Source organism: Nesoenas mayeri, assembly GCF_963082525.1.
Source record: "Nesoenas mayeri genome assembly, chromosome: 16".
NCBI classification, from domain to species: Eukaryota; Metazoa; Chordata; class Aves; order Columbiformes; family Columbidae; genus Nesoenas; species Nesoenas mayeri.
This window is the reverse complement of record NC_137562.1, coordinates 1666731-1810209: the sequence shown is the minus strand read 5'-3', so window position 1 is coordinate 1810209 and position 143479 is coordinate 1666731. Positions and strand designations below refer to the sequence as shown.

Below are 143479 nucleotides of genomic sequence, written 5' to 3'. Positions count from 1 at the left end.
TTCTGCAGTTAACACTTCATCAGAACGCTGTCACAGGGCTTTGAAAGCTTAGCTCTAGAGCTCTGCTCGTAAGAGAAATCCTTCTGAATGCTGGAGTAAGGATATGAAGCCTGGCAGGCTGAAACAGCCCCTCTGGTCATTATTCATTGGGCAAAATCAGTGCAACTCCTCAACAGAGTTATGAGGAATTACCTGGTAAAGGGAAACACAGCTGGTACAGATTGCAACATACAGCCAAGCTTTGTGGCTGGTATTTTGGGATTGTTATTGGAGTAATAAAACTTCTGTGACAGCAAGAGCTAATATATCCTCTTGGTCTGACAGTGAGTTGGGACGGTGGCATATTCTTAACGATGGGGTAGGTTAGGTCCAGTTTCAACTACCACAGAAATAATACAATAAAATCCTTGCCAGTGGCATTAGTGTTATTTTGGGATTGCTCTGTAGGATTTAGAAAAGCACAGACTGAAGGAGAGGGGTTTGGATTCATGGAAACTGGACATGGTTCCAATGTGCAAGTGCTGTGTGTGTGGTTTATTACCTGTGGTTTGCTGTGTTCACAGGATCCCAGGATGTCAGGGGTTGAAGGGACCTGGAAAGCTCATCCAGTGCAATCCCCCCATGGAGCAGGAACACCCAGATGAGGTTACACAGGAAGGTGTCCAGGCGGGTTGGAATGTCTGCAGACAAGGAGACTCCACAACCCCCCTGGGCAGCCTGGGCCAGGCTCTGCCACCCTCACCGGGAACAAGTTTCTTCTCATCTTTAAGTGGAACCTCCTGTGTTCCAGTTTGCACCCATTGCCCCTTGTCCTGTCACTGGTTGTCACCGAGAAGAGCCTGGCTCCATCCTCCTGACACTCACCGTTTCCATATCAATAAACACATATTCACATATTCATTGCTAAAATTAATTTCTTGCCATTTTAGGCCGTTTTAGAGCACTGTGCTAAACATTACTTAAAGAGAGTTATCACGTAACTCACAGACTGCTCAGGTGAATTGTGCTTTGTGTTTCAATTTAACATCTGTTCCTGGCCTGGAGAAGGGCTTTTGGTCACAAAAGCTTGTTATTTCCAGCTAGTTCAATAAAAGATATCACCCAATCTGCAAATCTTTGAGCTATGTGGAGGTTGAAAAAGTAGGGAGAGGAGCGATGGGCTCTGTCGGTGTTGCCCAATAACGCTCCATGGGACCCGCAGTCCATGTGCTGAGACCGAGCTGCCCAGGGGCTGTGCCCGAGGGGGAATGCTGCTATAGTGGGTTATCACAGTTTTGCTTGTAAAGTATTATCCGGAGTAATTGCATTACTGGGGTTTAACAGAGAACTAATTGTGTTGTGCTCTGTGGGTGCTCTTAGAGCTCCCCACCAGTCAGCTAAAACTCATTAGCTTAAATTGATGTGGAGGAGGCTCAAAAGATAATCTACATTTTGTTTCCATGATGGTGGCTTAAACTAATATGATATTCTTTACAGTTGGTTTTGGCACCTGTTAGTATTACAGCTCACCTGACTAATACTGTCTTAATGACATTCTTAAGGTATGACTACGCTTCTTCAGAACATTTTAAATCTCTTTGGAGGGTTTATTTAGAATTCATGGCTGTGATGTTGCAATACTGGGCATGGGGGTAGGTAAACATATCTGCCATTTCCCAAAAGTATAAGGCAATGAAGCTTGGAGAGGGAGGGAAAAAAAAAGTAGTATTGGAGTGAATAATCAATCCAGAACTAACTAGGGCACTCATTCTGTTTCTCAGATTACTGCATCAGCAGTGTCTTTAAACTAAATTCTGCTTAAAGGTTAATATGGAAGAAATGTGCTGTAATGTTGCAGGAAGGAAATACTAAAACCAGGTAAAGGCATTTGATAATTTCTCTCAGCTGCCTTTAGAGAAGGCGTTATCAGCCTTGCTGTGGGTCAGGGCGGCTGTCCTGACACTCGCTGGCTGCGAAGGGCCTTGCGTTGGGAACGTCCTTCTCTGGACAGCACTCCCTGACTTCTGGGAGTTATGGCTGCTCAGAGCTGTTGGAAAGAGTCTTTGATTTAGCCTCAAGAGACACGAAACTAGATGCCATGGGTGAGGTTGCCTTACTAGTTTTTCTGCGGGACAAAGCCTGAGGATAAATAACCTTGTGTGTTCGGAAAGAACAACGGCGTTTCAGTGCACTGGGGAAGAAGCTTCTACAGGACCTGAGAGGGGCCGCTGCTCATCTGAAGCGTGTGTGTTGTGTGAGCAGAGGAGGTAGCGCTGGGTGCTGTTCTTTTGCTGTTTCTTTGGTGTTCACTCTTGAGCTATATCAGACCAGGTCTTGCGCTACACAGATCCCATGCAGTTCTTCATGTGTTCTTATTCCAGAAAGTACATTTTTCAGAGGCAGGGCTCAATTTAATATTAAACGTGTTATTTTGACATACTAACATTTGCCCTGAAAAATCTACCAGGAGATTAATTTCTGCTCCATCTACAACTTTAATGTGAAGTATCTGACTTCTTGATTCCTTATTCATTATTAAATGGGTTTAGAAAGGGAATTTTTAACTAGGCCTGATGTGTGGCTGTAACAATCACTACTTTTGAATTTTCATTTTTCTTTTTATTCTGGTCTGTGATATTTTCAGGTTAAAAATCTCATTGTTTGTGCATCTGTCTTCCATTTAGAGCAAGGGGAGTACCCACTGGATAAAAGGAAACCCTTTTTGTGATGGGAATGGTGTGCAGTGCTGGAATCTACATCCCTGGAGATCTTCAGATCTGTAGGGCCCTGAGCAACTGGATCCAGCCTGGAGTGGGAGGTTGTGCTAAATGACCCCCAGAGATCAACCCAGCCTGTGTTGTTCTGTGATTGCATTCAGGCCCTGTAAACAGAAACCTTGGAATGTCTCGGCCATGCCATCTTCACCTGCAGAAAAGGCTGTGAACAGGCTTCTGAGAACATTTCTCTTAGTACTTCTTACTTGAGGAGTTAATTTTAGACTTGGTGTAGTCAGCTTTATCCTTCACTGTCGCCTTGGTGTGGTGTGTCCTCCTTATCTTGTCCTGGTTCCTAGGGAATGAAATCAGGAATTAATCTGTTGTAACCAAGGCTTTCTAAACGTGGAGGGGTTAAATGTGACATCTGTGTGATGGTTCAGCTTCATTCAGAACTAGAGTATTGAAACTCAGTCATTTGTGTCGAGATCTTCAGCTACTTCTGAAAGTAAAATCTTTGTGTTTTAACATCTTCAGGGCTTTGTTTACAATACCTGCACCTCCTAGTCAGTGTGTCTGTAGTACCATGGATTTCCACTCTACGATACATGATGTGAAACTCTCTTAAAGCTTGTGAAGGTTCTTCTGTGTCCCAAGTATATGAAACCAAATTTCACTTTATAGGAATCACCTTACTTAGACTATTTAGTTTCTATTTCTTAATGGAAGACTAATTGGAAACTGAACTCCTAGTTGGTCTACATCATGGACTTTGGTTTAGAGAAGTTTGCGTGAGGGAAAAAAGAAAAGATGACTTTTACCTGCGATTGCAGTGAAAGCATGCAGACTCAACCTACCTTTGTAACACCTGTTATTTTCTTGGTATAAGTCGTTTACCTGGTCCAGTTCACTCACTATGTAGCTTCAGCTTCTAACTTTGACCACACAAATTCTAACATCAGTCAGTGTGGGGATGAATGAGGAAAGGGAGTGGAAGAAGGGTGGAGAGAACCCTCAACTGATATCCAGACTCTCCTCAACTGATATCCAAACCTCTATTTTATGTTGTTGGACTGTTAACTAATTGTATAAACCCTGTTTCTGGTCACTTTATTGGCTGCACTTTTCCAGCCAGAATAAAGTCTGTTTTGGAACTTATTGTCTGCCTAAAGCTGACTTTGGGGTGCCTCTGTGACATACTCTGTAGCTGATGTCCTGCTTGTGACACATTTGAGTAATACAGTTCATGGGTAAACAAGTAACACAAACTAGCAGTTTGATCATCCTTTGCCAAGAGACCATTTGAATTCTTTCTTTTAGTTTCCTATTTGCATTGGGTTTGCTGTGGTTTATGGGGTTTCCTGTTTCGCTCATCTGGACGAAGCTGCCACTTCTTTTAAATTCCAGCCGTTTCCGGGGCAGCCTCCTTCAGCTTCCTACGAGTCCTGCAGGGCTGGTATAGGAGGTGGCTCTGTCTCTGTGCCTGCACAGTGGCATGCGGGTCACCTGCGCTTCCCATACAGCATTTTTAGCAGTCTCGTGTCCTTGCAAGATTCCTTAGTTTTGTTGCTTTTTCTATTTGACAAGTTGCCTTTATATATATATATATATCTATCTATCTATCTATCTATCCTTTTCTTGAAATAGAGTGTCCATGAGCCAGATTTAGTGGCTTTCTGTCACACTACAGCATTCACCCTGATTGTCTTGTGCTTTCTATTGAAAAGCAGGTCTTCGGCTAGTATCCTTCAAAGAACCATTCCAGTGTAACATGTTCTACAGGATGATGCTTCCTAGAAGTGGAACTGTAATGGGCTGTGCTTCAGTTCGCTTCTGAGAAGCAGGTCCCTGGGGCCCTGGTGTGCCCAGCGTCACCCAAGGAAGGGCCAGGATCCAACCCAAGCGTGTCCCGGTGCTGCCTGTGGAGCTGACGTCCGAGTGGTCTTGATTTACTGCTGAAGCAGTTGGCAATTTCCATCCTTTCTCTGTTGTGTTCATGCAGGAGTTTACAAACTTCTCCTGTGCCTCATAAGGGAGGGTGCTCGACGTGGTGCAATCCTGCATCCCATCTCTGCTCCCACCCTCTCTGAAATAAGACATTGTTACCTGTTTTATGAAAAGGCTTCTGTCTATTTTGGAAACTTACAACATGAATGCCCATGCTGATGAGTTAATGATGATGTTAATTTATAGCCCTGGTTACTTGTATCCAGGGAGAACCATGAAGACTGTAGGGAGTTAACTACTTCGTTTGTATATTTGCCTACGCTGTATGTTGTATGTGATCTGCAACTTACACTGCAGGATTAGAAGCTGACTCCAGAGCTCGTTAGATGAACTGGTCCTGATGTTCTTGTGATTGTCTGATAGGCTCATTCGGTTCACTAGAACAGCAGAAAGCCGGCCTGGCAAAAAGTCAGCATTAAATCTGCTCACGTTGCAGGCTGGCGTGCCAGACAGCGCCTAGGGCAGGGCTGCAGGGCCGCGGAGGAGCAGAGAGCTGCAGGGCTGGTGTTCCTTTAGAGGGGCTGTGAGGTGAAACCTGAGCGCCTCTGTATCCTGAAATAACACCCTACAACAGGGCAACTCAGATTAGCAAGCTGGATTCTGTTTTACGTTCTGTTTATGCTTTATCTCAATTAGATTTAGCGTATTGTGAAGCTAAGTGCAGGCCCCTGCGAATCATCTGTCGTCGTCGCGAGCATGTGCTGTATCCACTCAACTGAAGAGCTAACACTGCCCAAATAATCCTGATTTATTACAACCACATCTCAAAGAAAGGTCTTTATACCTGACCGATTTAGAAAAAAAGGTGGTACACAAGGAGCTGAAAGAGCCTTTTCATCAGTCAGCTCACTGACCCAAGTGAAAACTCAGTCCTGGAAAAAGCAGCGGAGGAGGCAGTGAACAGATCTGACCTGTGGCAAGGGCAGGAGGGGAGGGGATTTCTGGCTGGCACAGGGAGGGAGGAAGGACAGGAACATCCCTTTTGGCAGCAACCCACAGTTATATTAAATGAATAATGAAATTACATCCTGAATTGATTCTGAGTGGCTCTATATCCATTACTGGTTTTAACTGTGTTAATTTGAGTTGCCTCTCCTGTGTTGGCCAGCTGCCTGAGGAGGGGAGTGAAACTCAGCCTGACACACAACAGGGTGTTTTCTGCTTGGAAGGCAGTTCCCAGGCTGGAAGCGATGACAGGGACAGCAGAGCAGCAGTTGGGATGGCTGTGCGGTAAGGACACTGACGCTTGAGCAGAGGTTGTCCTTCAGATGGTGCAGGGTGAGTAGTAAGCCAAACTGAAAGAGCCTGTTCTGGGAAGCTCCCAGGACCAGTGCTAAGTGGGTAAGGGAAAGATGCATTTAATTGATGAGGAAGAAGGGAGGAAAAGCATATAATAAAAATATAATTTTAGTAATATATGTATTTTCTTAAAATTTATGTCAGGTGAATGCACCTATTGCAGCAGTCTGCAATTAGTGCAGGTTAAAATAATAAAACTGCATCCTGAGAGTTAAATGTTGTCTGTATACATCTGTATTTTAATATTCAATAGACGTAATTATTTAATACTACACAATATATATTTGCTGTGGTAAAACAAAATGTCTCTCCCCTGTCTTGTGGATAACTTGGATTTGCTGCTGTTGAAACCTTTTGCAGGAAAGTATACTATTTTCTGATAGCCAAAATCCATTTATTCAAATTTGAATGAAGTAAGAAGGGAAGTTTGGTTTTGCTCTGCAAAGACATGAGTAGAAGCGATTTACATGTATATCCATATACAGCACAATGAAAGGGTTTCACTTACCTGAACGAGCTGATACCAGAAGCCCTTGTGTTGTCTTAGCTGCTGAGGAGCAGAATATATTAGTTCTCCATGAGCTTTGCACACATCTGCGATGGTTTCTGGACCCACATTGAGGTGGGTTTATCCAGGCTGCACTACTTACACTGCACATGCCAAGAGATTGTCGCCAAAACTACTTGGTGCGATTCCTTCACTGCTGGATATATGTTATTACATCAGGTTGGGTTGTATAATGTATGTGTATGAGTGAACACAGGAAGTGTAAGGTGGCTTTAGTTTTAAAAGATGACTCTGCAAACTTTCCTTATGCATTTGAGCTGAATGTTTCTCTTCCAGGCCAATAACATTTCCCACAAATGAGTTTAAAAAGATCAATCCCAATTGCATTACAAAATACGAAAACTGAGGTATGACTACATGTTGCTTTAGCTATACCATAACTTGCATAGTCAATCCTCCCACCCAGCAAGAGGGCTCAGCTGGGTATAAGGTTATATTAGTGCCATTTAATGTCTGGTAGCCAGCGAAAATGCAACTTTTACAATAATATAAATAAAATGCAAAATCAGCATTAAATTTCAGTAAATTGAAATGTGCTACATGATAATAAAAATCATTGTTAAAACCCATTTAAACAAATTTCCGATCTGTCTTGCTCTGATACACTTAATTTTGCTCAATAGGATACATATTCACATCTGATTAATTTTTTTCACTTAAAATGGGAAAAATGCACTGTCAATTAGTAGGAAGCATAGTTGAAACAAGGCAGAAACAAACTGGAAAATACAGCTGCAGGGGAGCTGAAGGATGTGGTAGAAAGCAGTCAGATTTCATTATAAGCTGCTTAAGAGGAAGCTTCTGCTGAAGAGGCTGGTTTCCCATGCACCCCACGCACAGTCGAGGTGTGATGGACTCTGGAGATCAACTGCGGTGCTGCCGCTGCACGGGTGAGAGCCCGAGGGTCTTGTCATGGGCCGGAGAGGGGAGATGGCGTGGGGAATGTCGTGGAAACACCCCAAAAAACCATTTAGGCAGTGATAAACTTCAAACAGACTCTATTCTAACCAGAACTGTTTAGCAGAGTACCAACCAAAGTGCAGTTTACCCAGAATTATTCAGCACTCTGATGACATTGTAAAACACAGATTGAGACACCAGTTAGGAGCTCATGCAGCTGATTCAGATGCAAGGGATCCCAAAACTCTTAGAATTATGATTCGAAATGCACATCTTGCCACTCATGCCAAGTGGGGGCTCTGAAGAGTACCCAGAAGATCACTTACCAGGTCGACGAGGTGTCTCAGGGCTTGAGGAGGTTTCCCCGGGTGTCCTGGTCTAAGGCGGAGAGTCCTGAACTGCAGACCCACTGCTCCAGGAGACCGACTCAAAGGAGGTCTCCTGTGGGGTCCATTTATACCCTAGTTGAATCTAAGCTTGCAGCCATTATGACAGTGCTCCAGAAACTTAACCAAAGTGCTTAATTGTCAAGGGCTCTGTTGACCAAGCGGCATGTACGTGACTATGCTGGTCCATCAGCCTAGAAGTTTCTGGTGGTTTTGGTGGGGAAGGGAGGAAGGTGCATCTGCCGTGGGGCGAAGCTGTGCTGGACGCAGTGTTGGTGGACAGTGCTGATGAAGAGCTATGAATGTTTTTGTTGGGGCAAATGGCCAAGTGAAGCCTTTAAAAGCCCTCACCCATGCCTGGGTGCCATGTCCTGAACTGCAGGGCAGGTGTGAGCAGGTGGCTCACTAGAGGGGAAGGCATCTTGAAACAGATCTGTTTGAACATGCCCTTCACCAGAAAGCTGGTAAAAATGGGTCTGTGTTTTGGTTTGAGCTGTGTGAGCTGGTGATGCTGGATAATGCAGGTATTGCCTTTGAGTGGTGCCACCAGGCAAGGGAGGGACTGGAAAAATCATGTGAATAACATAACTGATAATAAGAGCCACTGCTTATTTCATTTGCAGTGGGGAGAAGAGCTTATTAAATGAATGGCTGCAAAGCTGTTTGAAAGAGATACCATGACCAAAAAAGTCTCTTCTGGAGACAATAATTTGCATCATTTTCACATGAGAAATTTCTCATTCTGGTTTTTATTCTGAGTACTCCTACGCTAAAACTTCTTGGACTGTACTGTACAGGGCAGCTCACCGTGGTTCAGTGATCCAGGTAACCCAAAACGATTTGAAGACATTTACATTTTTCTTGCATTATTGCTTAATCAGCCCTGTAGCTGGTGGCTGTTAATTGCCATGGTGACTGAGGATGGTGTCCTGCCAGCTGCCCTTGTTTACACACATGGAGTGTGACAGTCCTTGTCATCAGCACTGGACTCCTTCAAAATTAATGCAAAGCTGGGCACAGACCTCTTCCTTACAAAACCATTGTTAAATGTAGGTCTTGTTTAAACTCCTTAGAAAGTATATTTAGCAGCTGGCATTTCTGTGCTGGGTGTAGCCCAGATTTAAAAGCAGTAAAACACGCTGCCTTACGGAGCTGCTGTGGCCGGGTCAGAGGCTGGCACTTTGCTGGTTAAACGGAACGTAATTCCTCTCTGCAGGCGCACAGTTTGTCGTCAAGGTGGAACACCGTGTGGCACCTTCCCAAAAATATGCGAGCTGGAACACAAAGCGAGTTACCTAGGAAAATATTTTGCAAGTGAATTTGGACCTTTTGCTTGTTTTGCTGGAAGCTCACCATGTCAGCCAGCGTTTTTGTGTCAAAAATAGAGGATCCTATGGCGGTGGTTTGGAAGCACATGAAGGACTGAAGAGCAACACAACAGTAATGTCTCAAAGACCATAAATGAAACTTATTTAAGATGTGCATGCCAAGGCTGCAGTCTGCCCAAGCAGCCTGAGGTGTGTGTGACGCGAAGGACTCACGGGAAGCTGGGATCCCCTCACGTAGAGAGGAAAAAGCTGTCGTGAAAAGCTGCACAACACACGGCTGAATAAATACCTGCCTTGGTTCTTGCCCTGACTACGATCTCTGGGTTTGCTCCCGTCTTCCTTTGTGCTCCTGGAGCAGTATTTTTTCTTCCTGTCTCGTAGGAAGCGGGTGGCTGTGTCAGGGCAGTTCTGGGGAACCTGCCCCAGGTTGTGGGGGCTCTCAGGGCGGTCAGCCCCCCACAGGAAGCTTCTGCAGCTGGGGAACGTGTATTTAGGTACATTCAGTGCCGTGTTTTGAAGCATAGCTTGGTAACTGCTGTGTGTAATTTTGCCTCAGTGTGGTTAACATACAAAGCAGGAGAATAACGGGCTATAGAGTCAGCAAATTAGAAGCTGTAGTCGAGGTGAATGAACAAGAACTTTCAGCCTCTGAATACAAGATTATGCTGCACTGAGCTCCTAAATGGCATGGAGAGATTGCACCTCCATAATAAAACAGAATATTGAAGGAGGTGCCCAGAGAGTTGGATCTTTAATCCAGCTCTTGCAGCTTGTAAGCCAGTGGGGAGCAGTTCTGCTGGAGCTTCGCCGGCTGGAAACCGGAGCTGAGGGCCCCCCGGGCCGTGGTTCCGCTGCTGGCTCCGAGCGTGCGGGTCTGGAGCACTCCTGCCCTGCACTTACTGTAACACAGCTTCTTCTGTTGTACATTGAAATGCTGTAAATTGGAGTGCACTCTTGGAGTGAGGATGACAGCACATTTCAGATCTTATTTATAGGTAGGTGGTTTCCTTCTGAGCCTCACCTGCCTTGGATTTTTGCAGCTTTCTGTGTCCTACCCTGATTTCTCATCTCTGTGCTAAGGATTCACCAAATGTCTTTCCTTGATTCTTGTCTTGTTGGGAAGCCTTTGGAAAGGGATGGATGGTTTAAATTGGAGTATTTGAGTGTATTTATAGTCGTATATAGATGGAGGCAAGAGGAATACTTGCAAAGCAGGTGGTATTGGACATTTATAGAAAATTGTATGGTTTGTACACAGATCATTCCAGGCAAACCTTTTGCTTTGCCTGTAGCCTGTCTTCTGCAGAGCTTTGCTGTGTCCTATGAATATTTATGCTGCTTTGTTGTGGTATTTTAAACTTGCTTTCAGCTTATGAAATGACATGTTTGTTTCTTTAAATAACAGGAGTGGAGGGAGATAATTTTTTGTTTCCTGGGCAGACTTGTCTGCAGATCTGTCACAAGAAGCCTAACATGGCTGGAGCAGAGGACAGCCCAGCTCACCAATAACTCGCCTCTGCATCTGGAGATGTGCTTTAGCAGGTCTCTCTGCTACAAAGCATTCTGTTTTGAGCAATTTTGGGGGCCTTTTTTTGGGCAGATGTGTCCCTTTGCCATGTTTCAAACCAAGAACCATGTTGCTGTTAGCATAGGGTGCTCTGGTAAAGCTGTTGTGAATAATTACGTATCTCGTGCTGTAGTAACTATTTACCCAGAGTTGGTCCAGGGCAATCACATTCAGCTTGGTAAGACCTTGGGAAGAGAAAAGCGTGTCCATCTGCCTGCAGAATATCATCTGAACAGATTGAAGTGAAGTCCTGAGGCTGTGACAGCCGTTTTCTGGAGAATTCACAGTGAGTGGGTTGGGAAGAGCTGATTCAGCAATCTAAAAAGTACCACTTGCAAGTAGTGATGGGGACCCCCTGTACCTTTTCCTTCAAAAACCTTCAAGTTTCTAGGAGGGCAGAAAAAACTCAGATTGGCTGGATGAGCAGATGAGAATCAAAAGGTTTGTGAATGAAATCCACCATCTGGCCATTTGTGGCTATGCAGTTTTAATCTTTCTGTCTGATTTTGCTCTCGGTTCAGCAGTTTTCAGTGGCTCCTGGCTCAGCTCAGCATTCGGTCCCCTCTTCGAAGGTGTAACATAGCAGCTTGTTCCCTAGCCCCTAGAGACCCCCCTTCCCCTGAAACAGTATGGGGAGCAATAGTGGACCAGGAGGATAAGCACTGGATTGATTCCAGAGTGACCTTGTTGATTTTGTGCACTGTAGTTGCATCTAGAGACCGACTACAAAATTGAGGTTGATGAGATAAAAGCATTTGATAATCCCTGCTCTGAACACCTACTTAGTTTTTAATTGTTCTCATAGAACAAATGATGAACATAGTAGGGGTTTCTGTCCCCATGCAGGATACGTGCCAGGGCTCTCCAGGAGTTGTTGCTTTTGTGTAGTTTGGGGAAAATGGGGAGGAATATCTGCAAAGCTTTTGCAAAAACACCTTGGAGCAGTCGAACACAGAGCAGTTGGTGCTCTGAGTTGGTCTTTGCTTGGTGGAAGCTCGGCAGAGATTATTAGATGCCCTGCTGCACTGTAGACTACTATGGTTTAGGCAAAAAAGCAAAATGTGAGCCTAAGACTCATGAACCACAAAACAGGCGTGGTGTGGTGTGTGCAGTTTGTTAATCCCTTTGGGTGGAGTGGACAATTCCTTGGTCTCCTGGGTGACCCCAAGAACCAGCATCACGTTCCCACCCACTGGCAGCTCCAGCGGCAGCTTCTCAAAGAGCCTCAGAAAGAAGCAGCTCTGTGATGGGCAGGTGCTGGTTCTCATACTGTGCCACCTGCTGCAGATAAGCTTTGTGGGGCACGTTTGAAATTCTTTTGTTGTCTGTGACCTTGTGGGATGCTCTTTTGGACAGGACCTGGTAGGTGTTGAGGTCTTGATCAGTCTCAGTGTATATACAGAAGCTGTAATTCCTTAGTAGAAAATATTTTTGGATCTCTATAAAGCCTTATCAGAACTGCAGTAACTAGCTCTTCCTCTGGGGCTTACAGTGCATTATATCCACGTCTCTTACTGCTCTTCTCAATCAAAATTCATTCTGAGGTAAAGGGAACGTTACCTGTAAATTAAGTGGTTTCTTGGAACTCTAACAACTGATGTGTTTTACAGAAAAAAAAAATCTGAAAGAGTAATTTCAAGTTTCCCAAAGCAAAGGAGCTAAGGGAGGAGAGTTGCTATGGCTGATTTTCGAAGGGAAAAGGGATTATGGTTTGTTTTGTGTCAGACATCAGGCACACCAGTGTGTCCGGGCACAAAGGGGGATGTTGAGAATGTGCAGCTTTCACAGTATTTGGGGTGAGGGGTCGTCCTCCCTCCTGGGGCAGCACGTTTGTGTGGAATTAAGGTGGCTGGAGAAGCACAGCTGCAGTATTTGTTTTCCACGTTTTTTTTTTTTTCCATGGTTAGCAGCAATGTATTATCTTGGACAAAGAATTTGATTTGTGTCAGCATCTGAGAGTCTTTTTCTAGCCCAGGAGCCCACCACATGCCTATTCCTGTCCCTGCATGTGTCCATGAATTCTTGTATTTCACCTACAATAACATGTACAGTTTTCCTGAACAACCAAATAATCTGCACCATCAGGCATGACCATCTCCTGTTGCCAGAGCCCTCCTCATATCACTGGATCTACCTGCTCCAGAAGTTATCCTGGCTAGAAACGCAGGTAGAGCCTCTAGAATAAAAATAAAATCCCTGGTAAACTGCCATATTTTTCCACCATCCTTTTTGCTGTGTTTATACGGGAAGATTTCTCTCTGACTCTGCGGCAGCAGTGATTTCCCATACACGGATGGCAACCTCACGCACTGTTGATGACTGCTGGAGGACGATTGTTTGTGCTGCACAGCTGACAGCGCTGCCTGGCACACGTTCCACCAGACCAGCACTATCTGGGGGCCATTTTTACATGCCACCTCATAGAACAAGGGCTGCCTTGGGTTCTGAGCTGTCTCACATTCTGCCAACAATGTACCTGCATCTCTGCATCTCCATCTGTGTGCAAACGTGGTGCTGGCCGCACGTCTCGTGGGTTGCGGGCACAGCCTGATTTTAGCAGCTGGCTGCTGCGGTGGAGCCGTGTCAGGCACTGGGATGTCAGCGTTTCCGCACATTGAACAGTTTTTCACTCTGCTGATCCACTCATTTCCAGTTCATTTCCAAGCACACTGTGGCTGCAGGACCAGCAGTGCCTGGAGGTGGATCCAGACTTTCTCAGTAGAAAGGCCTGAGCGTTCAGGGCCAGCTCTCCATTGGCAGGGCCGAGTGCAGGGTGAGGAGCGACAGAACCGACACACTCAGTGCGAGCGGCTCTTTGCTTTCTGAGGTTACAGGTGCTTTGTGTTGCACCCAGAACCAGCTGCTTTCAGATTTTCAGGCTTCAGTTTGAGCATATACAAGTCTAACAGAAGATCTTAAAGCTTTCTGTGGCTAGCATCTCTTGTAATACTGTTTCTAATGATGTGTCTTTATTTCAGAATCACCCATTTGCTGCTCTGAGGATTAATTGGCTCCACTTACAGCACCATGGACGAACTGCAGGATGTTCAGCTGACGGAGATCAAACCGCTCCTGAATGATAAGGTAATGCTGGCTGCTCCTTGGCTCTCGTGTACTTGGGTTGACTTTGTGTCTGGCAAGGAGCCCTGATTGCCAGAACCTGTTTACAGTGTGAAGTACCTTAAGTACTGAAAACCAGTAAATGCTTCCCCACTCTGATAAACCACCAGCACATACTCTTCCAAAGTCTCAGGGAAAGACAGACTGCCACAGTTCAGGTATCCTTGGGGTCCCGGCCAACCTATATGTTGTGCCTCTACTGAGGATTTACAAAGGCAGGACAGAATTTGGAAAGGTGATACCATTCCTGACCTGGCAGAGCTGTAGAACCTCTCATACGCTCCTGCTTGTTAGGGGAACTTCGGATTGTATCCAATTTTCTTTTCTTTTACTTTTTTGTTTTAAATTACCCTTTCATGTTTTGACTCCCAGAACAACCCTGTCTCCCTTGTTTTAGTAATGAAGAGCCATTTCTATTGAATATTTGCAGAGCCTAGCTAGAGCATCCAGATTCATATAATACTGAATCTTTGGAAAATCATTGTATTGCAGCAGCTGTTTAAGGATCTCATTGTCTTCTGTAGGCTGGAGATGAGCCATCCGGGCTTTGGGAAAGCCCTCGCCTCACTGGGTTCTGCCACAAACTGTTGCTCTGAGTGCCTGAGTCATTATGGGCCATCCCAACAAGATCTAGAGTCTTAAATCTGCAGATTGTGATGATGAGCTTCCCAGAGCTCGCAGCCCGTGCCATGGTTTGCGCAGCAGTTCCTAGGGCTTTGCTGTTTAACTGCTGACATCAAGAACTAGTTTGTGCCAAAGGCATATGATAGTTTGTCCACTCGCTGTGTGCTTGCAGAAGACTGTGCAGACTCCCACCCAAAATGGGTGAAAACTCTGAAATTCTGTGATGTTTTAGTCTATGCTGCTTGGTTTTTGCTTTAGTGTGCTAACATACTTATTTAGTATCTGTGAAATGTAAAAAGTCAGCTAAAATCTGCAGTCCAGCTGCCTATTCTTAGTCTAGTGCTGACTACTAGACTTCTACCATAGTTTAAACATAATTTCTTTAAATGTTTCCAGGGAGGATAAATCCTGGAAGAACAAAATCGGTGTATACCAGCAGATAAAAATACAGAAAGGCCTTGAAAACAGTTATGGTTTCAAAATAAAAGATAAAAGTATACAAAGACAGGCTTCCGAAATGCAGCGTCGCAGCTCTTGCTGATGATTCTCCTAGGGAAGAAACGTGTGCTGGGGCTCTCTTTTTCCACGTTAGCAAAGAAGTGCCTCAGGGAGCTGCCATCTCTGAGGTCTGGCCCTTATTAATGCTTTCAGGCTTGAAATCATACACATGGGCTTTTTAGACAGAGTTTATGGAGCATATGGGTGTGGTGCCGTAACAAGCTGTTCTGTGCAGCGTATCAGAGCGCAAAAAGTATTGAGCTGGCACTTCACTGAGGGTTTTACTGACCAACCCACTTCAGATGCAGCAGTTTGAGCCAGCGTGGATTAATGGCCAGAAATAGTACAGTAAAACTCTTAAGGTGCTAATGGGTGAGTGCTCATGAACACTTCAGATACAAAGGCTTCTATAAGGAGAAAAGGAGCTCTGGTGTCTTTAATACTCTGAAACGAGTGGAATTGCCTGGGAAATGGAAATGGGTCATATCTCGTTTACCTGTCTGAGATACAGGAAATGCCACTGGGGACTACAGAGTCCTGGCTTTGTTTTGTCTCAAATCCAAGTCATCCAACAATTACAAGGCTGACTTTTAAAGAATACAAACATTCTTATGTTTCTGTGTAATTTAAAACTAACAGGGAGTGCAGGGAAGTAAAATACATTCAACTATATATGTTCATCTCATTCAGGCTCACTAAAATGCAGTAACTTTATGCTGGGAAAGAAAATCAAATGTTTACATTTACTTGAAAGAGAGAAGAAGAGAGTACTGCCAGTAGCTTGATCAGAAAACTTATCCCAGTGGCACTTTATTATTCTATCTGGTCCATATTCTGGCACCTTTAACTTGTATTAATGCAACCTCAGTGAATAATTACTGGAATGCACTGGCTCAGTGCAGGAGGTGGGACGCACACAGCCTTGCGTCTTTCCACGTAGCTCTTTGCCTTTGAGATGCAGCCACCATACCTTCAGAGGCCAAAAAACTCACCTTCATCTGAAACTTTTTCCAGTTAAGACAATGAACATATTGTTTAAAGTCAGATTTCAGTGTGTTAAAATCAAGCATCCCAGAGTCAGGACATGGCAGCACTAACGCTGCGCCCTGCCAACAAGCAACACGCAGACTTTCATCCTCTGCTTTGTGTCGTTTCCTCCCCTCTCCCCGCTCAGGGAATCGCGCTCTTTTCTCAGTACAAATTCAGATGAGCCTTTTCTTAGGCAGGCACCATCCAAGCCCAGTGCCGGATACAGAGGTTTCTCATTTTTCCATAGGCTTTGTTACACTCCTTAATTGCTGTGGCACTGAATGACTGAACTGACCTTCTTTACAACCTGGTAGATGAGAAGGCTCTACTGTCTGCATCTAACAGAGCAGGGAAGACGCACAGACAGCACTGTCAGAAATCTAATCTAACTTCAGGATCTCACACTCAAAAAAGAGGAGACTGCTTTTATTTTCTTTTCCCCCATCCTGAGAGTTTGGTGCTTTGTGCCACATCACATTCAAAACATTGACACAGTTCATTACCTAACACGGGGGGGAATTCCTAAAACAGATTTGCAGGTATCTTGACTTAGATGTCTCAGACTGAAGAACAGAGGTAAAACCTGTGATCTTGCTAATGTGGCAAATTTTTTGAGAGAGGAAAATGGCCATTTGCTTACACAGGGATAGGAGTTAGGGTGCTCAGCCAGAAGCAACGTTTGGGGTGCTTCTGTTGTGCATATGTGGTCATAGTTGCAATTTAGCACTAAGGTGCTATGCCTAGAACACAGAAGCTGGTACGCTGTCTCAAATTATCTGCTCAGCCTTTTGCAGCATTGACAGCACTGAGTAGCCTTTGGTCAGAGTCTTACGAAGCATGTGTTCATACAGACGTTACTGCAGCCCTTCAAACCTGCAGCACGCCGAGGGCAGCTGTACCACCTGCGCTCGCCTGTGTGCTTGGTGTCACCGCTGTGGATTGCTGAGCCCTGTCCCGTGCGCTCTGCTTTCAGCAGCTTGCAGGTCACTGCATTCACCGTGGAACGACACCGTGCACAGGGCAGTTCTGCAGAGTAGCTGACTGCATGGCTTGTTTTCTTGAGCTCCTTACATGAGATCCTAGTGGCAGTCAAGAGTTTTGCATTCATATTGCTAGTGGACACCAGGATGAGACAAAAACCAACCTCATAACCAGCTTGACTTTGCTCAGGGTCCTTCCTGTTGCATCTGTACCTGCAGGAGTGCTGTGTCCACAGATGCTCTCTTTAGCTGACAGCCTTGGGACAGCCCCCAGCCACTGTAGTGGCTGTAGTAACGGGCAGAATTTGCATGGAGTTTTCTCGTGTGGGTCTCACATTTCCCTGCTGTCCTGACTGCCGTCAAGCTCTAGGCTGTGCTAAAGCAGAGGTCTGTGAGGGCAACTTTAATGATGTTTGGGAGTGTTCTGGGGTACTGTACTGAACTCTTTTTTGTCTTTTTTTCTGTTTTTTGTTAACAGAATGCAGCTCGCAACTTCCAGGACTTCGACTGTCAGGTAAGACACATGCAGGAGACAAGGATCTGTGGGCAGACTCCCCGTGGCACATCAGTAATGCTGAGAGAGAGCGCTCTGTATCTTAATTTTAGCTCCTGTTAAGGTTTAATCAATAGGAACGTGAATATGCCCGGTTGGCAGAAATGGCCCTTGACCCTTCCATGCAGAGCACAGTGTTCTGAGCTCTGAGGTGCAGACCTGGACTGCCCTGCCACGGCTCCATGACATCTTGCAGGATGGCTGCTCTCCTGAAAAGCAGTTTCTTGGAAACATGCAGTATGCTGCAGAACTGCAGCTCTGTCACATCCCATCTGGTGCACTGACTGGGGAAGGAGGAGCTAGCATGTTGAGAGGAGATAGAAGTCACCAAGCTGCCCTAGGTACAGCACCCCAGCTTTGCTGGGCCTGGGTTGTGACAAAGCCACGATCCTTTTCAGGGAGGTTGTGCAGAGATGAGCCTGATCTCTCTGAGTGCTATAGGAACAATCCTTTTAGAGGAGTAGATGCACCACGAGCATCCAAGACAGAGGACACACTCTTTGTTAGGCAGAGCGCAACTCTGACATTACATGGTGTGTTGTGCGGAGCGCAGGCTGTTTCCCAGCCCAGATTACCTTGCTGACTTCCCACTCAGCGTGTTGATACGCAGCCAGCAGCTTCTCTTTCTCTTCAGCTGTAGGAGGTAGCTGTGTCTGTGGCGTTCTGCGTCGTGCAGGACGGGCTCTCGCTGCTGTGTTACAGCAGTGGTGCGGATCAGGGGTAGCTATCAACATCTCGTCTGTTGCTGTAGGTAATTCCAGAAAACCTTCTGCAAGCCTGTGTGGAACAGGAATGTAATAAATACAGTCCTAAGAAGATAGTTTGTATTTTTTCCATCTCTTGATGTCAGACACTGAAAATACAGCCTATCTGAGCAGGCACGTCACTGTACTGCTTTAGTCTGATTCATGGTGAGTTTTAGTGTTACCTTAAAGCCTGTAAGTATAAAAATTACTAATCTTAGCACATTATAACTTGGGTGTGTAGTCTTAGAAGCAGCAACAGAGTTAGGCAATGATTTTTCTGTTTAAATAAAGGTAGGTAGCGGGTTTAAAACACTTCCTGTCTTATCTCCATCTGTCTTTCTGCATCTTCTCCATCTCTTCTGGAGGTACAGTCTACTCCCGTGTCGGAAGGGTAGTGGGTAAAAGCAGATGCAATGGTTTTGAGTAAGAGTGTTAGGTAGTACAGGCTCTGCCTACTGAGGCCTCTCTGCCATGATTGGAAAGGAAATAAATACAGTGCCTGAGCATCTGAGCACATTGGCCTTCACTGCAAGTTCTCTGCTGACCTGACTGTGGGGTTGCCCGAGCCCTGCCCATGAGTGAGCAGCATGGTGTGGGGAGGTGAAGGAGCCCTGTACCAGAGCTGTGCATTGCGCTCTACGCTTTCCCTCAACAAGTAAAGCCTCTTTGTGCCCTTCATTGAAATCGCCTCGAATCTGAAGAAACATGTTGCTGCAGCCACCAACTCGTCCCGGTGCCACTGGTTTCTCGGCTCCGTGCCCGCCCCAGGGCCAAGCTGCGGGAAAAGCAGCCAGGCGGGCAGGGACTCTGGGCAGTGCTGGACGTGCTTGTCGCTCCTCTGTGCTTTGATTTAGATCAGCAGTGAGCTGGTGGCCATGGCAACAGTTGGGCAGGAGACAAGATGTTCCTTCTGGGGGCCCTCTTGGTAATTCATTTAGAATATTTTTTTTAGCAAGAAGTTAACACAGTGTCTAATGAGACTGTAAATGTTGTCCCAGCCTCACCTTTCTCCGGTGTCTCTCCCTACAAGCTGTGGTTTCAGGGCACACCTGGTTTGGCCTCCTCCTACCTGGAACGTACCCCCAAGGGCTGGATTAAATCTTCACTTGAAATCTGTCAGAGAGGGTAGATGGTGCGTTGCATCCTTGGATTTTCTGCTTCAGTTGCTAATACCAGGAACAGTGCTTAAACTTGGAGGTTGAGCTCTTGTGTTGTCCTGTGAAAAATTACTGCTGCTTTTCAATCTGGCAAAGCAAGTCCGGCTGCCACATTCAGGCCCCTGCGAAATGGGTGTGACTTGACTGAGGGGTGTTTGAGAAGGGGGAATTCCAAGTGAAGAAGTTTGCTTTCATAGGAAGGGAGATCCTGTTGTGTAAGAAACTTAAAAGCACTTGGGCTGAGCCAGGGTTTGATTTATCCAGAGTTTGCCAGGGAGGAAGAGCCTTGGGGAGGATCACAATTTTATAACAACAGGCACAAGCTGGCCACAAATTTGTGGAGGCTGTAACTGGAAGATGGTTTCCAGTTACAGTGCAGTGAAGTTCTCGATCAGCTCCCAATAGCAGTAACATCTGCAAGGGACATGGTGGGTTTTAAGACAAAATTTAGGGGGGTTGTGGGATGGACTATGTTATCTTACATGGTGTAGAGTTTGCAGTGTGAGAGCATGGGCGTCAGCGATGCAAGACTTGCATGTCAGACCTTTCTATTTTTGTAATAGTCCAGGAAAAGCTGTGTTAAATAGAGACAAAGCTGTGGCTTTGCACAGGGCTGACCACATCCTGGCTGTGTTTGCAAGGCTGCAGCCAGCCGGGAGGGCCAGGGTGCAGCCCCGGTGACAGTGCAGTCCAGTTTGAGCTCCCAGTACAAGACACTGCCATGCTGAAGTGAGCCCTGTATTATTTCAGCGTATGTGCCCTCGGCCATGAGGTGATGTGCTGTAATTCCATCCCAGCTCCTCCCGGGGCTGACCAGTGGCCCTGCGGAGCTCTGCTTGCACAGCCGCAGCAGCAACAGCCGCAGCAGCAACAACCACCCTCAGCGTTCATTCATTTATCCTGTGGTGCATCCAGACCTTTCGGGCTGGAAGCTGGAGTTCCAGAATATTTTCTGTGGTCTATCCATGCTTGTGACTGGGAGAAGCGTTGAGTTTAACCCCAGCTCCCGAGCACGTCGGTAGCGCTGTCAGTGCCTCTGTGAGTTTTGCAGTGCCACACGTACAGGTTAGGCGCGCTGTTTTCTGTAAAATTTTGGCATGTGTTACTTTTCAAGGTAATGTGTATATTTAAGGTCTGTAAGATCTTTCCTTTGGAGAAGATGGGTGATGCTGTTGTGAATTTCTTTCAGGTTCCCTGTGTGTTTGGTTTTAGTTTTTAATAACTTGCCAGGGTCAGATCTGGGCAAAGACAACAACGCAACCATCCTCCTTCTGAAATCTGTTACTCTGGGTTAATATGGTGTGAAGAAGCTTTTAGCTTTTCTGATACAGCTGACTTCCAGATACAGGTGCTCTGGTTTTCTTAAACTGTTTATTACAAGCAACCGCAGTTAACCCTGATGAGTAACAGATTGCCTGGGCATCAGTTAAAACAGACCCCACATAATCTGATAACTATTTGCAATGGGGATAGAGAGCTAGCATGCTGGCTTAGTGGTCTTTACCAATATGAATCTAGGTCGTTCTCAGAAATAAAATGTATTAACCTAAATCTGAGGCCTACATTTTACTTGAAAGCTATATGAACCCTAATGAAATCTAGGCTTGGCTTCTTCTAATGTTCGTGGGCAGATGGTGGATTAAATGGTCAGGGTTGCTGATGGACAGATGGCGTGACCTGCACAGTTAATAGAGCTGTGCTCAGGCTTTTGTTATTATCTGCAGACCCTCTTCAGCTGCTTTGAGAAGTAGGTGTTCTGGGTGAGCCTTATTCTCTCCCCTTTGTCCAGGTGATTTGCTTTAAATAGCAGCAAAGGAATATGCTGATACACTTGTAAAGCTATGCAAATAAACCTACCTGCGTCTGGTTCCGATATAAGCACGTCTGTAGCCAGAACCTCCCTCTGCTGCCTCCCCACACTGATTGCATTTTGGAGAAGTTCTTCCACAGGTACATTAGTTTGAAGCTTTTTAATCTGCATTTTTTCAAGTTTCCTTATCCTTGCACAATGTCTTATTTTTGCCTGCTGTGCACTGGGAGATGCTTTTCTGCTATTGAGAGGTTATTGAACTATCCCATCATGCGCCTTTGCTGATGTCATAGACCTTGAGTCAAAACGTCATTTTTTAATGAAATCATTGGAGCCAGCTTGTGATTGCTGCACTGTGGCACTGAATACAAGATGTTTTAAAGCATCTTCTCTTTATTGTAATAAAATAAAAGGAAATGTTAGCACTTTGAGGAAAGGTTTTCTTTCTCTGTGTGAATAACAAGGGAACTGTTATCCCCAGCATTGAAATGTTTCATCTAGGATATTGAGGACCGCTGTTCTTCTGATTTGTACGATGAGTTCTTTTGTTCTCTTGTTCAAAGTGCTGGAATCAGATTCATTACAACACAGAACATGGTTTGATCTAGTAAACAGGTTTTTTTAATGCTAGCTAAATTAGAAGCTGCCTCTAATCTTATTAAAACTAGTGTCACCACTAAAGTACTGGTTTTGACTTCTGCTGACATCACAACAAATACTGTAAAGCTAAAAATGATTAAGATGGAATTGTATTTTGGACCTTTTTTCCATTATTCTTATTTCTTGGGAAGCTGATTCTTCCCATCACTGCATTTCCATCTAAAAACTCTGTTTTCTGTAAAACCGCAGTGTTGAGTTCAGGAGAGCTTTTGTTAGCTGGACTTGGACTGAAACATGGTTTTCATTTTTAAATGTATCCGCACAATCCTTCCATGGGAGTTACTTAAACATTACTTTTGCTTTCTGTATGCTTGTGACAGCAGTGTGCTAACGAGGCTGGTTATGCAGATGTGGTATTTGAAGTTCCTATGCTATTTTTGTTCTTGTCAGTGAGCTCTTACAGCAGAGCAGATGCGTGCACTTTAGGTTGAGAAGGGGATTTTTCTCCTTCCTGCCTTCAGAAAAATGAATGGTGCCTTTCCACTCACCGTGACTGATCTGTTTCCATCTGTTGTACAACAGCCATTAGTGGTATTTCAGGGCAGCTAATGAGTAATTGCAATACTAGTTATAACTCAATGCAGTTAGCTCTAGTTCCCAGGGACACTGAAGGTTTGGAGATACAGAACATGACCTTGCTTTCTCTTCTTCAGGAGATTTTACTATGTTCATCTTCAGCAAGATACCGAAATGTAGCTGGGCAGATCTGTCAGCAGGTGGACTGGTGTGGCTGGGAACGTGGCCCCTTTACAGGTTGCCTTTAGGGGTTAAGACAGTCTGGGGTCTAACAGTCACACAAATATTTTTAGTTTTGCCTGTGTATTGGTACATCCAGGTGTTCCTTGTGTAGGATCCAGGTTTCCAAGGCTGTGTGTCTGCAGGCTGTGGTGCCTTGAGCACACTGCCGGGGGGATGGAACAGCACTGGAGGGATCGACCCGCTCTGTTTGCAGCCCCTGGGGAGGGCGGCAACCTTGATACTCCGCTGACTCAAAACCGTGGTGCAGAGCGCTGGAAAACCACAACCCGCTGCCAGACTGGGGCAGATGAGACCTGGTCGGCAAGTGGCTTAGTTCACCCAAACTGTTATGGATCCAGGCAGGTCCAGTTTCCTGCATTAGCTGGGGAAGGGAGGAAGATGATAAGATGATGATATGACATGACAAGGGGCAATGGGTATAAACTGGAACACAGGAGGTTCCATTTAAATTTGAGAAGAAACATCATCACGGTGAGCGTGCCAGAGCCTGGCCCAGGCTGCCCAGGGGGGTTGTGGAGTCTCCTTCTCTGCAGACATTCCAACCCGCCTGGACACCTTCCTGTGTAACCTCATCTGGGTGTTCCTGCTCCGGGGGGGGATTGGTCTGGATGAGCTTTCCGGGTCCCTTCAACCCCTGACACTCTGGGATTCTGTGTGATTTACCCTGAGCAGGAGTAAGAAGCAGCACATATTCCTAAATACGTGCTGGGTGCCTTGCTCATGACCTTGAATACCTGACCGGAGCGCACAAAAGTTGTGACTTTAGCTGCTTCTTGTAACTCACGGGCAGGGCAGGAGATAGAGAAGTGCATCTAGCATTCCTCCCCATGAGGTGTGAGCTCTGGACCCCCAGCCCTGAGTGTCCAGGGCCGGGCTGGATGGGCTCTGAGCAAACTGGGGTGCTGGAAGGTGTCCCTGCACATGGAGGGGGGTGGAGCTAGATGAGCTCTGCTGTTCCTTCCAACACAAACCCTTCCGTGATTCTGTGATCTCCAACATGTAAGTGTTGTCATTAACTGCTTCTTAGTCTCAGTACTATGTGGCTGTAGGAGTTCATGGTCTCTGGTCTGGGAGCAAAGCCTCAAGCTGTCAGCCGTACTCCTGTTGTAGGTCACTTCGATTCGTTTGGCTGCAGAGCCACTGTCTGTTCTCAGGCAGAACCTGCATTTGGAGGTGACTTGCCGTTTCTCTGGCTGAAACAGAGCATTAGGAAGATCTGTCCTTCAGCATCGTGTGCCTTTGGAACAGGAACACACAAATGCTCATTTGTACATACAACAATAGGTTGGGGAAAGCCCAGCAGCACCTTTGGCTCCTGATGCTTTTGTGTTCGTGTAACCAGATTACGTATCTCCTTCTGCCACTCTTGATTCTCACCCAGCGTTTCTCTGATTTAAGACATAATCCAATTACACAACGTACTAGAAACCATTGCCTGCTTGCATAGATCATATTGTGTTTTCTATTAATAAATCCTGCTCTGTATGGGAATGAATAATTTAGTTCAAGATGTTGCTTTAAGCCTGATTTAGTCTTGCTTCCCACGCTGCCGTCTCCTTCAGCTCTACTGTTTCCAAAATAGTTTTGCACAGAGAGGAGGTGGTAAGCGCTTACCTCCCAACTGCATTAAGGTTGGTGGTCTTGTCATGGTAAGAGTTACCAGCTGGTGATGTTTTACAGTCTTACAATATTTTTTCTTAACTTATAGGCATAGTCTGTGGTGGCGTTTTAGATACGTGTAGAAATTTGAGGGCAGCTGTCGCAAAGAGCAAGATAATGGAATCTCTGCTTTAATCTCTCCATGGTTAGGAGCTGTGATAAGGTGCTCGAGGAGCATGTGGCAGTTGTTTTCCACCTTTGCCAAGGCTGGCAAAGATGACATAAAGTAAATAATAGCTGTAAGTACAGTATCACTGAAAAAGGGCAACACCTGACCTGAGTAATCTGTATCTCTTCACCTCAGAGCAAAGCAGCAGTGGCAATTTTCTGTGCCTTAGGTGAACTAGGACCTGGTGTCCTTAAGCTGAAAGTTTTTTGGGGATGTTTCTAGCCCTCTACTAGTACAGACATTCGACAAGCTTGAGCAGAATGTGAGCAACAGACACCTTCCCGCCATGTGCTCTGCCGGCTTGGAATATTTAAAAAAAAAAATCAATTGAAGGGATTTCGCAAATGTATTCTCTATTGTTGGTCTCCAAATTAAATCAATTCTCACTTTTTCTAGGGAATTAATTTTGAACTTTGAGCAGCTTCACATCGGGAGTAAAACTCATCTGGTCATGCCAAAAAAAGAAGCTTAATGAATTAGTCATGAAAAGCACCAGTAACATGAATTCTCATCTGTAATCATTCCTACTGTCAAACAAATGGTTTGCTTCAGACTTCAATAACTTTTAAAACTGAAGCACTGGATCGCACTCTGAGCTGGAGCTGAGGGACGGAGCTGGGACGCTGCAGTCCTGCACCAGGTACACGTTTGCTGCCTCGGAGTCTCTGGAGCTCAGGGCATTAGCACCTCTGGAGCTGCTGCTGGGTGCTCATTCCTTCACTCAGAAATGTTTTTTCTTCACATGGGAAATGTTCTGTGTGTCAGTGGCTCTGTCATTGCTTCTCATTTCCCTTCCTGGCCAAAGGCAGAGGGTGGCAGTCAGGGATGAGTCCCCAATATGAACATTTGGCCACCTGGCCCCACTTCTTCCCGTGATCAGTCCCGCGGTAAATGTAGACCTTGGCGCTCGTAGTTGTGTTTGTGTTTTCCTCTGCAGTTTAAGAATAATTCAAAGATGTGAAGGCCAAATAGGATAATGCCCCAGTCTCATGTGCTGCAAATCCCCACAAGGAAGACCTCCCGGCAGTTCCTGCTTGAGGTTAATCTCAAATGTTTAAAAGCTGTTGTTAGGTTGTGTCATGTCACCTTCAGCTGCTGAGTGTTTATGGCTCACACACATTCCCTTTTCTAAAGTGTAGGGCTCTTTGACTAAGACCAGTGATTCTCAGTAGCTGGGATCATAAAGTGTTTAGGAATAATCATTTTGCTTGGTAGCACTGGTGGCCTTTCTCTGGCTACTGCCTGTTCTTCTGCCCAACCCCTACCTGGCAGTGTATCTTACAGGAGAGGTCGGTGCCACTGCTACCATATGCACTCGCAGTGCTCGGCTTCTGTCCGAATGAGAGATCCCGTGGCCACAGGGTCGGTTGCTTTGGTTTCCCAATGTAGTGGGATACAAACCCAGCCCTGCTCTCCCACTGCCAAGACATGGGCTCTCTCACTGGGCATGGGCAGAGCAGAGGGACGAGAGAAACACTTTTTTTGATAGCACTTCATCATCAACTTAGCCAATCTGTAAGAAGTTGCACCCAAAATTTCTGTTTTCTTTTATTTCTGTATTCTTGTCCGAGGTCACAGAAGAGAGTTGAGGTCCCTCGTGGAGAACAGTGACAGTGGACACCAATACCTGGATACAGTGCACAGGAAGGAGAGGGTGGATGCAGGATGTTAAAGGAAGCTTGTTGGTCTGATTTGGCTCTAACCAGTGTCACTGAATAACTTGGGTTCCCCTTAGACTGAAATCTCAGGCCTAAATAAGAAACGCAGGTTTTGTCTGTAATTGTGTGAGTGCCCAAGATGGTGATCAGAGAAGCCACAAGGCTGGACAGCAGGACCAGGGCAGGAAAAGGAAACTTCAGCTGCGCCGTGTCAGACAGATGTGGCTGTGGGACACGACACCAATACTCAGTTTTAGCCACAAACGTCTCTGGAGCAGCAGGTTAGGGAGCCCCAGGGAGGAGCAGCCATCATCGGTGTGGTTCTGAGAAGGACAGAGAAACATGTTCAAAACAGCGTCTCCAAAGAGCTGCTCCAGATCAACATTCTCAGTAAAAAACAAAACAAAACCAACCACAACTTCATTGGGTTTGCACTCAGAATTCAAAACAAGGACTGCACAGAAATGGAGCTTATTGAAAATAAGCTAAGCAGAGAGCAAATGCCCACCATCTATCACAGCGGACATGAGAAATGGTGCAGGGAAGCCAGCATGACTAAACAGAAGGGCATGGAGGCTATTGCAGGCAAAAAAGCGTTTTTCAAAAAGCTGGAGAAAATGGAAAAGGTTATAAACCCTAGCAGATTAAATACACAAACAGAGCAAAGCAGGCAAAAGAGATTACTTGCAAAGGGAAAAAAAAGAACAGTCATGTTTCAGACCTATCAGAAATGGAACCACGTGAGAGTTTGGAGAGTGCTGCTGACTGCTCAGGCTCCAAAAGGAGGGCTCAGGGAAGGTGTTTTTTGCTGCACGCAGGCTTGCCAAAGAGCACCTCACGGGGGTTACCCTGCTGGAATGTTCTTTGTGAGGAGTCAGCAGAGATCTTCCCTTAAACCGCAATGCCTATTGCAGTGGCTGTAAAAAAGATAAAATATATACTTTCATAGCAAGTTGCTGAGACTGGATGTATCCACCCAGGAGTTTTAAATGAATTTAAAAATGGAATAGTTGAGTTGTTAAGTGAAAGGTTATGCTCCTCTGTTGCAGCTGCCATGGTGCCCGAGGACTGCGGTGCTTCCCCTGTAAGACAATTTTACAAACTGATCGCAGAGGCGTTCTGGGAATTCGCTGACCTGCTGTACCAGACACTGATAAAACTAGCAAGAGTACATTGGATGAATTACATGGATTAATACTGGGAAAGGGTCAACGTGTTTTCTGTAAAGGGAAGGAGTCCTGCTCTGCAGAACTATTCGAATTCTTTGAAGGAGTCAGTAACCATATAAAAAAAAGGTCAGTTCAGTTGACGCAGCCTACTTGGATTTCCAAAAGACAGGACCCCTTACCTAAAGGGTCCTAGGATGTATGTCTTAAGGGACTTAGGTGGCTGTGCAGTCGGAGAGGAGTTCCTTTCATGGATGAAATATTGGTTAAAAAAGGGAAAAAAAAGGCAGCATTATTTTCCACTGTTGTTTGGGGTCACTAGAGGAGCACCTTGGAGATCTGCGTTGGGACTTGTGCTGCTTCAATTTACTATTAAATTATCTGGAAAAAGTGATGGAAAGTGCAATGGCAAACTTTGTCTGCCTTTGGGTGAACATAAGGTGTGATGCACTATGGTGAGTAAAAGCATCCTATGGTGGAATGTAAAAGGGCGGGCTCAGGGCTGGTGATAAATAACCCAGAGGCACAAGACCTTAACATTGGGAAAGATGAGGGAAAATGTCAACTCGCAGCTCATGGCTTTCAACAACACAAATCAATTCTTTGTAATCAGGAACAGAGAACAAAGCAACCTCATTGTGCTACCTTGTAAATCCACAGCACGCCCACGTGTGTTTGACGAGCTGCCAGCCCCCTCGTCTCAGAAAGGACGGAGCACAGCGGGACAGTTCTGGAGAACAACAGTATGGTCGGGGAAAAAGCTGTTGTACCAGGACCGGCCAGATCAGAGCACATCGGCCCAGCAAGGGCACGTGAAGGGGAATTGCAGCAAGCTCTTAGGTCATCACTGCTGTGGGCTGTGGAAGCAGGATCAGTTGTTCTCCATCTTCCAAACCAAGGACTGGGGGATCTCATGCAGAACCAGCAGATAGAAGGTGTGGTGTTTTTTCACCCTGCACATTGTTAAGCTTTGGCTTTTCTGGTCGCAGGGTGAGGCAGATGCCAAAGGAGGAGGAAGCAGGGGGTGACTGCCCAGTTCTCAGAACAGTCCAAGTGAAGACCACGCCTTCCATTCAGGAATTCTGTGTTGACCTACAGATTGTTGGAGGCTGGGAAGATGAAGGGCAACTATTACAAGATGCAGGTGTTTGAGGAAGTATCACCACATGCTTGCTCTATGTTATTTTTCCACAAGCACACTCTTTGGAAGTCAGACTAGGAGGCAAGCTGGACCTTTGGTCTGACCAACTGCATCTGGTCTCCATACCTCCTCCTCCATCACTGCTCTTCTCATCTGTGTCCTGAGGGAACTGCTGTTTTTTGAAGTGATGGTTCCCAGCTTATTTGCTCTAATCGATAGCAGCTGCCTGCACAGGACTTGGCCCCGGCTCTGTGCCCCCAGCAGCACTCGTCTGCGTTATGAGCTCAGTGCCCATGGCCAGCGAGGGTGCCTGTGCTCCCAAGTCCCCATTTACAGCAAATCGTCTGCAGCTGCAGTTTGTTTTTCACCTACTGTACAAGTAAGGGCAGAAGATAAAATCTCTTCAGAGAAACCTCTGATAAAGTTTCCAGTCCCAAAGCAAAAATTAAAGTTGATCAAGCATTTCAAAACACAGCTGCAGATCATCATCTTCTCTTGCATTCATCTCCCTCATTTTGCAGAATGCCCAGTTTTTAAAATCTGGCTGTCTCCTGGCCACATCTTTCCCACCTGCCTTCACCCATCACCGCTTCCCTGCACTACGGACCCGGTCAGTGTTCAGACATAGCTGGGGCTGGACACCTGCAAGGCGACAGTCCCTCAATCCCCGTTCAAGCTGCACTGCTGCAACATGTCTGACCCAGCCCAAGCAGAGATGGGAACAAAGCAGGCCAGTGTCTGAGAAGGTGGCACATCTCTGATACTTTCCGGCACTACATTTCTACATGAGCAGTGGGCAAATACCAGGAGAGAATATGCAGAATTGCAGGCGGGTAGGGTAGTGGTTTTGAAGGCAGTGTGACATAGGCAGGACATCTTGCTGGGTGGCCGGCTGGGAAGGCATATCTGCAAGAAAGATGTGAAGAAAGCACGGTTGGCAAGGGCAGAGGGTGCAGCCTGCAGAGCTGCTGTTCTCTCGCAACATACCCTGGTACCCATTGCACGTGGGTTATTCTCCTTCGTGTTTGGAATAGACATGAACCAGTAATGATGTAATGAAGTATTAACTTTTTTTTGCCGATTCAAGGTAGCAGTTGTATCTTGTAAATATAGAGACTTTTGTTGCCGTCTTAAGTATGTGTGCTGGTTTTCTTTAAAACAAACCAGTTCTCTTTCAGTGAATTTTTCCTTCAGTTCTTCTAAGTAACTACACTTTTCTGAATTTGGCTGCATGTTTTTCAGACACTGTTGGCTCCAGAGCTGATAATGGTAGCAATGATATGCAGAAGACCCCCAGGTTTAGACTTATTGCTATGGCAGCCAAGGTTACTGATAAATTTTGCATGTCACATAAGTGAGAGGGGTGTATTTGCAAGGAGGGGTGGACAGAGCAGGTGACTAAAACTGGCCAAGTATTCCATCCCATACACGTCATTCACCCTATAAAAGTGGGAGATCATGAGGGCCTCACTCTCTTTGACCATGACCGGCATCTGAAGAGGAGCCTGCCAGTTCTGCCTGCAATCCCAGGCCTGGTTCCAGACCCTGCATCCCTGAATCCAGTTCCAGTTTCCTGCCGGATCCAGCCCAGGACTTCTGGGTACCTGCCCTGCAGCCGCTGCTCCACCCCGGGAAATTCAAGATTGGTTTTGAATCCCAGAATGTCAGGGACTGGAAGGGCCCTGGAAAGCTCATCCAGTGCAATCCCCCCATGGAGCAGGAACACCCAGATGAGGTTACACAGGAAGGTGTCCAGGCGGGTTGCAATGTCTGCACAGAAGGAGACTCCACAACCCCCCTGGGCAGCCTGGGCCAGGCTCTGCCACCCTCACCAGGAACAAGTTGCTTCTCAAATTTCAGTGGAACCTCTTGTGTTCCAGTTTGCACCCATTGCCCCTTGTCCTGTCACTGGTTGTCACCAGCAGAGCCTGGCTCCATCCTCCTGACACTGCCCCTTTCCATATTGATCCCCAGGAATGAGTCCCCCCTCAGTGTCCTCTTGTCCAGCTCCAGAGCCCCAGCTCCCTCAGCCTTTCCTCACACGGGAGATGCTCCACTCCCTGCAGCATCTTGGTGGCTGCGCTGGACTCTCTGCAGCAGTTCCCTGTCCTGCTGGAACTGAGGGGCCACAACTGGACACTATTCCAGGTGTATACTTTGTATTATTTTCACTATTTATTAGTAGCATTAGTGAAGCATTTTTAAGTTTCCAATTTGTAAGTCTCCCTTTTCCTCCTGTTACCTTTCCTTAGGGAGGGGGACAGGGGGTTAACAGAGAGCATCTGCCACAGTTTATTGCCGCCCTGCAGTAACCGGTCGTACCTCAGCGCTGCCTTCAGCATCCGCCTCGAGCTGTCCTTTGGCTTTGGTATGTGGGAGGGAGCTGTTTTGGAGAAAAGCGGTGACAGGGAAGTCATGTGTGCTGTAATTGTGTGATGTCTGAAAATGTTTTTGTCCTTTGCAATCATAGGTCAAGATAAAAGCCCTAAGGCTACAGGGCAAAGTTGCAGATAAAATAAAGTTCACTGGAAAAATGGACTTAGAACCTGTAGGGAAGCTAGGGGTAAAACTCAGTCTCATCTCTCTAGGTAATCTTGACAAGGAGATCTGCCTCATCTTGCAATGTGTAGCTGAAAAAGTGAATGTAGAAACACTTATCTCTAAGGTAGTGTCTGATACTTGCTTTGTAGAGCTTGGAAAAAAGCCTTAAAAACGTAACAGGCTTTAGCCAGAGGAAGCAGAGGAAAGCAGCTGCCTCCCAGGAGGAGGATTTCCACGTTGCTGAAACCAGCAAGATAACAAAGAAATAACCTCAAGCACTCCCAGTCTAAGGCTTTGCCACTGTACAAGGGCAGAGGAAGAAATTTGCAGATTTAGCATTTTAAATTTTTTGAAGTGCTGCTCGCTGAGATTTGTTAAAGATGGGATTTCTCAAGTTGCTTCCCTCTACAGTGTATGTTCCCTGTGTTTGAATCACTAATGCGGCTGAAGGAGTAGCGAGGTGAGTGCCCTTCAGATTGGGCTGGTGCCCAGTGGTGACATAAGAAAAATCTTACTGACAAACTATCTCATTTCCCCAACTCACAGTTTACAAAATCTGCAAAGTCAAAGTAAGAAGTAGAGCAAGGATTGATTTTTAGCTCAAGGAAACTTGTTTCCTTCCCTACTAGAGAGCCAAGACACAAGCTCAACTTCAGAAAACAAAATGCAGGGTGTTGCAGTATGAAGTATGTTGAGGTGCTTGAACAACAGCTCTGAAGAGAGATGAGTGTTGCTGTTTCTAGTACCTTGTCCACTATTCTGCCTAGTGGAAGAATGTGTGACCTTACCAGTAAATTTGAACGTAAATCTGGAAGAGACAGTTTTTAAAAATCATTAGGTTGTTTATTGATTTCTGTGCTTTTCTCACTGTTGGCTCAGTTTGGTTTTGTGTTTTTCTGATAGCTGACCTTTTGCTGCAGCTTACAAACCCTCCCTGCTCCTCTGGAGATGCAGCTTCACGAGCCATGACTCAGTTTGACTGGCCTCGTGCTCAGGGCAGGGTTATTTCTTCTTCCACCCGGTGCGCTCCCCTCGGGCTCTGAGCCAGAAGCAGCATTTGCCAGACCTTGCAGTGAGCTCCTTAACTCACTGACCTGGCAGAGATCTCACCAAGTAAGATTAGAAAAAAAAAAAACAACACAATAAAAGGCAGCTGGATAGTTTCCTGCCAGGTCAGTGAATTAAAGCTGCTTATAGAAGAGACCCAACAACTGCCAGAGCTGGCAGAGAGACCTGCTTCTCATGCCGTTCAGCCGCTCGGTTTGCTCGGACGCATGGGGACGCACAGCCAGGGGTTGCAGGCTCTGGCGCTGGGCCCTGCCATGAGTTGGCTGCATGTCACCGTGCGCTGCCAGTTGCCACCTCGGCCTCGTCCAAAAGATGCCACTTTTGATAAAGGACTCCTTAACACCTGGAGACTTGGAGAGCACTAAAATGGCAGCTGCTGCTCTGGCCGCACAAGGTGTCCAGCTGGAGTGTGAACCAGGACTGTGCCCAGCTCAGCAGAGCAGCCTGGAAAGCCGGGGCAGAGCCCGGTGGTTTCCGAAGGCTCAGGAGAGGAGGCTGTGCCCTGGGCTGCCCTGTGCACCCTGCAGCAGGAACGGCAGCGCTGCTGCCCGCACCCCGTGCTGCTGCCCGCACCCAGCGCTGCTGCCCTCACTCTGTGCTGCTGCCTGCATGCACCAGTGCTGCCTGCACCCTGTGCTGCTGGCGCAGCCTGTGCTGCTGCCTGCACCCAGCACTGCTGCCCGCACCCAGGCTCACCTGGCACCCAGCCTGGTCCTTTCCTACCTGCGCACAGTGCCTGGACCCACAGCCTGAGGAGAAGGGAGCCAGGGGAGCATCGGGCGATAGAGCCTCACCTGCCGTGTTCTCTCGCCTGCCCCCCAGGTCTCTGCTGCTTTGTGGGTGCTCCAGCTTCTCACGTGCACAATGCAACAGCTGTGTGCAAGTAAAACCCAGCTCCTTTCTGAGGACAAGGGCAAAGTCAGAGATGCCATTTTATCCGTCAAAGCCAAGCTGGAGAAGGCTTCAGGCCACCTCAGGTGACTTGGCCGTGGCAGTTTGCTCCCGTTGCTGCACTCCTGGGGGAAGCCAACAGGTTTCGAGGGCCCTGAAAAGAAGTACAGCTAGGGGGAGGAGGATCTGCCACTGCAAGAACTAAATCAGTCTGGCCCACATCCAGCCCTTGGGAGTGCCCAGAAAGGAGGTGCAAGGTGAATTTCTGATGTGCTACAAGCCAGGTATTCTCACCTGCCTGAATGTGGTCTAATCACTTTCAGGTTGTTGGAAATTACTGTTTTTTAAAAAAAAAGAAAAGAAAAGAAGAACACATGCTTTGAGTAAAGCAGTAAAAAATAGTTTTGAGATTTTAATGTTCTGTCTTCAGGCTGAACCATGAGGGTATTCCCGAAGCAGATATTTTTTTTCATATCAAGAAAATAGTTGGTACTTTTTACACTGTAAGTCAGAGCATGTCTTTGTTTTCTGTAGCTGAGAGAAAGGACTTATAGATGACTCTGTGTACCCAGCCTGACTGCCATCTCCGCAGCTTTTCCAGAGTCCGTAGTTATCCCAGATCAGTCTTTGTCTGAATGTGTTTGCAGCTCTTTTAGTGAAACCCAGACAACTTTGTGAGCACTTCTGTGTTCATGATTGTGAGCTTGTGGCTTCTGTTTTGGTACTGGAGAGGTCCCCAGAGGCCTCATGGTCCTCTTGCGCAGTGCAAAAAAGCCTCAATATTCAGCTTGGGGAAAGCAATGTAGTTTTGGAGGCAAATAATCATGAAACAGGTCATGAAGCGGCTCCACTGATACCCAGCTGGCAGCCAGGATAACCTCCCTTGTCTGTGCCAGCTGCTGGAGGAGCGTACGGGTGTTTTACTGTTACATCATCACACCTAGCAGCAGGGAACAAAGGTGTTTGCTTAAGGTACAGAGCTCAGCTGTCCCTGGGGTGACGAGTCAGCGGACGTTAGTGCGGCAGCGTGGTCAAGATCTGATGGGCTCTTGGCCAAATGGCCAATGTGGGGCTGCAGTAGACAGGCAGCCTGGAACAACAGGTACATGTGGATCTGTATCTTTCATTTTTAATGCTGTAGAAAGGAAAAGCTGCCACCGGCTCCCCTGTGGATGGGCACAACCTGCCAGGCAGCCAGTGCCTGGATCTGCGGAGCCTGGGTCTCTGCTGTCCCAGCCACCTGCCTGCTCTGTGTTGTCATGCTGTTTCCAAAATGCTCTGGTCCATGTTCCACAGGGGCTGGAGATGCTGCCAGCCTCCTGGACGTTGCTGTGTCCCCTGGCACCAGCTGGCCCGCAGGCAGGACGCTCCCAGAACGCTGAGAAGAGACCTGTGGGCTGGAGGGGAGAGAGGGATGGCAGCGGGGAAGCGAGGGCTTGGCTGTGGGAATGGAGCTGCATTCGTGGTGCCGTGAACCCCTAAAGACACATGGACACGACATCCGGCTTCTGCTGCAGTGAAGCAACGTCACTAAAGGACACTGAAATGAGATCGTGGTAACAGGAAGACTCAGCCCCAAAGCCTTCACAAATCTGTACAAAAGCAACCTGCTTATGGCAGTCGTTGGAGAGGGAGATTTGACCAGGTCGCAGGTTTCAAGAGCCACTGAGCCACCAGCTGTGGATAAGAGAGAGATGTTAGAGTGTGGGGGAGGCCCTTGCTGCTGGCCCTCCGTTAGGGTTCCCTGTAGCACACGTAACACTGAGGCTCCTTCTTCTCTCTCTGCAGGAACATGACATTGAGACAGCCTTTGGAGTGGTCCATGTCACCATGAGGGGCACACCCAAGGGGAAGAGACCTGTCATCCTCACATACCATGATATTGGCCTCAACCGTAAGCTCTTGCACTCCCAGGACCCTGAAAAAGTGGTTGTTCATGGTATTTCGTTTTGAGTGTGGGGACCAGTGGGACTGGCCTGGAACTGAGATGGGACAGGTCATTCGGGGTAAAAAGATAAAGGTCTGCAGGAGAGAGAGCATGCAGCACAGCCCTGTCCATTCCAGCAGCCCTTGAAAGGTAGGGCCAAAGCAGAAAGGTGGAAATACATCCAGCCACCACCCGGTAGTGCTCTAGCTGACTTGTTGCACTGTGTGACAGAGCTGCCACAAGGCATCCATTCCTTGGATGCTGGGCAGGTGGGCAAGTCCCTCCTGCAAGGCTGCAGAAGCAGTGTAATGTTTGTGGGCTCAGTTGCTCTTCCCATGTCTTCCCAGTCAACATGTGCTGGTATGTTCACCCGGGTGCTCCTCAGTGTGTGCTGTGAGTACCTGAGTGCTGCAAGGCCCTGTTTTCCTGGGCATGCCTGCTGGGCTGTCATTTGTCTGCGCCCCTGGCACAGTGGTTACGTTGCTGGGCCTCGCCACTGCCTTGGGGGCACAGCAGCGTGTGTCACCCAGCATCTGCTGCCCCGCAGACTCAGCCATGGGGCTGGGCTCAGGCATGTGTTTCTCATGGTGTTTGGAGGGTGGATTGCAATAAAACTTCAGGAAATGTCTCATTTCTTCTTCTTGTTGTTGTAGACAAATCCTGTTTTAATGCATTCTTTAACTTTGAAGACATGCAAGAGATCACTCAGCATTTTGCTGTGTGCCACGTGGATGCACCAGGCCAGCAGGAAGGAGCTCCCCCTTTCCCGTCGGGGTAAGAGCTCTGCAGACACCCTTCTCGTTCCAGGTGTGGGCTGGACTGGGGAAGCACCCAGTTTAAGCCATGCCAAGTGTAGTGGGAGGCAGATTTCATGAGCTGAAGAAACAGGAAGAAGAGGAGGTTTCCTGAAAGACATTCAGGGAACTCTTCTCTTACTGAGGCATGGGTAAAGAGCCCACACTAGTACTGAGTGTTAGTACCAGCTTTCTGACTTGAGCATGGGCCCAGCACACTCCAGTCTAGCTGGCGTTCCTTGCTCTGTCTGTCCATCCATCCTCCCACACAAGTCTGGCTACCTAAAACACCACAGCTCTATGTTAGTTTTGCTCTGAGGGATGGGATCCATGCAGTTGGCTGGAATATACATGTATCACTGCAAAATATTCACCTATGCACATGCCTGTCAGATGTACCTTGTCTCTCATTGTCGCTCGTGAGTGAGCAGCTATCGTGATTGTATTGCTAGCTTGGGTTAAACCACAACACTTAGCTAGGACTGGAAGGTAACCTCTGTTGAGCTCTATTTGGAGATGTTTTGATTTCAGTCTCTCTTGCTTTTCAGGTACCAGTATCCCAGTATGGATGAACTGGCTGAAATGCTGCCTGCTGTTCTGACACACCTGAAGTAAGTCTCTGAAAGGAAACGGGGTGAGCCAGGGGGATACAGCCATTCCAGCACCTGCCTCTGTCTCTGCTTGCAGCATCTGATATGCTCACTGAGTTGTCCCAAGAGGCCTGAGCATCTCCTAACCTGTGTAACTCTGTCTGGTTCTTACGCTGGGAGCATTGTCTGCCACATGAGACAATTTATAACTGCTGCATCATTGCTGGATCATTTTGAAAATGAGCCATAAGTGAACAGCTGGATGTAGAGAGGGGAAAGACTTTGCCTCTAGGGATGCTTCGGCTGTGAGCTTCGGTTAGCCTTACTGATTGCTGAATGCCTATATTTCAGCCTGAAAAGCTTCATTGGGATTGGACTGGGAGCTGGCGCTTACATCCTCAGCAAGTGTGCAGTAAGTATGTCTTCATTTCCTTGAGATTGATAGGAACTGCGCTCTTCCACTGATCAAACAGACCATTTGTGGGGCACAGGCAAAGTAGCAGTAATTACAGTTAGGCCTGCAGGGAGCCATGTGAGAGCTTCTTCACGTCCAGATGGTTAAATTGGAGCAGCCGAGGTTACTCTGAAGCTATGCCAGGCGCGGAAAGATTGTCGTGTGATGTCTTTGAGTCAGCAGAGCCCGTCCCGGCTGTTAGGAATATCCAGCCTTGTGTCTTCACAAAGACTGGATGCTTTACTGTTTCCAGTGTTTGTGCCGGTGATGTGCTGTAAACCAACGCGGATGAGGAATGTGCTTTTTCACTGGAAGGAGCTAGATTTTGCACTCCACCATTTGACAAGAGAGTGCTAACTTTATCTTGATACTTGCTTCTACATTTTTCCTAGTGGCCTGTTTATAAGCATGTGAAATCAGAGGACATAGTTTAGCACCCCAGGAATTTGCCTTAGTCTCTCCGAGATAGTGTTAAAAAAAAATTCAGAAATGCGACATTCTTGGTAAAGTCTGCTTCAGGTTGTTGAGTGCAGACCTGCTGATGATTTAGGCCATTGTTGCTTCTTAAAGCCACTTCAGCATGCAGCTTCCCCTCCTACAAAAAGTTCTCCGCTTCCCATTTCCTCCAGTCAGTGCTGAGTCTGGGCCAGTGTGAGGCACTGGGCTTTGCTCTGTTCCTTGCCTTTTGTATCCTGTGTAGTTTTCTGTCTTGCTAGAGAGATCATCATGCAAATAACCCTTTGTCCTCAGCTCAGTGAAGTGCCAGAAGCCCTTGCCATGCTACCTGGACTGGAGACAGTCTCCTGCTGAGGACAGAGCTGTTTCCTTCTGCTTCACCGGTGCTAATCTGTACAACAGAGCAGGAGAGCTGACGTAACATTTCAGCCTCGGAGTGAGCCTAGAGCTCAGAGTTCTCTGCTTGCGTTAGATTGCTTGGTTTGTGTTTGCAAGCAGTTCTCAAAGTATTTTGTACCTGTGCTCCCCACGCGCTCCCCAGAGTAAACTGCAGGGTGCTGGGTGTGCCAGGCTGGAGCAGTGGCTGGGGTGTCTGCAGGCTGGGGGATCCAGGGGTTGCCATTTGACAAATCTTGCATTTTGCTGCTAGGAGATGGCCTTTTCCTTGAGGAGTGGCCAGAGATGCTCTCTGGGCACAAGAGTTTGTCCAGGTCCTTCCTGGAGGTGCCAGGCTGGAGCAGAGTCGCTCCTCACAGCCCTGTGATACACAGGAGCCTGAGCAGGACCTGCGGCTGCTCCAGAACACGCTGCTGAGAGCTGCTCCAGCTGCAGGCCAGCCCCTCAGTGCCAACAGCTGAATTGAGCCAGGTCTGGCTGGGACCAGCTTTGGGCCAGCCTCTGAAAAGGCCACTGGCTGCCCAGCACAGAAGGAGCTCCCCACTTAGTCATCATTTTACTCTGTCTTCCTTTGCAAGAACGTTTCCAGCTGCTGCACCCACTGTTGACCAGTGTGTGGGCTGAATCATCCTTCTGAGTGTGCCTGTGCTCTCTCCCCACAGCTCAACCACCCCAACCTGGTGGAGGGACTTGTTCTTATTAATGTTGATCCATGTGCAAAGGGCTGGATTGACTGGGCAGCATCCAAGGTGAGATTCGTTCCCCTGCACATCTCCTCTCCACAGTGCTTAATGAATAGTGTGTAGAGTAAGAAGAAAAAGGACAGAGTACAGGAATTTGTCAGTTTATGGCAAAAACTGGAAGATGTCCTTTCTGTCCCTGCTGCATTCTCAGTCTGGGTGTAGTACAGCCTCTGCAGGGCTGTGCGTGATCACCTGTGAATGAGAAATGCTGGTAACCTGCGTGGAGATGAGTGGCTGTTGACCAACAGCACTCAGCTTTCCTCTGATTTAGTACTCGTGGTTGCAGGCTTCATTTGGCTGAGCTTGAATGGATCTTTTAATTATTCTGTTATTCAGGGTTCCATGTTTCTGTAGAGCTGTGTGTTGTGCGTGCACAGGCTTCTTTGGAGCCTTGCACACCCTTCCCAAGCTTCAGGCGTTTGTTTCTGACATCGCTTGAGTAGTTTGGTTGTAATTTTCTTTACTGTAAGGAGCTGCTTTGAAATTTGCAATGAAACTGCATTTTTCAGTGACTCTCCCTCCTCCTCACTCATGGTCACTCTTCAGTTTTCAGGTTGGACAACCAACATAGTGGATATTGTCTTGGCGCATCACTTTGGCCACGTAAGTACCCTGCAGGTGTTAATGTTGCCCATGCAACTGCACATGGAGCTGTAACTTGCATATGTACCTGCTCTGAAATAGCTCTGCTCCATCAAATAAGGGTTGCCACAGTCAGTCCTATCTTCTCTGCGTGTCAAGCTTGCATCAGGGCTTTGCACTCTGTGGGGAGCTAGCACGTCCTTGCACTTGCCCCGTCTTCAGACATGTTAGGGCAGCAGCATCCCATGCACTAGTGCTAGAGCACCTGTCTTTGTGCTGCCCAGGTGACTGCAGAAACAAGGGGCAGACGGTTCTCTGTAGCCAGTGCGGAAGCATTTGGGCTGTGGGTAGAGCAGGGATCAGCTGGGAGTTGACAGTGGGATATTGTGTGTGTCCATATGCTGAACTGCTGCATTCTGCCCTTCACCTCACCTTCAGTTTCAGCAGAGGCAAACCAGCCCCTCCTAAAAACTCTGGATGCAGCAATGCTTTCTGTTCGGGATTTGCTGGCTCACAACCAGCATGTTCACTGGGCAGCTGAGGGGATCTGGCCTCATGCACACTCCAGCTGACACACAGCAGATGGGTCCCTGACCCACAGCAGTACTGAAGGAGTCACGGAGCTTCTTCCTGCTTAGAACACATGCTGTTGTCTCCTCACTTTCAGGCCCCTTCATTATATATAGTGCTTCCTTGCATTCCCTTCTCTCTCTGTCTGTCTCTAGCTCTCATTGGAATGCAGTTTCTTTGCAGAGCTGGGTGTTGGGATTGAATTTTCCTTTGGTCTTGGGGCTTATCTATAAAGCTTTGGAAGACCTTCCTAAAACAGTGATTTGTATAAGCACTACTGAGGCTCAAAAGCTAACTTACCCCATCTCGAGATACCTTTGTATTCCTGCAGCAGCATGTGCACTGCTATTTGTAAAAGTGTAGTCAAATTACTGAAATACGGCACGTAACAGTTACGTCCCAGAGACATTTCATGTAGCCTTGATACTAATGTATGGAGCCAGTTTAATGCTTCGGTATTTATAGGAGTATCATTTCTTGTGAAAAATATAGTGTTCCCTGGCTTTCAATTCTTCTGCTTTTCTACAGGAGGAACTACAGGCAAATCTAGATTTGATCCAAACATACAGGCTTCATATTGCGCAGGACATTAACCAAGATAACCTTCAGCTGTTCCTCACCTCATACAACAGGTACAGGCTACCTTTTGGCTTGCTGGATTGCTCCCATAGTTTCCCTGCTCTGTAGATTTGTTTCCATTGGTATTATTATTATTCTGTTGGATATTATGTCATATAAACCTTTGTCCTTAGCCTAGTCTTCAGCCATTATCCTGAGCCAAGCTCAGCCCTCATGCCTGGGTGACCTTTTCACACCCTGGTGACCATCTCTCCAGGCACACAGCAACCTTGCCATGGGAGTGTGGATCCTGTTTGCTGGTGGCTGCTGAGGCTCCTGCTCCTGGCATGACACTGGGAGCAATAACCTGTTTCCTGAGTGCCGGAGCCAGCACTCCTGGTTGGATTTTGTATGCTCCCATGATAGCTGCTTTCCTCTGCTGATCTGATGGAGAATTGTTCTGGTTTGCCTTTCAGTCGTAGAGACCTGGAAATTGAAAGACCAGTTCTTGGCATCAATGAAAATACTGCAAAAACACTCAAGTAAGTTGCCCCGAATCAGCCTGTCTCAGTTACTGTGCAGTCCCTTCAGCAAAAAACCTGTTGCTGCTTCTCAGCAAGAACCCCACAAACCCCAGTGCTGGGGAGCCTGTTCAGACAGCCCCGGGCTGTGGTACAGTGCTCTCAGCTGGAATGGGGCACAGGTGTCTGGAAGCCCTTGCATTAAGAGCACACTGAGATTCTCCAAGGTCGGAGGAATAAGTTTATCTACCCAGCAGTCACTGTATTGCTGAGCTGTTTGTTTGGTTGTTTGGCATGAAGAATCAGGGAGGCAGTTTTTGTTGCCATTGACTGCCTTCGCCCACCTTGCCGAAAGTAGTGATAGTTACCTGCAGAGTTGTCCCAGAGACAGCAGCGGTTCTGAATGCAGAGTGCAGTGGGGTTTTCCCACCTTGGCAGTGACTTCATCTGGCAGGGGCTGGTCTGTGCAGAGCACAGCTGAGGACAGACAGACACCAGAGAACTAGTGATAGTCAGCTCAGGGGAAGTGTGAGTAAATTTTCAGATTCCAAACAAGAAAGCAAAAAGGGAAAATTATCTCCAACAGGTAGAGCACGTGAAGACTGTGAATTGCAGTGCTAAAGCAGGATGCCTGGGCTGGGCTAGAGACTGCTGCCCAGGCTCTGCTCTTCGCTCCTTGGAAATTGTACGGGCTTCTACTCCTGTCAGTCCCAGGGATGTCTGAGGCGTCTGCAGCCACACACTGGGGATCTTGGCTAACCTAGAAGAGGTGGATTTCCCTGCTTGGCCTCCAGGGAAAGCCATGGGAGCTGCTCTCTGTCATGCAGGCACTACAAGCCACAGAGCACTGTCTGTCCAAGTGACTCACAGGCATCCACAGACTCTTAAAATATTGTGTGTGGAAATGTAGATCTCTGTACCAGTAAACTTGCATGTGGATCCTGTCTCCTTAGAGGTGGTGCTCCACTGGTTCTGAGGTCTGTGGCTCACAGCCTCTCTGGTCCAATTTTTGTCATCTAGTCCCCACACAAAAGTGGGGCCTCTAACCAACCCTTTTTTACCTTGATCTGTTAATGAATAGTGTAAATTCACAGCCACTCTGTCAATGACCTGCTGTGTGTGTTTTACACATTGAATATTATTTGTTCTTGTAGAATTACAATACATATAAAAATTTTGTGCAAAACAACACCCTGGTATGGTGGCAGGCAGCGATTTTGTTGTTAACCATTCATGAGGATGTTGCTTCACAGAGCTCAACCTTCCCAGAAACCCCTCAGATGCACTGTGACGTCTCTGTTTCGGTTTTGACCAGGTGCCCTGTGTTGCTCGTGGTTGGTGACAACTCTCCTGCTGTGGAAGCAGTGGTACGTATATGTGAACTCTTTCATGACATTAGCCCCGCAAGTCACATAGCAAACCTGCGTCACCCACAGTGCTCTCACCTTGCCCAGAACTGGTCACAGAAAGTGGCTCTTTGTCCCAAGCTCTTTTCTAGTCCTGCAGCTATTGAGACCTGTCAGCCACCAGTGAGAGAGCTGAGGGTCCAGAGGCTTTACAGCCCTGCAGGTGAGAGTGGCAGGGTCTGAATGCATCAAGCATCTTGCTTGACAAGTGACGCAGAAAACCCCTTTCAGGAACGTGAGTCTTTCCCCAGGCTCTGCCAGGCTGCTGCCCGCAGTTTGGTTCAAGTCCTGAATTACTGTTCTCTTGCTGTTGTACTGAGGCTGCCTGGGGTTTAAAAATGAGCAGTGTGACGCCAGTTCCTGCGCTGGGTAGTCCCAGACAGCTCTGCAGAAGCACTGCATCATAGGGAAGGCAACACTTAGAAACATCTCCTTCCTGTTGTTCTCTGCGGACACCTATAACCCACTTCCCTCCCAGTGCAGTTATAAAAGGCACATGACACAGCGCAGTGTGGTTGTGGTGGATGTTGCTCCTCCGCTTCAGCCAGTGATTGTGAGGAGACCGGGGGTTTGTGAACAAAAGCAGCTGCCTTAAGAAGCTGTGGAAGAGTGTAGGAGTCTCCTAAAGCAGTAGCCTGGACCTAGGAGCTGTGCCTGGAGAATGGCTGCAAGGCCTTTTCTGGTCATGGCCTGTTGCATTTCGTCAGTCTGTTTGGTCTTGAAGTCCAAGACATTCTCCAAGTTTTGACTTTGCTAGGATACTATCCCTGAGGCTTCTCATTGCTTCCCAGCCACAGCTGGGGATGGGATAGGGCCTTCTGAAACTTGGCTTGTCTGTCTGGCTGCCCAGCTTCCCAGGTTTCATAATGCATCCCCAAAACCAGGGGATGATTTCCCTTGAAGTCACAGCTTCATCTCAAAACAGTGACATTCGTCACAACAAGGTCCTGTCGGATGGGAACACCTGCCTTTCCTCCCTGCATCTTTCATTCATTGTTCTCTTCCTATATGCTCTCTGCTTTCTCGCTCAGCCCTTGGCCCCAGAGAAGCTCGCATCGCTGAAGACAGCCACTGCCTCTGGTGCAGCTGCTGTGCATTTTGCGTCTGACCCTTCAAGTTTTCTGTGTGTATCACATCCCTCTTTCCTCCTTTTATTTTAGGTTGAATGCAATTCACGTCTTGACCCAACCAAAACTACACTTCTGAAGGTGAGTGCCACTCTGGAATCATTCCAGCCTGCTCAAAGACATTATTTTTGCTAATGCCAGCTCACCGTAGGTTTTTGCGTTCCATACATTCAGCTTTAAGAATTTTTTGACATTCATTCAGGGCTGTGTTCTCTCCTGTGTGGAGCCAGACTTGGGAGAGAAGAGTTTGTCAGGGGGTCCCTGAATCCCTGATTTCTGGTCACTTCAACTGGCAGGGAAGACCTGCTGACAGTCAGTAGAGGTGTTCTGCCTCCGGCCTGCTCTCTGCCAGCAACAACATCACTTTTTTTAGCTTTATACCAGTCCTTCCCACCCTCACCCCTGGCTCAACAGTGTCAGACAGCTACTGGAGAGACGTGCAATGTGACGGGTTTGGGAAGAGTGGCAAGAGGAGCTGGGATGGATGTTGGGAGTGACTCCTGGGCTTCTAGAGCGTGGCCTGAGATGGCTTGGTGATGTGGCCTCCAAGGTGCTGGGTTCCTTCAGCAAGAGGCTTCCAAAAGACTTCTCTCCAGGCTTTGCTTTGGCTTTAGAGACAGCCCGGTGGGATGAGCATGCTGGTGTGGCTCTGGGGTGGGAAGGACGGCTCACCCTCCCCCATGTTTCCCGTTGCAGATGGCCGACTGCGGGGGCCTGCCCCAGGTGGTCCAGGTGAGAAATGCCTCCCGACTCTCCCGCGCCGCCGGGGCTGCTCAGAGCCCCATGCTCCGCTCGCACTAAAGCCGCCCTTTCTGTTTCCACAGCCCGGCAAACTGACCGAAGCCTTCAAGTACTTTGTGCAGGGAATGGGCTACAGTAAGTGGCAAACAGAGTTTTCTGGTTTGGAACAGGGTGATTGTGAGGGGAACTCAGCCTGTCTGGTCCATCTAAGCCCACTGGCATCTGTGTCCCCACCCATGAGTTAGTGCGGTTGGCGGGAGATCCATCCACGCTGGAAGATGAACCTGTGTGCTAACAAGCCTTAGCAAGCCAGTGTCGTTCCCTGACATGTTTAATCCACACTGCAGCTGCAGTGGTAACCCCATTTTGGTTGCTGGTGTTGGTAAAACCTTGTAAGTCTGTCTGTGCCAGTCTGGAAAAGTGTGCTCCCAAGAATGGTAACTCTTCTGCAGTGTTCTGTGCGTACCTTCAGCCTCACAGTTGTGATGGGTACAGGAGAGCTCTTTCCTTTCTCCTCAGACGTACCGATTTCTTTCAGACTCTCAGCAGGGGTAAGCGGTATCTCAGAATGGCAGAACAGAGCTGGGGAACTTCTGAGCCATGTGGGGGAGCCCACAGGGAGCCGCGTTTGATCCAGTGCGCGCCCTGCCCTATGGCTTCCTCCACGTGCTCGGAGGCAGAAGACGTTGTCTCCTGAGTGTGTTGGGCTGACAGCAGTTCTGCTCCCTGCCCTCGGTCCTCGCGAGCGCAGGGGCTGCAGGAGAAGGGCTTCGCATGCACTGAAGCAGCTCAGACTCCCTTGCAGGCACCTTGCATGGCTCTCTCTTGCCTGCCAGGAGCCAGGGCTGGGAGTTCCCTTCCATCGATGATGCACCTTCAAAAGCTGGAGTTACAGGGTGGGGTATTGGTTCATGTGGCTGCTTAACCACTAAGCATGGCCACCGTGCCAGGTCTGACGCTCTCAATGCTCTCTACATGGCCAGAAGTTCTGTGCCAGCTCCTGGGCATCAGCTCCGAAGCAGCTGTCCTTTTCCTGAGAGCTGAGTGCGGCTGACGTGAACGCAGTAGGTGTTCTCCAAGGCTGGTCAGAAGGGCTGCTCCTGCCCGGGAGGGCACCACGCGAGACGGCTCCCTCAGCTCCCTGAGAGCATTTCCATGCTCACGTCTTCTGTGTTCCTGGTGTTTGGAGAGTCAGCAAGTGCTGCCCATCAGAGCAAGGACATCAGCAGTGCTTTTGGGCTCAAATCTCTTGCAAATAGGATCCACAGCACTGGGGGTCATTTTCTACTTCCAGAATTAGTAGCTAGTCCCAGAATGGTTTTCCTGACTTTGGAGGACTGTGTTGGCATTGCTGAGCTTGGCCAGCGAGGCCTCCTCAAGGACAGGGAGAAGCAAATCAGCAGGTTACCGTTTCTGGAACCTCACAAGCCAGCTCCTCACAGCTCTTCTGTGCCTTCTGCACACTGGCTGACCCAGCTGGACGTGGCTGTGCTGACGCTGCGGGTGGAAGGCAATGCTTTGCAGGAGGCCTGTAGCAGAAGTCCGATGCTGTCAGCTCAAGGAAAGACACACATTTGTGTTCTGTATCTGAAGGTACGGAGTACACCCCAGTTGTGGTGTGTATGGGGGAGGTAGGGTCACCAGGTGTGTTGCAGTTTCCAGCTAAAGGCATTGAAGAGATCTGGCCCTGATGGATTTTTGAGTCAGCTTGGCATCTCTAAGCTGCTCATGAGCAGCTGTTTTCACAACTCCTGGGAGCTTTCAGCGCAGCGTGTGAGCTGGGCATGGAAGGGAAGGTAGCTGGGGATCCCAGGAGCAGCACGGCTGCTGGTCACACACCGCGACTAATCGGCTCTTTCCTGTATTCATCCCTTCCTCTGTCTCGTGTTGTCTCCAGTCCCTTACGTGCAGCTCAGCCACCTAAGCACTGAGTCAGGTACCTTCAACTGCGCATCCATCTCGGCCCAAGCCCGTGCTCTGAGTTGAATGATTCTTCGGGTGCATTGCTGTGTCTCGGCATGTCCTGCTGGCCTGCTGCGGGCTGGGCTGATCCGTTGTACGCCGTGTAACGCTATGGTTTCTCACCTTTCATTTGTATTTTGTTGATTGTTGCATGACTTCAGCTCTGTGGTTTTCTAGAGTGATGAGACTGACTTTCAAAAGGTCATCTGTACAGCAGTTGCCTTGGTTTGCACAGACTCTCGCTGTGACTGCACTTGCAAATGATCAGTTACACTTCTGGCATTTGCTCACCTTGGACCTTTTGAAATTGGGCCTTAAGCATCTTGCTTTAGACGTGCAAAGACTTAATTTGGCAGTGAAGAGTGAGTTTTCTTCCTGAGGGTATAGCTCTTTTTGTGCTTACCCGGCGACACGTACCTGAGTGACTGTGACACCTGCCCTAGGAACTTCCTTCATTTCTAAGTCGGCGCTTGTTCTCTCTCGCAGTGCCAGCAGCCAGCATGACCAGGCTGATCCGCTCCCGTACTCACTCCTCCTCCAGCGTGGGCTCTGGCGACAGCGTCCGCAGCCGCTCTCACACCAGCAACCATGGTGATGGAAGTGCTGGAACCCCAGAAGCAATTGACCTCCAGGATGCACCTCAAACCATGGAAGTGTCCTGTTAGGCAGGAGCCCATCTTCTGGATTCAGACAACTCCACTTGCCCCCACTGAACCCACTCAGAATTTAGCATTTCATCCAACATGGCATTAACTGTTCTCTCTAACTTGTGCATGCCCATGTGAGCTGCCACCCCCTTGGTAGTCTGTACTTGGCATTACTTTGGTTCTTTCTGTATGCCCTTGGCATCGGAGCCTCTTTAAAACTTGTTAACATTCCGCAGTCTTAGTAAGTCCCGTTACTGTACATGTTGATACCATCTCCTGTCTGTGCTGTATATCAATCCAGATGACAGCCGTTGTCTCCCCTGTTCATTTAAATATAATTTCTGTGGCTTTGTGAGGTTTAGAATTGCTTTCTAGTTGTGCTTCTGCTAAAGGACCCTTGTGGTGCAGTTGGAATGGCATCTGTGGGCTGTGGGAAAGCAAGACGGTGCTGATGTGAGCCCCAGGTGCTGGCACGGGCGATGCTCCTTGGCAGAGCTGTGCCAGGAGCGCAGAACCCACCAGAAGGTCTTTGTGTTCCCAGGACTCTCGGCACGCCAGGCAGCCGCGGGGAAAACAAACGGTCAGAAATACTGTCTTGGTCTCATCTCTGTACGTGTGTTAAGGAGCAGATTTCTTACCTGAGCCTCCTGAAAGGGTGAAGCAATTAACTAGTAAACTTACAGTACCCGAGATGCACTATTAACCAAGTACAAGGGATTAAACTCAGCAGCCCTGGCTTCCAGCCCACCTCTCCGGCCCTCCGCCTCTCCTGCAGAAGGGCCAGATGCACTTCGCACTGCTCACTGCTCCGCCCTGGCACAGGTGGGTCTGTGACATGGAGCAGGTTGTGGAACAGGCAGCAGTGTCCCTCGCCAGATGGACACCCCAAAATCTGCACTGCCAGCACTGCTCCCCACCGCTGCCACCCGGGCAGGGACTGACTGGGGCTCGGGCAGTACCAGTGAATGTCAGTGGCGGCCAGCAGGTGCAGAGTGTGAGTCTGGTCAGCAGTGCGAGCAGTGAACTGTGCAGGTACTATTTAATGCCTTTGTGGAATTCACAATTCTGCTGCCTTTGTCCATCTGGCCGGGTCACAGAGGGCAGGAGGCAGATGCCTGCTGAGCGCCAGGGTCTCGCTGTTAACGGGAGAAAAGGGATGAGTGGTCAGGCTGCCACAGGTCTCGATAGATGAGCAAAATGTTCTTTCTTAACTGTTGAGCCGTCCTGACTCGCTGGGAGCCAGCTCCTCCGAGGGTCACGCTCACATTCTGCTCCATTTCAGGTAGGGAATGGGACTGGGAGGCTCTGCCTGAGGGGGACTTTGTACCAGTTATTAAATAAAGCTATAACTGAGTTTCATTGTTACCCTGTGTGCTTGTGGCGTTTCTCTTTGCGTGACCCCACACACCTGCCTGTTGTGTCAGCGTTGGTGTTGCTGGCTGTGAGAGGCGAACCCTTCCCGGGCAGCCCGCGCTGCCCCCGCGTCCCCTGGCCGGGCCGTCCGAGGGCGCTGGGGCGCTGGCGCTGCCAAAATGCAGAAGAAACTTCCAGCTTTGACAGAGCAGACACTAAACAACAGGTTTGCTGCCAAACAGGAGCGCCACCAAGAACTGCCTTCGAGTCCAGGCGAGCACTAGGAGCAGCCTTCCCTGTGAACAGGGCTCTGCGGTGGCGTTTTACACATTGTGCCGGTTTGACTGAAAATGGGTTAATTTTCTTCATGCAGTTAGAAACCTTTCTTTTCCATAGCTCATTATTTGCACTTAGTTTGAGAACAAGCAGGTAACACCCAGCACAGAGTTAATGCTTTTAATTGCTCTGGTCCGAGAGCCAAGGACGCTCAGAGCTCTGCCCACAGGTGTGAGGCAGTGAGGGAGGGGATGGATGGATGGATGGACGGACGGACAGAGCTGGACTGACACCCACACTGAGCAATCAGAGTGTTCCAGCCCATTGGCGTCGGGCTTTGTATTTAAGGAGTCGGGATCTTCTGCTCTTTCTCGCCTTGTTCTTCGTTCTGTCTGTGGGAGCCAGGGGGTTCTGTTTGGGACATTTAGTTTGGCCTTTTGCCATCTTGCAGAGGCCTTGAGGCCCTTCTGCTTTTTTTCCTATTTTCTCTCTATGGAATTGGCTCTTCGGGACCAGGTGCTGCTGCCTGGGACTGGTGCTCGGTGTGGACAGAGCTCATGAGGAATTGCCTTGAGTATCTTTTATGTCTATTTTATATGTATATTTATTAGTAGTGTACTAGTGTTTTGTCATTTATTAACCTCTCTTTATCTCAATTTGAGTTTCTCCCCTTGCAGTTCTCTCCCTGTTGGGGTATGAGCACGTCACACTAGCCTGGCTTAACCCCCGGCACTCCTGGAACACAGAGCTGCCCTGTGACCACCCTGGGAAGGTGGTTGTGGCGGCTGTGACAGCAGCGTGGGGCTGTTGTCACGTCCACCCATGCGTTGCAGCTGCAGCTGGAGCAGCGGCCGCTCGGTTGACACAACTGTTCCCTCAGCTTCTGCTTTTCCGCTGCAGCTTTTGCTCTCACGTTTCAGGTGCCCGTCACCTTAACTTTCTGTACAGCAAGCGGGGCCTGACCCGGGCCAGGCCGTTGGGCACAGGTTAGTCCTGGCCTTGCTGTCGTGCCCACTCCTGCAGCCTCATGCTTTGACTTCCTGAAGAGTTTGGGAAGGTAGGTGAGGAAGTGAGACAAAGTGTTCTCATGAGTCACAAACTGCATGAAATGGGAAAGATTGGGCAGTTGCATTAATGAGCAAGTAGTGAACTGACAATGTGATTAAATGAACAAAAAAAAAAAAGTAAGTAAGTTTGAGTCCATAGAAGACAGGAGACAATCAAAGAAACCAGGGCACCCGAGAGCACGCGAAGTTCATTGCTGCTAAATGTAAGTGCTGGACACAAAGCAACATGCACATCAGGAGCTGATGTATGTGCAGAGCTGTGATTTAATGCCAGCAAGCTACACTGAGAAATGATTCTTGCTCAAGTTCCCTTATGAAAATACAGCAACAAACCAAAAGAAAGGCAAAGCCAGTATTAAAATAATAATGAAATGGGTTAGAGGAAACAAGCCCACAGCAGGGCATGGTGCTGCTCACGTGCAGCAGGAGAGCGCAGAGCTACCCACTGTGGACAAGGAACCCAGGAGGGTAAAGACATGAGGCTTTTAGCAATTTCGAAGGGGGTTATGAAGAGAGTTTTGTTGCCGTGGTGTTTCATAGACAGGATGTGCACTGAGGGTTGGAATATATTTTATTACCCCAAAGGTAACTGGAAGAAGTAAACTTGTTTTCACATAAGCAAGTGCTTTTCCTGGTAAAAAAATATAAATATCGAAGCTAAAAGTGCAGGTTGAGAAATGATTTTAATAAAGGACAAACTGTTTGGTTGGTTGGCAAGAGCCGCGCCAGCCAGAGCCAGGCGCAGCGCTGGAGCTCGGATGGGCTTCCCGGGGCGGGGGCAGCTCCTGTGGCCACAGACACCCCCGGCTGCACTTTTGCCAGCCCTGCGAGCCACCTTCCCACCCGTGCGTGACGATCAGGCCCCTTTGCCCAGCCCCACTGTCCAGGTTTGGGAGGGGGTGACTGGCAGTCCTATTTTATTCCCCAGCACTAACCCAGAGCGTGCTGAGCAGCCCAGAGCTGGGCTCAGGGGAGCTGGGCTGCGCTTGGGACAGGTCATGGCACAGCAAGGGTTGTCCCCATGTCCCTGGGGACACCGTCGGGGATTCACCACCAGTTCCAGAAGCAAATGAATCGTCTCCCAAAAGCAATCAGCTCTGTTTTGCAGCAGTGTCCCCGCTCAGCGCAGGCTGGGGCAGGGAGGGGGGGCTGAACCCCAACAGCTGCGTGGCGGGCGGCTACTTGTGCAAAAGCGTTTTTCCGTGTGCATTTCACACCGTCACGGTGGTTTATGATTGACCAGAAGCTTTGAAGGGCACAGCATGAACAGCTGCAGGATGTTCAGCCGCAGCAGCGGGGCTGGGGCAGGAAGGGGGGGGACAGAGCACTGAACCCCAGCAGAGTGTGGCCGATGGCTGCACAGACACTGCCCGGAGCAAATCCCAAGGACGTTCCTCGATGTGGATGGGATTGGGGTGCATCAGAGGGCCCGGACCTCCTGTGGGTGGTGCTGGCTGAGCCAAAGGGTGTTTGCTTTGAAAACCATGCAGACACATTCAGGAGAAGTTCCCGTGCTGGAGTGGCTGCTGCTGGCACGTGGCTGGATGGAGGTTGACAGTGGATGGGGATTGGGATGAGGAAGGGGTGTAGGGATGGGGCTGGAGGCGGGGGGGTGAGGCTGGGACAGAGATGAAGCTGTGGCCACATCTGGCCGGGCAGTGCTGGCTGGGGAGCAGCACTGTGCCAAGGGCACGTGGCAGTGCAGCACCCGCCACAGCACAGCCGGCACCGCACACCGGCCCCGGGGCAGCTCGAGGCCCCGGTGCTGTGGGGGATCAGCCCATGCCAAGGAGGCACCTGAGGACCCCTCCAGTTTGTCCTGGCTCAGGGTGGCACTTACAGCCCAGTCCTGGCGTCAGCTTTGCTCCCACCCTCCTGCGCTGCCCATCCCTGCCTCTCACCCCCCCAAATCCTGTACAATGTCCACAGTGCCTTGAGCACTCACAGGGACACTCGTGTGCCCCATAACAAGATCCCCAGCTGAGCAACCTGTTGGCTGAGTGAAAAAGAAAACCCAGCTCTGGTGCGCACACGTCACAGGAAACTGCGGCAGCCCGTGGCTCCGGCACCTCGCACCCCTCGCACGCCTCGCCAGCACTGCCGGGAGCAGCCTGAAAACACCCAGCAAAGGTGAACCCAACGGGTGTTGTGAGGACAGGGGTTGCCCTGCACAAGGGAGACCCACCACACCAAAGGGACCCTCTGCGCCCTCGCTGCCCTGAGGACCCCCTGCGCTGGAGCAGCACCCAGGGGCAGCACCCAGCCCTGATGGCTCCTGCACGATGGTGACAGCGGCACAGGGCAGGTGAGTGGGGTCATGTCCTGCTGAGGGCAGCGGGGAGTCTGGAGGCAGGGACGGACTGAGCAAAGGGCACATCTGGGTCACACGCATCTTGTGCTGCATCTCTCCCGGGCTGAGGAACCGAAACAGGCGGAGAGGTGTCCCCATAGTCCCTGAGCTCCCCATGGGGACCGGCGGCTTGGGGTGTTGGGACAGGGTGCCCCACAGCCCGGGGACACTGGGCTGGGCTGGCAGCACTCAGAGGGTGAGTGTGGCCTGGCGCTGCCTCCATGGGGCTGTGGATGCCCCGTCCTGGGGAGGGCCCCCAGCTCACCCCAGCTGTGGCCACAAGTCCCCAGATGCCCACGGAGGTTTGCGGGGGCAGGGATGGGGGTGGTTTCCTCAAAAGGCGCCCTGGGGGCTGCTCCCCAGCCCCCGCCCAGAGGTCTCCCCAGCCTTTCTCTGCCATGCAACACCCACAGCCCCACACGGCCGTGCCGCAGGGCTGGTGCTGCCACAGAGGTCACCCCCCCCAGCACAGGGCCCGAGCCTCCCCTTCCCCCCCAAGGCAGCAGCGGGGGCCGAGTGCCGAACCACAGGATGGGGATCCTGCCCAGCCGGGAGAAGCCGCTCAATGTCCCGCCGGCGGCTGCTGACACCGCGGAGCCCCCACTGCCCACACAGGCAGGTAGGAGTGCGGCAGCTGCCAGCCTGTCCAGCATCCCCACTGTGCCCCGTTCTCCAGCACAGCGGGGGCTGGTGGTGCTGGGGGAGCCCTGAACCCCCTCACCTCCCCACAGCCCCCAGCGGCTTCCTGGCCGTGGCGCTCTGTGACTTCCCCTCCGGGGCTGGGGCAGCCGCTGTCCTGAGAATGGGGGAGCAGCTCCGTGTCCTCTCTGAGTAAGTCCCCACACTGAGCACTCCTGACCAGTGTGCGGCCTGTGGGGCCATAGCTGGGGGGGTCCCCTCCCTGCACCCAGCAGCCTCAGTCCCTCAGGATGGCTCATCCCCCTTCCTGCAGGGATGGGGACTGGTGGCTGGTGGCGTCCGAGGTGTCGGGCAGGGAGTGCCACATCCCCAGCAGCTGCGTGGCCAAGGTCAGGCACAGGTAAATGCTGGGGAGGGTCCATCCTAGGGCGGGCCACAGGGGACATGGCCCCACCGCAGCCTGGCCAACACCAAGGCCAAACCCCGGCCACCATACCGGGATGTGGTGCCCTGTTTTTGTCCACGGAGCAGCGCTGGGGCTCGGGAGGCAGCCTGGCCTGCCGGGGTGTCCCAGGATGTGCTCACGTGCGCTGCTACACCCCGAGCTGTCCCCTCTGCCCGCCAGGGCAGGACGGGCCTGGGGCGCTGGGTGTCCCTGCACGGGCAGCAGAGGCCGTGCCAGCGCCTCGCTCTGTGCAGGTGGCTGTACGAGGGCGTCAGCCGGCAGAAGGCGGAGGAGCTGCTGCTCCAGCCAGGCAACCGCAGCGGATCCTTCCTGATACGGGAGAGCCAGACCAGGCGAGGTGAGCCCCGTGTTCTGTACCCGCTCCCAGCCATCTGAGGCCCCCATGGGGCTCCTACATCGCTTGCACCTGGTGGCAACAGCCCCACGCAGCGGTTTCCTGGCTCTGCTGCTCCCTGTGTGGTGCTGAGCCTCTGCCGCGGGGCCTCAAAAGGAAAAGCCACCAGCAGGCTTCATGCAGCTTTTGGTTGAGCAGATAAGGCTCAGCCTGTGAAATGAAACAGGGCCCCATCATGACGAGGTGCTGAGGGGATGCCGCAAGGAGATCCTGCCGGTTGGCCCAGTGAAGGTGGCTGATGCACGGGCACGGTGCTGCGCGGCCCCACGGCTGCCTGGGCACTGAGGGGGCTGGGGATGTCCCATCCCTGCACAGCACCCAAAAGTGGAGACTCGGGCATGGGGGACAGGGCAGGCAGCTGCCCAAGGTCACCCCACGTCCCAGCACCGCCCCCTGCCCTGGTTTGGAGGTCCTCATGGTGTGGGGCTGGCACAGGGACGCAGATCCATGGGGCGAAGGGCTGCCAGCCACCCCCGTGGGGTAATAAGCTCCCCGATGTGGGAGTGCAGGGCAGCGGGGCTGGGTGGGTGGGTGCCCACGGCAGCCCCTGCCCCGCCAGGCTGCTACTCGCTGTCGGTGCGGCGCAGCGAGCGCGCGGGCTGGGACGCGGTGACGCATTACCGCATCCACCGCCTGGACAACGGCTGGCTCTACATCGCGCCCCGGCTCACCTTCCCCGGCCTGCATGACCTGGTGGATCACTACTCCGGTAACGCCCCGACAGCCCCCCCGGCAAACCCAGCCTGAGGGGATCCCCTGCGCCCTGCAGGGATGGGGGGGAAAGGTGGTGGGTGGTCCCACACCTGCCTGGGTGCTCCCAGGGTTGGGATGCAGGTGGGGGTACCTACTGATGCTGCCGCTCCCTGCCCAGAGTTTGGAGAGGGGCTGTGCTGCTCCCTCGGCGAGCCCTGCTCCACGCAAGGGCCGAGGCCGGCCCCGGTCCCGGCCATGCCAGCTGTGGTGAAGAAGCCATCACTCAACTGGGACCAGATTGACAGGTGGGGACAGGCAGGGAAGGGGCTGGGGCTCCGGTCACCGCCCGTGCCCGGCGCTCGGGGGTCGGGACTGCCCACCCACCCCCGTCTGCCCTCGCACAGCTCCCTCCTGTTCTCGGAGGCCGCGTCCCCACCGGATGACTCTCCCATCAGCCTGGGCCTGCGGGAAGCCATCAGCTCCTACCTCCTCCTGACAGAGACGGACACCCCGGAGCAGGGCCCTGCAGGAACACCGGCCAAGAGCAGCTGAGGGCTGGGCCCCACCTGGCCCACTATCACCCATTGATGCGGTGGGAGCCACGTGCCCAGGGACATTGGCCTGGACACGGGACAGCTGAGACCAAGGGGGAGACGGGCAGGCGCTGCTGGAGGAAGGGGCTGCCAGAGGGTCCATCCTCCCCCCAAGCCAGGTGTTTTGGGATGTGACATTTGAGCACATCAAGCATCATGCAGCACCCATGGGAGGAGAAGGCAGAGGCTGCACAGGAAGCCCTGCCTGCCCACGGGCTGCGACGAGGCGGCGCTGCATCCGTGCGCCCACGGCAGCGGGAAAGCAAACACCCAATGAGCCAAAACCCGGCCCAGACCCCTCAGCTACACGCGCAGAGTTTTTTGGGGTAGGGGGTCGGTGCAGGACAGGGCCTGTGAGCAGGAGCCATGGGCCCTTGTGCTCCCACCCACCCATAACTCACCCTCTGCGTGCTGGGACCCACAGCGCAGCAGCTGGGAGAAAAACAGCCTCTTACTGCACCCAAAATATTTTGAGAACTTTTAACACACGTATTGTACTGGGTTTACAGCCCATAAAACAGGATCCCGTTGGCCATGCAGCAGTAACGATTTATAATATCGTAATTAAAGGGTATCTCCTTCACAATTGAGGCTCTGTGAATAAATCATAAACTACTGGCTGCTCCGCAGGGCAGGTTTGAACCCACGGCAGCCGGGGGATTTTGCTCCTGCTGCCACCCCTGGCCCCGCCACCAGCTTTGCCCTCCCTGGGGTGACACAGTGGCCCCAGCTCAGGTCTGGTCCTCAGCCAGGGCAAAACATTTAACATCACAACTGCTGTTCTAGGAGCAAGGGGGGAAGAAATGTGTCCATGCCAGGACGGGATGATCCAAAAGGCAGAACGCAAACACCCGTGTCTGAACCCAACCGAAGCGACACCTCTGGGCCAGAGGGACCTTTGAATCTGCAAAAAGGCCTCAGAACGGCAACGCACCTGAGCCTTCACTTTCAACAGCCCCTTCACAACAAAGTCTGGCCTGGGGAAAGCGCCAGAAGCTTCTCTGTGGTGAGAACCGGTGCAGAAGCAATTTCGCTGTTCAGCACCATCCCTTCTGTCCTTTCTCTGTGCCAGGGCTGGTGCAGCAGCCCCCTGAGCTGCCGGTTTCCTGCCCCTGACATGCCCCGATCTCCTCCGCGTTTTCACGTCTGACAAGCTCGCTCCTGCGAGCCCACCAGCGCTTTCTCATTCCCTCCCACATGGCGGGCCAGAGCTTTACACACCCCTCAGCCCAGGTGTCCTCAGCACAGGACACAGCTCGGGTTTGTCCCCCAGCAGCTGAGCTGTCACCCATGGGGCACCCGGGGCAGCTCAGAGGGTTTTGGTTCCTTTATTTTTGCCATGAACCCACAGTGTGTGAACAAAGGCCAGCTCCTGGGCCCCCTCCCGCGGCACCCTGGATCCAGGCTGAGGATTGCTCTTACACCACAGTGACGGTTCTACCGGAGCCTGCAGGCAGCAGCCACAGTCACAAAACTGCTCCTCTAATACATGTATCCTGGTGATTGATAAGATGCAGAACACCTGGTTGGAAAACTCATTTGCATCCTTCCCCAACCCTTCTGAGTCCTCTCCCTCCTCCCTCCCAGCCCCACAACCTCTTACTTCTGGGCCCACTTGTTCTGGGAACCATTGTGACAGGTCCCCAGAACAGGGGACAGAGCTGCGGGGGGGTCCCGGGGTGCCCAGCCCTGGGTGCTGCACCCCCGCTCCCCACCTCCCAGTGTCAAACGCTGCAGCCCCAGCTGACACCAGAAGCACCAAGGCAGGTGCCAAACCCGGTTTTGAACAGCTGGAAGATGCAGAGCAGCTCCCGCCCCAGGCAGCGAGGGCAGAGCCAGGAGCTGCTGTTCTGGGCGGCGCAGGACAAGGATGCTGAATGTGCTGAAAGGGCAGAATAAGCCCCGAAGAGCCCCAGCAGCACCAGGGCAGCAGGCGACCTGCCAGCTGCCTCAGCCACACACAGGTGGGCGGCCATGGAGACCCCTGAGGGACAGGAGCTGCCACCTGTGCGCACCAGAGCTGCTCCGAGTGCCCAAGACGCTGCTCAGATGCTTCTCTGCTATGTCAGGGCACGCAGAGCTGTGGCCACTTGGGCCACACCAGCCAGGCTGTGGCCAGCACTGACCTCCTCTGAGAGACCAGCTTCCTAAGTGACAAGTACTCCCCCCTCCACAGGTAACACTAAATTCTCAACAGGCCAGACAAATGCGCCGTTTCTTCCCCCGCTGGAGGTTCTGGCAATGTGCAAGTGTGAGTGCTGGGGGAGCCCTCCCCAAGGTCAAGGTCATACCTGTGTCTCTGTCCCCGCTGCCTGACTCCATTGCCACGCGGGCAGCCGGACGGAATCACAGGATGTCAGGGATTGGAAGGGCCCTGGAAAGCTCACCCAGTGCAATCCCCCCACGGAGCAGGAACACCCAGATGAGGTTACACAGGAAGGTGTCCAGGTGGGTTGCAATGTCTGCAGAGAAGGAGACTCCACAGCCCCCCTGGGCAGCCTGGGCCAGGCTCTGCCACCCTCACCAGGAACAAGTTTCTTCTCATCTTTAAGTGGAACCTCCTGTGTTCCAGTTTGCACCCATTGCCCCTTGTCCTGTCACTGGTTGTCACCAGAAGAGCCTGGCTCCATCCTTCTGACACTCCCCCTTTCCATACTGATCCCCAGGAATGAGGCAGAGATGGAACCAGAAACACCCATGCAGCACAGGGACACCTGTCCCACACCTGGGCACACCCTGTGCGGGCACTTTCCTTCCAGCATTTCCAGCTTCTCCCTGTCCCGCGCCTGCGTGTCTCCTCTGTATGGATTGCTCAAACACGTCAAAAGCTCCTTCCCCTGTAGAGATGCTGCAGCCGCGCTCCCTTCCACAGCGCACACCCTGATCTGCGCCCAGCTCCGTGCTGGCTCTCGGGAGAGCGTCCCTGCGCAGCACCCACGGCGGGTCCCTCCCAAACCCGCCTGGAATTCAAATGCTGCTCCACGGACAAAACACATTTCCACCTGAAAACTGTACCGAAATGATGTATTTTCCTCTCTGCTGACAGCCCTGTCCCAGCCAGTGCTCTCGCCCATCTCAGACGCTCCGGTGCTGCCAGAGCAGCTCAGCGTCGCGGCTCCAGCGCTTAGCAGCTCCTCGCCCATCGGCACTGCAAGGGGCCAGCAGCAGCCCCAGCACCTTATTTGTTGAAATAGAAACAGAAATTAGTGTCAGATTACATATGCAGGGTCCTAACAGATTACACATATTGGTGGATTGGACTAGATGACCCTTCAAGGTCTCTTCCAATTCCCGACCTTCTGTGATTCTGTAATCTGGGAATAAAACGTACCAGCTCCTCGCTAAAACAATATTCCAAACAAACCAAAACATAGGAGACAGGTCTAGAAAACAATTTCTATACTTTAGGAGCAGTCAAGACCTATATTCCTGTCCAACTACTGCACCTGCATTTCAATACCATGTAAAGAAAAAAAATCCAAAGATATTTTATTGAACAATAATTAATTGAAACAAAGACTTTACTAAGACTTAACCAACAAAAACCTATTTATTTATTCCAAACACCAAGATACAGAAGTTTTCAAGTTTTGCAAATATTGCTCCAAAGCAAAATTCTATATACAGCACCCTCAGGTCTAATAGTGCATAAACAACGACAAATATACTTATGTACCCACAGTGCAATGTTTGCTCATCTCATCAAGGCTCCACGTCGCATTCACTTACCAGTGATTCAAAGAAATTAAAAGTGATCTGCCAGACCCAACAGCTGGTCCAGACTATGAAATAACCATAACTTGCAAAAACAGGGACAAAAATGAAGCCAGGTAGAGCACAACAATGAAACTTTGCTGACCATGAGAAATGCTAGTCTATTTTAAATAAATAGTTTCAGTCTTCATCTGCAGGGGCTCCTCGAGCTCTGTTAGAGGAAAACAAGTGTCCCGGATTTGCCATTGGAATCAGAACCACCTTTTATTCCAAATGGTAAGGGGAGTTGGGGTTGTCCGCGGGGATGAGAGGTGGCACAATCTCTCACCTTCAGAAAGCAAAGTGATCCTTAAACTTCACAGCAGCTTTATTCCAATTGTGCTACAGAAAAATCTGTGTATTCTTCTGCTGTACGTATGTTGTAGTCACTACATGCCAACTAGTACTATAGAACTGGGAGGCAAATCATCCCTGAAATGAGTGTTGGCAGAAAAGCCTTAGTTACTATCTAGAGCAGCCAAATCATTTTGTTTTCTGAAGGAAAGAAAATATTCACCGTTTAGACACCGCTAACTTCTACAATAGTATTTGGCGTTTCAAATTTGGATTATTCTTTGCAGTACAAAACATTACAGATTCACATCCAAAATTAATAACTTGTACAGTTACGGGCCTTTCAATTACAACTGTGCTTAAATTTGACTCTTTGGTGGTACCATCACATGCACTAAAATCACGGTAACAAAGGCAGCTAAGGACACCCGCTCACTGCCCATCAGCCCAGCGGCTGCCACGGGAACTCACGTCGGCAACGTCTGGGAAGGAAAAGTGAAGTCACAGCCCTTACGTACGGAGCTGGGACCTGCAGCTGAAAGACTTTCACCCTCTCAAATAACTTACACCACACTGCCCTCTCAAAGGGAACTGTGTAACGGGAGCTGAACACAAGCAGCATTTTCACAAAGTAATACAAACCAGAAAAGTAAAACTTAAGGTATAAAAAGGGACTTTGTGAACGTACATCGTTTAATACAATAACCCACTCACTGTCTGCAAGGACAGGACCTCATGCATAGATCTCCAGGCTTTATTTACACAAATAGAAAATAAACTGATTCCCAAAACCACACATTCATAGCGATAAGTCTTTACAATGAACACGTTCCGAGTGTCGAAAAAGGTCTACGTTTCAAATGAGAACCGGAATGGCAATTATTAACAAAAGGGTAGAACACGAGGCAGCCCCCGCGCGCAGAACCGTCACCGCCCCCAGTACCGACAGCGGGAACATGGAAACTATCGTGTGCCCCGAACGTAAGTGCAACCCACCTGTGACCTCCTGCTACTTCATTTAACGCAATACCAGTGGGGTTTAGGCCACTGTCACTTGCCAACCTCCACGTAACAGTTTATAGTTAAGAGCTGGACATTCATACTTACTAAGTCTGAAAACTGTTATAACGTTTCCTAATGATTAAATACTGTGTGCTATTATGCATAAACCAGAAGGAATAAAACATGACACAAGCCACTTAAACTATGCAAAGTTATTTACAACCTCTGTCAACTAAACATTTTTGGCTCTTAGAACTCGATTCTTCGGTGGCACAATTTTTAGACAATTTAATTAGGAAAAGTCTACCGTTTCAATGAGTAACTTGGAAGGAGTGAAAATTTACAAACAATTTATCAGCCGACACACAACCTCTGAAGACAACAGTATGAGCTCTTCCATGTTGTTTAAATTGCCTAATAAACCCGAAATGATGTGATAAAATAACCTGTTTGCTGTTCGCTCTGAACAGCACTTCTTCCCAAATCCCTGAAGCCACTCTGCGCCACATGCAGCCAGCATGCTAATGTCATTGACACCGACAGAGCTGTTCGCGTCCAACGCTTCGACTCCGCACTCCGACAGTCTCCAATAAGTTCTAGTCTCACGTTGAGCAGCAAAGCGCAATCTGTTGCACTTTGCCCAGGTCCGTTATGAGCTGCTTTATACAATGTTTGAGTTGTGGGAGTCGAGCTAGCGGTTCTGGTGGCTCCAGCTCTCCCGTATAATCCAGCCAACTCTCCAAAACTGCAAAGAACAAACAAAACTGTCACCTTAAGCCACAAAAGAGGAATTCTTTAAAACTTCTGTGAATCTTCAGAGAGCGGTGGGCAATATTTTTAATGTGAAATCAGACAACCAGACTCCCCCCACCAATCTTTGCAGAGCAAAAGCAGTTGCTCCTAGAAGCAAGCAGAGAAGGAAAGCACAGGACTAGATATTTGTGTGCTAAACTTCCTCCGACCTGCACCAATTCCAGAGCAAGGACACTGCGGTACAGCAAGTTTGTACCATTGGAATTCCTTTGAGATCAGCATTAGATGCAACTACACAGTGTTTTCATTGAAGATCCTAAAAGGACAGGACTATGCTAGGGAAAGAAGTTTGTCATCAATATGGAGTGCAGCCGGCCGAGACAGAAGGAGCTGGGTAACGGGAGATGGGATGAAACCCAAAAGCACGAACAGTAGACAGAGAAACTGAATTCCTGCTCTAAAGCTCCTCAGCAGGAAACAAGAACCAGACACATCCTACTGGCCAAAGTCAATGCAATGCACCCATGAGAAAGGTGGTGACAGCAAACTGCGAGTTCAGGGGACAGGACACTATCACCTTAGAGACAACACATCTGCCAAGAGAAACAGCCCTGGCCACTGCCACTAACTACATCAACAGATCAGTTTAATCTACGGGCAGTATCTGCTGAAGAACCTGTGGCATTACCAGCCTTGAAATAAGAACATTCCTGCTCAGAGCAGCCCTCCAGCAGCTCCAAAAGGCCTGACTTGTGTGAACTAGAGCTTCTTCATTTCTTAAACAGGCATTACAATTACAGGCTAAATTGATCTCCTTAATACCAAACACTCACAGAATCCCACAGAATCCCAGGATGTCAGGCGTTGGAAGGGACCTGGAAAGCTCATCCAGTGCAATCCCCCCATGGAGCAGGAACACCCAGATGAGGTTACACAGGAAGGTGTCCAGGCGGGTTGCAATGTCTGCACAGAAGGAGACTCCACAACCTCCCTGGGCAGCCTGGGCCAGGCTCTGACACCCTCACAGGGTACAAGTTTCTTCTCAAATTTAAGTGGAACCTCCTGTGTTCCAGTTTGCACCCATTGCCCCTTGTCCTGTCACTGGTTGTCACCAGCAGAGCCTGGCTCCATCCTCCTGACACTGCCCCTTTCCATATTGATCCCCATGAATGAGTCCCCCCTCAGTGTCCTCTTGTCCAGCTCCAGAGCCCCAGCTCCCTCAGCCTTTCCTCACACGGGAGATGCTCCACTCCCTGCAGCATCTTGGTGGCTGCGCTGGACTCTCTCCAGCAGTTCCCTGTCCTGCTGGAACTGAGGGGCCACAACTGGACACTATTCCAGGTGTGGTCTCCCCAGGGCAGAGTAGAGGGGCAGGAGAACCTCTCTGACCTACTGACCACCCCCTTCTAACCCACCCCAGGTACCATTGGCTTCCTGGCCACAAGGGCCCAATGCTGGCTCATGGTCACCCTGCTGTCCCCAGGACCCCCAGGTCCCTTTCCCCTACGCTGCTCTCTAATAGGTCTATTAGGTCACTCTCTCAGTTGCTCAACTTGTCAGTACCTTACAGAACTACCAAGGACTCTCACTTTGGCAAAGGGCCCCTGCGAGAACAGCCGCTGCTGTAACCACTGACCAATGGTCAGAATTAAAGATTCTAAGAAAAAGGACTATCCTGGATTGTTTAATGCAACACATAAAGGGTTTAGAAGTTTTCCATTACTAGAAAAACAAATTTCAAGAGACATTTAAGTAAAGACTTTGGGAGACAGGAGAAGACAAGAGCCTTGTGCAGCGCAGAATGGGCTGGAACAGCCAGCAAGGCCCTGGAGAAGCAGGGAGCTCAGATACACAGCAGAGCTCTAGACAACTGCAAACACCTGAAAGCAGCGACATGGGAGATATTCCACTATATCTGCTGATGTAAATATTTAGAGGTGAACTAACTAGAACCTTTTCTAAGTAATTCTGCTCATTTTTAACTTGATCTTTGGCTTAAAATCCACCCCCCAACACAAGCAGCGTGTCTATTTTCCTTTACTAATGCAGTAAATCTGACAAAGCAACACTCTTCTATTTGTACGTCTGCAGAAGTAAAATTCAAATTCACATGTTTTAAAGAGGTAGTTAAATTAAATACAGTTAATTTTTAAAACAGTAAAGTGTTACCCACCATCTAGCTCCTTCTCAATGAAATCCATCCTGTGTATGACTTCATCCTGCAGAGATTCCACGTGAGCTAAAAGATTAAGCTGCCACTGCAGCTGCGAGTTCACAACTCCTTCTTTGTCTTTTTCCAGCAATTTCATTTCAATAGCTTCCTCTGGAGAGACTTTCTTAGAGACAGGCTCTTTTACCTACCAGAAATACAGACATTAGTATTAGTTACAGTGACAAAGAACTGGTGAGCCAGACTGCCTGGCTAATTGTTACCCAAGCTAATTGCTCAACCAATCTTAGGGTAATGGAGGATAGAGACACAAATATTAAGGCAGTTTGGGGAAGATAATCTAAATACAGACATACTTTTATAGGTATTTTTCCAAGACCTATTTCTCTGCACTTTCACAAGACAACACACACACAGCTGGGCTCCCCGTTGTCATCTGTATGTCCTGGGGAACACTAAAGCCATTTTTAACATGACAATAATGAAGTAAAGAGTCAATGATTTTGCAGTGAGAAGGGATTCTTCCTGAAGGAATCTAAACTCTATTCTACTAAAGCTTTCATCGAAGCATCTAGAAACACACATTACCACCACTTACGAAACCTGAGTACACTGTCAGCAGCATTGCTGGTACTCCCCTACTCCTCCATCACCCTGCTGCAATCTGACAGGATTGAAAAAAACGTTCCTAAAAGGCTGAAGAACTGAAATATATGCCTTTCTGGGAAACATAAAGCAAACTCAATTGATGTGATAGAGAAGTTAAAAAGAACAAAAATTACAGCTTACATATGCACAAAATAAAATCAGAAGGTTGTTTAGCTTTTTAAAAGGGAGGCTGGTGTTTCCCAGAGGCTTTTTCACATTTGTCAGGCCACACTTCATATGACTTGGCACTAACAAATTAAAACAAAATTTTTGCGTTGGGGTGTAGAAAGGCCTCTGACAGACCTGATAGAGCAGTCAGGCAGAAAGGGACCTGGGGGTACTAACTGACAGGAAGCTCAGCATGAGCCAACAGTGTGCCCAGGTGGCCAAGAAGGCCAATGGTGTCCTGTCCTGTATCCAAACCAGTGTGGTCAGCAGGCCAAGGGCAGTGATCCTTCCCCTGTGCTCTGCACTGGGGAGGCCACACCTGGAGTGTTGTGTTCAGTTCTGGGCCCCTCAGCTCAGGAAAGAGATTGAAGTGCTGGAGGGTCCAGAGAAGAGCAACAAGACTGGGGAAGGGACTTGAACACAAGCCCTATGGGGAGAGGCTGAGGGAGCTGGGCTTGTTCAGTCTGGAGAAGAGGAGGCTTAGAGCTGAGCTCAGCACTCTCTAGAACTACCTGAAGGGCAGTTCTAGCCAGGTGGGGCTTGGGCTCTTCTCCCAGGCATCAGCAATAGGACAAGGGGCCATGGGCTTCAACTCTGCCAGGGGAAATTGAGGCTGGAGATTAGAAAGCAATTCTGTGCAGAGAGTGGTCAGGCATTGGAATGGCTGCCCAGGGAGGTGCTGGACTCACCGGCCCTGGAGGTTTTGAAACTGAGATTGGACATGACACTTAGTGCCATGATCTAGTGAATGGACTGGAGTTGGACCAAGGGTTGGACTGGATGAGCTCTGAGGTCTTTTCCAACCCAGTCCATTCTGTGATTCTTTGTGACCTGACAGAGCTGCAAACAAGAACCTAGAGTTAAAAAGATAAAACTAGACTGCTCCAACAGCGAGAAGGTACAGGACTATCCAGTGGTGATCTTTCTTAAAAAACAGCTCAGCCTACAACCTTATCTTTTAATCCCACAACCAAATGCTGCCTGAAAAACCTGGAATCAATTTAGTTAATGTAAATATTAAAATAAACATGGGAACAAACTGGAAATAAGTGAAAGTCGGAACACCAGCGTATTTGGTAGTATCACATGTGCACGCCCTGTTTTCTATTTTCTTGCTCGTGTTTGTTTTCACATTGAACACACACAAAAGTAACAAGTACTGAACTGCCAGTGGACCGTAATGCGTTCCACAGACTGCTGATGACCTAAGGCACCAAAGTCCTCTTCAACCTAGACTTTTTAATTATTTGAAATGGAGGAGTCGATCATTTTAATTCATATTGGCATCTTAAATTTAACAGTACAGGAAAAAACTAAACGCTATTAAAAAGGGCTGAGTTTTGCACTTTGACAGGCAAACGCATCCTCTATGCAGAGAGTGTGATTTCAATACAAATACCTTCGAGTAATTGTGTTTGGATTCGTTTTCCATCTTGCAGATTTCTCGGTCCAGATTCCAGCCGAATCTCTCTGACAGGGCATCGTCCCCGTTCTCCCTTATTCTGTTCACTCCATCGTCCATGGCTGAACCTCTTGTTTCCACAACCAGCCTCTGCTCGATGGCGGGGTAATAGGCACGAGGCTTCTGGTAACAGTGCTCGCTCGTAATGTACGATTCCTCCACAGAAGGAACGGTCGAGGGTTTCTCAACTGTCCCATTCCAAGTTCTATAACTCGCCGTCTCCTCTTTGCAACAGTTTTCCTCGATGTGAATGATGTGTTTGGTGTGCACGTTCTCATCCACTGCAATGTGCTTCCACGGGTGGCACCAGAGCTTCAGGTCAGGATGGTCTCGATTTCTGTTCGAACATTAAAAACGTGAAACACCCGCCGAGCGTAAACTTCAAAGTGACTGAACAAACTATCAGGTAAAGAAATTAAGTAAGAATATTTGAACTACTACATGCTTTAGTCATCATAAGCAGTAAAAAGCCCCCAAATATTTGGGAATAATATAATTTCACTGACCTCAACTGTGTATCTTCCTACAATATTTTGTAAGGTTCACTATTTTCATTTCTATGACATGGTATATAAGCCAAGTGTTGGCATGAAGAAAAAAACTGAAGAATAAGCTTCAAATAGATATATACACGTTCTCACCAACATTCCTTCCTTCAAGGAGCATTTTGCTTCAACATTTGCACTTTTTAATGACAAACTCATTTTTACTGGGATAAGTTTGCAATATTTTAAACAATTAAGCCAAGGACACTGGAGCTAAACTAACATTTTAAAGATTTTGAACACCAGTAAAACAAAAAGCCTCCCTCAAAGCACTCAGTATCCAACTTTAGCCTGTAGCTCCCCCAAAAGACACTTCAAAATTCAATCCACTGATCTTTTACATTTTACAACCTTCTATTAAAAACAATAACTGGGGAATTTGGTGTGAGGGTGTAGAACTTTCCTTTAAAATCTTAACTTCTGTTTAAATCCCAAGCTGCTGAGCAAACTCTGCTGCCCGGCACACCAACGTGGCACAGCCACCTGCTCCTTATAGAAATCCTTATTGTACTTGTTTCCAAATTGACTACTGCATTCTTTATTCCAGCAGCAGAAACAACTACAGGTATCAGATTCTCCAATATAACTAACAAACAAAAATTCAGAGTGTTGTAAATGATACTGTTCTTCTGTATGTATCAGGCAACAGAATAGCAGTAAAAAGGAGAGCAAAGCAGAACCCTGTGCTGCTGTGCAGGGCTCAGGCAGCTCGGCCGCCGCAGGAACCAGGAAACCCGGCCTTGCACACAGGGGCTCTGCCCCAAAACCACCTGTGGCACAAGGAATTACTCCATTTGGCTGATCCAGCTTTTCCAGCTCTTAGCCAAACCACTCAACAAAATGTGAGCATTTTACTTGAAAACTAATGGCCTCCTGATGCGTTCTACACCAGCTCAGGTTTCCTTGGTGTCTGTCAAAGGAACCAGAGGCAGGAGAGGTACCCAGGACCTGCTCAAGCACCTCCAGGGACCTCTAGGCCATGGGAAGCAGCACTGAAGCCACAAGGGAACCGACAGCCACGAGGTGGCCAAGCATCACAGAACCCCACGGAATCCCAGGATGGCAGAGGTTGGAAGGGACCTGGAAAGCTCACCCAGTGCAATCCCCCCATGGAGCAGGAACACCCAGATGAGGTTACACAGGAAGGTGTCCAGGCGGGTTGGAATGTCTGCACAGAAGGAGACTCCACAACCCCCCTGGGCAGCCTGACAGCTTCGATGCAACTATTAGTTACTAGTTACATCTACCAGAGCTTTCTGTTTCACTTCCACAGATATTCTACACCTGAAGGCACTACCCTGCTCAGCAAAGAGCAAGGGATGAGTTTACAGCAGACAGAAAACTGAAAGGTGATGCACCAGCCACATAAGGATGAAAATGAGAATGAACCTTTTCAAGCACTGCACTCTGCAGGCTGGCTATCCCTGCCACTGCATCGAAGCTGTCAGGCTGCCCAGGGAGGTTGTGGAGTCTCCTTCTGTGCAGACATTCCAACCCGCCTGGACACCTTCCTGTGTAACCTCATCTGGGTGTTCCTGCTCCATGGGGGGATTGCACTGGATGAGCTTTCCAGGGCCCTTCCAACCCCTGACGTTCTGGGATTCCGTGGGGTTCTGTGATGCTTGGCCACCTCCTTGCAATACCAAGCAACACTCTTCTAACTATTTCAGGCAGCTGTGAAGTCCTCTTCCCTCCCCTAGAAGGCAGATCTGCATCAACAACAATCTTTCCTCTAATTCAGTGATTTTCAAAATCTTTTCTGATTTATGTCATGAGAAAGAAAACAGGGGCTATAGCTTTGAACAAGATGACCCAATCAGGACCACACCTCATCTTTTATTAAATCGGGTTATCACACCACCAGGATGGCAGGGAAAAGGAACAAAGTCTGTAAGGGGCATCCCAGGGCTCCAGACCTCAGTGTTCCGCAAATCCCAACCTACTCTACAACTGGGAAGTCACAATCTCAGGTCTTGCTATTTACGAAAAACCCTAAGGAGTGGTCTTAAAATATTTATGTTTCACCCTCTCTAAAGAGGAAAGATATTATTACAGATCTGACTAAAGGATACCACAATGGAAAAGCAAAGCTTTATGTTAAAATTGCTACTCTTTTGCTCTTAAGCATTATTCCACTGTTTAAGCATTTCAGTGGCCCCACTGCATCATCACATACTAAATTGAAGGGAAGAGGTTCTAAAGAACATTAGAAACACTAAAAGCTTTGCTTTCCAAATAGCTGCTGCTGTGCAATTTACCAACTAAGAAATTATAATAACCGAATTCAATCACTTTAAAACTGCTGGATTTGAGTTAGAAGAGGATTTTTTTCAGTCATCAGAACCCAGGGATGACTTTGAATGGGAAAGGATGAAGAAAACTGGATTTCTACAGTGATTACAGAATGTTATTTTTTTCACATACACCTGTAATAATCTTTGCATAGAAATGAACTGCTACAGGTTGCTGAAGGTGCAACTGCTCTCTCAGTACCACAGAGCAGCACATTACATCAAACAAAAAGATGTGATTTCTGCTGGAACTGCTATGATTTAGAACCACTGGAATGGAGAAGGCAAGCGTTAAAAATGCTGCCAGAAGTTACAGGCCCATTCTCTTCTTGCTACTTCAATCTATTTAGGTGCTTTAAGAGAAGCTGTTATTAGTTTTCTCCTTCCTTCATACTTTCCCAGCCCTTCTATATACAATCAATTTATACTCCTCAATGCACTTACATAGTTTTTAGCCAGCCAAGTCCTTTTCCAAGATCATGTTAGCAATTCAAACTCTATCGTGACATATCCACAAAGCAGCACAAAAATACGCCTGAATTCCTGGTTATTTCTCTACTATTTGAAATGTAATTCCCATGGAGAACATGCCGACCGATACTGAAATACTGCTTACTGCAATATGCTCATCTTCAGCTGCAGCCCGTGCAGAACCTCGATCACCCTCTGCACATCGCCCAGAAGCTGGTGAGTGGCCACAATCTTCTTGGCGTTCTGGTGGGAATAGTTGTCTTCCACGAACGCTAGGCCATGCATGTGACCGTTGCTTAACCACTCCTTCTCATACCAGTACTTTAAGCTGGACCTCTGACCTAAAGCAACAGTAATGAGCATGTTAAAATGAAGCATTAACTATGGCACGTTAACATTACCAGTGGTAACTTGCATTATCTTAAGCCTTGCAACAGTTTATGTATCAAAAGTACCAGTAAAGATCCTGCCAGAGCAGACAAAACCCTGAAGTTTGAACGTGGGAAGCCAAAAACCTCTGCCCAGCTGCAAAAGCATCCAGACCCTAAATCCCATCACGGCACATCCGCAACAGGTAACTGCTGCTGATTCACAGAGAAAAGTGTATTTTCAGCTGGGTATCACACTGTCTAGTAACCACAGCTCTAACTAAAGTCACAGTTTGGATACAGCTCTCTGCAGATAAAAAAATGCAGTGAAAGGCAGTGAACCTCCCTCTTCCAGGGGTCTTGGTTTTAAGAATCATACGTGTATTAGTACAGTCATTCAGCAGAATGTTTTAAAGGAATCAATGATGAGGTTCTGGTGGAGAAATTGCCCAAGTCAGGCTATTAATAAAGCCCATTCTAGTTTAAGAGGCTGGAATAGGAACAACAGCTGAAATGAAATTATGTGAAATGTTATAAGTGCATTGGTAAAGGTAACTTAAGCAGCCGACCAAAAGTTATTAGCAGGAAAGACTGGAACCTGAGATGCTTGGTAAATTGCAAAAAAACCACCAAAAAATCCAAGCCAAAAACCCAGCAAAAGTCCCCACACATCCTGTAAAATGTATTGGTACAACAGATGTTCTCAGAGGCCAGCTCAGCACCCTGAGAACCAGCACCTCATTCACTGGCCCACATGCAGCCCAGTCAGCAAACCCAACGAATCAGAGAGAATATTGGAGCACAGACTCGGAATCATATTCACAAAAACATCTCCAATGTAAGCAGGTTAATACTGACTAGAAGTTTCAGCAGTTAAGGAAAAGTTAAAAATAATAATAGTTACTAGGCAGCAGAGCAAGAACAAGGGATTGCAGCACATGCAGATGAAGCAGCATCGCTGCCCATGCTATTAACTTTGGTACAAAGCAAAACTCTTTGCAAGCTGTATGGAGAAATGAGCAGAACTTGGCCACAGGTATTCATATGTTTTTTGGATGGTAGTTATGGAATAGCAGCAAAATGATTTCCCTATCATGCCCTGTGTGAACATTGGTAGACACAAAGGACACTTTCAAACTCCAGTTCAGTATTAACACCGTGTATTGGTCAAGGGGTAAAAGCAAATGAGCGCACTTGTGAGCACACTCAGGCACTGCGCTGCAGGGAACAGCACTCGGTGTTTTGAGACAAGACCTCCAAAAACTCAAACCGAAAGCAGCACAGGGCAGAACAGATTTTCAAGCCTCTAAGAGCTCGAGTGTTGGGGCAGATATGCTGTATCGCGCAAGAGATGTGCTTGGCACAGCCAGAACCACTTTGGAGATGCTCCCGACACACTGTGTGAACCCCTGAGCCGTTATTTGTGTGTCAGAAAAGCTCTGACAAAGTGTAGTTCAGTCTGCAAGAATAAAATTGTGAATTTTAGAACTTAACATCTTAACACCACCAAGATTACCCAGCTGAAGGCCACTGTTTCCTTGGCAAAAAATGCTCTTTGTAGATGTAGAAGCCTAAGAGAAGACAACATCCAACGATGAACGCTCCCTATGGCTTGCATGAATCAGTCACATCACAAGCATCTTGATAATGTTAACGGCTCTCTTAAAAATCCCACTTGACCTAGAAAAACACTGTCTGAAATGACAGCTGGTACAGTTTCCAGGCATAATTACAGTCAACTTGCTTTTATTTCCAACAATATGAATGGTGCTCCTAAATAAACCAGTCATGCTCAGTTTTAAAAGCAACTTCTTTGCAGATTAACAGTTGATTTAGCTCATTGCAGGTCGACAGCTGAGCCGCTGTGATTGAGAAGCTGCTTTCGCAGTCAGAAAGCTGGGTATGTGTTCCAAGACAGCGGTAAAAATTAAGCCCAAATAAAGCAATTAAGTTTTGGGATCTTCAAAGCAGTAGTTAATGAAGCAGTTGAACTAGTTAAGAAAATCAAGCGTTATTTGTAATCAGTTTTTACCAGAAAGCATTCTGCTGAAGTGTCTTACTAAATAAAAATAGTACAAGTGTGGTGGTACAACTTTGTTTGCACATGCATATTAGATTTAAAATTAACTTAGACTGACACAAATCAAAGCAAAGTATCTTGAAAATAGAAGGTTAAAATCCCGGATGCAAGATACTGAAAACAAAAAACCCAAAACCACCAAACACACACAACTACAAAAATACACTTAAATTTTAAACTATTTTGTTACTTAGATAACTGAATGTAAGAATAGGCTGTCTTCTTGCTATAAGTACAATCAACATTGGTATAAAACTATAGGAACCAATGAGTTCAGCTACCAAAGACTTGGTAGTTTTATACAACAAAAAATAAAAAAGCAGAGATCAAAATTCAAATATGCATGTTAACCAAAAATCTTATGATGAGGCCGAGATTTCCTGACAATTTATGAACATGGGCTCAAGTCTGAGCCTCATCTGTTTCCACACTCAGCCAGGCTTTGGAATTCATAGAGCAGGAACTCAGAAGAGATCCACGTAAGTTTAGTTTTACTTGCTGCATAAGATGGACTAAGAGACTTTGAAATACATATTTAGGAGTAGAGAACACACTGCTTCATCAACCAAGATAATGTGTATTTGTATTTATATATATATAGGGATTGCAAGTGTCTTTCTGTAATAAGGACTAACACATGAGAAGCAGCGAGCCTCTTGCAGACTGATTTTAAAGAATCTTTAAGCCTGGTGGTGGTGAAGAAAACCTCAAGATGAGCCCATGGGGAGTCTCTGCTTAAGGTTCCCAAGTGCTTCTGAATTCATTTTCCACAGGCAGACAGTACATCCTTACTACTGGGAAATACATGACAGGTGATCATGGCAGTGAAAAACATTCATTTCCATTCCTGTCCAGCTGTAATTCCACAGTACTGACTCATGTACATTCACATACATTAAACTTTCTGTATCTACAACTGAACTTAATTAACTACAATGACAGACACAGCTAGGGGAACAAAACAAGTAGTTTAATCTTTGCAATATATGTGTGTATATATATATATATATATATATGAAAACTAATAAAGTTACTACATACATAAGAAGGCTCTGTAACCTTAAATTTCTGTACCTGGAGGATCTTGGCAAATATAGCAGGTATATTTCTCAGGTACATTATCTTCCAGTAAACCCATACAGACTCCATGCTGCCAGCACAGACACTCTTCACACTGTTCAAAGTCAAGAAGTGCACATCAACAGAAATGACACCTACAGGAGCTCAATAAGATCACCTCAATTAAGAGACACATCATCTACATATTTTAAGATAAAAAGGTGCATTAATACCCACCCCTCTCTTGGAGCTACAAGCAAATACATTAAAGAATCAAACAATAAAATCCGAACCCCTTCCACACATTTTTCACATGGATTTCTGGAGAATGACAATTGTGAAGTGGAAACAGGTGCTGAAAGGTACAAAAACGTTCCCTTTGGAGATGAAAATCTTTCCCAAGATTCAAGCGCACGCAATCAGGACAGAAAACAGTTTGCAATCAAGATTTCTTTAGCAAAATACATCAGGTTTTCTGAATAAAAAGGTTTCCCACCGAACAATAGATCATATTCAAGTATAAAATCCAAAGGGTATTTATGTCACGTAGGACTAACCAATATTATGCTTTATTTATACTTTGCATCTATTAGTATTTCTGAAGTAGCTCTACCGATACAAAACTGGAGCGCAGATACAGTTGTACTGGTGTTAAAAGCTTCTGACATCCTTTAAGTGTGAACAATAATATCAGCACAGATTGAATAGAATTGGGCCTTACTTTTTTAGTGCCGCTACGCTATTTAAAACACAACCGCTGTCCCCGAAGCCACACAGCTTTAGAGCAGGAAAAACTACATCCACATGTCCTGTTTCAGTCACCACCCAGGCCTTAAACTTTAGCCTGAAGACCACTGAAACATGGGACAAAGCCCCACATAATATGAAGTCAATTTTGATTTGAAACTGGTGCCAGCTCAGAATTAACGTTTCCACAAGCAGTGAGACAACAGATCATGACCTTTGCTGCATTAAGCTTTTGGCTTGTGCTTGAGAACCAATGTCATCAATATTGGCAAAGGTTTCCAAAACAAGCTGAACAAAGCCACAAACTCCCGTGAGCTGGGACGCTGCTCTTCACTGACCTACAAAGACGACAATTAGCTGATCTGTGCTCAACACCATTGCAAACGCTTTTATTAATGCTCTGATCTGCTGCCTTTCCTCAAGGCAGGAGAGACAGAAAGGGCCCGCCAGCTCTTGATACAACATTGCAATAAATTAGTGGTCCGGGTGTGGAGGAAATTGAAGCACTGGGAACAGAGAAAGTAAAAGGTGAGAAACAGGTTTCTTAAAGATGGGACTAACAATGTTTTGCCTTACAAAATGGGTAAAGAGTCCTAAAGCAATAAGGAGATGTTTCTAAAAAAGGCTGAGACTATTCTCCTTTCACAAAGACCGTGAGTAGGAGCCAGAAAGGTGTCCCAAAAGGAAGAAAATGGGTTAAGAAAAACAGACTGCGTGCCAAAAATAAGAAGGGAGCTCCTGGAGCTATTAATAGTTCCACTTGCGTCCTGTAAATCACACCATATGGCACAGAGCTACGCTCAGGGATTCTTCCCAGCAAACTTGCCCAGAGCTCTAATGAAGCATCCCAACTTTCTTTTACTCTGCTGCTATGTAAATGTCCGGCCCATTGGGGCATAGGTTCTTCCTTTTATCTGCAGGTTCCGCTGCAGATATTTAAATCCAAGTGCAAAACAACCAAACTCAATGGACATGTATTTAAAGCAGCTTTTCATTTACCAGAACAAAAATATCCCAAGTCCCTTTACATCCATCACCTCCACGGTGATCAAATCCAGCCCCAGAATTCTGTGTGTCACACCCAAATTCACCCATGTTTAGGTATAAAAACCACAAGGAAGGGACAATGACACTTTGGCTGGACTTCTCTGGGCCTGAGTCTCCAAAGGGAGGATCTGTCTCCACAACTAACACTAAACTACGGCTTTACACAGGCTCCAAAACGAAATCCAGTCATCTCCCCTCCCTGCAAAGTTACAGACACCAGAATGAAACTCTTGGTTTAACTGTGTAAGAGTTTCATTAAACCTTAATGGTCGCTGGTCTTCCAGGAAAAATAAAGTAAATTAAAAAAAAAGTAACACTTTCCCCTCATTATTTCTAAATTGGGCATATTCATGAAAATGAGTGCAGTTCAAAGAGATAATAAGGCACCATACACGTATCCCAGGAGCAATGACCCCCAGTATCACACGTGGAGAAACCACCCTGGAAACTGCTCCTGGCACCACGTCAGGGCAGGCGCTCCAACAAACACCCCCAGTGCCTGTATCTCAGCCCGGTCACTGCGGAGGAAAAGCAGGGGCAGAATGAACACCCCCAAGGAGACAGGTGCAAAGAAGAGCAATATTCTTCTAAAAGCCGTACACTGTGCAAAATTACACGTCTTCAGGAAGAGAGGGCAAGTCTTTGAGAGCAGACGCTTCCAAATTTGAGTCTCCAAGGGTCAAACTGGAGTAGGAAATAGGGAAGAAAGCTTTCCTTCTTAAAGTTATGACAACTACACAGGATTCTCACTCTATAAAGTCAAAGTGTCAATCTCAGCCCTATACCACTGAAAAGGTGAAAACAGGTCCCTCTTGTCATCATTCCATAATTGTGTAACATGGCATCTTTGCTCTGCATTAACGCTCTGTCCCAGGGGAGCGAACTCAGGCATTTCTACATCAACAACACACAGTCAGACTGTTCAAAACATTTTCCCAGAAACTACAGGCTGACAAAAGTATGAGGAGCACAGCATTTGGTACCTTACGCAAACCATCTGCCTAACCAACCCCCCAAAAATATCCTTATCAGCTCCTTGCTCCCCAGTTCCTCTTGCTTCAATCTCTGTAATGAGCTCAGCTCCTTACCCCGCTCTCCACCGGAGAATAACCTGCTCTCCTACACAATTCTTCTATAACACAGCTAAAGCGTTTAAAACTTTGAAATATACTCACAAACAGCCCAAACTTGTTGAACCTAGAAAACCGATCTCAGAAGCAGCCTGCAAACCCCTACTTGAGAGCTCTGCATGGCCCACGTCCTCCTTGTCATGTCCTTCCATGTCATTTTGACCACTGTCCATCACCACACCCTGGCCCAATAATGCACAAGGTGCCTTTTGTCCTGCGTTGTCAGCATCCAACACAAGTGTCCGTCAGCACTAAGAGGAAAAACTGTCATAATCTTTCAGAGCAACTCTCCATTAAATAGTATGCATGGCCAAACAAAAACCCACTACCCTGTCGAACTAGCTGTTAAACCCCGACTGTTGAGCTAGCTGCTAAACCCCGAATGTTGAGCACATGGAAAACCCAAGAAAAATAAAAGCACCAAGCTCAGCTACATTAGCTAGCTGTATTAAAAATTTCTAAAATGATGCTGTTGATGTTGATGCAAAAAAGGTGTTTCTATTGTCCTCCTGCAGAAGCCGAGAATTCTTTACCCTACAGTTTAAACAGTGAACCCCCTCTGCTCCTTAATGGGTTTCTGCCTCCATCCGAGCAATAAAGTCCACCAAAAAGGTCCCAAACAGCAAAAAAGCAGCACGGTTCACAGAACATGCCAGCAGCTATCCCAGAAAAGGGCCCTACAAAGAGGGATTCGAACCTCACAAAAAATAGCAACAGAATGCTGGGGAAAGTGAATTGAAAAGCTGCAGATGGGGCTGAGATTCATGTGCCAGAAAAACAGTTCTGCAGTCAATGTCACACCATATCCTTCCACCAATAAAACAACCTTCGCAAAAGAACACCACAATTACCTCTGAATTTGCACGGAGCACAGCGGCCTGGCCGCGCTGCTCTCACTGTGAACAGAGGTCCCACAACAAGCAGAGTCATTGAGGTAGGGTGGGAGCCCCCTAAAGAAACACTCCACACAACAAATAAAAACACACCAAAAACCAAACACCTCACAACCAAAAAACACACACAAAAGTCCCAAAACACACAAAACCCCACCACTCAAATTTTCAGAAGGGCAACGATAAAAAGCTCATGATCCAGGTTCAAGAGCAGCACAAACTTAAGCCCCTACATACGATCCTTCTAAGACTGACCTAAGAATCTCCAAAGGGGACCGTGCATCCCATGTAAGCAGTGGGGGCAAAATGAACTAGAGCTAAAAATGCTGAAGAAGTTTTGAAGTTCATATTTGAAATGAAGAGGAGCTGCGTGGGACGGGTCAGAGCAGCCCGTGGGGAATGGTTTCCCGATCATTTCCAAACATCTCAAAAAGCAAAAGTAAACAGGCAGGGCAGTTCCAAAGAGGCTTTTACCAACAGTTCTAAGCAGAAGAGATAACAGACACTGATCTGGCTGGAAACGGTCTTCTGTAAAGTTGGTTTAAAAAGCGTATGTATTTGGAGAATGGACAGATGGCTTTGCAGAGACGAGGAACTCTGAATTTAGAAACCACAGAAGCAGCTGCAGCGTGGACGAACGCAGCCCTGCTTCAAAGCAAAACACTCAAGTCATGATTTGTGTTGTTCATCCTGTCTCTGCATTGCAGAAGACGTGTAAGTCACGCTCCCTGCGAGGGCAGAGCCGCGGAAGGGCACCACCGTCCCACGGCAGCACTCGGAACACGCTCAGGATTAGTGGGAAGCAAAAAAGCCAGAGGAAAAAGCCTCTGATTTTAAATATGTATTTTCTAAACCTAGAAGTGTTCTAATCTTTAGAAAAATGCAAATCCACGAGTGACAAGCCAACCATATAGAATTGTCCTACTTTCTGTCAATTAAAAAAGACAAACTGAAGATTTTTCACAAACTGTCTCAGAAAGTAAAGTTTTCTACCTGTCATACCAGCTACTCACCCTGACAGGTTCTCTTAAAACCTTTTATGACTTCAGAGGACAACAGTAACTTATTTCATACACAGAGTACACCTGTGCATATTTCTACAACAGCTTTTCCACTGACACCTCCCACTGCATTCCCTGAAATGTGCATTCGTCCTCCACTTCATACCTGAATCATGAAGTCATTTTCTTCTTTTACTTCACAAATACACCGGACAATCTCAAAATCACTTTCTTCAGCTTCTTCGTCGGGGTTGGTGGTGACATCAACGTCCTGACTGGCGTCGTCGTCACTCCAGAGCAAGCTGTCCAGAGATGACTCACTCAGGGTGTCGTCCTCTGCACAAAGAGCAGGCAGACAAAATCCTGAGTGATTACAGAGAGGTCAAATAACTCTCCAGACTTCATCCCAAGTACGCAGACACACATTTCTAAAAGCATCACTTCACTGCGTAATTTAAGGAACATCACGACACTACTTACATTATCTAGTAACCTTCAATAACGAGTCAGTTCATTGAAGGTTACTACATAGTGAAGTTTGATACTCTCATTAATAGCTCTTTCAAAATACTCCACCTTAACAGCTTCTGCCATTACAAGTGTACTCTCAACATACAGCACCTCAAACCAAAGGCACAGTCTCTTTAGACGAGTATGATAAGCAAAATGGCGGGAGATTTGAGGGATTTTCTTGAAGTTAATGTGTGGCTGGGTTTCTATTAAATGGAGATTTGTTACTGAACTAGCCAGGCCTAAAGGAATTTCAAGGCCACCTCAGAAAGCTGAAAACAGGACCTGCTGTGGGAGAGAGGCAGTTCTACAATAACGGGGCCTCAGCATGACGTCAATCAACAGACCTATTAGCAGTGGGACTCGGGCGTGTGGACAGCTCGTGAACATGGACAATATGCAATCAGCCAATGCATGCTTGGAGCGTGGACGCGTGATCAGGAAATAACTGCATATCTAAGGAGGCTTGTTTCTGTAATAAATGGCTTCGCTTGAATTCATATTGAGTTGTGTAGAGTCCATGATTTTTTGCCCTCGCACAAAACCAGATTTATAAATTCAAATAGTATTCACAATAGCTTTTGCAACTTGTATAGAACAGCAACTTAGCACTTCAAGTGCAGAGCTGCAAGAAAGAGCTGAGAGAGTCCTGTCTTATGAACCATTCCACCTCACCAAGTAATGTCTGTTACAAAAGCACCCAGAGCCCAACACTGAATTGAAATGACTATCGAAACAAAATGACTATTTTCACGGAGACTCCTGTAGAGGACACTGCCCAAGCTGTTCTTTAAGAACGCTCCCGTGCTACTTGACACATTAACACATCTCTGTGGATTGAATAAAACCACCAGGAGAATCTGTATGGAACAACGCGCTAAACTGAGATGCTCACCTCAATAATATTCATGCAGTGCCTACACCTTTCTTGGGACAGAATGGAGGGGCAGAGGGAGAAGATAAGGATTTAAATTCATTTTAATTATTTGGGAAATACACTCCAGGAGACTGGAGGGTAAAAATTTGTTACTCAACTAGATTGTGGCCTCTCACCTATACTGGGTAGAACTATCTCGATGACTTAGTCCTTGAAACAAGACTGTACAGATAGAACCAGCCTGTGGTATAAACTCCATCTTTTGGAGAAACAGCTGTTATCAAATTCAAGGGGCTGAGAACCCAATGCATTGTTCATTTTCACGTTTAAAAGTTTTCTTGCAGCCCTGAGATACACCACTTTCCTCACGTACTCTGGAAGCACCAGGTTAAGCGCACTGCACATTCATTCCACACAGTTCTACTCCTTACACCACACCTTATTTATATACAGCACTGCTTTTAAGTGTTAGGACAAGCTCTGCAGATGCGAAGAGCAGCAAAGCAACTGGGGAAAGGATGAAATAAACCCATTTCCAATACTTTGCACCTCTTTCAATGTTCATGTACAATAAGGAATTTAAGGTTCCTGCACATAATCAAGCTGTCGTACATTTTCCATTGTCTTCAAATGTCTGAGCTTTAAGAATACTAGAAAGAACAAAATGTTTATCTTCCTTTTTTATTTTAGGGCTTTTGAGAGTAAATAGCAAGACGGACCAAGATATTAAAAATTACAAAGGTTTATGAAGTACTACGAGAACACTAAGTACTCCAGAGTTTCTCGTCACTATGAAGCTCAGAAAGTCATTACAGCCATGTACATACTCTTGTCTATAGAACTACACGCAACCACAACCAGAAGTCGCTCCAACAGAGCACACATACTGTATAAAACTTGCATAGCATCTATTTTTAACTCTGATTAGGTTATTACTTTAAGGAAAGCTTACGAAATATGAACAATTGAATTAATGAGGTTTAAACATTATTATAGAGTTAATAAGGTGCTGCAAAAAGGTGCAAAATGAGTTCTGAAATAAGGACAACAGCCTTAAAGCTTCTGTGAAGGTAAAGTCAAAGCAAAAAGCAGCAACATCAAGCTCTGGCAAATGAACTGGGATTGTCCTGTGTACGAATAGCCAAATTTACATCATGAGTCCCAGCTCCTGCCTACATTAGTCCAGCTCATGCGTTTACTGGCAATGAAAGACAGCACCAAACCGCAGAGGGAGTCGTCTTACCATTCGGTTTTGATTTTCCCCTGTGCTGTGCAGAGTCAGAGCAGTGCAGCAGCGCGCCTGGGTGGGCAGATGATTTATTTGAAGAAACACATTTTGTGACGATCGTTTTTTCAGGAGAGAGCTCCTGTGAAACATCTGTGTTTTCTTCACTGCCCGAGTATTCTGTAAAATAGCAAGCAGCGGTATTATTAGAAATCTGTGGTCAAGAATAGTTGACAGAAGAAAAACCAGCACCGCCTGTGCCCATAGCATAGTGTGTGTAATTCACTGAGACAGTTTCCACGTCAATATGCCAGGACTCTGGAACTTCACTGTGCTGCTCAAAGATCCACAAGCTTTCTAGAGGCAAGAAAGTTATTGTGTGAACCAGAAACACCTTACGCAGCTCAGTCATCCTTCCTGCCGACATGAGAAAGGCTGAACTCACTGGCTACTTACAGCTAACTATTCTCTCAGGGTGCGCATGTTTATGAACGCTTTTGCGTTCCAGGCACCTCCACACAGCACTGTCAGCTGGGACCTCTCCCTCACATCCCGCTGTTATTCACATGGGCCACGCACATCCCCTGACCTCACAAAGACAGAAAACATCGCTCCTGGTATTTCCCTGCTGTATACACAGAACAGGAGGCATGGGTGGAAAATAAAACCCCCAACTAGGAACGTGTGGAGAAAACACCTTGACCAGTTGCTCCGCGAAGCTCCCATCTGTCTGTCCTGCTCCGTGGGTAACCCAGGCTGGGTACAGCAAGGAGCCGCAGATACCTGGAGAAAACCTGCAGAGCTCCTGAAGAACCATAAGGGCGGCATCAAAAAAGGCAAACAACGTTTTAAAGCCCAAAGGCAGATGGACAAGCAGTGTGTGGGTACTACTTGTGCAACTATTGCATGAGTTTACAAATCATACTTGGCATATTATCATTATAAAATGAGGGCACCATTCAATCAGAAACTCACTAAAATTATTTGTTTCAGTACAGCTCTGAGTCAGTCTGCCAGCCTTCCTGCCCTTCTCCTCTCTCATGACAGCTTGCCCTATTTCTTCAAGGCAGCACACCAACAGATAAGCTATTTTCTCCCATCTTAGAAGCTCCTCCCTAAGGAGCTCTAATTAGCGAGTTCTGCAGCCAGGTTGAATGAGCTGCATCCCTGACCCCAGACACCCAACGGCAGAGGGAGCTGCCAGGCCTGATCTGCAAACATTGCACTGGAGAAATCTTTCAGAATAAACTGTGATTTTCAGAAGTGGAGAATCCCATCACCAGTTACACCTGAGCCTACACATGTTCAAAGTGCGAACTGACCCCAGCAAAGCGTTCTCAAGCCTTTTTACATGGAATCAATGGGCAAGATACATTCCTGCTACAAGCCCATTAACGCAGGTGGAACATTAGGATATACAATGTAAGTATGATGCACAGCATGACTGTAGACTTTAAATCAGGCTTTTACTTCATCTCACCAGGAGAGGAGAGATTTATCCTTTCAGAAAAAAAAATGAGGATGTGACAGGTTTAACAGGGCTCATTGTCAGTGTCTGAAGTGCCACACTAAGCAAAGATGTAAAAATGGCAAGGTTGACGGCAGACAGAGAGGACCCAGCAACATTTCCAAACTCGTCGGTCACACAGGAGCCCCAAAACTCACTCATAACTCAGACAATCTGGTACATGGGGTATGCGGCAACAAATCAAGGGGATCTGCACCCTCTTTAACTGGATCAAACTTGCATACAAGTGCACTTGCTAATGAAAAGCCAGACAAAGCCTGACGTACCCGTTTCAGAGTCAGATTTAGTCTGTGTCACTACGAACACTATTGTAATACATCATCCAGCATTAATAATTAATAAAATCAGAATAACAGATTAATGGAAAGGAGTCTTATCTGCAGTGTCTGCTCTAAGAGTGCGGATCTGGGTAACAGGCAATACAAACCAATGAAGACATTCTCCTCTACAGAAGAACAAAGAGCTTTACCAGGCTTAGTTCTCTTTTTCTTTTTTTTCTTCTTCTTGGACTTGGACCTTCCGCAGTCTTTGGATTTTCTTTCTTTATTCTTCTCATGTTCTTTGACAGCTGAAATTAGACAACATTCCAATTTAATTTAGGATATATACACACCTATTCTACTGATTTTTAAAGACTTCCAAGGTTTCTCTGGACAAACAGGGTCAGTTCACTGCAAAGAACAAGAAAACTTATTTGCGATAATTCCCAGCTTTCATAACTGGAACAATATGTTTACATTCTAATTCGATTGTCCCACAACGAAGTTACAACAGCATGTCGGAGAAAGCACCAGTGTCCATTTACTACTCACGCGCCTCAGAGATTATTAATAAAGAAAATACTGAGGGATTTGTTATATCCATTTTCTAAATTATTATGGTTGAACACTTCAGCAGCATTGTGACAGAAGTCTGACAAGAACAAAACCACAGCCCCTCTAGTAGAGTTCCTCAGTCATTTTGTTGTCATTGAAACTGGAGTAACGACTGGCTCAGTTGGCCTTAACTGCTGTTCTCTCACCATCTATTCTCCATCCTATTTTCATAGGAATGAAACAAAAACAACACCTAAACGATCACAATTTGAGTGATATCTTTCAATCAGGTCCATCCTCACAGCATGTTTCCAGAGCGCTTGCCATGACGTGTAACCCCACCACAAGCTAATGCACACAACCATGACGTGTAACCCCACCACAAGCTAATGCACACAACCATGACGTGTAACCCCACCACAAGCTAATGCACACAACCATGACGTGTAACCCCACCACAAGCTAATGCACACAACCTAAGACATAATCACTGATTGCAAACGCCTTTTAAAATAATTCAAAGAAGCAGACTGTAGAAATATTATCATTATTAGACATGATATAGTGTATCAAAAGTCTATTATATATATAATATTAGCCATTAGGAAAGGAGCAGAAGGTGTTTCTTGCTAATTTTACAGTGTTCCTCTGTTTGAATGTGTGTCCGGGCATTACATGATAAATCATCTTGTGAGTTTAGCACAGCCAGAGCTTCGTGACTCTTCACAACTGTTTGTAGATCACTTTGTGTTTCCAGGTACCTTGCGACACTTTTGAGCTCAGTCACAGCCTCAGCCTCGTGCCCTGTTGGCCCTGTATGACTGGCCCCAGGTATGGAGTAAAAAAATAGAGGGGAGGGGAGGAAAAGAGAGAAAAGAACCTACTGTGGTATTCTGTACCACAACACTGCTTCACAGCTCGTGCATTTCAGATTTAGGTCTCTGCAGCACAATTTCTAGATGTGCATACAGTTCCTAAGTTAATTATTCTGACTCAGCTGGGAATAAAGGTGCAACCATAAAATCTCTTCCAGAAGGATGCCTTGCATGTGAAAAGGGCTCGGCTCTCAGAGCACTTGGCTGATTAAACCACTGACCACCCCATTTAGAAAGCCAGTTCAATTTGTGATTACTGATACCAAAATAAGCACTGAAACGCACCTCGTACTGTAAGAAATCTCCTGCACAAAACATTCAAGAATCCTGTCTGGTCATGAAGCGAACCAGCAATACCAGTGTGTCATGTCAACCTCTTTACTACGTGCCAACAGTAAACTCCCCAGTGCACAACTACAGGTTCACGGTACTGTCCTGGTTTTGTTAAAAACAAGTTTCTCTTTCAGTGAATTTTGCCTGTCAGCTAAAGCCTTCATATTAACTGCATTTTCCTGGAGAACCAGACACATGTTTTGATAAAACCTAGCAATGGAATGCAAACTTATTGATAAGCATGGATGGACATCTCCCGAGAGGGGCAACGAGAAACAAGTGACCAAGAAACTGACCAACTGTGTATAACGTTCCATTCACGTGAATACTTCATATAAAATGGGAGATCACAAGGATCTCAGCCCTTTTCCCTATGGCCGACATTAGGAGAGGACCTTGCTAGTCGTCCCTGCAAACTGAGGCCAGTGACAGACTGAATCCAGCTCCGGATGGCTGCACAGTCCAGTCCAGGACTTTGGGTGTCAGCTCTGCAGTTGCTGAGACTTTCAAGATTGGTTTTGTATATTTTGTATTATTTTCTCTATTCTCATTAGTAGCATTAGTAAAACATCTTTAATTTTTTCCAACTCTCTTCTCTCTGTCCTTCTTTCCCTCCCGATCGCCTGTGCTGAGTGGGAAGGGGGGAGAGGGAGGGGCAAAAGGGGGAAGTGGGGGGGGGAAAGGGGGTTAACAATACATCTGCCAGGGTTTTATTGCCACCCCGCAATCTAAACCCTCGACAGATAATTGGCGCCCAACGTGGGGCGAGAGAAAGGGGTAAATTTGAAGATTTTTGGCTTTTCTACTGCTCTGACGTACCTTTCAATTTTCTTGGCACGGTGCCAACTCATAGAGTTGTGATACTCGCGCGTCTGTTTGCTTTGGACATTATTTAGTGGTATTAAGGCAAAGTGAATTACATTGATTTAAAGATGTTATGGCGTAAGTTGTATCAGTTATTTTCTACACTGTGCTCACTGATTCCATATCTGTGTTGGGCCTTCTTTTTAAATCGAAGTATTCATTATATAACAACAAGGAACTGGACAATGGTCATGATGATACTATGTGGTTTGTCACTGTTTTATTTCATTATACTGCAGCCGCTAATGAATTTCTACTCGCTTCTGCTTTACCTTGAAAAGCCTCCAGGAGAGATTAAAGAGCAGTACGGCTCTGTGTTTGCTAATTGGTCGAGTGAATCTTTAGAAAGGCTGACTAACAATATTTTTGTTTTTTCGCTAGGACAGTTCGCAAATGTTTTAGAGAGCTTTGAATATCCTTGGAGCTTTGATAGAACGGTGATGGTGTTATCTGGTTTGCTGAATGTGTGTCAGTTCGTGCTTCTCTTAAGAGAAATGGCGTTCAATAGGAGGTTTGCGTCTCTTTTTAGTCCTGAGATTTGCGGTGCATCTTCGGAAGCTTTAGCAAAAAGCACTCCTGGCCGCTCGAGAAAGAGCAAAACAGCGAAAGCTGCCGCTGCAGCCACTGCCCCCCCAACGGCGGCTTCGCAGGCTGAAGCTACAGCTCCTCCGCAGAGTTCCTCTGCCAAGGCCGCTGCTGATAACATTACTTCTCCAGCCTCAAAGGCAGCCCCCCTTCTTCACACACTGGGCACTGTTGCTGCTGTAACCACAGTAATCACTGTGACAGTCATTCAGACTCTGGAAATGAATCAAATGATGGTAAACCCATATCAGCATCAGTTGCTGGTTGTAAGAAAGTCACTAGAAAGACTACCCGCGCAGCAGATGATGGCACAGGGCCAACATCAACTCAAGGGGCACCATCAGGACAGGGAGGAGATGAAGTGACCACCACTCGGTCCTTTTCTCCAGGTGAGCTGAGAGATCTGCGAAAAGACTTTAGTCGTCGTGAAGGCGAGAATATTTTAACCTGGCTGCTCCGATGCTGGGACAATGGGGCAGATACAATTGAACTGGAAGGTGGTGAAGCCAGGCAGCTGGGATCTCTGTCAAGAGATCCCACCATTGATAGGGCAATTTCAAGAGAGTCTAACGCCACTACTCTCTGGACCCGACTCTTGGCAGCTATGAAAGTAAGATTTCCCTACAAGGAAGACTGTATATCCAAGTTAGGGAAATCCAAGTTAGGGAAATGGAATACTATGGAGAGAGGTATTCAGTTCCTGAGAGAATTAGCTGTGCGAGAGATCATCTATTTTGGACCAAACAGCCAAGAGGGGACAGACCCAGATAGAATCAATTGTACACAACCTCTGTGGCGCAGATTTGTACGAAGTGCACCATCTGCATATGCTAAGTCATTGGCAGGAATGGTCTGGTCATCTGGAGGTGTACAAGAGATTACTGAAGTGATTGAGCAGCTCCGTGACTTTGAGGACAGCCTTGCTGGTTCTCTACGGGCTTGTGTCTCTGCTGTGGAGAAACTGTGTGAAAAATCTGATGACCGGTTTGAAAAGCTATTGCAAGAAATCAAAGAACTCAGAGAAGACTCGTACCATTCACGACCTGCACAAACCTATGTTTCAGCTGTTAGGAAAAGGCGTTTCCAATCTCGAGAGAGAGGACAGAGGCAGCCCACAGAAAGAGGTTCACTGTGGTTCTTCCTACATGAGCAGGGAGAAAACATGAATAAGTGGCATGGAAGACCTACCTCAGAACTTCAAGAACAAGTACGTGAGATCAAAGGAAAAACTCCTAGGAAGGTGGCTGCTCCACTTTACAAAAGGAGCAGAAGAGATTCTGATGCTCTTGAAGGAACCTCTAATTCACACCCAGAGACTGTGCAAAACAGAAATTAGAGGTGCCCTGCCTCCAACCAGGTGGAGGAAAGGGATAACAGAGTTTACTGGACTGTAGAAATACGATGGCCTGGTACAACACACCCCCAGGAGTACAAAGCTTTAGTGGACACTGGTGCACAGTGCACGATAATTCCTTCTAATTATAAAGGAACGCAATCCATCAATATTGTTGGAGTGACTGGGGGATCCCAGGAACTGACTGTTGTAGAGGCTGAAATGAGCCTAACTGGAAAAAACTGGCAAAAGCATCCCATTGTGACTGGTCCAGATGCTCCGTGCATCCTTGGCATAGACTACCTCAAGAGAGGGTATTTTAAGGACCCAAAAGGGTATAGGTGGGCATTTGGTATAGCAGCTGTGGACACTGAGAAAATTGAACAGCTGTCTGATTTGCCTGGTCTTTCAGATGACCCTTCTGTTGTAGGACTGCTGGTGGTTGACGATCAGCAGGTGCCAACTGCTACCACGACAGTGCATCGCCGGCAATATCGCACCAATCGAGACTCTTTGATTCCTATCCAGAAGTTGATCCCTCAGTTGGAAAGCCAGGGTGTGATCAGTAAGACCCGCTCACCTTTTAACAGCCCAATCTGGCCAGTGCGTAAGTCTAGTGACGAATGGAGACTAACTGTAGACTATGGTGGCCTGAATGAAGTTACACCACCACTGAGTGCTGCTGTGCCTGACATGCTAGAACTGCAATTTGAACTGGAGTCAAAGGCAGCTCAGTGGTATGCTACAATTGACATTGCTAATGCATTTTTCTCTATTCCTGTAGCAGCAGAGTGCAGGCCGCAGTTTGCTTTCACCTGGAGAGGCATCCAGGACATGTGGAATCGCTTGCCCCAGGAGTGGAAACACAGTCCTACCATCTGCCATGGACTGATCCAGACCACGCTGGAGCAAGGTAAAGCTCCAGAACACTTGCAATATATTGATGACATCATCGTATGGGGCGACACAGCGAAAGAAGTCTTCGAGAAAGGTGAGAGAATAATTCAGATTCTTTTGGATGCTGGTTTTGCCGTAAAATGAAGCAAGGTCAAGGGACCTGCACGAGAGATCCAGTTTTTAGGAATAAAATGGCAAGATGGCTGTCGTCAGATCCCAATGGATGTGATCAACAAAACTGCAGCAATGTCTCCACCTACTAATAAAAAGGAGACACAGACTTTCTTGGGCATTGTAGGTTTTGGAGAATGCATATTCCTGACTACAGCCAGATTGTGAGCCCTCTCTATCGAGTGACTCATAAAAAGAACCAATTTGAGTGGGACCCTGAACAACGACAAGCCTTTGAACAAACTAAGCGTGAGATAACTCATGCGGTGGCCCTTGGACCAGTTCGGACTGCACTAGATGTTAAAAATGTGCTCTACACTGCAGCCGGCGATAATGGACTTACCTGGAGCCTCTGGCAGAAAGCACCAGGAGAAACCTGAGGCCGACCCTTAGGTTTTTGGAGTCAAGAATACAAAGGATCTGAGGCCAACTAGACTCCAACTGAAAAAGAGATACTAGCAGCATATGAAGGAGTTCGAGCTGCTTCAGAAGTGATCGGTACTGAAGCACAGCTCCTCCTGGCACCTCGACTGCCGGTTCTGAGCTGGATGTTCAAAGGGACGGTTCCCTCTCCACATCATGCAACCGAAGTTATGTGGAGTAAATGGATTGCATTGATCACGCAACGAGCTCGAATTGGAAGTCCCAATCACCCAGGAATCTTAGAAGTGATTACAGACTGGCCAGAAAGTAAAGACTTTGGGATGTCTCCAGATGAGGAGGAAGTAAAACGTGCTGAAGAAGCACCACCGTATAATACGCTTTCAGAGACTGATAAGCAGTATGCACTGTTCACAGATGGATCCTGTCGTCTTGTAGGAAAACATCGAAGGTGGAAAGCTGCTGTGTGGAGTCCCACACGACAAGTTACAGAAGCCTCTGAAGGACAAGGTGAATCTAGTCAATTTGCAGAAGTGAAAGCCATCCAGCTGGCTTTGGACATTGCTGAACGAGAGAAGTGGCCAATACTTTATCTCTATACTGACTCATGGATGGTAGCAAATGCCTTGTGGGGGTGGCTACAGCAATGGAAGAAAAGCAACTGGCAGCGCAGAGGTAAACCCATTTGGGCTGCCACACTGTGGCAAGACATTGCTGCTCGGCTAGAGAGCCTGCCTGTGAAAGTTCGTCATGTAGATGCTCATGTGCCTAAAAGTCGAGCCACCGAGGAACATCTAAACAACCAACAAGCGGATCAGGCTGCTAAGATTAAAGTAGCTGAGGTGGACTTGGACTGGCAACATAAAGGTGAACTTTTCCTAGCTCGGTGGGCCCATGATGCTTCAGGGCATCAAGGTAGAGATGCAACATATAAATGGGCTCACGATCGAGGGGTGGATTTAACTATGGACACTATTTCACAGGTTATTCATGAATGTGAAACTTGTGGTGAAATCAAACAAGCGAAATGGTTAAAGCCTGTATGATATGGGGGGCAATGGTTGAAGTATAAGTATGGAGAAGCTTGGCAGATTGATTATATTACACTTCCACAAACACGTCAAGGTAAGCGTTATGTACTTACAATGGTGGAAGCAACCACCGGATGGTTGGAAACATATGCCGTACCTCATGCTACAGCCCGAAATACTATCTTGGGCCTTGAAAAGCAAGTCCTTTGGCAACACGGTATGCCAGAAAGAATTGAATCAGACAATGGTACTCATTTCAAAAACAGTCTTATAGACAATTGGGCCAAAGAACATGGTATTGAGTGGGTATATCATATTCCATATCATGCACCAGCCTCTGGGAAAATTGAAAGGTACAATGGTTTGCTAAAAACTACACTAGAGGCACTTGGTGGTGGAACCTTTAAAAATTGGGATTCACATTTAGCAAAAGCCACTTGGTTGGTCAACACCAGGGGATCAACCAATTGAGCCGGGCCTGCCCAGTCAGAAATTCTACGGACTGTAGAAGGAGATAAAGTCCCTGCAGTACACATGAAAAATATGTTAGGAAAGGCAGTCTGGGTTACTCCTGCCTCAGGCAAAGGCAAGCCCATTCGTGGGATTGTTTTTGCCCAGGGACCTGGCAGCACCTGGTGGGTGATGCTTAAGGATGGAGAAGTTCGGTGTGTACCTCAAAGGGATTTGAGTTTAGGTGAAAATATGGAATAGTGAACTGCAGGATGTGAAGTGCCATACTAACAGTATTTAATGTGTCTTTCAGATCAAGACAGTGATGATGAAACCGAAGCTAGCTTCTCTGAGTGGCACTTGACAACTTCTTCAAAGTTGGTGTCTTTAACCCACAAACAGTGGTCATGAGATGCACTTGTACCATTTTTCCTGCCCTGGGAGACTGTTGTGACAAAATGAACTTAATGAACTTTTCAAAGGATGGTCCACTGATTAAGATTAATTACTCCTGTGTATATATGTACATATGTATATATATATATATATATATACACAGTAATATATACAGTAGTAGTGATTAATTAGATTGTGTTGATAGACTGTATTGATAAGGTTTAAGTATTCAGTGAATGGCATATTATAAGGGGTGGAATGTCCTGGTTTTGTTAAAAACAAGTTTCTCTTTCAGTGAGAAAGTTTCAAGTTTCTCTGTCAGCTAAAGCCTTCATATTAACTGCATTTTCCTGGAGAATCAGATACATGTTTTGGTAAACACAGCAATGGAATGCAAACTTATTGATAAGCATGGATGGAGATCTCCCGAGAGGGGCGACAAGAAACAAGTGACCAAGAAACTGACCAACTGTGTATAACATCCCATTCACGTGAATACTTCATATAAAATGGGAGATCACGAGGATCTCGGCCCTTTTCCCTATGGCCGACATTAGGAGAGGACCTTGCGAGTCGTCCCCGTGAACTGAGGCCAGTGACAGACTGAATCCAGCTCCGGCTGGCTGCACAGTCCAGTCCAGGACTTCGGGTGCCGGCTCTGCAGTTCCTGAGGCTTTCAAGATTGGTTTTGTATATTTTGTATTATTTCCTCTATTCTTAGTAATAGCATTAGTAAAACATCTTTAATTTTTTCCAACTCTCTTCTCTCTGTCCTTCTTTCCCTCCCGATCGCCTGTGCTGAGTGGGAAGGGGGGAGAGGGAGGGGCAAAAGGGGGAAGTGGGTGGGGGAAAGGGGGTTAACAATACATCTGCCAGGGTTTGATTGTCACCCCGCAATCTAACCCTCAACAGGTACACACAGCTCACTGAGGAACTGGAAATCACAGTCACGCTGGACCAGCTCATCAGCTCCTCCTCATGGGAGACTCGAGCTCTGCATCTCCCCATCCTCTGAGTCCTTCAACATCTCCTGCTACTTGTGCGCTGTGTCTCCTTTTGGCACGGTGTTAGTGACGGCAGCGGGAGCCGCGTTACCCACGGGCAGCCTGTGCGCCCAGGCCGTGTCCTGCGGAACAAACGTGCCCGGCAGCAGAGAAAACAAACTTCATCCCCCCTTGTTGCCGTTTACTGAGGAGGGTAACAACCCAGAAAACCCCACCACAACACCAAAATCAGAAAGGAAAGAGAGGTTCAGATTTCAGCCTCAGCACAAGAGCTTCCCACTTCCTTCTTACGCTCCTTTGTCCTCAGCTCCAGGTCCTGCCGTGCTCAGGATCCTGGGGCACCATTTCCCCATCCCTGCTCATGCACAGGCACACAAGTAAGCTCTGCTGTTTTATTCCTCCATAAGGGCAAAGAGAGAGTAACTGAGGTCAACAGAGGTAGGAAAAACTGGCATCTTTTCATTTGGGAACTAAAATTTGCATAGTCAGCTCATTTGATTTGATTTAAGATAAGCAGGAGTGCAGAGCACACTACTTCAGTCACTATCAACACTGCCACTTTCTTCCAGGCTTCTTCCCCTTGAGCTTGCCAGCATATCCTTTAAAAATCTCAAAAAATCCAAGTATTTGCAAATCCCTGTGTACAGCCAACTCAACTGCACAGCACAGTTAATGCAGGGTCTTTTTTCCTTAAAAAGAATCTGCAAAGGATGAGTATTATAAAACAGGCCTTCAAAAACCCTGTACTGAAGAATATTTTTGTCCCAAGTTGTTTTTTGTAAGCACTATGAAGTCTAATGAATTCTGACTGAAAAAAAGCCCACCCAGGTTAGGAACATCCTCAGAGATTCCCGTGATCAAAGAGAACAATAAACTGCCTTATGTAATCCTAAAAATTCATCACACAAGCACTTTTTTTTTGCAAAACCGTAAAAAGACCTAAGCCCTCTCAATTTCCTTGAATGGCAGAGAGTGACCAGACCAGGAGCTCACCCAGACCCCTCCCACAGGGGAGGCAGCAAAGGATGCTCGAGAATAGAGACACACGCCAAGTACTGACGAGTGTGAGCTACAGAACAACACGGTGACCAGCACGGGGACCTTCCAGAGCATCTCCAGAATCGAGATCAATCGGTACAGACAAAATAGTCCAAGCACAGATTTGAGTCATTTGAGTTTTCCTCATTATTGTGACTCTAATTCACACTGTGTACCTGAAGGAAAGTGGTGATGTAGTAAATCTGGATGTAGTAAGTGTAATACGTAGTAAATGTAGCAGTAGCAGTAAGTGATGTAGTAGATGTAGTAAGTCTGGAAGTATGGTGAAAATTATTTATACATTATTTAGGTATATATAAAAATATTATTAATATATATTAATAATATATATGTGGACATGTATACACACACCCTGCCCCACGTCTGCCTGTTACCCACCGATACTGAAGTAGATTCCAGAGTTCACACTATGCCACTTAACAGTCCAAGCTGTGAAATCAAGTTGTTCAGAGACGTTCAGCAGCACAGAAATGTTGACTATGGGTAGTCAAATTCCATTAAAAAAACAACTACAAGGGCACAAACCAGGTTGTCATTCCCCCAGCCTTTTTTTTTTCCTTCATTAAGTTTGAGTATCTCAACAAGTATAGGATTGCTTAAAATATTTAATGCTTTGGGCAACCAGGAGTTGAGCAGAATTAAGACGTGTATCAAATGAGCAAAAAATAAGCAAGAATTTCTTCATGTCCTTAAATACTTTAGTACTTTCTACATCTTAAAAGTATCACACCCTGACTGGGAAGATCAAACCCCAACGTGTTTAGCAAGAACACTTATAAAATTCCCTATATTGAGTCTTTGTTTGAAGCTACTGCAAAGAAACGATGGAAAAAAATACCACTTACACTTTATACTGTACATTCAGAAAAAATTAAACTCTCCAAAAAGAGGGTATACAGAAGACTTTGTCAGTATCAGCAGTTCCTTATAATGCTTAGAATTTATCCAAGCTTAACTTTTCTGTGCAAAACCAAAAAGGCGTACCATTTTCAACGTCTTCTTGAGGCTTCCGCAGTGATCTCGCTATGTGGTTCTTGGTCTGGTCTCTAACAGAATGTCGGTGACTATTTAATGCACTTACAGGAGTTGAAGTTCTTCTCTTTTCTAGTTTTTCGTCTCTAGATGGGGTACTCCTGAGGGCTATGTGTAGAGGAGCATCTAAAAAGAGAATAAAGATGAAGTCCAAGCTTTAAATAGTTTCCAAAGGTGAGCCCACTTCAGCAGCAGCTGCTCCGGCAGCCCGGGGGGAGCGGTTCCGATCACACCGCTCACAAGCCCAGCAACCTGACCACGGAGAAGCTCATTTCAAGGCTAAAACTCTAAAGCTTTTGTGGGTTTGTTTTTCCCCAAAAAGAAACAGTGGATGCAAACGCATTCCACAAAGCTCTGTTCTTCCAGAAATATCACGGCTTTGAGGAAAGACAGAAAGAGAAACAGTTCAGTTTGGCAAAGATACGGCTCAGGTAATTTTTATTAGTAGTTTCTTTAAGAGAAAAGGAGTCCTGTTGATTTACTTAAGAGGACCCACAGCCTGTTCTCTACGTGTGCTTTGCAATGAAACATGTAGAAGTAGCATAAAGAAGCTCTGCATGTCTAAGGATGGGCATTTTTAAATACACACCACTGAATCAACAGTGTTTCAACTGAGAGCGAGATCTAGGAATTCAGGATCACTACCTAAAATTCACAAAAATCAAGAGATACAGACATGGCTCCATCCAACATTGCATTTAGTCAAATAGTTCTCATCTTCCTACCTGCTGCTAGCACCTACTGAATGAGTCCTGGACGTGGTGAAGGAGAAGTGAAGCTGATAAAGGCTGTGCTGCTCGACAGCCAGGCTGAGCGACACGAGTATGCTGGCAGTTTGGAATATGACATCAAGTGCCTCAGACAAGGAGACCCAGAGCCAAGGGGGCAGCTTGGTGATTTTCATCAAGAATGTCCAACTCTATCATCATGAGCATCTCGAAAGTGCAGCGGATACAAAAGGCGACTTCCTTCGTGACAGACTTACATACCAGCTGTGTTTTCACTTGGATACCCCTAACTAAATGCGAGCAGTACCTGAGAATGACTGAAAACTGAAGGAAAAGAGTCCAAGAGAGCTTATCTAGGAGAAGAAATTGGATGAAATAGTCTGCCCTGACCTACACTTCAAGTTGAAGCTATAATAAGGCACGTTAGGACGCACCAGTACAGAGCTTTCAGAATTCAGCAGGTCTCTTCAGTCAAAAGAAACTCCAAGATCCAGAAATCTGAAGGCCATCAGATGACTTTTTTCCTGGTCCTCTCACTCTGGAGGTTGCATTAGAACTCGAGGGACAAAAGAAGGAGCTGTTTGTAACTATTTCTGTAAGCGAACAGTCACCTTCTACTCACCTGCCACAGGGCCTTAGAGCAGCCACAACAGAAGACAGAAACTAGACCAAACTCCAGATTTCCACACAAGACTGTGTCAGGAAGGCACCTTCTGTCCAGTCAGCAAACTCACTGCTGCCTTTCCCTGGGTGCTTATTCACCTCAAGAGCTCCCAGACTTCTTCCACGATACTCCGTGCTAAGATACCACAGTATGCACAAGTATCAAAACCAGAAGATACTCCTTGATAAGATACTGCAGTATGTTTCTGGCTTTCCATTTTCAACAGGATGAACCTCTCTTCTGGCAGGAACAAGTACAAGGAGTTCGTTTTAAATACAGGTCTATTTTCGTAGGACTTCTTGCTAAGAGAATCCGCTCATCTGAGAACTTCCATGACTAGTGGCTGAACAAGACATCGTCAGTTCAGACAAACTTTTTTCCACGGTACACAATAGCTGAAAAATAAGATTAAGGTACTTCATAACCTGTTTGGGAACACCAGTGTTCTAACAAACCTCCTGAAATGCAAACTGTTCACAGCACAACAGGGTAAGAAGTCGTGTTAACGAGCCCTTTTGAGTTTCCTGATTGTCCACCATTCTGCATTAAATTCCAAAAATATTTACTGAACACCAGCTCAGGGAAGCCCAAAATTACAATAGAAGAAGCTGTACAAACCAGACGACCTCATCACTTAGGCCTCCCAACTCCCCTTCTCCAAACAACCCAATTCGATTTCATGGATCCACATCTGCAGAACCCTGTGGCCACCCTGACCCCCTCAGTCTTTGGAAGAGCACAAGGCACTGGGCTACCTGTAGGCCGAGCTCTGTGCACACAGACTCTTGATGGAACAAACCCCTAGTGTGTGTCCACTTAGCCTTGCAAGACTGAAATTTAAGATTTTTGTGAGGAACAGGTCATATCTTCTATGACACAGAAAAGCTAACACATTTCTGTAAGATTTTTCAGCCACCAGTAACACCACGCTGGGAGTGTTTAACGTAGCTGTAAAACACACCAGCTGTATTTTTCTTCAGTAATTAACAAAAAATTAGCTATCAACAAATCTGTGAAGTTTTGAAACACCTTTTGTTCCATTGCTAGAAAAGTTTAGAGGGTCTATGGGAACTTGGAGCACTCTGAAATATATTTCAGGCACTGACACTAAATTTGAGAAGACGAGATTAAACTTTTGGGAAAGTAAATGTTAAAACTTGTACGATGAAGATCCAAATTTGTCAGCCTTCCACATTTAGTGTCCCATTTCCTCTCAAAAGAACATTTTCAAGTATAATTCAGACAGGTCAATTTATAAAATTACCCTCCACACAACAAAGGCTGTTACTTACCATAACAACCACAACCAATGATTTGTATTTGGGTATCTGCCTTTAGAACTCACGCGTTCCCCAAGCTCAGACTTTCCTCGTTAGCATCACCTGCACCGTGTGCTCTCGCCGCCCGACCCCTGAGCCATCCTGCCCCTCTGCCTCCCCCAGGCCCTGCAGCTCCCCAGCCGCAGCTTCAGGAAAGGCCAGGAGAGCACACAATACACCATATTCACACGGCCAACACCTCCCGCTTCTCTCAGTGCTATAACCAACTCCTCCGGCCAGTCCCTGGTCCCTGTAAGCACCCAAAGGACTGCCAGGGAACACAAAAACCCAGAGAGCAGCAGGACTGCACTCAGAGCCCCCCACGCATCTAACACAGGGCCCATGACAACATCCTGAGATGGGACACGAGTGGCACCTAAACAACTTCCAAACATTCCTGAGGATGCCCGACTCAAACAAAAATCAAGATAGGTATTAGTACCCTTTAATACCTCTATGATCCAGGATATCATTAATTATTATTAAAATTAAACAATTCTCTACAAATAGATCAAAAGCCCTCCTGATACCCAGGGCTGGGCTGATATTGTTCACAGTGATGTTGGAATTAAACACCAGCAGACTGATTTCTAGCTCAGATGATGCTAAATACCATGATTAGGAACAGGAGATGCATCCATAAGAAACGATATGAAGAGGCTTGCTGATGACCTGCCCTCAGCCTCCTTCAGGCCTGTCTGCTCTGAGCCCAGGGAACTATCCCCTTCCACATCAAGAGCTGAGCCAGAAATCTTAGAAACAAATTGAAATACAAAACCACCTCAACCATGCAGAAACCACAAGGACAGAAACTTAAAAGAACTGAACATGTCAAGACTCTGTGACACCTTCTTCTGTCCAAAGAAACGCAAAAGTCGTCAGAGCTCAGCTAAGAGCCAGCTTCAGCCTTCAAAGACAGCAAAGAGGCTCAGCTCCTAAGTGTTAGGAATTAGACAGTATTCACCATCCACAGCTTTGAGATCACTTGCTGAGAATATCCACTGATATTTTCAAGAACCAAAAGACCACGTAACACCTTGGCTTACAGCTGAAATATTTCACACAGCCTTCCTTCTCAAACTAAACTCAGTATCTCGAGATGAGCCACGAAGCCGATTGGCAATTCTGCAGAACACAGAGGGTGTTGATGTAGATCTTGACCTGCTCCAACGAGCGAGCCTGTGTTTGCAGGTCACCCATAGCCTAGCAGAGCCATCCACCAGCCAAGGGCCAGAGGAAGCAGGAACCCCCGAAGGATCACCTTGCAAACTGCCCAGCCACACGTTCACGTGTGAGCAGCTATCGGCTGACAAGCGGATGCTGTATGTGTTCAAGCTGCCAAAGCAAGTTCACCAACCCGCTCCCTACGCATGCAGTTAGAATCTCACCGATAACACAAGTAAAGACGAGACCCCTTTTTCTTTACATGTATTCATGTCATTAAGAGACTTGTGCATTAACAAGACATACCATAACTAACTCTGAGTAGGCAGAATTCTCCAACAATGAGGTCACATACAAAAATTCACACCTACTTGATAAAATGCGTGTTTTTTATTGAAGTTCCATTTATGGACTCCTCAGAAGGGACAGATTTTCTTCTATAGTCTCTGAACTACAAATGACAGGCCCGTTGCTTTCTTTTCTTCCCCATGGCTAGCACAGCAGAGCCAAGACTGGCAGCAACCTGCCAGACTCAGCTGCCGTTATACGCCCACGTACCGAAACCGCGGCCTAACGCTGCACAGTGTGTTTAAAGTCTCACAACCAGGTTTAACTCCATTAGAGCGAGACTCCTCAGGGGAGCTGAACTACATCCTGGGAGCACAGGGGTATCGACTGATGCCGTCCCTGCCAGTACAACAGGTGTGCTGAGAGCCACACAAATCTGTCAGCACCACATGGTTATTAAGAGCCACCTTAATGAACATTTTGATGGCGTTTTCTTGCACACAGGTATCAACTCCTCTACTTGTTCGTACCTAATGGGGTCAGAATCTCCTACCAAGTGCAGACCCCTCCAAGGTCTGAGGGGGAGCGTCAGCTGTGCAGGCACTGAAGTCTGGCACAAGTTCACTTTCAGATTTCAGAAAAACCGTTCAACACAAGGGCATGAAATAAATATTGTTAAACCTCCAGGATGAAAATATTTTACTAAAAAATGAAAGCCACTAGTTCAGAAAGACTTACTTGAGACCTTCAAATTATGAGCTGCAGGTACAAAGAATGAAACCAAGCTATCCCATACCTCATGCCCTTGGAGTGCTCTAGATCGGGAAACCAAACTATTAAAAATAGCCTTTCGCAGGCACTTCGTATTAAAGAACATGGACAAACATATATGTAAAGAGGAAACTGGCAAGTCCAGAGTAAATTGCTTGTAGGGCACAAGTCACAGTGTGGGATAATGTATTAGTGCTCGTTTAACTGAAATAGAGTTAATTTTCTTCATGCAGTTGGAAACGTTTTTCTCGTAGCTACCACCGTACTCTGTACTGGATTTGCTATGAGAATAATGTGAGAACACACTGAACAGCTAGGCTATGTTTTCAAGTTGGTACTAAAAGAATATCACAACTCACTGAAGTTTTGGCTGTTGCCACGGAGATCAAGGACTTTTTCAGCTGTCCACCTTGCAGACACAAAAAGCAGCTAGGAGGGAGAATAATGGGACAGCATTCACACTGACATCCAGGCTGGTCAATGAGATATTCCCTACCACTAGTGTCATGCTCCCCATATAGCTGGAGCCATCTTTCCCACCTCATTAGTTCCACTGGAAGTTCCGATTGGCTTTTCCAGCTTGTTAGCTCAGCTTTTTGCAGTTTTGCAGTTAATCTTTGGCCTTCTTTGCCTTTTCGCCCTCCTGCTGGGATGACCCGTTTGGGATGAGAACGCTCTCTGCACTGGGACTGGCTCTTCAGCACAAGACGCACTTGGTAACAGTCACCGGTTGGTGAGAGCAATTGCATTAAGTCTATATATATATATATATATATATGTGTGTGTGTATAAATTTTGTTGTTGTTATCTTATTAAACTGTTTCTTATCTCAACTCATGAGGTTCTCTCGTTCCTTCTGACTCTCTCCCCATCCCACTCAGGGGGTTGGGGAGGGTGAGCGAGTGGCTGTTTGTGGTCTTAGTTGCCAAGTGAGGTTGAACCACGACAATAATTCAACAGCAAACTAAGTGATTATGCAGAGAAAGAGAGACCACAAAGAAAAAGCCTGTTTACAGTAAATGCATATGAACATGGAATGTGGTTCTACTTACCACAGCGATCAACAAGTAACTAGCTGCCAAAAATTTTAACACTCTACACCACCACACCACACTCAATTTGCAAATGATAAATTTGATAGAACATCTCAATTTCAAGTGTCAAAAACTTAAGCAACTCTTTCCTGCAAGACAGACTTTGAGGAGCCATCTGTACCCTGTGCTCAAAAAGCTTGTTTTAACCTTATGCATCCACACACATTTGTGCAGGTCTCAATTCTCTTGAACAGAACAACTGCTGAGGTGCAACACAACCCAGAGCTGCAGGCAGGAACATCTCCTGTATTCCACAGAGACACAAAATCAACTGCCTTATTCTCCATAATAACAGTTCTTTCATAACAATCCAAATAGGAGCAATACTCATGGAGGTGTTATAAGATGGGGCAGGGGGAAGAATTGTTTCATCATAATCATCTTCTAATACTTCCTGATAAATTAAAGAGAAGAGGTATTGCCTGAATTCACTCAGCAGCCATTTAAGTCTGGGTCATTCTATTCAGAGCAGTAAGACATATCTAAAATAAAAGATAGACAATGGTGCTTCCTTCCCTGCTGTTCAATGAAGAACCACTACAGAATTTAGAGATCTCTCTGTCAAATTTGCCACTGCAAAGGCAAGATCCTTCTTAGAGAAAAAAGAGACAGGACAGATCAGTTCCACATCAGCCTTTACAGTTCACTCACATTTCGATACCAATGCCAAGTGGCACAATTTACATTTCAGAGTCTCCAGTGTGAAGTATTTATACTTAAATTGTTCCTTCCTGCATCCCACAACATAGTAATTGAAGATCATTTACATCCACCTTCTCTTCTGTATCAGAATTCTAAACTTTAAGGGCTACAAGGAAAAGGTTTTCCTGCTGTTCTGAATAGTGCATAATTCCCTAGAACTATAGGAACAATAAGTATTTTCACTTTAGATCTAGGCAACAGTCCACACCACCATTTAGTTATTTATTTATAATTTAACATGTAGCAGAAACCATAAGGAGACCCAGAACTTCTAAAGCAAGAGTATCTCCAAGCTTATGGCATAACAAGACTCATGATTTCTGAAGTCTTATCTGACAGAAACTCCCACCTTTTCTTAAGCACTAAAACGTAGCAAATATAGCAAAGTGTAAGAAAAGGACATCTGTACCAAAAGGTAAAATTATTTCACTTATCTTCACTTGGAACAGAAAAACTATTTCTCACAAAAGGACTACAAAGATGAAAAGTAAACCCGCCATGTGCCATAATTATGTATTCAAAAGCCTTCACTGTCACTAAGCAGTACATCCGGAAAAGCCTTTCAAAAATATGACATTGAAGTGTTCGGTAGACATGGAGAAGGTCTTGCTTGGCAGGCTGTCTTCCTATCCATGCCATTAAGAACAGAAGAGATGCTTCCAAAAAGAACAGACCACAAAATGCAACAAAATGCTCAGAAACCACATTAGCTCTACTTTAGAATGTGCATTACCTCTACAACAAAATCAGAAGAATTTAGAACACATTGAGTTAAGAATCAAGTGGCATTTAATATATATCAGCTCTAGCATATGTCCGATGACAATACTTTTCTTCATTGAGAAAAACTGTCCTGTAGCTCCGCAACATCAGCCTTCGACAGTGAAGGTGACTTGAAAACTTCACAGTCCACCTTCCACCTCACTGCACCGTTCAACAGCGGTCAGCACATCCAGGGGCTATTTGCAGGGATAAGCTATGAAGCACATCATGGAAATAATCCAGGTTAAAAGTATCCATCCACAAATGGGGAATGAAAGGGATGGGAGCTTAAAATACGCAAATACGGTTACAACTCAACACCATAAAGAATCACCTGCCAGTGCAGCCAAGATGGTGACATCAAACCAACAGTGTGCACTCAGGGGAAGGGAGAAATGAAAGGGTCAAGACCTTGAGTCACTACTCAGTTAGTTCAAGACAATCACAGGAAAACAATTTCTCAAAGCAAGATAACTATGCAGTTACAAAAAGCAGAACAGAAGTGTGTTTATGGAAAAGCAGGTGCCACACGAGCAGCCTGTGCTGACGCTGTGCAGTTGGCAGTGGCTGCTCTTCAGAAAGCACTCGTCCCAGTTCTGTTCCTCCAGGCAGTATTGCAGCCTTGTTTAAGCTGCATGAGAAGCATAATGCACGCAAGTTGGCACATCCCTAGGCACTTAAAGAAAAATCTTACTTAACCACCACTCACACCTTTGCATTGAAGTTACAACAGTATGTGGGGTATAGCAGCCCACATGCGGCAGCAGCGCGTTGTTACACTGATCTCGTTAGGGAAAGGCAGTCGCAGCTCAAATGAAAAGGTGTTTGCTGGACACATTAAGAAAAGCAGACATGAAGCAAAATAAGGTTGGATGTATTCTGCTGTAGTGAGTGAACAACTTGCAAGACTGAAATCCTTAACTAAAGAGAATATCAATGAAAGATCAAACACAAAGACAAAAAAACCACCAGGGAATTCAGCAAAGAGAAAGCTTGGCTTCAGAAAACACAAGACAAGAGATGGCAACTTTTACGGACCTGCAGTACAAAGAGAAGTCAGTCCACAAGAACAAAATTGGGGTAAGTTATCAAACCACCACTGCAGTTCGCAGCTGCACCCAGATTGCTGCTCTAATGCTACGTGAGACACTAGGAAGAAAGCAAGCGCTTCGGGGAGTGAGACGGTGAAGCAGAAGTTAACGCAATTCTGAAGACTGCAAGGCAGTTATCACTTCAGAACATTTTCCTAACTATGAATTTTGTATCCCTTTCCACTATCCATCAGTCGTGTGAGGATCTTTTTCATGTACATCTGTAGCAATTGCATTTGTTAAACACTAGGACCTTTGTACAACCCATCCAGCAATGAGAACTGTAAATACTGCATCCACAGGGACTAGTAAGTCAGACCATGAAATGTGAAGACTAAGTAAGAAACAGGAGAAAACTGGGGTTTTGCAGATCATTACCTTCACACACAAAGACAGAAGTCTTTAAACAATACTATTCAGATATTTGTCAAGCTGTGGGATGGGGGGAACAGAAACTCAGGGAATTGTAGTTTTGAAAAAAGAAGAGAGTTTTAATACTTGAGTTATTGCAAGGGAATAATAGAAGCTGTGTGGTTGGTTCATTACAGAACATGATCTATAGTTCTAGATGAAGGAACTTCTTTAGTTTTATCTTCTTTAAAACACCGTTTGGACACACTATGCTGCTTCTCCACAAAGAAAAATGCTAAGATGGAGCCCTAAAGAGGCTCCTTCAGCTCTTTCCTGCTTGTCCTGCTTGCTGCCGTTTGAAATAAAGGAAGAGAACAGCAACATACTTACACAGTGACCCAGCTGTGGTCCGTCCTCTTTTTGACCTTTCTTGATGACCTTTCTCAGAAGCCAAAGAAGCTCTGGTTTGAATATTTCTTTTGACAGGGTTCTGCTGTGATCCTGCAGCGTTCTCCACTCCATGAAAGTATTTCATGTGATAATGCAATAACTTGGCTTTGCGGAAGGATTTTAAACAGTCCAAGAACTTGCATCTAAACTTGTGATCTTGATCAGCAGTTGCAGCTTTTTTTGATGCAAGAAAATCTGTTCTCCTACAAGGTTTTGTTACTGTAAGAACAAAACAGATAAATTCCCCCATGCATTTGCTATATTTATCAAATAGTTTCCTAAACTTAAAACAACCAAAAAAGTTAAGGAATGGGCATGCAGTCAAACGTGTTATGTTATGAAATGCTAAAAATAAAATGTTAATGCCGTCAAGATCAAGGGAAGGGAAGATTAAGGGAAAACTCCTCGCTACTTAAAAACTGGTCATCATGATGTGGGTGTTTTTATGCATGAGTTACTGTCAGAAAATGACATTTTGCTTCCACGAGTTCCTTCCTCAACAACTAATGCCACTGCATACGTGCTACAATAGATGAGAGACTGAATTACACAGAAATCATGTATTTTAGTCAGAAAACTGAAGATTAAGTTCTATCAAGTATTTATTTAACTGTTTCTAATTATTCTCATCTTTGGTGAAAGTGCTTTCCAAGGAAAACAGTTGCATTTCTTTACGTATAACTGTTTTGCTTTCTGGATGCCTCATCCCACCACCAAAGCCTGGTCATTTCCACGTGCGAGGGAAGCAGCACGTCACTACTACATTGGACAAGTAAAATGGACATTTCTTTCCATTTTCAAACAGCAATGAAAGGATGAAACCAGGCAAAAGGAGATTCCTTGTATCTATTAAAAAACATCCCCTATGAGCTACAGTTAATTACTTTCTCAAAAAGGCAAAGCAGGAGATGTCTTCAGACTCAAATGGAAGGAGGTTTGAAGGCAGCTGTTTTACAGAGCGCTGCTGTGCAACCCAGGCCTGTACCTAAACTCGACCTGCTAAACTCCTATTTCCTCTTCCAGCATTGCAGAAACTTAATTCCTGGTTTTGCTAAGAAATACACAAAGGAAACATTTCGAACCACAAGTAATTCTGCGACCAAACACAACAGCGGAAAGGTAAAAACTTGGCAACACACAGATAGAAAAGGATCCAGGCAATTCTCCATCACTAACACACACAGAGCATCAAAAAGATCCCTCACAAAAAAGACGACAATGGAAAGGAGGTGCCATCTTTACCATACAGCTTCCAAATGCAATTCCTGCATTTGTTCTGCCAATCCTAAAATATAAGTTCCATACTTTCAAAGTCGGCAGATTAAGAAAGAAGTGTTTAAAGCAAAGACCCAGGTCTAGCAACAGCGATGCCAAACTGAAGGTACCCAGCACGCAAATGAAAATTAAGATATTAATTTAGAAGTAGCTGAAAACAAGAACCACAAGACACAGAAACATTACAAATAAGCATCAGTGCAGAAAGAACAAGACTTCCCAGAACTGCACATCCGCAGGAAGGCACAGAACGGGAGTGTTAAAGGCAGCGTCAACGCGACCTGGCGGTGAGAACATGGGACAGCTTGTTCAGACTTTTTAGCAGGTAGCAACAAAAATGGTGTTACCAAGCTGCATACACAGTGAAGAAAAGCAGCCTAGATAGCTGTATCTGCAGTATACTCAGTTTTTAAGTACTGTGTTATGACAAAGAAACAAAACTTGAAGTAATGGTACTATGGAGGCTGATGTGCAGGGAGGGATTAAGAAGTCATCTGCCCAGACTGGTTAAAAGACACAATATTCAGTTGATTTTCAGAAGAAAATAGTTAAGATTGAAGACATTGCTTTTGGATGTTTTCACAAAGGTAATGAGAAAGACATTTTGCTGTAGCTGTATTGAGAACAACCTGACAGCGATGCTGCTTCAAGCCATTATTGAAATAAAATTGTGACAAAGCCAGACAACTGATGACACTGGTAGAATGACAAGGTGTGTCAATACCAAAATTGAAATGTGCTGCACACCATTAAAAGCTGGATTCATAAAGAACAAAACTCATTCCAGGAGCAGTCAGTGAAATGGCTGGTGGGTTTAGTGAAAGCAAGTGCAGAAAGGTTCTCTTGATTATAAAGCTAAAAACCAGCATTCAGGACAATGAAAAGAGAACTTTTTATTTAATAACTAGGATGAAGGGAAAACTTAACTGCAGCAGAATGAGGTAACAGCATAAAGATTTAGCCAAAAATTATGACAAAAGAAACCAATGTACCATCACACAACTACCACATTGAGCCCCTGTATCCAGCTCAGAGCACTTTCCCTCCACTGAGTGGACAAATTCTGGAGAAGACACGGGGAACAGCTTCTAACTGCTCAGCTACAGGATAAGAGGAGCACAGGATCACGTCAGCTGAAGTGCAGAAACAAAGGCAACAAGACACTGGGTGAGGGGAAGCAAAGACAACAAAAAATGTGTGCAACTCACAAAAGGACCCTGTCTGGAATAACAAAAACACAGACAACCCCAGACAGTTAGAAACAAAGCTTCTGTTGTTACCATCACCGCCACATCTGGGGGCACTTTCCTTCCTCACCAGTGCCACAGCCGGAGGTGCCGGCAGCGCCGCGCTGGGCCCACCGCCCCACGGCGCAACGGGAATTCCCATCCTTGCACATCGGTGCAAGTTTTGCTCACAACACACCATACCACAACTAGTTTCCACGGATAGAAAGGTTTGCCATATTTGCTTCAGATTTTCAGGCACTTTGTGGGAGTTTTCTCTGAGTACAGTTGACAGACCTACTCCCTCCACTTCTTCCATATTTATGACCAAAACTAAAACTCCTCACCTGGCATTCAATTAGCCATTACAATATTAAGCACAGAGACTCCAGGTCAAACAACAGCATCTCCTTTAACTTTCACTACAGAGAAAACAACATCCCTTCAGCCTTTAAGTCAGCAATCTCACCGTGCTCCATCATCTGATGTTGAAGTTAAGACACATTTAGCAGTAAGTTCACGGTAAAATGTCACCATGTGCAGCTTCAGAGTCCACAAGAGACACCCCCCCCCAAAACAACTGTGTGAACTGACTCCTCCTGGGACAGGAATTCTTGGCACAGCACCATACTCAGACTGAAGGCATCCCCTGAGGCACCTGTGACACACTGATAACTGTCGAGGGTTTGATTGCGGGGTGACAATAAACCCTGGCAGATGTATTGTTAACCTCCTCTCCCCTGCTTCCCCCTTCAGCCCCTCCCTCTCCCCCTTCCCACTCAGCACAGGCGATCGAGAGGGAAAGAAGGACAGAGAGAAGAGAGTTGGAAAAAATTAAAGATGTTTTACTAATGCTACTGATAAAATAGAGAAAATAATACAAAATATACAAAACCAATCTTGAAAGTCCCAGCAACTGCAGAGCCGGCACCCAAAGTCCTGGACTGGACTCTGCAGCCAACCGGAGCTGGATTCAGTCTGTCACTGGCCTCAGTTCGCAGGGACGACTCGCAAGGTCCTCTCCTAATGTCGCCATAAGGAAAAAGGGACGAGATCCTCATGATCTCCCACTTCTATATGAAGTATTCACGTGAATGGAATGTTACACACAGTTGGTCAGTTTCTTGGTCACCTGTTTCTCGTTGCCCCTCTCGCGAGATGTCCATCCATGCTTATCAATAACTTCACATTCCATTGCTGTGTTTACCAAGACATGTATCTGGTTCTCCAGGAAAATGCAGCTGATATGAAGCTTCAGCTGACAGGCAAATTCATTAAAAGAGAAACTTGGTTTTTAACAAATCCAGGACAATAACCTGTCCCAGAAACCAACAGTGCACAGAACACTCCACATTTTTCCCAGATCCAGCTGGCCCTGCTGCAGTTCGCAGCCATTGGACCTTCACACACAACTGTCCGTTAAACCAATGAGACCTCTCATCTCCGTTTCCTGGTCTCCACAGAAATATTAAGCAGAGATTAAATTATTCCCTCACCTCTTGCTAAACTAAACTAAACACATCTGTTCAGAACGTATGTTCTCTGGTGCTTCCAATCGTATTATTTTCAAGGTTATTTTGTTAAAATTACCTTTCTTGAACTGCAGACCTCAATTCTATGTATCCTGGGGTAACTGCATAGGTGATTCTGGATAGTGATGACAGAACTTCATCTCACATATTTCCACCTATTCACACAAATGTGAAGTTGACCTGTGGGGTCGAACATTGCCAGTTCAGCACAGTCAGTCTCAAAATTAAAATTAGAGCGAGTGTCTGCTTGGGAATATTCTGTCCTTGCACTAGTCCACGTTTTAAACACAGCCTCCTGCTCAGGCCGGCTGACCCATCTTACACAGTGCTCTGGCTCACCTCACACCGCTGCGCTAGCTTCCTCATCAATTACCTGCTTCTTTGGTCTTATTTCTTCCGAAATCTTGCGGTGATTTTCTTGAGCTCAAAGGTGTTCCTGATCACCACCTGAGCACCCAAACTACGTTTCTTCCTTTATTTTCAAAAACCTTTGTGTTTCAGGATCTCAGTTGTGAAACAAAGAACACCTTGCCTAGTTTTCAGACTCCTTTAGATAAGGACAGCATCCAAGCATTTCCAGTGTGTCCAGAATCCACTCAGCTACATGAAGCAGATACTCCGTGTGGCAAATAGATATAGCATCAAAATCACAGATAACTACACGTTCATAAAGTTGTGATTTTCGAGCCTGAAACACTACTTGACTTTGCAAGTCCTACTCAAGAGTGTCTTTGATCCCGCACTCACCAGTTTCTCCCTGTGCTGGCATTAAATTTGTAACAAAGCAAACAGGGAGGTCTGTAGGTGAGGAAAAGCTGGTGAGTGTGCAGGGCAGCACTGTGCAAACCTCACCGACCCTCCCGGGGCTGGACGCCGGCTGCATCAAGGGCTTTACCACCTTAGAGGGGTAATAAACGCTCTGTCCAGAGCCTGGTGTCCAGCTGCAAGACACTTAAAGTGAGCGTGGCAGGATGTGCTTCTTCATTTACAGTATTGTTAGGCTTAAAATGACAACTTTTACGCTACCTTGAAGGAATCAAAGCCTGCCTAGGGAGGCTGCAGGATACACAGGTGCGCTCTCAAACTGGATGCAGAGATATTATGCTTCTCCTTCGCTGAAACTCAAAAGTTAAAAGCGACAAAATTAGAAAAAGCCACATGGTGATTATAAGGCAAATGGAACTCCTGATGCACATCTATGCAAGTAAAAAAGTAATCTTAAGATTATCTGCATAGTAGATCTGTGCAAAGCAAGGGCAGCTCACCATTACAGTCAAATCACTAAGAGTAAGGCCACACAAACAGCTTTTAAGCCTGTTTTCACATATATCAAACAGAGCTTTAGCTAGTTGCAAATACTTGCCAACAGACTGTGACCCAGTTTTTTAGAAGACAACTTGATTTAGCTAAATCCTAGTCACCAATTCTGGTCCCTAAACATCAGAGGAGCAAAAAAGCAGCAGACTATGATTTTTATCCTCTAGCACATGTAATTCACCAGAACTTTGCTGAAAATTTTAAAAGAGGGACTTAAGTTTTGGCAAGCAATGCCATATTGTTCCTTCGGAACACATTACAGACATAAACGTTTAAAACATAATAGGCATATACACACTCCAAATTGTATGTGCTGTTACAAATCTCTGTAACTACTATAAATCTGAATAATCTACCAAAACCAGTGACTGGGGAAACACTTTAAAAGCAGCTTCTGTCCTTAAAAATTCAAATAAAAATAAAATTTTTTTAAAAAAAAAACCTTAAAGAAGAAAAATAAATTCTTCCTGTACATTGCGCAAGTTGAAACTAGTAATGTCAGGGTGCATCACTCACCCATGTACAACAACACTAACACAACACACTGAAGAAAATTAAGGTTATTAATTTTATGTTTTATAATATTTTCCTACAGAAAGATAATGAATTCCCACCCAGTGACTAGAATTAAAGGCTACAAAGTTAACACTGCATTCCAATACCTAGTCCAAGTCTGAGAACACTTTATTCGGTGGGAATCTCGTATGCAAGAACGACCTGTTTTTCCAGCTGTACCAGCTACCGCTGCCTGTTCCAAACCCCCAACCTCTTCAACACACATGGCAGCCTGAGAACATCACTGCTTGACATACAGTTAGTATTTGGAGAGGTGTCCGTCTGTCCCTCTGATAATTACCCACAAAATAAGTTCAGTTGTTTCTAGGACACATCCCCCTGGCCGCTCACCCGCACCCCAGCACAGACACAAGCCCACGGGGGACAGAAGCACGTGCAGGAAAACATCAATCCACCAGAAACTACAGGAGATTTATCCATTATGGGATCTATGGATTTAAAATTCTTGTATCAAACCAACATTTTTTTAATGTTGGTTAAGCATGGAAACGTAAGTTTTTGTACTTGGATTTCAGGTGACAGTATCTGTTCAAAAAGACCCTGTGCAGTTCTTATTCCCCATATGAAGAGTTTGCTCCAATAAAACCATCTGCTTGCCACATCTGGATGTCCAAATGAGATCGTTTTAATTAAATGAAACAAACCCCATGCTCAGAAATGTGGCTTTTCAGACACCACCACGGTGCTGAACTTCAGGTCAGGATTCCATATGAGCACATATTCCCAAATTAACAAATATTCAGCAATACATACATGAGGGAGTCAGAGGGAAGTGGTAATAATGGCAAAAGACACCCAAACAGATCACAGCCGCTATCCTGCCCCACGGACCCAAACGGATCACAGCCGCTATCCTGCCCCATCAACCAGTCACCAAAATTATGCTCCTCAACTGCTGAAAAGGCAGAATTGAGAAACACTACCTGATCAATTTCAAACATGCAAGTGAATTCCTCCCTTATAAACACAGCATCTCAGTCCAACACGTATTTTTCCAGTTCAAGTGTATCAAACAAGGCAATTGTAAATGGCATCGGTAGTTTCCAGCAGGATGTAAATACGCAAGCAGATAAAAAATCTGCTGGTATTTCAGCTTTACTTAAATCTGTCGATTGTTTTCCTAAAGTTTTCAGGGAAGGAGAAGAGATTTCCCCATCAGCAAATACCCAGGGAAGCAACATTTTTACACAACCAGGTCTATTTGTTCTTCCACAGTCACTGCAAGTCGTTTGCTGTACTGCTGAGTACGTACCAGCTCTCGCCACATTACAGCCCTGAACTCGGACCTCCAAACTTTTAAAAGAAAGAAGCCTCTGAATGTGACCATACAGCTACAACAACATCCCAGTCCACACACACCAGTAAAACATTTTAACACACCTCTGAATTCTTAGTTACTTGAAACTAAGACACAGTGGAACACCCTGAAAAGCTTTGCATCCTAGATGAGGACTTCAGTTAAACAATAGATGCCCTTACAGGAGGCATTTTTTAATAGTATTTGACCACTAACCCCAAAGCTTTGTGATTACACGTTATGATGTCAAGTTAAATCATCTCTATTTTTGATAATATCCTGTGACTGCCTTTGGATTATATTTACAAAGGCAATGGCAGATGTCTTCTCAATACTGCATTAACTGTTTGGAAGAGCAGTTTTCCATACTGTTAATACAGTGTGTTCTTTCCAAAAGCCAAGATCTACCATTCTCCAAATTCTCAGGCCTTGCCAAAGTTGTGGTTTGTCAAATCTGTAGTTCAGTGCGTACCCCCAAAAGATAATACAAGCGCCATCTTAAAAACGTTACAAACTGAAGATTTGCAGGGATTCACAAAATAAAAGACCAAAAAGCACACTTTAAGAAATGCAAGATTACTGAAGTTAAAAAGCATTTGATCATACTGTTTGCCTACATAAAATATGTCCAAAAGGTGACTGTATCCGCTGCAGCGGGAAGCGTTGCCATACCTGCTCTTCTATTAAATAGCCTGAGATGTAGCAAAAATTCTTTCCATTTTCAGCACTGCTACGACCTGCTGTATCTCTGTGTAGCAGCGTCTAGGAGCACGTCCTGCACAGGGCACCTCAGAGCGGTTCGGCTGCCCACGGTGTTGGGAGCTGTGACCATCGCCACAGCCCAGCCCACTGGAGTCACAACGGCCACCGCTCGTCCTGCCGGCCCGGAGCACAAGGGTCCAACAGGATCAAGAGGCACTGCTGCTTTTTAGCATCGCTGTGCACTTCAGTGACACAAGTGTCTGCAGCCTGTTAAGAACTCCAGGGACATATTATTATTATTAATGCTCATTCGCTGCGATAGCAGACAGCCTCTCCTGCCAGCCCCAAAAGCTACTCCAGGGTGAAAATTTGCAAACAGGACACAGCTGTTAATCTTAACAAAATTACATTCAATGATGCCCATTCAGTCTCAGGGGCACCCTGGATAAGAGGCACTTCCAGTTCCAAAGGCAAGAGGCACAGAGCACAGCGCCAGCTGCCAGCACTGCTGCTGCTGCAAACTTCTCAGACGCCTCAGCTAACCCAGACGAATTATTACAGTGGTACGAGACAAGTGCTTGTGAGGAGCTCCACCAGTTGTTAGCACATGAACTCAAGGCAATTAGTGATGTTACACTGCAATTACTCAGAGGAAGTATTCAACTCAAGCTTTAAAGTGTACATTAAACTGGTTCTACCTGGCTACAAGAAGGGGAAGAACAAATCTGTAGCCACCAGATGGAGCGACACTTTTCACATCCTTCCTTTGCTTCAGATATTTGCAGGCAAGCTGTTAACAGCTCGTGTACTCAGAGCTAATAAAGAGAATAATGGCATTTCCTTGGTATCAGAGAGATTTATGTTCTGTTCAGGTATAACAACCAGTGGTTTTCCCTTCATGAACCAAAACAAGCTACAAACCATTATTTAAAAAACAGTTCAACCCAAAAGTATCTTACAGACTGAAAAAAACACGGCAGCCGGACCAGCAAAAAGAATCTGCAGCCACAATGTATCCTCCGAACTCACTGCCAGGATGCAGGGAAGGAAAGGCACAGCCCCAACACACACCGAGAAGACTCTGGATAGACTGTAGTCAGAATACAGGTGGATATATCATAGAATCACAGAACAGTTTGTGTTGAAGGACCTTTCCCAGCTTCCCAGTACCACCCCTGCAACGAGCAGGGACATCTTCACCAGCTCAGGTTGCTCAGAGCCCCGTCCAGCCTGGCCTGGGATGTCTCCAGGGATGGTTCATCCACCACTTCTCTGAGTACCTGGTCCAGGCTCTCACCATCCTCAGGAGCAACAATTTCTTCCTCATATCTGGCCTGAATCTCCCCTCTTCTATTTTAAAACCATCACCCCTTGTCCTATTGCAACAGGTCCTTCTAAAAACCCTGTCCCCATCTTTCCTATTGGCCCCTTTTAAACATTGAAAGGCCACAATAAGGTCTCCCTGGAGCTTCTCTTCTCCATCTGAACAGCCCAGCTCTCTCAGCCTGTCCTCCCAGCAGGGCTGTTCCAGTCTCAGATCATTCCTGTGGCTCCTCTGGTGCCTCTCCAGCAGGTCCATGTGTGTCCTGTGCTGAGGACCCAGAGCTGGACACAGAACTACATCTATCATCAGCCTGGTTAGGAAGGACAGCAACATCAAAAGAGCTAATGTTTAAATAGCAAAAGCCAGTTTACACAAACCTGAGCAAAGGAAAACAGGTAAATTCCTTCCTGCACTGGAGGTGCACATCAGCGCCAAAGGGAGGGGACATTTCATTGATACCTTCACACGGGAGTGGGTGAAAGAGGACACGTGCAAACAGGAGGGTAAAGTCAGAAGAACAAACAAACAGCGTGAAAGTGAGAACATCCAGATTACTGTAGCAATGCTGAGCAGCTGGAAACCCCTCTGAAAGCTCCGTTCCACTTAAAATTAAGCTTGACGAAGCATAAACTAGGGAATTTGTAGTCCAAGATTCCCCAGTTAACTGTAGATCCAAGTATTAAAGTTACAAGAAATAATCACAGGACAGCACTATGTTTTGGCATAGTCTACTATAGGAAATTTTAAGTATGCTCCCTATCTAAGACAAAATGGAATATATACATTATTAAGTCAAACACTGAAATGTTCCAACTATTTCATAAATACATGCTAAAACTTCTAAATAGTCTAAGGCTTAAGTATAACAGAAGGCAAAACGTAACGATATAGAAATGCATAATCACGATGTCCCAACATCAATGCTACCACATACCTGCAGCACAGAAATCACAGAAGAATCTGATCTTTTAAGGTATTAGCTCAACTTAATTCAGAATTATAAACATGAAATTATAACTTGAAAACAAGCATTTGTTATTTTCACCATTCACACGCTAAAAATATCACACCCAGTCATTTAAAAATTATTATTTCCGCTTTTTGGAAGATTACTCTCATTCTCCAAAGCATAAGATCAAAATTGAGTCCATAAGGAATAAAAATATACATTTCTCCCTGTGGTTAATATTGCAAAAACACGCAATATTTGTTAGTGACACGCGTACCAGCACGAAACACCTGGCATCGACTGCCTTAAGAAACACATCAATATGAAATATGAAATTAAAATATGAACCTGTAGCAGCAGAAGGCTCTTGAGTTCTGACGGTAGCAGAGGAGGACTCGGTGTCTTCAACTTTTCCTTCCTGTAAACTGGCATCCGCACTGAGCGCTGTGCTGTGCGATGTGTTTGCAGGGGACGCTTCTTCACTGAAACTCTGGTCAGATTGAACGGGGATTTCTAACTGGACTAGAATGGAGGAAAAAGTTTTCATTGAGTAGAAAGCACACCAAAGTAGATTCCAAAGCACTGATATGTGCGTTCACCACGTTATCGTGGAGACAAACACCATCCATGGTCAGACTCTTTGCTATTATTAACACAAAATTAAGATTTTACAACACAGCTACTTCTAGCAACATTTAGAGCTGCTTAGAAATACACAGGCTGCTCTTTACAGCCTAAAATGACACGTCAGCTCAAACCATTATCAGAGCTCCCCCTGAAAGGCAGTGAAGCACAGGGTACAAAAAAGGAGCATTATCTCCACCCAGTCTCAGAATAAAAGCATCCTGTTTGGTGTTTTTAGCGGTTAATGAGAGGATTAAACTAGAAATTTGGCATTTGGATCACTTGTTCAATCTACAGCATTAAAACCCCAGGTTCAAATATAAGCTAGGGAATGACCTATTAGAGAGCAGTGTAGGGGAAAGGGACCTGGGGGTCCTGGGGACAGCAGGGTGACCATGAGCCAGCACTGGGCCCTTGTGGCCAGGAAGCCAATGGTACCTGGGGTGGGTTAGAAGTGGATGGTCAGTAGGTCAGAGAGGTTCTCCTGCCTCTCTGCTCTGCCCTGGGGAGACCACACCTGGAATATTGTGTCCAGTTGTGGCCCCTCAGTTCCAGCAGGACAGGGAACTGCTGCAGAGAGTCCAGCGCAGCCACCAAGATGCTGAAGGGAGTGGAGCATCTCCCGTGTGAGGAAAGGCTGAGGGAGCTGGGGCTCTGGAGCTGGACAAGAGGACACTGAGGGGGGACTCATTCCTGGGGATCAATATGGAAAGGGGGAGTGTCAGGAGGATGGAGCCAGGCTCTGCTGGTGACAACCAGTGACAGGACAAGGGGCAATGGGTGCAAACTGGAACACAGGAGGTTCCACTTAAATATGAGAAGAAACTTGTTCCTGGTGAGGGTGTCAGAGCCTGGCCCAGGCTGCCCAGGGGGGTTGTGGAGTCTCCTTCTGTGCAGACATTGCAACCCGCCTGGACACCTTCCTGTGTAACCTCATCTGGGTGTTCCTGCTCCATGGGGGGATTGCACTGGATGAGCTTTCCAGGTCCCTTCCAACCCCTGACATCCTGGGATTCTGTGAACTTTGTAACGATCTCATTTTCACAAGCATAACCTGCAACCCTAAAAAAAAAAAAAAAAAAGGAAAACCACCCCATTTCCTTTTTGTTATTTTACAACCTCTGGAGCTCTCCACTCTCCTTTTGCAAGGCCAGTTATCCCTCTACTGGAAAAGCTCCCACCACTCAAGGGAAGCGCTCGGGTTACTGATGGAGAGGGAATCAAAAGGCAATCGGGGCAGCAGAGATAGAAACTTTCCTTGAGTTTTCCCTGCACTGCTGATGAAATCAGGTTTTAATTGCAGATACAGAGACTGCAGGGTCCGCAAATGAAAAATAGAGTGCTTGCAACAGCTGGGTGACTGCCATGCCACTGCAACCGCAGAGTGTGTCAGCGAGCTGCTTACCCTGCTCAGATTCCTTTTGGTTAGAGACTGCATCTTTCAAAGGCTGAATTGCTGTTGAAGTTGTGACACAATCTGTATTTAAAATCTCATGGCCAATGCTAGATGAGAGCCTTGAAGATCGTCGCCTGATCTGGTCTCTTTCAGGGTTATCTGAAGAGTTCTTCAGCTTTTCCGGAGCTGGAAGAGACAAATATAACAGTACCAGGCAGTTAAATGAGTATTAAATAGCCCTCGAGCAAACTTTAAAGAGCCCCCCTCCCAGTGACAGTCTGAAAGTGTGTTTAAGGACTGAGGTTAACAGCAAAAGCTTAACAGCCCAGGTGATTAGAGCTCTCTGTAGAAGCTACAATCATACTGACAGTTATAAACAAGCATAACAATAGAGCAAAAGCCTGTCTTATAGGTCTCTCGACATTTATTAACAGACAGCCTTCTTCAGGTCTTCATTTTGTTTTGCTAAGCAGTGTGGTAGATCCTGCATCTAGTTATTGAAGAGCTACAACTAGAAAAAGGCTTTTATAACCCTCTACATATAGGGAAGCAATATAATCTCTGTGAACATCAAGACTCACGGTTTGCAGCTCCTTTATCCAAACCCAGCTTCTAGGAATTCGGAGGGAATTTCAGCACAATGATGCTACTCATGAACGGCCAATTTCAGAAAAACAGGTATAGCATTTCAGCCATTTCATGTATCACAGTTCCAGGTTAATACTACAGACTCTCCCCCTCCTTAATTTAACATTCAAGAAGTTCTATGTACAAACACTGTGAAAACTGAATTAAAACCAATACTCACAGAAGTTTTTTTCAATCCTGGGACGCTTCGATGGAACTTCACCTCCTTTAGGTATTTTCCGACGTCTTAACTCCAAAGTTATGGGCTGCAGCGTCTGAGAACTTGGCTCTACATAGAACAAAAATGTACTGGATATGAAGCTGTGAAACTCTTTAAAACAAATTCCCAAGCCTCACAATTTAAAATACTAGACATGCCTAAATACAGTTTCCACTGGCTTTCCGAAGTCTACGTATAAGCATTTAATCCCACTGCAGACATGTTTTGTAATATCTGAAAACTACTTGCCTACATCTAATCTCTGACCACCCCACTGAAGCTCCAAACCCAACTAACAAGCCCACTCCCAGCTCTCCGAACCAAGCCTTGAAAAAGATGAGCTCAAATGTAAAGTTTCTAGAGACTCAGGCTGTGAAAGAGTGAGATGCTTTCCATGCCTTTAGGTAAGTTTCGGTGAGTTCTGATATATGGCCTAAAAATGGAAGTTTAGGCTACGTACCCGTTGGAGGTGTTATCGGCGGTCTGCCACGTTTTCGTTTCGTTTCTTTTGCGTTTTCCTGTGGACTCTTTACATTGTCATTCTCAGGCTTCTTTTCAATTTGTGTATCTACTGAATATTCCATATCATTCTCTGATATATTCTCTTTATCTTCTTTTCCATTCTTAGATATATTCTTTTCCGAGACCTTGCCTTTTTCTGAGATAACTATCAATTTTCCTTCTTTATCAGGTTGCTTAACTCTTTTCTCAGTCTTCAATGTCTTTTCATCCTTGTCTTTCTTTGCATTACCTGTTGCTTTCCTCTGTTCTTTAAATTTCTCCTGCTTTTCAGGAGATGACGGAATTTCATTACCTCTTTCCTTAGGCTTAGCATTACCCTCAATACTCTAGAATAAAGAGAGCGACACAGAAAAATTAACTTATTGCAATCTGAAAGTCCTCCCCTGCCTTTGTATTTAGCAAACTTGCATTCTTGTCCAATTCTTCAAAGGATAAAAGCATTTACTCTGTTGCAACCCACTGTTTCTTGGCTCTCACGTGCATGTTAGGTCCATATTAGCTGGCACTACTCAAAGCCTGCTTGGGACATAGAAGAAACGTTGTCCTTTTCTGTGCCCCTGACTCCCAAACAGCTCAATCATGCACACACAGAAACCATCGTCCTTTCACAAAACTGTCTCATTCAAACCGCTACCGAAACGGGCTAATTAAAGAGTCATGCCAATCAACCGCAATCACCAACTTCAGTGGGAACCATGGCATGTTAAAACTGATACATCTAAATTTAAAAACAAAACTTTAAGCTTTGTCTTTCTGTAATCTGTGTTCACCATGAGGTCATGAAAATCCTCAGCAGTCCCTGGCACACCAGCCACTGGTAGAAATATTCAAACGTAATCTCATTTCCCCAGAGTTCTTCTGTAAAAACCACCGAACCAGGACAAACAGCCCTGTCCAAAGATCACCGCTACTCAGCGTCCCTTCCGTTTTGTCATCAGGTTTCATATTAACACCACCTGGGGGGGGCAGGAAACATACTTTGGGTCTTTTCCCCCTTCCAATGATCCTGCTACAGGCAGTCCCAGAGCCTCTCTGCTCTGCTGAAACCTCCTAACTCTGCACCTGGATTAATAATTTATATTTGCTCATGTGTCAACACTACCTTTAGTTGAACTGAATTCCCTTTTCCTGCTGCATAATAATCTGAAGCATTAAAGAGCAACCGTGCTCCTTGCCACCAAGAGTTCTGCAAAGCACAACGCAACTCTGCACAAGGATCAGAGGATGAGAAAGGCTGAATACCACGATACCTCTTTGGGGAAAGAAAGTGGAACAGCTGATTTGAGTTATACAAAATTCTGACAATACACTTAAGACTTACTATCTATCACAGTACATCTTGCCTCTTCCCACTTCATCTTCCTATTTATAGGTGGCTTACATGAACTGAGACCTTTTAAGATTGTTTTCAGACTACAGTCTGAAAATGGCAATCTTGATGCAATAAAATGGTGAATATGTCCAATCTGCTCCACCCTCTATGATATTATTTCACCCATATTTGGTACAGATTAAAAAAATATCACTTTTTAAAAGGTGAGATCGAATTGCTGTATATTTCATGAAAACAGCTAGACAAACAGCAAGAGAGTCCTTCACCTTCATAAGTCTCTGAGCACCACTTTTACCAGACATTATAAAAATCTGTCTTCTGCAAATTCCTTAAAAGCCACAGCTATAGGAGACGTTTCAGTGGAAAACCAAACATACATAAAAACAACCTGAAAACCAACCCTCAAACATTAGGTCTCATCAGCTGTGCTGCTCATGGAACAATCTGATTTGATTCAAGTTTGTGGTATTGGAACACACATGAATCATCTTAATCAATTTATTCTCAAGAAACTGAACCATAAATACAGTATGTCCCAATCTCCCCTCGATGTTACTGAGCTTTTAAAGCCGTGTGTGCTTGCAGAAGTACATTCACACCATGCAGGTCATTAGCATTTTACCATCGCTGTTCAATATAGTATGTTACACCCTCTGCATAGAGTGACACTGTCATTAAGGACAACCAGCTTATGTTGCTCCCTTCAGAAATCAAGTGGTTTGGGGGCCTCTTTTATTCCTTTACGGAATAGCTAAGATAGCATGTGTCTTCACTGCAGCAAAGGACTGGGGAGCTCTGGTCGATGACAGGGTGACCATGAGTCACCAATGTGCCCTTGTGGCCAAGAGGCCAACAGTACCTGGGGTGCATGAGGAAGAGTGTGAGCAGCAGGTCAAGGGAGGTTGTTCCTCCCCCTCTGCTCTGCCCTGGGGAGGCCACATCTGCAGTTACTGTGTCCAGTTCTGGGCTTCCCAGTTTAAGAAGGACAAGGAACTACTGGAGGGAGTCCAGTGAAGGGACACAAAAATACTGAGGGGTCTGGAGCATCTTGCTGATAAGGAGAGACTGAGAGAGCTGGGGCTGTTCGGCTGGAGACGAGAAGCTGAGATAGATCTGATCAATGGGATCAATATCTCAGGGTGGGTGTCAGAGGATGGACCAGACTCTGTTCAGTGGTGCCCAACGCCAGGGTGAGGGGCAACGGGCACAGACTGGAACACAGGAGGTTCCGTCTGAACACAAGCAGAAACTTGTTTGCTGTGCAGTGCCAGAACCTGGCCCAGGCTGCCCAGAGCGGGTGTGGAGTCTCCTTCTCTGAGACATTCAAACTCGCCTGGAACCACCTGTGTGATCTGCTCTGTGACCCTGCATGAGCAGAGGTTGGACTGGATCATCTCCAGAGGTCACTTCCAACCTCAAGGAGTCCATGATTCATGGTCACAGCCTCTCCTACCCATGAACACGACACTTTCCTTCCACTGCAAGCACACAGTTACATCAGTGTTGTACTTGAATTCACACCTCAAGTAACTCACATTCTTACGCTCAATATTTCTTAAGATTGTTCATGTATTTAAGGCTAAAAGTGGTAGAAATATTTCTGTTAGATAAAGAAACCTGCAGACTTTGCGGGAATGGCACGGCTCTTCACCACAGCCACAGACTTTAACTGTATTCATTAACAGTCATTATTGGAATCTGTATTTAAGACATGCTGGGGGGAGGGATTTGATTGCTTTGTTCAAACGTAAAGCTCCAGAAAACAAAATGTAGGAGGTATGACTAAAAACACAGGCCAAAGCTGCCACACAGGAATGTGTGGCAAGATCTGAAACTTAAAAGCGTTTCTGTAATGAAAATTGTTCTGAAGCAAGTACTTAAAGTTTTAACGAAGTTAAACAGGGCTAGAACTTCTCAGCCTTTTCTACAAAGCGCCTGCACATGAAAACTTCTCAAAGCAATCAACTAGTTATTTTGGGAATGAAGTTTCTGTCTACTCCATAATTCCCATCCTGCAATTTTTAAGATCCATGTATTTAAACTAATCACCAACAGGTGAAAAAAACAAAGTGTGTTTCAATAACCTACCACTACCCTTAGTCTGTACATTCTGAATCTCCCAATGATTTCTAGAAAAGTGTTTTATTTATATGCCTATGACTTCTTTAGTCCACGAGGTGCGTTCGTGAGAACACGAACCTGAGAGCTTCATGCCATGAAGATCTGTATGGCCTTTTCAACAGATTTCAGCTGTATTGTGTGTTAGCAATAGAGACATTCCTTATTTTATAATTCATCAGCTCTAGCCACCTGAACTGTCATTTCTAGAATACACTAGTAGCACAACCACAACACTTACCTGATCTTTGGAAAAAGCTTTGACATGAATGTTTTTGACAGTCTGAACTACACCATCATAAAACTTCACAGTGTATGTACCTAAAATGTGAGAATAAACCATGAGAGTTTAAAGATCATAAGTTCGTTAACAGAGCATCTGCTAACAGCTCCAATACTGCAGCTGCATATTTAGCTCTAGATAAAAGCTGCTTTATCTGTGTTGTTAGAAACTTTGACAGCAGAAGTTACCAAAAATAACTGTGGTAAATATAAAGATGCATGTCTAAGCTTACAGTTGCTCCTTATTCACAAAACTCCAAGGTATCTTTGGTGGACTACTCCAATAGATAATGACACAGACTTTTCTCCTTGATCTTACAACATCTAGTCAATTTAAAGTCAGAACACCAGACAAGCCCTTCACAGTCTCTCACTGACAGCAGAACCACGGCTGTGCCTTTCCCCTTCCCCACTCCTCTATTGGGAAAGGGTTTGCAGCTCTGACTTGACTTTTACTACAGTCTCATGCACCTCTTGGCAATAAACTTCAGAAGAAACAACTTTTCCCAAACATATACTCAAAGCAGCTACTGACTGAATATCCCAGCAGAAAGTTCTTTTCTCTCATTCAAAAGGATAAGAGGTTAGGTTAAAAAAGTTGATGGCACACTAAAACATGTAATTGAAAATAAAACTTTTCACAGCTGTCTTCTGTATTATCTCTCCACCTAAGCAAAAGGCTAGAACACAATTAGAAATGCACTGTTAACGAGCATGGCAAAACCAGAAGTGACTCCTTACCATCTTTGTTAACAGAAGTAACTTTGGCTGGATAGAAGCGACAGTCAGACCAGCAAGCCAGAACCTGATCATTTATATGGAATCCCTACAAAACATAAGTGAGAATTAGCAAAACACACAACTCCATTAAAACAAAAGCATTCATTTTCCAATATTAAAAATAAAACTTACACAGTGGGCAACACAGCAAAAGTGAAACATTTTAAACTTAATAATTCATACAACTGCAGAGTAAACTATTAAGTACTCAAATGTCCTCTATTTACTACTTACTGCACAATCTTCTTCCTCGTGTAATCCTTCTTTTCTTAACTGTATTTTCTCTAAGGGACGCAAATAAGGACTGTCCCAACAAAACCATTCATCATATCTGTGGTTCCAGCGTTTGAAATGGATAAGCACTTTTCCTTCTTCATAATCGACTTCTTCAATGTGAGCTGGATACCTGGTCAAAAGGTAGATAAAAATATTTCAATTAAGAATAAAGTACGCTGCCTCAGACACTTAACTACAGTACAAAACATGACACAAACGGGGCCTTCCACACCATCAAAAGCAAATTATCTGAAGATCTGATTGATCAGGTGTGATGGGGAGCCAAGTTACTGTATCTAACAGCCTTTGCTTTCTACAGTCTTAATATTATTTAATACAAAATGAATAAAAGCTCAGGACAGAATGAATCCCAAAACTGAACAGCAAAAGCAAATGCTGGCTGCAGGAAAACAAGAAAACTAAGGAGTTCTTAGGCTGAGGCAGCAAAAAATAACTAGAGATCAAGAGGTCAGGAAGACCCTCCCTACACCTAGAGGGTTCACACATACACAGAACTGATGGCTTCAGCTTTCTCTTATCAACAGTAACACCTGGAGGTCACACTCACTTCTCAGATACCCATCAACAGGCACCAGGAATCACCTGCCCAGTGTAACAGCAAAAGTCCGGTGGCAACACTAAACCTGAATTAACTTTTAGATTCTCCACGTTAAATTTCACCTGCAAAGTCCTGGGAATTTAAAGAAAAAATTCTCAGTACATTAAACGTAGAAGGATCTGAGAAGAGTCAAATCCAGTTGTTTCTAATCGGGAAAATCTTACAAACTATGATTTCTTTAATTGCATTGGTAATTTGTAACTTCAGGAAGTATTTCAGAATCACAACATATTTCACTATTCCAACTCAAGGTAACAGCCCAGGTATTGATGTTTTCCCCTCCGCAATAATAGTGCCAAGAAAAAAACCTCCATCTGTTGGTGTTTTCAGTTATTTGTGGAAGAACGACAAGGCCCAACTCAATTAGTGAACAAAGGCCTGAAGAAAAACCAAAACCAAACCCACAAGCATTCCTCACCTGATAAGCCACACTTAAAAACATGGAAGGTGTAGAAAGAAATAGCATCTCAAAAGGATCAAGCCTGATGCTAAACACAAAATCCAGACTTAAGATTTAAATGCAACACAGTAGCATTCTGCAGTTCTACCCCGACGAAAAGAAAAGCAACCTACAGCTGGAATTCTTCAGCAGATCCAAGACACTTCAGTCATGACTTGGTCAAAAAGAGCTACAAAAAGACCACGCCAGACACTTAGGCTGCAACCCAAGACTAAGGCCCTGCCTAACACTCGATGCCACATGCCTCAAGATGGGCCATTAGTTCATCCCCATATACACATGCAGCAAAAGCTGGGGAGGAGAGGAAAACAAATGGGAGATACTCATGGCAGGGACATCTCTAACTGGTTACCAGCTTCCTCAGGAGGAAGTGACTGGAAGTGACTGCCTTCATGTGACAGTCAATCTAGATTGGATATCAGGGAAAAATTATTCATGGAAAGGGCTGTGGGGCATTGGAACAGGCTGCCCGGGGCAGTGCTGGAGTCACCATCCCTGGAGGGGTTTAAAAGGCTTTCAGATGAGGTTCTAAGGGACACGGGTTAGTGCCAGAAGTAGGTTAGGTTATGGTTGGACTCGATGATTCTGAGGGTCTCTTCCAACTGAAATGATTCTGTGATTCTGTATATCATATTTAGGTAACCACAAGCACTGCCCTGCATGGGTTTATGAGGGGGGAATACTCAGTGTTTCCACATATAACAACATAGTTCTATTAAACATAGTTTATTCTTAAAACATCTCAGCAACTGCCTGTCACTAAGTACAGGTAATGACAAAAATCAGTAGCCAGTTCCCTGCAAAGTGCAGCAAAAAAAAGGGAATTGCCAGGTCCTCTCACCCAGAGTCCAGGCAGAAGGACACGTTTGCCATCAGGACTGCAATGGGCCTAAGGGTTGTCCAGATTTTCAAAGAACCTCAAGAACCTCAACCAGAATCAAGTCTCTTCATACCCATTTTACTCGCACAGAGAGAAGTGGTGGAAGGGCTGTCATTACAACAAGGTAACAAAGAGGTGTCACCAATTGCCTCCTGCAGGCACGCAGGGCAGTCAGGTGTCTGCAGCTGGCCAGCACTCAGCAGCTTCAACAAGCCAACGCAAAAAGCATCAAAAACTCAATTCAGCCAGGCCAGTGTGTGCACGCACATAGTCACAGCTGGTCTCTCCATTTCAGACTGCACTACTGGAGCAGTCCCACTGCTCCAGCCTCTGAACGCCAGCACGGTGTGGACCTTCCAGCATGCACCTTCCAGCACTGCTGGGGGCCAGAGCTCCCCCACTTAGCACCCTGAGGTCAGACACTGTCACAAGCCCTTCCTGACAGCTTTGATGCCTCAACCAAGCCCTAAGAACTAAGCCAAGCACAACAAGTACTCACTGTACTCCCTGAAGTTTGGGTCTAGGAGGTGACAGATAACTGTATCAGGAATAAAGTGCACTTCCAATACATTATGATTTCAGATACAACAAAGCAACCTTCAATAAGAGCTCTAAAGATACAAAATTCACTTTGCACTTTGGCAAAAGTGCACTTTGGCATTGCCTGTTCTTCAAGAGGGTCAGCATTGCATCCAAACACCCTCAGAGTCCTGCATTAGCATTTCAGGGCACAAGCCTCTGTCAGGAGAGGCTCTGAGATTAAATACTCCAAAGCAGTGCTGCCATTTGAGAAGCAATACTGGCCCATTAATCCACTGCTGTGTTTGGTACTAAGCACAGAAATCAAAGCCAGCCCTCTGATCAAACAAGAGGCTTCTGCCCAAGTGCCAACACAGCAACAGAAGAACACACAAGAAATGCTTGGACCTCTGAGGGTCTAGCACCAGGAAGAGCAAGGATCAGAAAAGCTTTATATCCATGTAAAAGGAGCACATTGTAACCACGGCATAGAATGGTCCTGTTCACACAGGACAGGTGAAAGCAGCGGGGGGGAAGTCTGATGTCCTACAAACGCCCAGCTGGGGAGCTGTGTCAGCCCGTCACCACTGATGCTGATAAGAGAAAATAAGCTCCCAGCTCTTACAAATCTTGGTTCACAAACCCTCAAACAGAAATATACACAGATCATCAGCCAATAAAATATAGACTTTCTGACTCAGGTTTGAAAAGCCTAGCAAGGAAAAGAACGCTTTCAGAACTGCAGTTAATAACTAAGTTGTGAGAGCAAAGAGTTGCAAACCATTGTGCACAGGACAGGTCATTTAAGATCCAGTGTTTTTAAAAACCAAACAACATGGCTTGGTTTTGGACATGCAGCATATCCAAAATTCAAATTTAAACCAAGGGGTATGTAGAAAGCATAGTAGGTGTTGAATTCCTGCCCCCCAAAGTTTTCCCACATAAGAGCTGCGCACACCCATACTTTGGGATACTGCTGGTGCCCAAACATGTCAGGACAACAGACACGGACACGAGTCATCAGCCCTCCTCAAACACCATCCATACTCAACTGCATCTTCAGTAAGCCTACATAAGCATGACCTTTATTTTGCTGTATAAACAAAGATCAAGAATACAAAAGATGCATGTAGATTCAGATCCACCCCTACCCACATAATTCTTGGTTACACTGCAAAGCCAACACAACATGCAAGTATGTTGGTACTTCATGTCCTTTCCATAACGGGTTATGTTTACTCATTTTCACAACTCCAATCCCCTTGTACCTGGAAAAGAGAGCAATATTCTGCATGCAACCAAGATGTTTTGGGCCAAGTCCACTGTGTCTAAGGCAGTGCTCTATCCTTCCGTGATGCCCAGATGATTTTCAACACTGCCTTCTGCACACCCAACCTGCCAGCAGGTCCCAGAGCCTGAGCTACAACCATGTCTAACCCACAAAGACTCTCATATGTCAACTATAGCTGATGTCAAGAGAGAAGATATCTTAAAGAGCTAACAATACCACATTAATTCCTGTATTTAACAAGTCTTTGACTCCAGCAATTTTCATTGTATGCCTCATGCACTGAGCACTATTAAATGCTAACTGCTGAGGTGGCTTCCCAAAAGGAACAGAGTTAGAAGGCTCAGAGTTAGCCCAAGTAACTTTTAGGTCCTTCTTCCCCTTCCTTCTGCAGCAGTTGGTCAGGAAAAGTGTTCCTCCTCTCCTCACCTCTGCAAGACAGGCTCCAGAGCGGACTTCGGAGAGAGGAATGTGTTTCCCCACCCAATTCTTTAATTCTAAAGCTGATCACCCTCAAATGAGCGCAGGCCGTAACAATTTCTATCAGACTTTAAAGCTTATGAATTCGCAAGAGTAATGAGAAAGGAAGCAGTGAGGAACTACCTTGGGTATTCTGTACTGCAAAGGATTTCTCTCTCCCTAAACTGCTCTGCAATACGTGGATTCACACGTGAAGCTCAGTGCTATTCAGGAGAACCAGAGTCTGCCGTCCCACTAGATTTTTGAACAGTCCTATGTCCCAGACACAGTCAGCACCGGTACAACACATCAGCATCTATCGCCCATTTCAACCACTGGTACATAAACTTTTATAAATTCACTACTTTCCTATAAACCAATGACTAGGACTCTAAATATTGTACCAGTACAAAATGTTTAAGATATTAAAGACTTAGAGTTAATACAATATGAATGGTTTTAAAAAAATACCAGTTTTTTAATCTGTCACGGGCTTCCAACTGGGCTCCCACCTCAAAGTTGATCCCTCTTCTATTCGGAGGATGTTTTGTCATTTTGTAATATCAACACTGCTGATTTTATTCCCCTGAAAAATGCAATTAAATATCAATCACTAATCAAGACATAGACAAAATAAGCTTATGCACCATAATCCCCAAAAGCTACATGTTAAGGGACCTCTTTATTTTCAGTTTGCAGAAAGTAATGGGGGCAATTATCTCTTAAACAAGGGTTCCCAAGTGTGCAGAATCATTCCAAAAATGTGTTCAAAGTGGGAGCTACTGGACCATGAAAGACTAAAGCTCAACGTCTGCCCATTGGTCCAAGTTCCGAGTCAATTAAGAACTCTGCATCCCAATGTTTATTCACAACTGAGACAGCATTTTCATTATGTTCTCTCCATGATCCCCATTCGGATGAAAACAAGGAATCCAGTAAACAGGAAGTGGGCAAAACCCAACACAATAACAGTCTTTCAACAGCTACCACGTTAGTGAGACACTCAGAAACACCATGTCACCTCATCACTACGAACAGTTCAAAGACATGAGAAATACAGAGTTGCTTTAACGAAATTTATGCCTACACTGCTTGCATATTTGCATTGCTTTTTTCCCCACCATTTTAAATAGAAAATAGTCCTCCTTAAGACATGTTTCCAACAGATAACAGGCTTAAGAAATCTTGCCAAAGTAGTTTCTCTCCAGGTACATTTAGTGGAAAGTCTGATCAAGAGCTATTTTTCCCAATTTTTTGTCAGTTGTTTCCCACAGTTAAGACAAATTATGATCCATTTCTTTAGTCTTTGAGCTCACAAGATCCAAAAACACAATTAAGTTTTACTCAATATTGTCCTCCTTGCAGTAAGGCTGTATCTTGAAGATGCAATTAAAGATGTACAAAGTGGATGCAAGTTAAAGGCAAAAAAAACCCAACAACAACAAAAAAACACCTTCTAGTCTTGCACTGCAAGAATAAGGAGATGTGCACTGGGAAGACAAATAAGGAGCACCATTTTGGTTCAAACAATGCATAAACAGCAGCAATGTCAACTGCACTGCATCTATAAATGGATTAACATTATTTTCTGAAGAACTACTAAGTTAAAGTGTGGTTCAGAAACTCAAGATCTTTAGGAAAGTCATAGAGTTTCTATGGCAGGGAGAAGCTGCTCCCCTGAGCCCAACCAGTTCCAAGGGCTGGCCATGGAGGGACCCCCAGCACCCCAACCACATTGTAAGAACCTTCTCTACCCAGGGAGGACCCGCTGTCTCCCTCTCCAGCTCTGCCACCTCATCTCCTCTGCTGCCAGAGCAGCCTGCAGCCGTGTGGGGAAAACTGCTATTGCCTGTTAGCTCAATTCACAGCACAGTGATTCGCACCAAAGGAAAATATCCTTTAGGCACCTAGGAACTGAGAAACACTGCAAGTGACTTTCCTACAACAAGCTGCTGAGTTTGTCCAGCATGGACCTGAATGAGCCCAGGAATGACTGTCCTCTACTACAGCTAGAGCCTGAGAGGGGGAGATTTACCTACCACCCCCATAGCTTCTAATTGGGAAAGGAGAGGAGGAGAACAATTAAGGAAACATTAGGAAGGTTGGGGTTGTGCATTCTGATTAAAAATAAACAGTAAAAATCTGGAAATCCAAGCAGTAAGGCAAAGCTACATTTTCTTTTTTAAACGGTTCATCCACCCACACCTCAAACATCCACTATTTTCTCTGCAGATTTACAGAATTAAAATACCATGTTCTCCCACTAGTGATGAAATGTCATGCCTCCAAATGGGGAACAGACACACTTTTTGCTTAATGCTTGTAGGAAAAATTACAGCTGCAAGATGACTCTTGTCCCAGTAAACTTATTTTCCCTTCTCACTAAGTAGGGACACATGAAGACAATATACTCCTAGAAGTACTGGAGAACATTCCTACAGCTCTGTGCAGTGGTTCCCTTCCCCTCGGTAGTAGCTGCAATCCTGAAGAACTGGAGTAGTTTCAGCTCATCTCCATGAGGCTGGAAGAGGAACACACACATCTCTCAAACTTCAGTATCTCATACAATAGGGCTGCTATAAATAAACATCAATTTTGGTGAGGAAGGCCTTACCGTGTTTTTACTTAAATAAAAAACCCACAAGTATCACAACTAAAGAGAAATCTGAAAAAAACAGCAGAAGCCATTTGAGCATATTTACAGAGGCTACAGACTCTGCCAAGTCTGAACTCTGGAGCCAGCTGAGCAGCAGCATTTGTCAGTGCACACACATTAACGTGCCCAAGATCAGAGAGTTGAGAGACAAACTCTATAGGCAAAAATCTCCTACTACTGCCCCATTCTCCAGAGACTTCATCGTCTGCCCTCCCAAGTTCCAACATCAGGGTTGCTCTGGGTTCTCTCTCACATCCCACAGCAGATTCACCGCGACGCAGCAGCCCCTGTGCTCCACATGCCTGGCCAGGCTGGCTGCCCTCTGCACTTGCAGCCAGTTTCACAAACAGCTTCTTCAAGCAGATCCATACTTGGGAGAACATTACATGAGATAAAGTACTAAGAGATCTCAACAATTTACCCTGAAACATACAGCCTTAGGGCAAGAACGAAACCACATGATAGGACCTTCCCTGGAAGCCATCACAGAGCTCTTCAAACATGGCCAAAGTCACCAGCAGAACCCACCCACACTTCACCAGCATGAACCTTGACCACGCAGAGAACTTTGTTTCTCAGAAGGGAAGCACTGAACACAGGGGCTTGGCTGCTGCTGCTGCTTCAAGATTTTCTGCGTCAGCCTCTGTTCTCTCCTGCAAGAGCTACTTGAAGACCTGACCTACATCAAAACTGATTGTTAACACCCAACCACAGACTAACCAAAGGCATAGCTATGACTTGGAAATAAAAACACTTCACCAGAATATCTCTTCTAAAATTTTCTTCAGTAGAAAATGAAATTGTACCAACTTGGTCCCTAAACCAAGGCATGAGCAGGCTTTTCACTTTGCTTACTCTGGGAATCCACTTTTCTCAAGGGCTCAAGACCACAATTCAAACAAGGGGTGGTTATGAGGCCAACCCCCAAAGCTGGACAGCTTTTCTCCAAACTTCTTATTCTGCTATCAAGATTAGACCTGTTTCAAGAACAAACACTCCAGGATTTACACAAGTCACTACTTCCAACAGAAAACATTTCCAAATCTACATCACTCAAGGTACACATTTCTGTTGTTTAAAATGGAGAGCCTTTTCTTCCCCATAAAAATCCCCATGAGGTAATTTAGCTTGTAAAGACTATTCAGGTACTTAGAGGTATCCAGCAGGAAGGCACATTTCCATCAGGGCAATGCTCTGCTGACACTGCAGCTCCTGTACACCTGCATCTGGAGCTGTTCTTATTCTCTTCAGTTTTAAGCTCTCTCAGTGCTGAGAGCCAAACCTGCCACATCACTAATTCCAACAGAATAGGGCTCCTCTGGAAACTGGAGAAATGTGTTCATATAAAGGAAAACCAAGCAGTTATGATAAGCTTTCACTAATAACAACCTCTGTTGTTTTCCCTCTGGGAACTGCAGAGTCACTGCAGCCTTTTTCAAAACCTTACCTACCTTTGCTAACACTGTTGCCAAATCACTGGTAAGTATGATTAAATTGTTCCTTACATATTATCACACCAAAAGGCCTGCTTTTAAATCAGTACCACCTCCAAACTTAGCACTGTCTCGATTCAGTACTTCATAAGCAGCTCAGAAGAAATGCAATTCACTCCCACAATTCAGCCTCTTATCTCCTTCATCCTTCAGTGCATCTGTGCCAAACCCAGAGATTGCCCTCCCTGCATCGGAGCAAAATGGAGGGGAAAAAAAACAGGAACTCCATGAAAAAGCATAGTTCTCCAGCTTGACAAAGGAGCATGGCAAACTTTGATAGTCTGCATAAATACAAATTTTCAATGCAAAGTAGTATTAAGTTTTATTCTGGATGGTAAGCTTGCTGCCCTGTTCCCATAAGGCATTCTGCATCAGTGGTGAGCGCGCAGGACGGGGAGTGGATTAACACTGGCACAGCCAGGGAGGAAAAGCAAGAGATCATCCTGTGTCCACTGGAGATGCAGCACAGCTCTAACCGAACTGGGATACTGAAGGCTGCCCCAAGATCTGAAATGCAGTTCCTAGACAAGCAACAAGACAAAAGCTTGTTTTGTTTTCTTCATGTGTAGTAGTCTCTCTCTCTCTCTCTCTCTATATATATACATACACTAAAACAGGTTTGTAGTCAATTCCATAAAGCCTTAACTGACTCTGCCATTCACCCCAGCACCAGACAGTGTTCCAATCCTGCCCGCATATCTCCGTGCCCACTTTTATCCTGCCCAGGATTAAGTCCAATCACATTTTGCACATAAGGTTTTTATTGCTCTGCAATAGTTTTGACCTTTTATTTACACCATCTGCATACATGATACCAAGCCTCGCATCTTCACTGGTGATAAAAGGATGAAAGCCTCACCCAGCTCACCCCCTACAACATGCATGCCCCCAGCGGGGATGGTCAATCCAGAGAAGTCCATGGTCCCCACCACACCTGGAAGACCTCGCAAGTGGATGACCACAGCCACGCTGTGCTGAAAGCACACACCTGCAGACGAGAAAAGGCAACGGCTGCGTCAGACTGCAAAACAGGATTCACAGACATCCTTTATATTATAGTCTTCATAAGATGCTGTAAGGTTTCTAAGTACAAGTCTCACAAACATTTAAACATCACTTTTAAATACTGTTTTGGTGTCAACTTGGGAAGTTGGCTACAACAGACTTTTGTTGCCTGCAGACAAAAGCAAGTCTGCCTGCCAGGTTTTGCCTGCAGCAGCACTGCTACCATGAAATGTGCTTCACTGTATCCTACCCTACGTACAAAACCAGAAATAAACCCCCATCCTCGTTCAAATACTAAACAAGAAACAGCTTCTGTACTGTTTATCTAAGGATCCCTATGCTCCTCCCTCATGTGCTGGTCATGCATTCCATTTCATAGCAAGATGAGCTAGTTTTAGGACGGAGTCATAAGATTCAGAAGATGTCCTTGGCACTAAGATTCCAACACACAATGCCACTGCTCTTCAGTTCAGTTGTTTTGTTTGTTTTTAATGCAACAAAAGCAGAAACAGGAAGGATTTGAACTGGACATGAATAACAATAGACACTGTAACAAATTCCAAATACTAAATCACCTCCCTTTTTCTATCCAAAAGACATTTGAAACACAACACTGGACTTCATGCAGTTCTTATTTTGCACCATGTAGGATTCTCAGCTAGACCTTAACAGCACTCACTTCTTGCTTTAAAAGTTTCCCTGATTCAATCAGGGAACAGGCAAACTCTTTGAGCAACACAACACTAAAATTGGATCCTGAACCGATACTTAAAATTTCCGTAACAATAATAATGTACAGCTCATTCCTCAACACTGAAACATTCCCTCAAAGCGTAGGACTCAGTATTTTCAGACTCCTACTTTTCCTCTAGTTTATACAAGTAGACTAATAAAACCAACACCAGTAAAAATCACCATTTGCTCTCCTCCCCAGGCAGAAACCAAGACCCAAAGTGCTTGGTGGCAGAAGTGAAAAGGTGTCAGCAAATTAAGTGACCCTCCTAGATCAAGATCCTCACGCTCTCCCTAACACTACAGGACATCTACAATGTCATTTTCATTCCCTCAGCAACACCCCATGTAACTGCACTGTCAATTCAAACTGGTGGTCAGACTTGGACAGAGCAACATGGAAGCTGGAATTATGAACGTGGGCAATTCAGCAGAACAGAAACAAATATTTTTCCATAATAAAACCTATTTGAATTACCAAGTGCAATTAAAGAAATAAATACTGATTACTGAAAAGAATTATTTTCAATCATTTGACCATCTCTCATTCAGCTGTCCTGGTTTCCTCTCTTTCTCCCTGTAACATGCTAAAGGTAAAACACAAACTCTCTTAAACACTGAATAAGCAGGAAGATTTGGGAAAACAGCTTAAGTTATATGAAATAAAGCAGCTTTTTGCTAAATAAAATCACTTCCAAGAATATCCACTTCAATGAAAGTGCCATTTGTTCCTCTAACTGAAAATGTGCTGTCTTTAAGAATACAAGGATTTAATGTAGAGAAATATTATCCACCATAACTCTACAAGAATTAAGAAAACCCTGAATTTTAAAGCAAAATTTCAAAAGCTTAAAGAAAAGCTACAATTCACAAAAGCAAGCATCCATGCTTATACTCACCAAGAAGAAACTCTTTGCTTATACGGCTGCAAACATTCCAAACACTGTTGTACAACTACAGGGAAGGAAAAACATAAGACACGTGAATTCTGAGACTAAAGTAATTTAGAGTTCAATAAAATATTCTTTCTACAGCCAATGATATCCCAATCAGAAAATAATGCCTCTAGAACATCAATTTAATAGGAAAGCTTTCACTACAGAGGGTCAGCAGGCTGCTGTGATCCAGATTATAAACCTAAGAGATCCTTATAGACACTCCCTCTGCACAGCCACATCAGATGTCTCCATCATTTATACAGCCCTTTGAAGGCAAACGCGAGGCTGATGTGGCCCCCACTGAAAAAGAGTTTGACACCCCTGATTTAGTTATTCTTTGCCAAACAGAAGCCACCTGTAGCTTTAACATTACTCCTACTTCGCTGCACTAGATACTTCAAGAATAACCCCATTAACTAAGTGTAGATAGTGTAAATATCTACAGATAGTTACAGTGTAGATAGTGTAACTACCCCACCTTGTATATGCAAGTAAATAAAAATTTAAGGTACTGTCTGCAGACTTTTGAAGAACAGATCACTGACGTGTTAAATCCACCATATGGGCCAAGTTGCACTTAAAGGAAATGACAGCCTGCACTCAGTTTTATCTTGGACACTGAGAATGTGAGATTCTAGGTGAAATGGCAGGCTAAAGATCCAGCAGAGATGATCAGAATGAGTTCTTCATACCTTCCAATGAAATGCTAAATATGCAAACAAGATTTCCCACTGTTTGCTGTTCTCCCCTCCTTTATCTTATTTGCCTTGTTGCAGAAATTAACCGCTCTCCCCACTTTTCTATCTAATCACTAGTAGGCAAATAAAACTTTAAAGCAAGTGTAAGTTAAAATATTCAAAGATGCTTAAATGCAACCAATCTAGCATTCTCTTTTCCTCCCAGGTGTTTAATAAGAACTACTACTGAGAAACCCTTACAAATATCACTGCAGCAATTATTCTCCTAGCACCCAAACAGTATTGTACTCTGAGGACATAGCTAAAAAAAGAGAAAGCTACATTTCTGAAATACCAAGTATGAAAGGCAGCCCATAAACAAAACCAAATCTGAATCAAAGGGTCAAAATGCCTGAGTGTTCCAGATTTGGATATACATCAACATTCTTTTGCAAACAATTTCAGCAGATAACTGAAGTCATTGCTCCTGATGTAACAAACCATTCCTGTTCACATGGGTGGATTCCTGCTGCAACACCATGGTTGTTCACAACTTCAGCAAGGGTGAGTGTCCAGTTGTGGCCCCTCAGTTCCAGCAGGACAGGGAACTGCTGCAGAGAGTCCAGCGCAGCCACCAAGATGCTGCAGGGAGTGGAGCATCTCCCGTGTGAGGAAAGGCTGAGGGAGCTGGGGCTCTGGAGCTGGACAAGAGGACACTGAGGGGGGACTCATTCATGGGGATCAATATGGAAAGGGGGAGTGTCAGGAGGATGGAGCCAGGCTCTGCTGGTGACAACCAGTGACAGGACAAGGGGCAATGGGTGCAAACTGGAACACAGGAGGTTCCACTTAAATATGAGAAGAAACTTCTTCTCAGTGAGGGTGACTGAACACTGGCCCAGGCTGCCCAGGGAGGTTGTGGAGTCTCCTTCTGTGCAGACATTCCAACCCGCCTGGACACCTTCCTGTGTAACCTCATCTGGGTGTTCCTGCTCCATGGGGGGATTGCACTGGATGAGCTTTCCAGGTCCCTTCCAACCCGTGACACGCTGGGATTCTGTGAAGTCATCTTTCAGGACAGGTTCTTTTTAAAAGACAACTAAAGCCCTAGGTCAGACAAAAGCCTTCAACAAGCTCAATTACAGACACACTCTTATTTAACAAGCATGGGGTTTCAACATATATCATGGTAAGACTGATGCTTTCTGATGTTTAAAAACATCTTTTAAACTGTTCAGAGAGACCAAAAAGAAACCTTCTTGCATTTAAAAATAATTACAACTGCCACAAAAAAGCAGCCTTACAAATCAATGGAAAAAAATTATGTGAAACACTTATTTCATTGAAAAGGCTCCGAGCAACTTAAGACTCCAAACATGTCTATGGTTCTAGATCTTCTTAGTTAAGAAATAATGAATTTAGAGCAAATGACATTTTAAGGTGCAAATGAATATATCAGACAGCATGAATTCTCTCAAGGAAATTAAGAATTGAAATATTTAACAACTAAGAACTGCAGACAGCTCAGGCAAGCTGCGCTGTTTCTTATGGAAGCACAATCTCTAAATCATCAGAGCTTACCACATCAATCCGTGCATGTCCAGCCATGTCAACAAACACGAGCCAAGACGCCCAAATGCCATCGTCTCCTGTTCCCCAAGACACACTCAGCTGTAGAAACGACCTCACCGCATGGCACAGAGATCCGCCCTTCAGTCATACAGGAAATAACTAGAAGACTTTCTTGAGAACAGCTTCTTCATCCACAAACCTAATTGATGGCAATACATGCAAGGACTCTCCAGACTGCAGGAGCCACAAAAGCTACAGCCATTGGAGTTGTTCTGAGAACCCTAATTCAGCCCACAGACTGAGCACCGCAATGCTGTATAAAACTGCTTCATGATGCTGAAAGCACCAAGTGTAACCGTCCTCAAAATGACACTTTTGCCCTGATTAATGGTACACCCCAGGCTCACAAGGCCTTTGTCAAATAAAAATGAAATCAGGGAAAACTAAAAAACTAGACCAATTCTTATGGCCATTCTATAATCCCTCAGAAGCAAAACCAACAGAAACCACGCAAAACTCCTCAGACAAACTTGCTCATAGTGAGACTACATTCAAATATTTGGTTTAGGGTGGTGCTGCAGCCGCCTAAGGCTGAGCCTATGGAACAACCCTGGCGAAGGTGCTCACTGTCAGAGCCCTGCACGACAGGTGAGGGAAGGAACCACACGTGGGCTCAAAACTCATGAGACATATTCATGATTTTGCAAAAGGAATAGGTTTCTTCTTAAAATAATATAATTTTAAGAAATGGGCAGGGCACAAGAACATACCTTCCATTTGCCTACACACTGCCTGCTTGGCTACAGCACCTAGTACTGAGCCTAATACCATTCTGCACTCTACACCAATGATTTGAAGTCAGTCCAAATACTTATTAAACGGCTCTGAAGTATTACCGCCTACATCCCTTCTGAAAGGAATACCTTGGTATTCTGTAGAAGTCCACATTTCAGATAGAAATAGTACCTAAGGTCCTGTGCTGGTAAGTAAGCTGACCAATGAATTCCTCAGTTTTGACCAGATGTCCTGCTTTGAGGTTGCTCTGGGTATTCCAGCAGCACACTATACACTTCCAGCAGATTGCTGAACCTAAGATTTCTCTTATTGGTGAGCATCAACACGTATTTTAGCTATCAGAGATTATGCCCAGAAATTGAAGGAGCCAGTAGGAAAGCACAAAAATGATCTGGTAACAGTACCTGCAGCAGTAACCGGACTTTTGGCTTCCGACTCTGAGAAGACGTCTACCTGTAAAAACATCCATTAAAAACATTTGAGAAACATTCTTCATAGATAATTTATAGCACCTGCAATATCAGCCACTGAAAATCCCACGGGGCACTGTTTCCAACCAGTCAGTGTATATATATATATATATATATATATATATATATATATATAAAATTTCACAACAGTCGAATAAAGGCAAGTCTTGTAAATTACACTGCCATGCACTTCGATGAAAAATTATGTCTTCATTTAAGATAATGCATGAGACAGATAAATCATCTCTCTACGTGCCACACGGTAAGAAGGATGCAGCTCCCCCATTTTATTACAAAGAAGGAAAGGGGTGCACTTGCAGACTGCTTATAGACTCATCCCCCAGTTCAGAGATAAAAGGACAGCAGGAAAAAAACCAACAAAATTAGGGCATCTTTTTGCAAGACTGATGACAGCAATACTGGTAAGACAGAGCTGCAATCTAAGCAAAGGACCGATATAAATACAGGGGACCACATAACAAAAAACAACGTTACAAACTTGCACTATAGTCACGAAGCAATTAAAGTCCAGCATACTTGCAACCTCTGCAACACTAACAGAAGCCTTTAAGCTTTAAGCCTAACTGAAACTCCAAAGCCTGACAATGGCACTGTCCGACTGTCTGTGCCACTGATGCATGGCTCTAGACTAAAGACGCTCTGTTCCACACCTGGAGCACTAGGGGTGTTCCAGACAGTCTCCTGTCAAACCCTGTGGAAAAAGAGGATATTCTCTGGTTCCTCGGGAAAGAAGTACTGAGTACAAGTAGCAGAACAAGAGGTCCATTTCAAAACTAACATTTTAACATCAGCAACAAGATCAGGAAAGCTCTTTGGTGTGAACCCAGGTACTGAAAAAGAAAACCAACACACTATCCAGTAGTGCTTCCCCTCTTTCTTTTAATAGAGGCTACCTAGCTAAACACACCAATGGAGACAGTTATCTCTCTTTTTAAACAATTTCATAAACCTACCTGAAATTCAGTTCTTAAAAAAGGCAGAGTGTAGGTGGCTATACAGAAACAAGGCTGGTTGAAAGTTCTCAAGCCCACTAAAACCACACAAAGGCATGTCAACAAGCTAATAAGCCTCAAACAGAAGTAACTATACTCCAACATGCATTATTTTCTGCCACACATCTGCAATCAGTCAGCATGGACACATTATACACCCCCACACACAATCACTTGAGTCTGGCGCTTGCATCCACCAAAAATACATGAAAAGCCATCAGTTCCCAAAGGGTGTTTGAAATATACGGACCATGAAAGTATTGGCATTTTGACAGCAAGGACAAACCGAGAGCTACAACTCACTATCTCTTACCTGAAAAAAGTATTTTCCTACAGGAAACACAAGAAGCCAAAATAAACCTGTAAGCAAGCAAGGAACAGAAGTATGAAAATAAGGAATAAATTGAAGCAAAAAAAGAAAGGAGTAGACTTGTTCAACTCCTGAATAAACTACAGCAAGCACTTCACAAGACTTCTCAATATGATGCAACATAAAGTCCAAAGTATAGGCAGCTTTTCTAACACTACACCCACGCAATTAGGCAACCATCAAGAATGCAGTTTAAGTACTGGTGACAATCATGTGCGGGGCTGAACAATAAATCCCCCCCGTGTACATTTTTCAGCTCAGCTCACACACTGTTGCACAAGAGCTCCCATCTGCACAGGACAGAGCCATATGGGCAGCGACCAGGAGACAAGTGGCAGCGCGGCTTTCCTACAGCACCAGCGTCTGCTCCTGTCCGGCCCTGACAAATGACAGCCACACACAATACCCAGCTGCCAGAAGCGCAGTTACACACAAAACGTGCCGCTACAGAGAGTTTATCATCCCCTACAACTAGAGAGGGATTGCAGCCCCCTTCCCTGAGCAAGGGGGAGAATTTAGGTCAATATCATTGCCTCGGTTATCCAGGATCTACAAGAGCAAAAGAAAGCGCTTCAGAGAACTTATCCAATTAAAGGTAAGAATTAATTACATGCTTCTTACATTTCAGTCAAGGCAGCATTGTTATAAGCAATTACTATTCTAGCCTCATTCCCGACTTGACCTTAATTAATTATTCTGGATTACAGGCAAGCAGGTTTTACTCTCAAACTGCTCAAGTAAAATTTATTTCCATTCAGGAGACATCAACAAAGTTATCAGCAAGAATGTAAACTGAGACCTTGCACAAACTGACTCAGGTCAAATGAGTATTCATCAAGCCACCTTCAATTCCAGAACCATTTACAAAGTCACACAAAAATTACCAAAATACTAAATTCTGTACCCAGAAAGAAGGCATCTCTTGCATCCAGGTTGGATTAATCAGCCTCCATGTATCCCTCCTGATCTATTTTCAAGAGTGAGGCTAGGAACAACGGCCTGGGATGGCAGGAACATCTCTGGCACCGTTATGATTTTCACTAAGTAGAAGAGATATAACTGTTTCCCAAAACTGTACTGACAACCTGCTTTGATCAACCAAGCTCTGCTATGGCTACAGTCTGCAGCTCCTCCATGCCAAGCCAACCAGCACAATAATCCATTTCAGGGGTAATAAGCCATATCTGAACTCAGGCCTGTCACAAGCAAGAATATGGTGCCTCCCAATTAAATCTATTAAACAGTTACGACATGAAACAGCTTCTGGGTTACTGCAAGGATCCATCGTTATTTATGTTCCTCAAAGACATTCTGAAGCAACAAAATGCAGAAGGACAGAGATGTGCTCCAGACTTCACCGGGCACAGAACGGACAGAGGCCTCTGGCTGACGGTGCCGCCCACGGGCCCGGGCCGGGCACACCCTGCGGGCACCAGGGGCCTGCCCCACGCCCGGTCCCTCCCCGCTCCGGCCCCCGGGGCCCCGGGAGGAGCCGCCGCCGCCCTGCCGAGCTCCCGGGACGGGCCCCGCCGGAACCGGCCCCGCGCCGCGTCCTCCCGCGCCCAAGGGCCGAGGAGCCGCCGCCGGGACCGCAACTCCCGCCGCTCCCGGGCTGCGCGACCCCCGCACCAACGCGGCACCGCCCGCGCCCGCCGCCGCCGGCACAGCCCCCGCGGGCCGGCCCCGCCTCGGGCTCCGGCCCCGTCGCAAGGTCACTCGGCCGCCGCCGGGCCCTCGGCGCCTGCGCTCGGCCCGCACAGACTCACCTGCCCGCGCAGCTCCGCGGGCCGCCGGGCGCGGGGGAGGCGCGGCGGGAGCGAGGGAGGGAGGGAAGGAGGCAGCGGGCGAGGGCCGGCCCGAGGCCCCCGGCCTCAGCGGGCCAGGCCGCGGCGAGGCGGCAGCGGCCCCGCTCGGCGCCCCGGGGCCTCAGCGCGGGAGGCGCCGCCCGGCCCGGCCCGGCCCGGCCCGGCCCTTTGTGCGCGGGGACGCGCGGCAGCCGCGCCGCGCCCGGCCTCCCTCCCCCGGCCTCCCCGCCTCGCCTCCCCACGGGCCCGCAGCGCGGAGCAGGGCAGGCGGCCCGGCCCGCCCGGGCGCCGCCGCGCTCTTACCGAGGGATCTGTACGGGAAAAAGGGTTAGAACGGAGCCGACGCGCCCCGGGCCCCGCTCCGCGCCGAGCCCAGCGCACCGACCGCGCAGCGACACAAAATGGCCGCCACGCTGCGGCGCAGTCACGGAGGGGGCGGGGCCCCGGCGGAGGGGCGGGGCGCTCCGGTCCCGCCCACTCGCGACCGCTGGGGCGCGCTCTCTCCGCGTGGCTGCGGCGGCCGCGAGCGCTGGGGGCGCGAGGCGGGGGCGGGGCCGGGCGCGTGGCGGGGCGGGGCGGGAGGCGCCACCCTGCGGCCGGGCGGGATCCCCGCGGTACCCACGGACCCCGCCGGGCGCCGCCGCCTCGCACCGCGGGCCCCGCGCCCCTCCCGCCAGGCCCCAGCGGAAGCGGGACCGCAGCACGCAGGGAAAGCCGCCCGTGGGGGGTCGGTCCTGCGGGCGGAGGGTCCGGCTGCCCCGAGCGGGGCAACGTGCATTAGCGTGGGGCGCTCCGGGGAGGCGGGGTCCGTGTACGCTGAAATACAGACGGAAAAATGGCCGCTAGACACTCGTCCAGCACAGACCGGCTGACCGTGCCCTGCGCCGCCTCCCGCCCCCCGGCAGAGTCCGCGCGACCCGCTGCTGTGTTCCCGGCCCGGGCACAGCGCCCCCGGTGGGGCCCGTGCCCGCGGGAGGGTCAGCGCCCCGCCGGGAGCTGCGGAGTCTGCTGCGGTACAGAACTGCACAGGGACACATCTTCCATTCTTCTCTTTTTTAAAATTTTATGCCTGGGGTGGGTTAGAAGGGGGTGGTCAGTAGGTCAGAGAGGTTCTCCTGCCCCTCTGCTCTGCCCTGGGGAAACCACACCTGGAATCTTGTGTCCAGTTGTGGCCCCTCAGTTCCAGCAGGACAGGGAACTGCTGCAGAGAGTCCAGCGCAGCCACCAAGATGCTGAAGGGAGTGGAGCATCTCCCGTGTGAGGAAAGGCTGAGGGAGCTGGGGCTCTGGAGCTGGGCAAGAGGACACTGAGGGGGGACTCATTCATGGGATCAATATGGAAAGGGGGAGTGTCAGGAGGATGGAGCCAGGCTCTGCTGGTGACAACCAGTGACAGGACAAGGGGCAATGGGTGCAAACTGGAACACAGGAGGTTCCACTTAAAGATGAGAAGAAACTTGTTCCCGGTGAGGGTGGCAGAGCCTGGCCCAGGCTGCCCAGGGGGGTTGTGGAGTCTCCTTCTCTGCAGACATTCCAACCCGCCTGGACACCTTCCTGTGTAACCTCATCTGGGTGTTCCTGCTCCATGGGGGGATTGCACTGGATGAGCTTTCCAGGGCCCTTCAACCCCTGACACTCTGGGATTCTGTTAAATCTAAAAGCGCACTGACACAGAAAAACAAAAAATCTTTGCAGGCTGAAGTTCATAATGCACAATACGACAGCGTTTCTCACTGTGGGTGGAGAAACCCTTGTGGTTCAGGCAGTTTTCCTGAGATAATCCATCATTTTCTGCTCAGAGGCCACAGACAAGTGCATGAGCATCACCTGCCTGGTTCTGGGGTTGGAGGAGTTGCTGCTGTGGCCAAGGTGTGTGCAGGTCAGGGCACAAACACAGGCACAGCACATCCAGCTGCTGTTCTGTCCTGTTTGTCCTTCCGAGCAGCCACAGGAGCTGCTGTGACCGCACATCTGGCTGCTCCCGCACTCACCAGGAGCTGCACAGGACCTGAGGGCACAGGGATGGTTTAGAGCAGCGATCCCCATCCCCATAATTGTGCATGATTCTCTGGCAGAGGCTGTGAGCTGTGTGCCAGGAACCCGGGGCAGCAGAGCAGCTTGCCAAAAACACCACTGCAGGAAAAAAGTGTGGCAGAAAATGTAGTTATCAGTTTGGATTTGTTTTTTAACCTGGAAATCTCACATGGGATTTTAATGTTGCAGGTTTCTAGAAGCAAGAGAAAAAAAAATGCAGAAAGAATTAAAATAGAAAGCAGCTAAAAAAATAAGTCCAGAGTTTTGAGGGAAATAGATTTTCTTTTTTCACCAAAACATTAGCATAGTGTTTGTATATTGGGTGTTTTTTTGAGTGCACTATATTTCATTCAGGAGTTTTTGCCATTTAAGAAACCCACCATCTTAGTGCATCTGCCATGAGAAGGCACGTGTCAGAAACCACTTCCTTCTCCACAGAAATGGGTCTTTCTAGATCCTCCGGGTTTCAAGATGTGGGAAATAACGCCTGGTTCTGCTGTTCTCGCCAAGAGCACCCGGCTGCTGGCAGCGCAGGGCTCTGAATGTGCCAAGTTGTGATCTGTTCCGCCTTGTGCTCCGTCCAGGGCTCCAGCTTCAGCACCCACTGTTGGCGGCCGTGGTTAATGTTATCGGATACCCTGGATGCCAGACACACGCGGCTTTGCTGCCTGCAGAACAGAGCCCTTCGCAGGGAGCAGCACCACAAACCCCAGGGCTGCCCCTGCCTGTTCGCCATGTCCCAGATCCCACCTCACTCCCAGAGTTTCTGCTTGGCTCCACTGGATCACCTGGGATCCAGCATTTCCCCGCACATCAAGGAAGCCGATAGATAACACCTGTGGACAAATTAAGCTTTGCAGCCTGAGTGGGGTCTGTCTGCCCGCTCTGGAAAGTGGTTCTGGTCTCACCTGCTTTGTTTGTTTTCAGCACGGGCAGTGTCCAGCAGGAGCGGGACACTGTGCGGGACAGGTGAGACAGAGCTGTTCTGGCAGCGGGACAGGCAGGGCACTGCCCACCCATCACGGGGAACGGAAGCAGAGCAGTGACAGCGACCAGATGAGAGGCAAGTCCCACAGCAATGTGGCAGGTGGGAGGTCAAGGGGGGAGGCCATTCCATGGGTTGGGGTCAGGGTTCAGATCAGCACGGGAATGGCTGTGACCAAGGGCGCAGGTCCACGATCCCGTGCCGCTCCTGAGGATGAGGGAAGAAGCTCCCAGCCAGGTGTCCTCCAGCTCTGTCCCTTCGGGGCTGTCACTGCAGCTGTGCCCCGAGCGCAGGCGGCTGCTCTGCTGGGCTGCACTCGCCTGACAGAGAACAGAGCTTGTGGCCACCTCCACATATAGAATCATAGAATCAGTTTGGCTGGAAGAGACTCTCAGCATCATCGAGTCCAAACATAACCTAACTCTGGCACTAACCCATGTCCCCAGGAACCTCGTCTAAACACCTTTTAAACCCCTCCAGGGATGGTGACTCCAGCTCTGCCCTGGGCAGCCTGTTCCAATGCCCCACAGCCCTTTGGGGAAGAAATTGTTCCCAGATCCAACCTCAACCTCCCCTGGCGCAACTTGAGGCCGTTTCCTCTGCTCCTGGCGCTTGTTCCTGGGGAGCAGAGCCCGACCCCCCTGGCTCCAAGCTCCTTTCAGGCAGTTCAGAGATCAGAAGGTCTCCCCTCAGCTCCTGTTCTCCAGCTGAACCCCCAGGTCCCTCAGCCGCTCCATCACACTTGTGCTCCAGCTCCTCACCAGCTCCACTCCTGGTGATCCCAGCAGAGCTCACCAGGCCCATGGCGGGGGCACCGCTCCCGGGCAGCCTCCTGCCCCACCGCGGCACCGGGGGAACCGCGCTCAGGAAACAGCTCTTGCATTGACCGAAAGGCTCCGCGGAGCTGTGCGGGGCAGCCTCGGCCTTGGGCTGGAGCAACCCCCGCAGGAGCCGCTCCCAGCTCCCTGAGCTCACCCGGGTGGCCGGCGGTGTCTCTGCGCTGCTGTCGCCGGCACAAGGTCCCTCAGCCCCGGCCGCCCAGGCGGGGTCACTGCGGCACCGCCGAGCGCGGCTGCTCCGCGGGTCCCGCCCGCCGGGGGGGTCACGGACACGGATCCGGCCGGACGCGGTCCCTGCCCCAGCAGCTCCGTGCGGGCAGCGGCCCAGGAATGAGCCTCCTGTGTCCAGCTCTCCCCACCCTGCGCTGCTGCAGGTCCCGCAGGTCTGTCTGACCTGCATAAGGGTGGGAGACGAACTCAGCACATCCGCACGCCTTCCTCACGACAGCACGCTGCATCTGAGTGCTTTCACCTCAGGACAGTTTCTCACCCTTTCTTTGTTGCTCAGAGCATCCAGAGAGGCTGGAAACCGGCTGCAGGTCTGCAGAGAAGGATGTCCGCGCACAGCCTGTGCCTCGGGCCAGGGCAGGTGCAGCCCCGCCCACGGAGCAGCGTAGGAGGGGTGGAAACAAACGGGCACTTCAGCGTCAATGCACACGGACACTGCACACTGTTCCCCTGGGGGCAGGGGGGAGGCTGCCTTCTCTTGTCCCCTTTGGGGCTGTCTGCTGCAGATGATGGCGACCCTGCTCTCTAGCTCCTTCTGTGGTCCCTGGGGCTACAGGATCTGGCTGTTCTGTGCTCTTCCGAATGTTTAGCCTGCCCTGAGAGCGGGGAGGCAGCGCGCACCACAGGGACACCCCAGCTCAGTCTTTGGGGAACGTTTGCAGCACCTTCATCTTCCCCAGCAGGCACCAAGCGCAGGTGAAGCTGTATCCTGCGGCTGAAACAATCCAGTAGCTCACCGTGCTAGGAAGAGAGGGCCTTGCTTCTCCATCCCCTGCCCTCCACATCCCCTCATGACCAACCCCATCTCCCCTGTTGCTTGTGATCAAATGAAGCACCAGACCTGGCACAGATGGGATGGAGGAACCTGAGGTAGTTCCCAGCTGCTGCACCCACACCCAGCTCTCTCCACCATTAACCATGACTGACAAAGGCTATAGGACAACAGGAGCTCTAAAAGCAGCAATGCTCAGCAGCTACATCAGCTTTCTCCATCTTATCGTTGTTGTTTGTTCCACAGCCAGCCTGTGGCTGTGCTGGAGCCTGAGCCCTGCCCTGCGGAGCCCAGCTCAGCGCCATCTCCACGAGCCAGTTCTGCCAAATCTGCCAGCGCTTTTCAGCAGCCACATCAAACCCACGCAGGGGCAGCGTCAGGACAGGGACGCTCCTGTCTCTGCCTCCCCCGGTGCCGCGGGGCTCCTGGCACAGCCTTGCTGGTTCCTCTGCTCTTCGTCTTCCCACAGGGCTGATTTAGTGCAAAGCCTGATGTGAGGATTAGGCTAAAAACTGACATGGGGCTTAGGCTAAAAACTGACCTCCCACTGCTTTGGAATTCTGGGGAGGTGGCACAACCTCTGGGCACCTCTGGTTTGAGTATCTTTGGTGGGCCAGGAGGAGGGAGACCACTCACATTTGCAAGGGGAGGAGAGACTAGCTTCTCTACCAGGATGGGTGGCCTTGTGGTGACCATGTCCTGTAAAACACCAGGCAGTTGCCAAAGCTGAGCCCTACATGCCTCCATCTCAGGCTGAACATACAGAGACGTCCAAAATCCACCTGGGATGCCTCAACATCTGCCCAGGCTCTTCAGGAGCTGGGGTGGAGCATGGACAGCGCACCCGAAGGCAGGGTTGCAATCAGCAGCTGGGAGAATCGTGCAGACAGAATCACAGACAGTTTTGTCTGTGAATTCCCAGGACACCATCGCAGAGACAGCAAATGGTTCACGCCAGGCTCTGTGAAAAGGAGACTTGAACTGCCCAGACATTCAGCAGCACCAGCAAGAGCACCCAGCACCACAGGGGTGCTGACCCTTAGGGACATATCATCCCTCTGTGACTGCGGGCACGTCTCGGACAAGCTGCTGGTTCCTCCTGCACCCAGGGAGCCGAAGACAAGTGTGCTGCACCCCAAGCCACTGGCACAGGGTGTCCCTGCGCTGCTGGTGGCAGCTGAGAACAACCCACAGGCTCGTTATGAGCCCAGCTGCAACTCTGGCTGTTGCTTTTTTAAGCGATCCAAGTATCAGGCCAAGGTGACTGCAGAAGCCAGGCCAAGTCTCTGAGCCTGAGCTGAAGCTCTTGGTTTGTGGGCTTTTTTGATTTGGTCAAAATCAGTTCAATTCACAGCAAAGCCTTGGGGAACACTTAGACATCAGGCTGCAGACATCCAGCTAGGAAAGGGCTGTGTGAAGTCACGATGCTACTGCTCTTACTCCTGCTCCCACTTGCCCCGCTCCAAAGGCCACAGCCCACCAGCCCGTCCCTCCTGCAGCAAGGCTGGTGTGAAGACCCAGTGCCTTGGCCAGCTGGTGAACTTAAACTGCTGGAGTGGCCAAGCAGCCCTCAACATCTTT

The 143479-nt window shown here is 46.7% G+C and overlaps 3 protein-coding genes across 23 annotated transcripts in view; 2 read left to right on the top strand and 1 right to left on the bottom strand.

The window, feature by feature from the left end:
* Positions 1–47763, top strand: part of NDRG3 (NDRG family member 3) — a 60930-nt gene extending 13167 nt beyond the window's left edge. The window contains exons 2-16 of one of the 3 annotated variants that reach the window (XM_080354641.1): positions 13727–13832; positions 17478–17513; positions 34766–34871; positions 35558–35678; positions 36247–36309; positions 36640–36700; positions 38257–38343; positions 38884–38940; positions 40018–40121; positions 40524–40589; positions 41884–41935; positions 43135–43182; positions 43798–43833; positions 43926–43977; positions 46291–47763. In XM_080354641.1, coding sequence (XP_080210767.1) covers positions 13776–13832; positions 17478–17513; positions 34766–34871; positions 35558–35678; positions 36247–36309; positions 36640–36700; positions 38257–38343; positions 38884–38940; positions 40018–40121; positions 40524–40589; positions 41884–41935; positions 43135–43182; positions 43798–43833; positions 43926–43977; positions 46291–46469 — 1125 coding nt within the window. In that variant the 5' untranslated portion in view covers positions 13727–13775 and the 3' untranslated portion in view covers positions 46470–47763. Of the gene's footprint in view, positions 1–13726; positions 13833–17477; positions 17514–25031; positions 25153–27795; positions 28272–34765; positions 34872–35557; positions 35679–36246; positions 36310–36639; positions 36701–38256; positions 38344–38883; positions 38941–40017; positions 40122–40523; positions 40590–41883; positions 41936–43134; positions 43183–43797; positions 43834–43925; positions 43978–46290 lie in introns of those variants that run through there. The other 2 variants (XM_080354642.1, XM_080354643.1) reach the window with 2 other exon arrangements.
* A 3626-nt stretch (positions 47764–51389) lies between these two features.
* Positions 51390–54241, top strand: SLA2 (Src like adaptor 2; the record flags this gene model as incomplete). Its single annotated transcript, XM_080354665.1, has 8 exons — positions 51390–51452; positions 52001–52116; positions 52229–52328; positions 52450–52536; positions 52836–52939; positions 53556–53705; positions 53868–53994; positions 54094–54241. Exons 1-8 carry the CDS (start codon positions 51430–51432, stop codon positions 54239–54241), a joined length of 855 nt encoding a protein of 284 aa, XP_080210791.1. The 5' UTR covers positions 51390–51429.
* Positions 54242–59062: 4821 nt separating this feature from the next.
* On the bottom strand, positions 59063–137462 carry PHF20 (PHD finger protein 20). 19 transcript variants are annotated; one of them, XM_080354593.1, is made up of 25 exons: positions 137345–137462; positions 135180–135226; positions 134525–134565; positions 133788–133836; positions 130301–130355; positions 128524–128652; positions 123987–124101; positions 122920–123036; positions 119249–119420; positions 118976–119060; positions 118194–118273; positions 114440–114827; positions 113941–114048; positions 113142–113318; positions 111461–111634; positions 100855–101133; positions 91483–91656; positions 80774–80872; positions 78795–78956; positions 76331–76527; positions 71362–71461; positions 67985–68180; positions 64470–64869; positions 62258–62441; positions 59063–60076 (listed from the first exon to the last, which is right to left on the bottom strand). In XM_080354593.1, exons 7-25 carry the CDS (start codon positions 124067–124069, stop codon positions 59934–59936), a joined length of 3318 nt encoding a protein of 1105 aa, XP_080210719.1. In that variant the 5' UTR covers positions 124070–124101; positions 128524–128652; positions 130301–130355; positions 133788–133836; positions 134525–134565; positions 135180–135226; positions 137345–137462; the 3' UTR covers positions 59063–59933. The 19 variants fall into 19 exon arrangements, with proteins under 19 accessions (XP_080210719.1, XP_080210716.1, XP_080210714.1 ...); XM_080354590.1 differs by lacking the exon at positions 134525–134565 and adding an exon at positions 132598–132787; XM_080354588.1 differs by lacking the exon at positions 134525–134565 and adding an exon at positions 125955–126036.
* Positions 137463–143479: the final 6017 nt, after the last annotated feature.

Coding starts and splice junctions, on each gene's coding strand:
- PHF20 (XM_080354593.1), bottom strand. CDS start 124,069: ATGACAAAACATCCTCCGAATAGAAGAGGGATCAACTTTGAGGTGGGA. Junction 78,957..80,773: donor GAAAAAGAGAACTAAGCCTG/GTAAAGCTCTTT, acceptor GCTATTTTACAG/AATACTCGGGCAGTGAAGAA. Junction 64,870..67,984: donor CTGAAGATGAGCATATTGCA/GTAAGCAGTATT, acceptor ATGTTCGAACAG/AAATCGAGACCATCCTGACC.